Below are 144,179 nucleotides of genomic sequence, written 5' to 3' on the forward strand. Positions count from 1 at the left end.
GCCCAGGAGAACCTCCAGGAACCCAAGCCTCGAGGATCCCAAGGCAAGCTCCAGGAACCCAAGCCTCGAGGATCCCAAGCTAAGCTTCAGGAACCCAAGCCTCCAGACCAAGACCCCAGCCTGCAGCCAAGCTCAAGAGCAAAGACCCCAGCCTGCCTCCAAGTGCAGGCCTCTAGACCGCAACCACATCCTGTCCTGAAGCCATGTCATTTCCCTGTCTGGCTCTGGGGTCCGAGCCCGAGGCAAGACCCAGGTTCTGGGTCCTTGTCCAGTCTCGGACTCGCAGTCGAAACCTTGTCACCTAGTCCATGGTTTCTAGTCCTGGTCCCGCTTTCCCTAGCCCAAGTCTGGCCATCGCTCTGTATCGTAGTCCTGTCCCTAGTACTTCTGTGTCTTGACTTGGGTCCGTTCCCAGCCACCTCCTTATGACACCAGGTTGAGTCGGTATTGAAGAAGGCGAATGCAATGTTAGCATTTATTTCGAGAGGAATAGAGTATAGGAGCAGGGATGTGATGTTGTGGCTCTATAAGGCGCTGGTGAGCCTCATTCGGAGTACTGTGGGCAGTTTTGGTCTCCTTATTTAAGAAAGGATGTGCTGACATTGGAGACGGTACAGAAAAGATTCACTAGAATGATTCTGGGAATGAGAGGGTTAACATATGAGGAACGTTTGTCTGCTCTTGGACTGTATTCCTTGGAGTTTAGAAGAATGAAGGGAGACCTCAAAGAAACATTTCGAATGTTGAAAGGCATGGACAGAGTGGATGTGGCAAAGTTGTTTCCCATGATGGGGCGAGTCTAGTACGAGAGGGCATGACTTGAGGATTGAAGGGCGCCCATTCAGAACAGAAATGTGAAGAATTTTTTTTAGTCAGAGGGTGGTGAATCTATGGAATTTGTTGCCACGGGCAGCAGTGGAGGCCAAGTCATTGGGTGTATTTAAGGCAGAGATTGATGGGTATCTGAGTAGCCAGGGCATCAAAGGTTATGGTGAGAAGGTGGGGGAGTGGGACTAAATGGGTGAATATATCAGCTCATGATAAAATGGCGGAGCAGACTCGACGGGCCGAATGGCCGACTTCTGCTCCTTTGTTTTATGGTCTTTTGGACCTCAGGGGACTCCTGTACTACCTGCCTACTGCTAGGCTGTCTAGTGGCCACCCATTCCCTTTCTGCCTGTGTAGCCTTTATCTGCGGTGTGGCCAACTCACTGAACGTGCTATTCACGACTTTCTCAGCATCGCGGATGCTCCAGTATGAATTCAATCGCAGCTCCAGCCGCTCAATGCGGTCTGCCAGAAGCTGCAGCTGGACATATTTCCTGCACACATCGTCGTCAGGGACACTGGAAGTATCCCTGATTTCCCACATGCTGCAGGAGGAAGAAACCACGGGGCCTATCTCAGTTGTCATGACCTAGCCAATACGCTATAGCCTCGCCGCCTTCCTTGCTTCAAATAAAATACCGATGCAGACCGTTCTCCTTTTGAAGGAACTTACCCGGCCTTACCTCACTCGGAGTGAAGCTCGTCCTCAGCCTCTGCTCGCTGAAGACTCTCGAGCCAAAGCCTTCCTACTCTGTGTCCCTCTACTCCTTCGCCCGCTCCGTCAAACTGCTCTCTTTTAAATACTCCCGCTGCCTCATTGACCGACTTACACGCGCTTGCGCAGTCCTGCCCCGATCAACCGCCGAGAAAAAAAAAGTAACGTATATAATGTAGATAATGTTCATCAATCTCCGAATATTGGATAAGGAGTAACGGCCTTTAATAAAGCCGGTTTGATCCATAGCGATGATTTTAGTTAAAATATTTTCCAAACGGTTAACCATCATCTTAGAAAGATTTTTTGCATCCATATTTAATAGCGAAATAGTCCTATATGATAAACATTCAGTAGAATCTTTATCTTTCTTAAGGATTAAGGAAACAGAAGCTTCATAAAAAGGAGGTAAATTACCCTGCTCAAAAGATTCGTGAAATATTTCTAAAAGATATGGAGATAGTAATTTTTCAATTTTTTGTAAAATCCTACCGAATAACCATCAAGTCCAGGAGCTTTACCTGATTGCATTGATAACACAGCTTTCTGAATTTCATGCTCAACAACTGGAGCATCAAGGATCCGTTGATTTTCAACAGAAATTTGAGGAAATTTAATCTTATGTAAAAAAGCACTCATTTTGGAGGAGTCTGCAGGAAATTGAGATTTATAAAGATCAGAATACAAATCCTGAAAAAAAATTATTAATGTCTTCATGATTACTTACTGTATCTCCATTGTCTTTATGAATCTTTAAAATTTGTCTTTTAGCTCTCGCGGCCCTCAGTTGTGAAGCTGAGAGCCTATTATTTGATCCCAAAAAAATATAAAACTGACTTTTCAATGTAAGCAAATATCCTTCAATAGGATAAGTTAATAATAAATTATATTGTGATTGTAATTCCACTCTTTTAAACAAATCAACATTTGGAGAGATTGCATCGATGTTATCTAAACCTTTAAATTGTTTAGACATTTTATCTAATTCCGTTCTTGTCTGTTTCTCTAGCTTAGCTAAATACGAAATAATCTGACCACGTAAATAAGCTTTTAATGTATCCCAAATTACTAACTTTGAGACGTTTCCTGTATTATTAAAGAGAAAAAACTCTTATCTGAGTTTCAATAAACTCAACAAAATCTGAACTTTGTAACAAATGTTCTGGAAAACGCCAAGGTGGTCTTGTAGAAACAACGTCTTTCAAATCAAATATTAGGTTTAAGGGAGAGTGATCAGAAATAACAATTGCATCATATTCACATTTCTGAACATTAAATAGAAGTCGAGGGTCGACTATAAAATAATCGATTTTCGAATATTTATTATGAACATGTGAGAAAAATGAATATCACTGGGATGCATATCTCTCCAAATTTCATTTAAGCCATAATCAATTAAAAAGGAATTAATAAGTGATGCAGAGCGATTAGGAAATTGATGTTTGGATGATGAATTATCTATTAAAGGATTTAAACAAGTATTAAAATCACCACCCATTAATAACATATATACATTTAGATCAGGTAAAAGAGCAAAAACATCTTTAAAGAATGAGGGATCATCAGCAGTTGCTCCATATATATTAACCAAAACCATTTTGCTGTTGTAAATAGTTCCTATAACAATCAAAAATCTATCATTGATATCAGATATAATATCCTCCTGATTGAAAAGAATATTGGATCAATTAAAATGGAAACACCTCTAATTTTACTTTGAGAATTTGTATGAAACGGAGGATCCTTCCAAAATTAAAAAAAAAATCGATTTTTATCACATAACCTGATATGCGTCTCTTGTACAAAAATTATATCAGGTTGGCATCGGTTAATAGTTTTAAATGTTTTCTTATGCTTAATAGGATTATTCCAACCACAGACATTCCAACTTAAAACATTTAATTGTTTAAATATCACCATGAGACTTTAGTTAGATGCATGTCAGGATAAGGTAATCGAGAATGGCGGAGATAAACAACAATAATAATTATTTGCATACACTCCGGAATTCCATAATGGGGTTAGAAAAGAAGAAAAGAGAAAAGGAGAAAATTCACCCAACCTACAAAGCCTGGAAATAAGTCGATATCAATTGACGCAAGCCCCAAAGAATGCATATGAAGCAATTATAAACTCCTCCTGCCTGAATAAAAGATAGAAATTGAAAGAGTGATCTCTGTCTCCCTTTTCCGGATATACAACTCATTACAGTCGACATACAGCTCATTACAATTGTGTTGAAAAGAACAGTTATTAGAAACGACCTTCAGTTTGAAAGTAACCTTCATAATATTAGATAAGGAAGGAAAAAACAACACGTCCAAAAATATCCTTGAAATATTTGCTCAGGAGAAAAGCAATCGCCATCTTTAAATTATTAAATCTATCTTTAAAACATAAAGGAACCCGAATATTTACTTAAAAGTTCTTAGCAAAAGCATACAAAGTGCAAAAGCAATAAGTTCATTTAAATGCTGCAAACAGAAAAAAAGTTCTAGATGGCTCAAAGTTATCTACAGTATTTCGACACTGACTCAATAGACCATCCCACCATGACCTGCTCTTTTTCTGCAGCCGTGACACTTTCCCTAATTAGAAATGCCATGCCCCCACCTCTTTTGTCTGGCACATTCAGTAGCTATTTCTGCTCCTGAGATATCCAGGTTTCTGTGTTGGCCGCACCGTCATAGTTCCACGTATTTCATCCACGCTCTAAGTTCATCCATCTTGTTTATGATATTCTTTGAATTAAAATAGACACATCTCAAATCACCACGCTGAGTGCATCTTTGCTCTGACATTTGCCTATCCTTCCTCACAAACTCCCTAAAAGCTGTCTCTACTTGTTTCAAACCACCCGATCCTTTGCCTCTTCACTGTAGTTCCCACCCCGCTGCAAATCTAGATCATACCCTCTCCAACTGTATCTGAAAACCTCCCCGCCAGGATATTGGTCACTTCGTATTCAAGTGCAATACATTCGTTGTTTATACAGGTCACACATGCCCCAGACGAGGTCCCAATGATTCCAAAATCTGAATCCCTGCCCTCTGCTCCAATCGTTCAGCCACGCATTTATCCTCCACCTATCTGTCGCGTGGCACAGGCAGAAATCCCTATATTACTACCTTTCAGGTCCTGCTTCTCAGCTTCCTTCCTAACTCCCTGTATTCTGCTTTCAGGGCTTCCACCCTTTTTCCTATCTATATCGTTTGTAACAATATGTAGTACGACTTCTGGCGGCTCACCCTCCCACTTCAGGACATTGTGGAAACACTCAGAACCATCACGAACCCTGGCACCTGGAAGGCAAACTACCATCCTTGTTCTTTTTCGTGTTCAGAGATTCTCCAATATCTTCCCAACTATAGAGTCCCCAATTACCGCTGCCATGCTCGTCCACTCCCTACTCCTCTGAGCCACAGGGCCAGACTCGGTGTCAGAGGCACGGCCCCAGGTAGGTTCGAGAACAGTTACTGCCCTCTGAGGACCAGGCTTTCTATTAAAAGGGGACAACTACACTCAAATTTACTTGTCCCATCATTGAAACGTTCCAGCAACCAATCACATTACTTTCAACCACTCTTTATCTCATGGCTTCCTTATTTATTGTTACTTATTCATATTTGTATTTTAATAGCGCATTGTCTTCTGCACTCTGGTTGATCTTTTATTGATCCTATTATAGTTATTATTTTATCGATTTGATGAGTATGGCAACTAGAAAATGAATGTTACATAGAAACATAGAAAATAGGTGCAGGAGTAGGCCATTCAGCCTTTCGAGCCTGCACCGCTATTCAGTATGATCATTGCTGATCATCCAACTCAGAACCCTGTACCAGCCTTCTCTCCATACCCCCTGATCCCTTTAGCCACAAGGGCCATATCTAACTCCCTCTTAAATATAGCCAATGAACTGGCCTCAACTGTTTCCTGTGGCAGAGAATTCCACAGATTCACCACTCCCTGTGTGAAGAACCTTTTCCTAATCATGTTAGGGTTGAATATTGAGATGTTTGTTCTTTGACAATAAATTTACTTTTATCTTTCAAACATCATTGATAGAGCCCTGAAAGTTTTGCACATGCCTCCCATGGGTCCAATCGAACAATTTGGCAGTCCATTGGATTTAACCACTCTAATTCACCTCAAGACAGCAACTAGCTCCTCCTCCCTAATCTGTACAGTGGCCATGACCTTCTACTTTGTCTCACATCTAAAGACTCTTGGTCCATCTCCTGAGAAAATGCAGTTGCAGAATTAGAAAAATAAATAATGATTTCAGATCTCCGTCATCTCTTTTGGCTCCACACATGGACTATCGTTCTGATCTCACAGAGGAGCAATATCATCCTTTTGTAACCCTTTTGCGCAGAGCATACCTGTACGTCCTCTTAGGATTTTCCCTCACCTTGTCTGCCTGGGAAACATTGTGCCTCCCTTTAATCCACCAGAGTTCTTTTTTAATACATGTTCTCTTGCTTGCCTGTACGCATAAGCATTCTCTTATTTCCTACCTGCCTCTAACTGCTTTGAAACTCCTTTTCTTTTTTAACAGGGGCCTCAAATGGAAACCAAGGATCCGTAAACCTGTGCAAGTGAAGGACAGGCAAGTGCTTTGTACTCTCAAAATTAGACTTTTGAAGAATTCCCATTTACAACGTGCAACTTTGCCAGAAGGCAGCGTGCCCCAAATCGACACTTGTCAGATCATTTCTAATACAATCAAAACTGTCCTCTCTCCAATTTACAATTTCAACCTGCGGACAAGACCTATTGTTTTGCACATTCATTTCGAAACTCTGGCTTTGTGATCATGAGATACAAAGTGTTCCCCTACACAAACTTCTGTCATCTGACCTGTCTCATTCCCTAACAGCAGATCATGTATCACACTATCTCCAGCAACAGTTATTTCTATATTCATGACAAAATTGAATCTCACAGGGAGAGCGAAAGGTGAACAACAGGGGAGGATTTAAAGGGACTGTTGTGGAACTGAATCTCTGGCAGGGTCCAGCCGGTCTGAGGTGACTCTCTACTGTACACTAGGTGTGTTATAAATTCATTAAGTACCAGAGACAGAGTTTAAAATAGAACTGATTTCTTTGTCTCAGATCCAGAATATTAAACTCCAGTCCCATTAAAGGTGAATGTGCAGAAGAAACTCCCCCCATGCCCAGTGACCAGGGTGCTGAACAGGGTGTGATGACCAGCAGCAATAATTGCAGAGTTCAGCACCGACAGTCACTCTCAAAATTGCATTCAGCAACGGTGATGGACAAATATCCAGCATGCGGCTTATTGAAACGTTTTCCCCAGTGTGAACACGGTAGTGCGTCACAGGGTTAGATTACTGAGTAAATCCCTTCCCACATTCACACCAGGTGAACAGCCTCTCCCCAGTGTGAACACAATGATGCATATTTGGTGGAGATGGCTCAGAGAATCTCCTCCCAAAGTCTGAGCAGGTGTTCGGCCTCTCCCTAGTGTGAACTCGCTGGAGTTTCAGTAGGTTGGATGATTGAGTGAATCTCTTCCCACATTCTGAACAGGTGAATGGCCTCTCCCCAATGTGAACTGAATGGTGAGCCATTAGGGTGGGTGATCGAGTGAATCCCTTTCCAGAGTCTGAGCAAGTGAATGGCTTCTCTCAAGTGTGAACTCGTTGGTGACTCTGCAGGTCGGATGACTGAGTGAATGTCTTCCCACAATCTGAGCAGGTGAATGGCATCTCCCCAGTGTGAACTGACTGGTGTGCCAGTAGTTTAGATGACTGGGTGAAGCCCTTCCCACAGTCTGGGCAGGTGAACGGCTTCTCCCCACTGTGAACTCGCTGGTGTGCCAGGAGTTCGGATGACTGAGTGAATCCTTTCCCACATTCTGAGCAGGTGAACCGCCACTCCCCAGTGTGAACTGATTGGTGTGCCAGTAGTGTGGATGACCGAGTGAATCCCTTTCCACATTCTGGGCAGGTGAACGGCTTCTCCCCAGTGTGAAATCGCCGGTGTCTATGAAGGTCAGATGATTGAGTGAATCCTTTCCCACAGACTGAGCAGCTGAACGGTCTCTCCCCACTGTGAAATTGCTGGTGTATCTGTAGATGAGATGACCGAGTGAATCCCTTCCCACATTCACAACAGATGAATGGCCTCTCCCCAGTGTGAACTCGCTGGTGTCTCAGTAGATCAGATGACTGAGTGAATCCCTTCCCACAGACTGAGCAGGTGAACGATCTCTCCCCAGTGTGAAATCGCTGGTGTATCTGTAGATGATATGACCGAGCAAATCCTTTCCCACATTCACAGCAGGTGAACGGCCTCTCGCCCGTGTGAACTCGCTGGTGTCTCAGTAGAGCAGATGACCGACTGAATCCCTTCCCACAGTCTAAACAGGTGAATGGCCACTCCCCACTGTGATCTGACTGGTGTGCCAGTAGTTCGGATGACTGAGTGAATCCTTTCCCACATTCTGAGCAGGTGAACCACCACTCCCCAGTGTGAACTGACTGGTGTCTCTGCAGGTGAGATGACTGAATGAATCCTTTCCCACAGTCTGGGCAGGTGAACGGCTTCTCCCCAGTGTGAAATCGCTGGTGTATCTGTAGATGAGGTGACCGAGCGAATCCCTTCCCACATTCACAGCAGGTGAATGGCCTCTTCCCCTTGTGAATTCGCTGGTGTCTCAGTAGATCAGATGACCGAGTGAATCCCTTCCCACAGTCTGAACAGGTGAATGGCCACTCCCCACTGTGATCTGACTGGTGTGCCAGTAGTTCGGATGACTGAGTGAATCCTTTCCCACATTCTGAGCAGGTGAAATGCCACTCCCCAGTGTGAACTGACCGGTGTCTCTGTAGTTGAGATAACTGAATGAATCCTTTCCCACAGTCTGGGCAGGTTAACGTCTTCTCCCCACTGTGAACTCGTTGGTGTGCCAGTAGTTCAGATGACTGAGTGAATCCTTTCCCACATTCTGAGCAGGTGAAACGCCACTCCCCAGTGTGAACTGACTGGTGTGCCAGTAGGGTGGATGACCGAGTGAATCCCTTTCCACAGTCTGAGCAGGTGAACGGCTTCTCTCCAGTGTGAAATCGCTGGTGTCTCTGAAGGTCAGATGATTGAGTGAATCCCTTCCCACAGACTGAGCAGCTGAACGGTCTCTCCCCACTGTGAAATCGCTGGTGTATCTGTAGATGAGATGACCGAACGAATCCCTTCCCACATTCACAGCAGGTGAATGGCCTCTCCCCAGTGTGAATTCGCTGGTGTCTCAGCAGATCAGATGACTGAGTGAATCCCTTCCCACAGACTGAGCAGGTGAATGATCTCTCCCCAGTGTGAAATCGCTGGTGTATCTGTAGATGGAATGACCGAGCGAATCTCTTCCCACATTCACAACAGGTGAATGGCCTCTCCCCAGTGTGAATTCGCTGGTGTCTCAGTAGATCAGATGACCGAGTGAATCCCTTCCCACAGTCTGAGCAGGTGAACGGCCACTCCCCAGTGTGAACTGATTGGTGTGCCAGTAGATCGGATGACTGAGTGAATCCTTTCCCACATTCTGAGCAGGTGAAGAGCCGCTCCATGGTATTAACTCGATGGTGAGCCATCAGGTCAGATGACCGAGTGAATCCTTCCCCACAAATTCAGCAGATGACCAGCCTCTGCCCAGTGTGAACTGACTGGTGTGTCCACAGGTGGGAAGACCGATTGATTCCCTTCTCACCCATAGAACAGGTGAATGGCCTCGCCCCAGTGTGAACTTGCTGAAGTACCTTCAGCTGAAATGACAGATGAATCCATTCCCACTGTCTGAGCAGGAAGGATGATTGAGTGAAGCCTTTGCTCCAATTCTAAATATCTGGACAGAGACAGCAAAACTGGCGTGTTGTGTTCAAAATTCCCGTAGACAAATTCCGTGTTATTTTTAACCTGTAAAAAGATTACAAAAGTCATCAATGTGTGGACAACATTTCAAATGAGATCACTTCAGTCGTCAAGGTGTGATCTGACATCACACTGTTACCGTGAGGTTCAACGCAAGTTGGAGAGAGAAATCATCTTCTAACTGGTCACAGTGCTGGTATCTGGAATGACCATCAAATTCCCTGATGCTCTTCCTGTCTCTATTAGAATCAGGGATTTCTACCATCTCCAATCTGTGACCTGGCTCAGTTTGACTCTCTTCATTGGTATTATTCCCTGTTCCCACTGAGCTGCATGGGTACCTGGCCCCACAGTAACTGAAACACTCTCACGCAAATAGCCTTTGTTGATGTGCAGCTGAGATTTTCACTTATGTACTGTTAATTTAAAGTGCCACAGTTTTAATGCCATGTAAATATCTCCTACTCAAATGTATGGTTGGTCTGCACAGCTGTTAAAAGGAACTAGAGTGAATATTAGTATTACTTAAGAGTCATAGAAAAGTACGACACAGAAACAGACCCTTTGGCCCATCTAGTTTGTGCCGAGCTATTTAAACTTTCTACTCCCATACCCCTACCATCCAGGTACCTATACGAATCTCTTAAATGTTACATTTGAGCTCGCATGCATCACTTGTGCTGGCTGCTCAATCCACACCTGGATGACCGTCTGTGTGAAGAAGTTTCCCCTCATGTTCCCCTTAATGTTTCACCTTTCACCCTTAACCCATGGCCTCTGGTTGTAGTCCCACCCCATCTCAGTGGAAAAAGCCATCTTGCATTTACCCAATCTATACCCCTCATAATTTTGGTACACCTCCAACAAATCTCCCCTCAGTCTTCTACATTGCAAGGAATAAAGCCCAGACCTGTTCAATCTTTCCTTATAGTCCAAGTCCTCCAGACCTGGCAACATCCTTGTGAACTTTCTCTGAACTCTTTCAGCCTCTTTTATATCTTCCCTGTAGGTAGGTGACAAAACTGCACACAACACTCCAAATTTACTATCAATTTGTACTCCAGAGAGCGTGAAGCGCAGAATCAAATATCACTGTGATGATTGTACATTCTAGTACCAATTGTTTGGCGACAATAAAGTATAAAGTATAATTAGGCCTCACCAATGTCTTCTACAACACCAACATAACATCCATCTCCTGTACTCAATACTTTGGTTTATGAAGGCCAATGGGCCAAAATCTTTCTTTCTGTCCCTATCTAACTGTTACACCACTTTCAGTGAATTACAGACCTGTATTCCCAGATCCCTTCCTTCTACAGCACCCCTCAGTCCCTGACCAGTCACTGTGTAAGACCTTGGTCCTACCAAAGTGCAACACCTCACAGTTGTCTGCATTAAATTCCATTTTCCATTTCTCAAACCATTTTTCCAGCTGGTCCAGATTGTACTGCAAGCCATGATAGTCTTCCTCGCTGTTCACTACACCACCAATCTTGGTGTCATCCACAAATTTGCTGATCCAGCTAACCATGTTAGCATCCAGATAACTGATATAGATGACAAACAACAACAAATCCGGCACTGATCCCTGTGGCACACCACTAGTCACCGGCCTGCAGTCAGAGAGGCAACCATCTGCTACCACAGCCTGGCTTCTCCCAAAGCCAGTGTCTCATCCAATTTACTATCGCACCTTGAATACTGAATGACTGAACCTTCTTGACCAACCTCCCAGATGAGACTTTGTCAAGTGCTTTGCTGAAGTCCACGTAGACAAAATCCACTGTCTTGCTTTCATCCACTTTCCTGGTAACTTCCTCAAGAAACTCTGTAAGATTGGTTGGACATGACCTACCATGCACAAAGCCATGCTGCCTATCCTTAATCAGTTCACATCTATCCAAATACATATATATCCGGTTCCTGCACACATGTTCCAATAACTTTCCCCCTACTGATGTCAAGCTCACCAATGTGCAATTTCTTAGTTTATTGTCAGAGCCTTTCTTAAACAGCAGAACAACATTGGCTGCCCTCCAATCCTCCAGTACCTCACCAGTCACTGAGGATGATTTAAGTATCTGTGCTTGGGCCCTGACAATTTCTGCACTTGTCTTCTGCACGGTCCTAGGAAACAACTTGTCAGGCCCTGGGGATTTATCCATGGTAATTTGCCTTAAGACAGCAACACCTCCACCTCTGTAATCTGTACAGGGTCAACGAAGTTGATGCTGCTTTTCCTCACTTCAATCGACTGTGTGTCCATCTCCTGAGTAAATACAGAAGCAAAAAAAAATCTCCCCCATCTATTTTGTCTCCTCATATGGATTACCATTCTGATCTTCCAGAGGATTCATTTTGGTCTTTTTGCTCTTAACATATCTGCAGATTTCCTGAGGATTCTCCTTCACCTTGTCTGCTGAGGCAACCTCATGTCTTCTTTTATTTCTTTCATAAGTGTCCGCTTCAATTTCCTGTAATTCATTGGTACCCCAGTTGTTCCTATCTGCCTGTACCTGGTATGCACCTCCTTGCTTTTTGATCTGCAAGAGGAAAGCCAAAGGGATGACAGAGGATTCATGAGTTCGGGGAACAGAACAAGAATGTGTCTGATAGCCCAGTGGTAAGTCTTGCTAGTGCTGCACGGTGGGTGGAGTCTGTGAAACAAAAGTTGCAGGGGGAATGGGAGCAGAAATGACAGAACAGATAGTGGAGGGGTTGTGGAGACATGTTGTTCAGTCCTCAGGCAAAGTTAGGAATGAAAAACATGAGCATGGTGCAGTGAATATGCTGAGCCCGGTATATTTCAATACAAGGAGCAGAGTAGGAAGGGTGGATGTGTTCAGGGCATGGATCAACACCTGGAATTATGACACTAGGATCTGGCAACTGTGGATTGGGACAGGCTCTCTATGCCAAAGGTGTGCTTGGTACATGGGCGGCCTTCAAAGCAAAATTTTGAAAGTACAAAGCGGGTGTGTGCTTGTCAGAATAAAAGGTAAAGATAGAAACTGTAGGGAACCTTGGTTTTCAAGAGATATTGAGACCCTGGTGAAACACAAAATGGAGTTGCATAACAGAGATAGGCAGGCAGGTTCTTATGGAGTATAAGAAATGCAAGAGAATGCATAAGAAATAAATCAGGATAGCTAAAGGAAGGCATGAGGTTGCCCTCACAGAAAAGATGAAGTATAAACCAAAGGGATTCTAGAGATAGATTAAGAGCAAAAGTATTGCAAGGGTCAAAGTTGGTCCTCTAGAAGACCAGAATGGTAATCCATGTTTGGACCCAAAGCAGACAGGGAATATCATCTCTATTTACTCAGGAGATGGACACAGAGTCTATAGAAGTGTGGGAAACAGCATTAACATCGTGGACCCTGTACAGATTAAAGAAGAGGAGGTGTTTGCTATCCTGAGGCAGATGAGGGTGGATAAATCTCCAGGGCATGACAAAGTGCTTTCTCGGACCCTAAGGGAGGCGAGTGCAGAAATTGTCGGGGCCCTAGCAGAGATAATTAAATCATCCTTGGTGACGGGGAAGGTAACAGAGGATTGGAAAACAGCCAATGATGTTTCGCTGTTTAACATAGAACATAGAAATCTACGACACATTACAGGCCCTTCAGGCCACAAAGTTGTGCTGACCATGTAACCTACTCTAGAAACGGCCCAGAATTTCCCAAACGCATAGCCCTCTATTTTTCTAAGCTCCATGTACCTATCTAAGAGGTTGTTAAAAGACCCCATTGTATCCGCCTCTACCACTGCCGCTGGCAGTACATTCCATGCATCTGATGAAGTTTAAGGATGTTGGGGAAGTAAGACATGATTCTTGGACTCTTGTAACTAGTGGGTTAAAAAACTTAAGTGCCACCCTATGTGTGTTAGTGAACAAGTTCTGTTGCTTTCGCTGAAGAATATGCCCGCAGTTTATTTAGATTAATAGCTTGTTTGATTAATAGTCTGTCGCGGCCTTTTCAAGGTGACATGAGGGCTGGAATTACTCAGAGATCACATCGGTCATGCCTTATTGTGTTTTCCACTGACTTAAGTCCTTTCTTTGGAGAGGCTCAATGATAAAGCCATCTGTCTGTAATTAAGTCAGGGGCCTAGCAATAGGACTGACTGATACGGGTGGACAATATATCTATTTGTAATTGAACTCTGATTTAGTGGACTCTCTTATCAAAGTAATTGGGTTTCACTCTTACTGACTTGGCATACCATTATAATTGAGTGTTCTTTGTCTGCTCATTCTGTAAATTGTAGCATTTCTGTTTTTTAAATCAGAAGCTCGTTGAGTCGCCAGAGGGCCAGAGAGATAAACTCTGTCTCTTTGATGTCCGGCTTTGAGTTTTCTCGCCGGCTGAGCACGAACAATAAACTAGTGAAGAGGTTAAAGTTAATAACTGTGTGGTGTGATTATTGGTCCAGCAACCTTTTTAGGTTAACATTTGGTGCCGTGACTCAGATCCCAACATAGGGAAAGTCCCTATGGGCTGAATAAGTGACGGGGGATTCTGGGTGAGTGTAAACGGGCGGTAGGGTGCCCCGAGGTGTTTTACCTCTGACCGTCCCTTCCACTCATTTGAAAAACTCCTGCCACTCGCCCGAGGAACCTGTACTTTGACGAGATCCAGTGAACCACCCGGACCAGGAGAATAAGGCAAGCAGTTGTTTTGTAAGCATTAAAGTCTGCGGGTGCTGAAGGATTGGGCAACAGGTCTTTGGCCTGGTCGATTAAGCTGTATAATTGAGTCGACTTAACTAATTGGGCAACGGGCAAGGAACGGGCCCGGTCTATTTGTATAATTGGGCAACAGGTCTTTGGCCTGGTCAATTGAGTCAACTTAACTAATTGGGCAATGGGCAAGGAACGGGCCCGGTCTATTTGTATAATTGGGCAACAGTAATTGGGCAACAGGCCTTTGGCCCGGTCGATTAAGCTGTATAAGCGAATAACCAGCACAGGTGACAGACGCCTCTGGAGGTTAAGCGCAGCGCTGAAAAAAAACTGGGAAATGGTGTGTGGCCACCAGAGAAGCTTGTGAACCAGCAGTAAATTTAATGTGGAAAAAGAATTGCAGTAAAAAGTGGAAATTATTGATTAAAGAATGGAAAGATAGAGCTGATATCAAATGGAATAGTACTTTACTGGCCAGTTGGAGGAACAATGCATGTGATAAAGGGGTGTAGCGGTATGTACAGGTGATGGCACTCCCAAGAGTTGGGAGACACTGAAAGCACTGTAAACAGGGAAAGGCAGTTTTAAAATCGGCAGTGCCGCGTGCAAGATCTATGGCTAATACGGGATCCCGAACCCATGTCTGGCATACCGACCCTATTTGAGGACAGTGACCGCGATGAGGATTGGGCACTCACCGTCCCCCACCTTACCAGGGGCCAAGTGCACCCAGTGTTCCCAAACTCCAATCCTCCCAGTACTCAAATACGGGGGCCGCTCGGGTAAAACAGCGGCAGCAGGGAAGGGGAGGCTGTCTATACCCTGAGATCCAGGAAGGGAATACTGAGGTTTATTCCGAGACAGGGAGGGAAGAATCCAATAAAACCCCAGAGTTAATGGCTCCACAAAGACAATTGCCCACCTGAATGCTGCCCAGTCCACGAGTAGCCAAGGAGCGACAGCCCTCAGTAATTCCTGTGTATGCATCCTGGAAGCCTCAAGAACTGATATTGATCATAAATCAGGCCCCAGACAGAAAAGAACAATCAGCACAGTTTGCTCAATATGTCCGCAGTACTCTACAAGTGTATATTGTGACCCTGCAAGATTTTTTCGGTCTCTGCAGCATGATTCTCTCAGCTGATGAGGGGTGGAAATGGAAGGCAGAATTGAGAAACCAAACCCATCAGGAGTTACAGGCGGGAAACCATAATGAGAATGAACAGACAGACCAGATTATTCAAGCCTTGGAAAGGGCTCTCCAGCAACCTGTAAACATCACTAAGGTATTTGAATGCAAACCTAAGCCTGAGAAATCCGGAGCAATTTGTGACCTGCTACGGCACTTTTGCAGGAGACCAAGGGTAGTTAAGAAAGCTAATGGGGTGTTAGCTTTCATAAGTCGAGGGATAGAGTTTAAGAGTCGCGATGTAATGATGCAGCTCTATAAAACTCTAGTTGGGCCACACTTGGAGTACTGTGTCCAGATCTGGTTGCCTCACTATAGGAAGAATGTGGAAGCATTGGAAAGGGTACAGAGGAGATTTACCAGGATGCTGCCTGGTTTAGAGAGTATGCATTATGATCAGAGATTAAGGGCCCTAGGGCTTTACTCTTTGGAGAGAAGGAGGATGAGAGGAGACATGATAGAGGTGTACAAGATAATAAGAGGAATAGATAAGAGTGAACAGAAAGCGCCTCTTCCCCAGGGCACCACTGCTCAATACAAGGGGACATGGCTTTAAGGTAAGGGGTGGGAAGTTCAAGGGGGATATTAGACGAAGGTTTTTTACTCAGAGAGTAGTTGGTGCGTGGAATGCACTGCCTGAGTCAGTGGTGGAGGCAGATACACTAGTGAAGTTTAAGAGACCACTAGACAGGTATATGGAGGAATTTAAGGTGGGGGCTTATATGCGAGGCAGGGTTTGAGGGTCAGCACAACTTTGTGGGCCGAAGGGCCTGCAATAAGACCATAAGACAAAGGAGCAGAAGTCGGCCATTTGGCCCATCGAGTCTGCTCCGCCATTTTATCATGAGCTGATCCATTCTCCCATTGAGTCCCACTCCCCCACCTTCTCACCATAACCTTTGATGCCCTGGCTACTCAGATACCTATCAATTTCTGCCTTAAATACATCCAATGACTTGGCCTCCACTGCTGCCCGTGACAACAAATTCCATAGATTCACCACCCTCTGACTAAAAAAATTTCTTTGCATTTCTGTTCTGAATGGGCGCCCTTCAATCCTTAAGGCATGCCCTCTCGCACTAGACTCCCCCATCCTGGGAAACAACTTTGCCACATCCACTCCGTCCATGCCTTTCAACATTCGAAATGTTTCCATGAGGTCTCCCCTAATTCTTCTAAACTCCAAGGAATACAGTCCAAGAACGGACAAACGTTCCTCATATGTTAACCCTCTCATTCCCAGAATCATTCTAGTGAATCTTCTCTGTACCCTCTCCAACATCAGCACATCCTTTCTTAAATAAGGAGACCAAAACTGCCAACAGTACTCCAAGTGAGGTCTCACCAGCGCCTTATAGAGCCTCAACATCACATCCCTGCTCCTATACTCTATTCCTCTAGAAATGAATGCCAACATTGCATTCACCTCCTTCACTACTGACTCAACCTGGAGGTTAACTTTAAGGGTATCCTGTACGAGGACTCCCAAGTCCCATTGCATCTCAGAACTTTGTATTCTTTCCCTATTTAAATAATAGTCTGCCCGTTTATTTTTTTCTGCCAAAGTGCATAACCATACACTTTCCAACATTGTACTTCATTTGCTACTTCTCTGCTCATTCTTCCAATCTATCCAAGTCCCTCTGCAGACTCTCCATTTCCTCAGCACTACCAGCCCCTCCACCTATCTTCGTATCGTCAGCAAACTTAGCCTCAAAGCCATCTATTCCATAATCCAAATCGTTGATGTACAATGTAAAAAAAAGCGGCCCAAACACGGACCCCTGTGGAACACCACTGGTAACCGGCAGCCAACCAGAATAGGATCCCTTTATTCCCACTTTCTGTTTCCTGACAATCAGCCAACGCTCTATCCACGCATGTAACTTTCCCGTAATTCCATGGGCTCTTATCTTGTTAAGTAGCCTCATGTGTGGCACCTTGTCAAAGGCCTTCTGAAAATCCAAATATACAACATCCACTGCATCTCTCTTGTCTAGCCTACTGGTAGTTTCCTCAAAAAACTGTAATAGGTTTGTCAAGCAGGATTTTCCTTTAAGGAATCCATGCTGAGTTCTGCCTATCTTGCCATATGCCTCCAGGTACTCTGTAACCTCATCCTTGACAATCGACTCCAACAACTTCCCAACCACTGATATCAAGCTAACAGGTCTATAATTTCCTTTTTGCTTCCTTGCCCCCTTCTTGTAGCGGAGTGACATTTGCAATCTTCCAGTCCTCCGGAACCATGCCAGAATCTCTCGACTTTTGAAAGATCATCGCTAATGCCTCCGCAATCTCCACAGCTACTTCCTTCAGAACACGCGGGTGCATTCCATCTGGTCCAGATTTATCTACCTTTAGCCTATTCAGCTTCCTGAGTACTTTCTCTGTCGTAATTGTGACTGCGCACACTTCTCTTCCCTGCCACCCTTGAGTGTCCGGTATACTGCTGATGTCTTCCTCAGTGAAGACTGATGCAAAATATTCGTTCAGTTCCTCTGCCATCTCCTTATCTCCCATTACAATTTCTCCAGCATCATTTTCTATTGGTCCTATATCTACTCTCACCTGTCTTTTAATCTTTATATACTTGAAAAAGCTTTTAGTATCCTCTTTGATATTATTTGCTAGCTTCCTTTCATAGTTAATCTTTTCCCTCTTAATGACCTTCTTGGTTTCCTTTTGTAAGGTTTTAAAAACTTCCCAATCCTCTGTCTTCCCACTAATTTTTGCTTCCTTGTATGCCCTCTCCTTTGCTTTAACTTTGGCTTTGACTTCTCTTCTCAACCACGGTTGCATCCTTTTTCCACTCGAAAATTTCTTCTTTTTTGGAATATACCTGTCTTGCACCTTCCTCACTTCTCGCATAAACTCCAGCCACTGCTGCTCTGCCGTCTTTCCCGCCAGTGTCCCTTTCCAGTCAACTTTGGCCAGTTCCTCTCTCACGCCACTGTAATTTCCTTTACTCCACTGAAATACCGACACATCAGATTTCGGCTTCTCTTTTTCAAATTTCACAGTGAACTCAATCATTATGATCACTGACTCCTAAGGGTTCCTTCACCTCAATCTCTCTAATCACCTCCGGTTCATTACACAATACCCAATCCAGTACAGCCGATCCCCTAGTGGGCTCAACAACAAGCTGTTCTAAAAAGCCATCTCGCAGACATTCTACAAATTCTCTCTCGAGATCCAGTGCCGACCTGATTTTCCCAATCCACTCACACGTTAAAAACCCCCAGAATTATCATAACACTGCCCTTCTGACAAGCATTTTCTATTTCCTGTTGTAATTTGTATTCCACATCCCTGCAGCTGTTTGGAGGCCTATAAATAACTGCCATCAGGGTCCTTTTACCCCTGCTATTTCTTAGCTCAACCCATAAAGATTCTGCACCTTCCGATCCTATATCACCTCTTTCTAATGATTTAATATCATTTCTTACCAATAAAGCTATGCCTCCCCCTCTGCCTACCTTCCTATCCTTCCGATACACCGTGTATCCTTGGACGTTCAGCTCCCAGAGGCATGCACCCTTTAGCCACGTCTCAGTGATGGCCACAATATCATACCTGCCAATCTGTAGCTGTATGACAAGATCATCCACCTTATTCCTTATGCTGCGTGCATTTAAGTATAACACCTTAACATCAGTATTTCATACTTTTCGCTTTGATTTCACTGCAACTCATCCCAATGGCTACAAATTTGCCCATCACCTGCCTGTCTTTCCTGACATCTTTACTGCTCACTACCTTAGATTTATTTCTGTTTTCCCCTTCCTCCGCTCTGTCATTCCGTTTCCCATCCCCCCTGCCAAATTAGTTTAAACCCTCCCTAACAGTTCTATTAAACTTTCCCGCCAGGATATTGGTCCCCTTCGGGTTCAGGTGTAATCTGTCTTTTTTGAACAGGTCATACTTCCCCCAGAGGGATCTCAATTATCCAAGAACCTGAAGCCCTGCCCCCTGCACCAGTCTCTCAGCCACGCATTCATCTGCCTGATCCGACTATTCTTGCTCTCGCTAGCCCGTGGCACAGGTAGCAATCCCGAGATTACTACCCTGGAGGTCCTGCTTCTCAACTCCTGGAAATCTCTCTTCCTTCCTAACTTCTGGAAATCTCTCTTCAGGACCTCCTCCTTTGTCCTATCTATATCATTGGTACCAACATATACCAAGACAACTGGCTGCTCACCCTCCCCCTTTAGAATATTCAGAACCCGATCCGAGACATCCCATACCCTGGCACCTGGGAGGCAACACACCATGCAGGTATCTCTATCAGGCTCGCAGAATCTCCTGTCCATTCCCCTGACTATGGAATCTCCTATGACTACTTCATTCATCTTCTCCCTCCTTCCCTCCTGCACAACAGCACCAGGCTCAAACCAGAGACCCGGTCACCATGGGCGTCCCCTGTCAGGTCATCCCCCTCAACAGCATCCAGAACAAGATATTTGTTGCTGAGGGGGACAGCCACAGGGGTGCTCTCCACTATCCGGGCATTTCCCTTCCCTCTCTTGACAGTGACCCAGTGCTCTGACTCCTGTAGCCTCGGGATGACTACCTCCCTGTAGCTCCTGTCTATCACCTCTTTGCTTTCCCTATTAAGCAGTAGGTCATCAAGCTGCAGCTCCAGATCCCTAACACGGTCTCTGAGGAGCTGCATCTCGGAGCACCTGGCGCAGATGTGGCCATCAGGGAGACTGGAGGTCTCCCAGGATTCCCACATCCGACACCCTGAACAAAGCACTAACCCTGCAGGCATGCTATCTAATTCTACAGGAATGAAACAAGAAAAATAAGTCTACTCACCCACTTACCTCGCCAAACAGACAAACTTTTTAAAACGTTAGCTCGTACCGTTAGCTGTGAGAGCCCTGCTGTTCCTGTCTGTCCAGGCCGATTTGCGAAATGTGCTATACTATTCTATAAACATTTGTATGTTCTCTGTTTAAATAATGGGACTCCGTCCCCACAGTTTAATGCCTCACTGCTTACTAATTAAGTTAGCCAACATGATTAAAACTAATACTACGGATTGGCCTGGCAATGACCGAAATTGAATGTGACGAGCTTTGACATAATACTGGGACCTGGCTTTCCAATCCCAATCAACCCAGAAGGGAACTAATATTAAAGGTGCATATGTTCAGCGGGAAGAAGGATGCGAGCGGGCTATATCTGGGGATCAGAAATGGGAACCGAAACACAGAACGCACATGGAATTCCAGGGGGACCCAGTGTGAGGCTTCATTTACAGCCACCACCAGTATGGGGTGTAATCTAGCAGAGTGAGATTTGCTCTGTCTGTTGGAAGTCGAGATTCTAAGCACAGACAAGGGTATCACCCTGGGACTAGTGAACAACCAACAGCTTCACCAGTTACCCGAACCCCCAGTTGCGGGCACTTAATCTGGGCTCCTTTTTGTTTGAGCTCCCATAGCCAGCAGTTGGCCCCCATGTGACCCTGTGCTATGACCCTACAGGGTGCGCCACTGAGGAAAGCCAATATTATGCGCCCCTCGAGGGACAGATGTTCCCAGTCGCGGTGTTTGGAGAGGTTAAAGGAAAAGAGGGCAGTGCATTACTGGCCGAAGTTCCGGATTCCCTTTGGCAACAGACAGGACTGGTGGTTTCCCATACCACCATTAGGTTTCACCCTGGGTTCAAGCCAAAGAGCCTAGGGTTCCTTGCCTGCACCCTGACGAAACAAGCCTCCAACACCGAGAGAGACTGGCAAGACTTGGCCACGGGCCAACTCCGATACTGGAAGGAGTCAAAGGTGAAGACGAGACATCTGGTAAGACACTCTTTTAACATTGACCGAACCCAAGAGCTTGTACCCCATCTCTGGGCAATTTCAGGCCATGAAGTCAGCCGCACCAACTCCACCCACCCCCCCCACCCCACTCCCGTCCGGATCACCATGAAAGAAGAACAGACTCTCCCATCCCTTCTGCAATACTCCCTCAAGCCCGAGGCAACATTTTATGAGGATGGAAGCTCTTTTGTGGATCCAGCAGGTAAACAATGTTCTGGCTATGCAATAAGTGACGACAGTGAAGAAATTGAGCAAGTATCCTTTAGAGCAGCTGTCTCCGCCCAGAAAGCTGAGCTATTTGCCCTGACGCATGCCTGTATCCTAGCAACAGACTACTCAGTTCTGATTTTGAAGAATCCACCACAGAACCAATTCTTTGTGGAAGACCTGAAAAAAAAACGCAAAGTCATAAATGAAGATGACTTTGAAGAGGCAGTCCACAACTATCTGGAACGAAATAAAAAGGGCCTGAATAAGGGCTTCAGTGGAGGAGCCAAAAATACAAGCCTAAGCTGGAATCTTCTTTCATTAATTTTCAAATTTTAAAATGAAAAAGCCTGTGGAAAAGAAATATCAAACAGATTAAAGTGTGGACTTTTACATTATGCCCGTTATGACCTGACTATGGAACTTCGGGGATTCCTGACTTCCTCTGCACCTCCCCCCATTAGTAATGCTACCTTTGTAAACAACTTACTCACCGCTCTACAGCTACCTCGAGTTTTTGCTATTGTTAGATGTGCAGCCCATACTGGGGAATCTGATGAGATACTTAAGGGTAATGCTCGGCTGGAGCAGCAGCAAAACAGACAGCCTTGGACCCCACAATTTTAGTCCCCTCGGGAACCTAGTAAGCTCCTATTACACAAAATCTAAGGACAGGTATGCCAGATATGGGGGAAATACATACGTTCACAGGGGGACGCCGCTGAAGGACAGCGCAAACTATGGTCCCAAATGGGTTGCCACCCTGAACCTCAGACCAATTTATGGGTGACCCCTGCGGGACAGGTCTGTGTTACCTTGCGTTTTTACTTATTTTGATAGATTATGTAAATAATTGTACACACTTGGGAAAGGAGGGAATGGTTAATACATTATCACAATCTTGGTGACACCCTGATTTCCAGAAAGCAAGCCACAGCATGTTTAATTTGTTAAAAAAACGAATGCTGGAAAAGGGATGCCTTGTGTTTCTGGAACTACCCCCTTGACTGGTGGACCTTTCTCTTGTTTACAACTTGATTTTATAGAATTACCTAGAGTACATTGTTATAAGTATTGCTTAGTGATAGTAGATGTATTTAGCAGATGGATTGAAGCTGTTCCTACAACTAATAATACCGCTGTGACTGTTGTGAAAATATTGCTAAAAGAAATAATTCCTCGCTATGGATTTCCAGAAATGATAAGCTCGGATAATAGACCGCATCTTGTTGCCAAAATAAATGAGAAAATTTGCAAGGAGTTGGCTATAAAACAACAGATCCACTGCACCCATCATCCGAAAGCATCTGGCATAGTGGAGCGAGTCAATGGTACTTTGAAAGAAAAGTTGACCAAACTTACACAAGAAACTGGATTGACCTGGTTGAAGGTTTTACTCTTAGCCCTATTCCATATGAAAATCATGCTATCAAGTAAGACGGGGTTCTCACCTGCAGAAATTATCTACGGGAAGCCTTTGACAACCCCATGGGACCCCGACCTTGTTTGCTGCTCCTCCCTGAGAGCTTACCTGCAACATTGGATATGCATACCTTGGGGGAGAAGATGGGAAAATATTTATGTAAGTTAACTAAAACGTGCTAAAGCTTGCATTTACAGGTACGACAGGCCTACCGGGAAGACAAAACCCAGCCTAGAGGTGACTACCCCACAAGTGAGCCTGGAGATTTTGTCCTGATCAAGAATTGGGATCCAGGGAAATTCAGGCCTCGGTGGAGAGGACCACACTCACCATGACTGATTCTGAATATTTCACAACAACCAAGAAAGGAGAAATCTTTGAACTCAAAGCAGAACTCAACAGTGACAAGCAGGAGAAAAAGAAAGAAGCAGTGAAGAAAGTGATTACATCAATTACCGGTGGCAAAAATGTCAGTGCCCTCTTTCCTGATGTCGTAAACTCTATGCAGACAAGACAATTTGGAGTTGAAGAAGCTGGTGTACCTCTGTCTAATGAACTATGCAAACAGCCAACCAGATATGGCAATTATGGCTGTCAACACTTTTGTTAAGGACTGTGAAGATCCTAATCCATTTATCAGAGTGCTAGCCGTGAGAACAACAGGCTGCATCCGTGTGCATAAAATTACTGAGTATTTGTGTGAGCCCCTGCGGAAAATGTCTAAAGGATGAAGACCCTTATGTACGAAAAACTGCTGCTGTCTGTGAAGCCACGCTACATGACATCAATGCACAGCTGGTAGAAGATCAGGGATTTCTGGACACTCTAAAGGATCTGATATCTGACTCTGATCCAATGGTCGTTGCAAATGCTGTGGCTGCTCTGTTGGAGATCGCAGAACCTCATCCAAACAGTAACTTGTTAAATCTCAATTTTCAGACAATCAACAAGCTTTTAACAGGCTTAAATGAATGTACTGAATGGGGCCAGATATTTATCCTTGATTGTTTGGCCAATTGTAGCCCAAAGGATGACCGAGAAACTCAAGGCATCTGTGAGCCTGTGACGCCACGTTTATCTCACGCCAACTCAGCTGTTGGCCTGTTGGCTGTAAAGGTTCTGATGAAACTCATGGAAATGCTTTCAAAGAACTTGGATTACTATGAGACTTTGTTGAAGAAACTGGCTCCCCCACTGGTAACACTGTTGTCTGCAGAACCAGAACTCCAATACGTTGCCCTCCGGAACATCAACCTCATTGTACAGAAAAGTTCTGAGATTCTTAAGCACAAAATGAAGGTTTTCTTTGCAAAGATACATGTGAAACTGGAAAAACTGGGTATTGTGATTCGACTGGCTTCTCAAGCCAACATTGCGCAGGTTTTGGCAGAACTGAAGGAGTATGCCACTGAAGCAGATGTTGACTTTGTGTGAAAAGCTGTGCGTGCAATTGGATGATGTGCAATCAAAGTTGAGCAATCAGCAGAATGCTGCATGAGTACGCTACTTGACCTCATTCAGACAAAACTACGTCGTTCAAGAAGCTATTGTAGTAATAAAGGACATTTTCTGTAAATACCCAAACAAGTATGAAAGTGTTATTGCAACACTTTGTGAAAATCTGGACTCATTGGATGAACCAGAAGCAAGAGCAGCGATGATACGGATAGTTGGAGAGTATGCTGAAAGAACTGACAATGCTGATGAGCTATTAGAGAGCTTCCTGGAAGAATTCCATGAAGAGAGCACACGGGTTCAACTACAACTTTTGACTGCTATTGTGAAACTATTTTTTTAAAAAAATGACTGAGACACAAGAGCTGGTGCAGCAAGTTCTAAGCTTGGCGACACAGGATTCTGACAACCTTGACTTGAAAGACTGTGGCTATATATACTGGCGTCTACGTTCTAGAGATCCAGTGGCAGCAAAAGAAGTTATATTGGCAGATAAACCTCTAATTGCAGAAGAAACTGATCTTATTGAGCCAATGCTCCCTGAAGAATTAATCTGCCATATTGGAACACTGGCCCCTGTGTACCATAAGCCACCCAGTGCATTTGTGGAGGAGCACTCTTGGAGGATACATCGAACAGACTGCAAAAGTGTTACTGAAGGAACTGAGCAGAAGGGCTCTCTTGGATTAAAGGAAAATTTGTTGATTGATAGTGGTGTTTATGCATGTCAGAAGTCTGATTGTATTAACTTTGATTATTATCTGTACCCTACAGTGCTTGTGGCCATGTATTGTATCATGTTGTAGAAGCGACAATCTGTTCTGAAAGTTATAATGTGATGATAAAAAGTAGGGAATGATAAAGTTCAAGGATGTTGGGGAAATAAGACATGATTCTTGGACTCTTTTAAATAATGGGTTAAAAACTTAAGTGTCACCCTATGTGTGTTAGTGAACAAATTCTGTTGCTTTTGTTGAAGAATATGCCCGCAGTTTGTTTAGATTAATAGCTTGCTTGATTAATAGCCTGTCGCGGCCTTTTCAAGGTGACATGAGGGCTGGAATTACTCAGAGCTCACATCGGTCATGCCTTATTGTTTTGCTTCACTGACTTAAATCTTTTCTTTGGAGAGACTCAATGATAAAGCCATCTGTCTGTAATTAAGTCAGGGGCCTAGCAACAGGAATGACTGATACGGGTGGACAATATATCTATTTGTAATTGAACTCTGATTTAGTGGATTCTCTTATCAAAGTAATTGGGTTTCGCTCTAACTGACTTGGCATACCATTGTAACTGAGCGTTCTTTGTCTGCTCATTCTATAAATTGTAGCATTTCTGTTATTTAAATCAGAAGCTCGTTGAGCCGCCAGAGGGACAGAGAAATAAACTCTGTCTCTTTGATGTCTGGCTTTGAGTTTTCTCGCCGGCTGAGCTCAAACAGTAAACTGGTGAAGAGGTTAAAGTTAATAACTGTGTGGTGTGATTATTGGTCCAGCATCCTTTTTAAGTTAACACATCCACCACTGAGTGAAAAATTTACCCCTGATATCCCCTTGGAACATATTTTCAGGCACCTTAAAACTGTGCCCCCTCGTGTTAGCCATTTCAGCCCCAGGAAAAATACTCTGACTATCCACATGATCAATGCCCCTCATCATCTTACACACCTAAAAAAGGCTCTAAACATAAACAAGAAAATTATACATTGCTTTGAGGATCTGTTGGAAGTATACACAATTATGAGGGTGTCAATAGGGTAAATGCAAGCGGCTTTTTCCACTGAGGTTGGGTGGGTCGACAACCAGAGGTCATGGGTAAGTTGGAAAGGTGAAAATCAAGGGGAACATGTGGAAAAACTCTTCACTGAAATGGTCATGAGAGTGTGGAATGAGATGCCAGCACAAGTGGTCCATGCCAGCTCAGTTTCACTATTTAAGAGAAGTTTGGATAGGTACCTGGATGGTAGGGGTATGGAGAGCTGCGGTCCCAGTGCAGGACGTTGCATTAGAGAGTTTAAATATTCTCGGTATTGTCTAGATGGGCCAAGTGGACTGTTTCACAGAACTTCTCCATGTCCCTATGACAGAGGAGCTGGCCACACTTGATTGGAGGGAGAGGCTGATAGGAATAACGATGGAGCAGCAATGGCTGGAGATTCTGGGAGCAATTTGGGAGGTGAGTGATAGATACATCCCAAAGAAGTGGAAGCATTAGAAATGCAGGAGGATACAATCATGGCTGAAATGAGAAGCCAAAGCCAACATAAAAGGCAAAGAGATGGCAAATAATAGAACACAAACTATTCGAAAGTTTTTAAAACCAACAGAAGACAACTTAAAAAAAAAATCAGATGAGCTCAGGGCATTGAATTATGATTTGTAGTCATTAATGAATCTTGGTAGCACCCAACAGTCTGAGGCATTTAGAGGAACAAAATATCCGGGGCCTCAATATCTCTTGAAAACTAAGGTTCCCCGCACCAGTTACTTTTCAACTTTTAATTTGGCAGGCTCATACAAACACTACGCATTCAAAATTCCACTTCTGAAGGACGCCCATTTATCAATTACTCTATTGACAGAAAACAGCCTGTCCCAAACCACACCTGTCAGATCCTTTCTGATATCATCAAAATTGACCTTTCTCCAATTTAGCATCTCAACCCGTGGTCCAGACCTCTCTTTTTCTATATTTACTTTGAAACTCATGGCATTATGATCACTAACTTCTGTCACCAGCCCTGGATCATTTCCTAACAGCTATTGCACACTTTTACGTCAGGGGTTCTACGTACTGATTAAGGGCACATTTGACAAACATCCAGTCCTTTTACAGTCATGGGAGTCCCAGTCAATATATGGAAAGTTATAACCACTTACTGAATCAACGTTTGTTTCTTGGCATGGTCTGCCATCTCTCTACAAATTTGTTCCTCTAAATCCCTCAGACTGTTGAGTGCAACCAAGTCCCAATAATGACTACAATATCATGATCCCATGCCCTCAGCTCATCTGGCTTTCCTAAAATGCTTCCTGCAGTGTGATATACACAGCTCAGCCTCAACCTTCTGATTGCTGACTTTGTCTGAACAACATCTGTCTGGGTGTCAAGAATGCAATCGCTCCCTCAATGTTACAGAAACAAGGGAACTGGTTGTGTACCACAGAAGGAATGGAGACAGGCCAACCCCTATTGACATCAATGGATCTGGGGTTGAGAGAATGAACAGATTTAAGTTTCTCGGCATAAACATCACCGAGGATCTCATGTGGTCTGTACATACTGTCTGTGTGGTATAAGGCTGTGTGCCTCTTTCACCTCAGATGCTTGAAGAAGTTTGGTATGACTCCCAAATCCTAAGAACTTTCTACAGGGGCACAACTGAGAGCATCCTTACTGGCTGCATCACTGCCATGTATGGGAACTGTACCTCCCTCAATCAGAGGACTCTGCAGAGAATGGTGCGGACAGCCCAGCGCATCTGTAGATGTGAACTTCCCACTATTCAGGACATTTCCAAAGACAGGTGCATAAAAAGGCCCGAAGTATCTTTGGGTACCCGAGTCACCACAACCACAAACTGTTCTAGCTGCTGCCATCCGGGAAAGAGTACCACAGCATAAAAGCCAGGACGAACAGGCTCCTGGACAGCTCCTTCCAACAGGCCATCAGACTGATTAATTCATGCTGATACAATTGTATTTCTATGTTATAATGACTGTCCTATGTACTAACTGTAAGGGTTTCTTCTTTCATGTTACATGCTAAGGCTAATAAAATAGCTTCTCTGTAGTGCTACAATAAAATGGCTTCTCTGTAATATTAACTGATGAGGTAATGTTCTCTGTAGCAGCATGTTTGGGTTATAATTAGTGATAACGGGACTTGTATTCATTTGCTAACCAGTTAGGATAGATGTTATTCTTTCTGTTTGTGTGAAAGCTGTTAGTTTGTGTGGGCTTAGGGGGGGAAGACGTGAGGAGGATGAAGAGAGAAGAGTGCAGCAGGCCAGGCAGCATCTCTAGGAAGAGGTACAGTCGACGTTTCGGGCCGAGACCCTTCGTCAGGACTAACTGAAGGAAGTGCTAGTAAGAGATTTGAAAGTGAAAGGGGGAGGGGGAGATCCAAAATGATAGGAGAAGACAGGAGGGGGAGGGATGGAGCCAAGAGCTGGACAGTTGATTGGCAAAAGGGATATGAGAGGATCATGGGACAGGGGGCCCAGGGAGAAGGAAAAGGGGGAGGGGGGAAGCCCAGAGGATGGGCAAGGGGTATAGTCAGAGGGACAGAGGGAGCAAAAGAGAGAGAGAAAGAATGTGTGTATATAAATAAATAACGGATGGGGTACGAGGGGGAGGTGGGGCATTAGCGGAAGTTAGATAAGTCAATATTCATGCCATCAGGTTAGAGGCTACCCAGACGGAATATAAGGTGTTGCTCCTCCAACCTGAGTCTGGCTTCATCTTTACAGTAGAGGAGGCCGTGGATAGACATGTCAGAATGGGAATGGGATGTGGAATTAAACTGTGTGGCCACTGGGAGATCCTGCTTTCTCTGGCGGACAGAGAGTAGGTGTTCAGCAAAATGATCTCCCAGTCTGCGTCGGGTCTCGCCAATATATAGAAGGCCACATCGGAAGCACCGGACGCAGTATATCACCCCAGCGGACTCACAGGTGAAGTGTCGCCTCACCTGGAAGGACTGTCTGGGGCCCTGAATGGTGGTAAGGGAGGAAGTGTAAGGGCATGTGTAGCACTTGTTCTGCTTACAAGGATAAGTGCCAGGAGGGAGATTAGTGGGGAGGGATGGGGGGAACGAATGGACAAGGGAGTCGCGTAGGGAGCGATCCCTGCGGAAAGCAGACAGAGGTGGGGAGGGAAAGATGTGCTTAGTGGTGGGATCCCGTTGGAATTGGCGGAAGTTACGGAGAATAATATGTTGGACCTGGAGGCTGGAGGGGTGGTAGGTGAGGACCAGGGGAACCCTATTCCTAGTGGGGTGGCGGGAGGATGGAGTGAGAGCAGATGTGCGTGAAATGGGGGAGATGCGTTTGAGAGCAGAGTTGACAGTGGAGGAAGGGAAGCCCCTTTCTTTAAAAAAGGAGGACATCTCCCTCGCCCTGGAACGAAGAGCCTCATCCTGACAGCAGATGCGGCGGAGACGGAGGAATTGCAAGAAGAGGATGGCATTTTTGCAAGAGACAGGGTGAGAAGAGGAATAGTCCAGATCACTGTGAGAGTCAGTAGGCTTATAGTAGACATCAGTAGATAAGCTGTCTCCAGTAATAGAGACAGAAAGATCTAGAAAGGGGAGGGAGGTGTCAGAAATGGACCAGGTAAACTTGAGGGCAGGGTGAAAGTTGGAGGCAAAGTTAATGAAGTCAACGAGCTCAGCATGCGTGCAGGAAGCAGCGCCAATGCAGTCGTCGATGTAGCGAAGGAAAAGTGGGGGACAGATACCAGAATACGTTTGGAACATAGATTGTTCCACAAAGCCAACAAAAAGACAGGCATAGCTAGGACCCATACGGGTGCCCATAGCTACACCTTTATTTTGGAGGAAGTGGGAGGAGCCAAAGGAGAAATTATTGAGAGTAAGGACTAATTCCGCTAGACGGAGCAGAGTGGTGGTAGAGGGGAACTGATTAGGTCTGGAATCCAAAAAGAAGCGGAGAGCTTTGAGACCTTCCTGATGGGGGATGGAAGTATATAGGGACTGGACATCAATGATGAAAATAAAGCGGTGGGGGCCAGGGAACTTAAAATCATCGAAAAGTTTAAGAGCGTGAGAAGTGTCATGAACATAGGTGGGAAGGAATTGAACAAGGGGGGATAAAACCGTGGTGAGGTATGCAGAAGTGAGTTTGGTGGGGCAGGAGCAAGCTGAGACAATATGTCTGCCAGGACAGGCAGGTTTGTGGATCTTGGGTTGGAGGTAGAAACGGGAAGTGCGGGGTGTGGGAACTATGAGGTTGGTAGCAGTGGAAGGGAGATCCCCTGAGCGGATAAAGTCGCTGATGGTGTGGGAGACAATGGCCTGGTGCTCCTTAGTGGGGTCACGATCGAGGGGTAAATAAGAGGAGGTATCCGCGAGTTGCCGCTGTGCCTCGGCAAGTTAGAGGTCAGTACGCCAGACTACAACAGCACCCCCCTTATCGGTGGGTTTAATAGTAAGGTTAGGATTAGTGCGGAGGGAGTGGAGAGCAGAGCGTTCGGAAGGAGTAAGGTTGGAATGGGAACAAGGTGCGGTGAAGTCGAGATGGTTGATGTCCCATCGGCAGTTAGCAATAAAGAGATCCAGAGCAGGCAGAAGACCAGAGCGGGGTGTCCATGAAGAGGAGGAGGGTTGAAGATGGGAGAAGGGGTCATCGGTGGGGGTGGAAGAGTCCTTGCCGAAGAAGTAGGCTCGGAGACGGAGATGGCGGAAGAAAAGTTCCGCATCACGGCGAACGCGGAACTCACTGAGGTGTGGGCGAAGGGGGACAAAGGTGAACTTTGATGTGTGCTGCTTGAATTTCCAGCATCTGCAGAATTCCTCGTGAAGAGAGAAGACGTGGCTTGAGGAGACAGTTGCCGGAGCCGCTGGGCCTGGGCTCAGGGTGAGAGCCCAGGGGCCGGCTGGCAAAGGAGGATCAGTGAAAGGGAATCCGTCAGCTCCAACTCACCTCTCTTCATGTCATATCCATCACCCACTTCTACTCCCAGATGATCTGGAATTCATCCATCTCCAGCTCCAACTCTGTAACGTGCAGGTGGATGCATATCTTGTAGGTGAGGGCGTCAAGGACACTGGAAGTCTCCCCACCTGCCCACCAATGTCCCCTCTAATTTGTAATGAGCGGTGTGCTGAAAAATCTTGTGCTGTGCAATTTTTACCCAGTGACAACAAAATGTGCACACTGAATTTTAAATAGAAAGGTATTTATTTTAACAGCTAGCAAATTACTGTCAATAAGAACTTTGATATCCTCTGGGTTTGATCGATTTCATCTGCACTCTCACACAACCTATGTAGCAGGCCCGAAGACGGTTATGAAAGATTTTCTCACTCCACCTTTTGCACACTGTCCACATGTGATTTGCTTGCTAAATGACGTTTTAAAAAGTCAGATTTCCGAATATCACTCCACATCCTCCCACTTGCAAATTCTCCAGCAACTTTTGCATCACCACAATACACAAAGGTAACACCAGTTTCTGTATTGGACATAAATATTCCCCTGAACCCTGCCCCAGGTGACTGACGGTGGTGAACTCAGTGATGGCAATGCCAATGATCATGAAGGGAAGGGTAGTAGTCTGTCTCATAGGAGTCCGGCACATTTGTGATGTGAAAGTCGGACCGTGAGGCAGCAGGAGTGTTTAAAAGCGAGAAGCTTTACGGAGCCGGTGACGTTGTAGAGGGCGACAGAGTAGGAAGGCTTTGGCTCCGAGGTTTCGGCGAGCAGAGGCTGAGGACGAGCTTCACTCCCAGTGAGGTAAGGCTGGGTAAGTTCCTTTAATAAATCTAATTACCTTAAGGGTAGGTAATGGAGGCAGCAGTTAGAGCAATTGAGTGCTCTGTTTGCAGTATGTGGGAAGTCAGGTCGAGCACAATCGTCCCTGATAACTACACCTGTAAAAGGTGCATCCAGCTGCAGCTCCTGACAAACAGAGTTAGGGAACTGGAGCTGGAGCTGGATGAACTTCCGATCATTTGGGAGGCAGAGGAAGAAATAAACAAGAGTTACAGGGAGATAGTCACCCCTAAGAGTCAGGAAACAGGTAGCTGGGTGACTGTCAGGAGAGGGAAGGGGAATAGACAGAATGAGCAGAGCACCCCATGGCCGTTCCCACCAATAATACGTATATCATTTTCGATACTGTTGATGGGGCAACCTACCAGGGACAAGTTGCAGTGGTAGCGCCTCTGGCACCGAGACGGGACCCTCAGCTCAGAAGGGAAGGAGGGAAAACAGGGGAGCATTAGTGATAGGGGATTCGATAATCAGGGGGACAAGTAAGAGATTCTGTAGAAGAGATCGAGAATCCCGGATGGTCTGTTGCCTCCCTGTTGCCAAGGTCCGCGATATCTCAGATTGAGTTCTCGGTATTCTCAAGAGGAAGGGTGAGCAGCCAGATGTCGTGGTCCATGTAGGGACCAATGATGTGGGTAGGAAGAGTGAGGAGGTCCTGAAAGGTAAGTTTAGGGAGTTAGGCACCAAGATAAAGGACAGGACCTCCAGGATAGCAATCTCAGGATTGCTACCAGTGCCACGTGCAGGCGGGTTTAGAAATAGTAAAATAACGCAGATCAACACGTGGCTGAAGACATGGTGCGGGAGGGAGGGCTTCAGATTTACAGATAATTGGGCAGTTTTCCAGGGAAGGTGAAACCTGTTCCGGCGGGACGGTTTACATCTGAACTGGAGGGGGACAAATATTCTTGCAGATAGGTTTTCTAGAGAGGCTGTGGTGGATTTAAACTAGATACAAGGGGGGAGGGGAACCAGAGTGTAGGAACAGATGCAGGGAAGAAGGAAGAAAAAGAAAATAGTAAAGTTGTTTGCACGGTTAGTGATAAACAGAGAGTAAGAGGTGAAAAATTTCTTAAATGCATTTATTTTAATACTAGCAGCATTATAAGAAAGGTGGATAAGCTTAAAGCATGGATTAATACCTGGAAGTATGATATGGTAGCTATTAGTGAAACATGGTAACAGGATGGGTGTGCTTGGCAACTAAATATTCCCGGCTTTCCTTCCTTTAGGTGTGATAGAATCAGAGGGACAAGAGGGGGAGGTGTTGCATTGCTTGTCAGAGGAAATATTACAGCGGTGTTCTGGCAGGATAGAGTAGGGGGCTCATCTAGGGAGGGTATTTGGGAGGAATTGAGGAATGGGAAAGGTATAGTAAGACTTATGGGGGCGTATTATAGACCACCAAATGGGGAGCGAGAATTGGAGGAGAAAATTTGTAAGGAGATAGCAGATATTTGTAGTAAGCACAAGGTTGTGATTGTGGGAGATTTTAATTTTCCACACATAGACTGGGAAGCCCATACTGTAAAAGGGCTGGATGGTTTGGAGTTTGTATAATGTGTGCAAGATAGTTTTTTGCAGCAATACATAGAGGTACCAACGAGAGAAGGGGCAGTGTTGGATCTCCTGTTAGGGAATGAGATAGGTCAGGTGATGGAGGTTTGTGTTGAGGAGCACTTCGGGTCCAGTGATCTCAATACCATTAGTTTCAATATAATTATGGAGAAGGATAGGTCTGGACCCAGTGCTGAGATTTTTGATTGGAGAAAGGCTAACTTTAAGGAGATGCGAAAGGATTTAGAAGGAGTGGATTGAGACAAATTGTTTTATGGGAAGGATGTAATAGAGAAATGGAGGTCATTTAAAGATGAAGTTTTGAGGGTACAGAATCTTTATGTTCCTATTAGGTTGAAAGGAAAGGTTAAAAGTTCGAGAGAGCCATGGTTTTCAAGAGATATTGGAGACTTGGTTCGGAAAAAGAGAGAGATCTACAATAAATATAGGGAGCATGGAGTAAATGAGGTGCTCGAGGAATATAAAGATGTAAAAAGAATCTTAAGAAAGAAATTAGAAAAGCTAAACGAAGATATGAGGTTGCTTTGGCAAGCAAGGTGAAAATAAATCCGAAGGGTTTCTACAGTTATATTAATAGCAAAAGGATAGTGAGGGATAAAATTGGTCCCTCAGAGAATCAGAGTGGACTGCTATGTGTGGAGCCAAAAGAGATGGGGGAAGATTCTGAACAATTTCTTTTCTTCAATATTCACTAAGGAGAAGGATATTGAATTGTGTAAGGTAAGGGAAACAGATAGGGAAGTTATGGAAACAATGGTGATTACAGAAGAGGAAGTACTGGTGCTTTTAGGGAATATAAAAGTGGACAAGTCTCCGGGTCCTGACAGGATATTCCCTAGGACCTTGAGGGAAGTTAGTGTGGAAATAGCAGGGGCTAAGGCAGAAATATTTCAAATGTCATTAGAAACGGGGATGGTGCCGAGGATTGTCGTATTGCTCATGTTGTTCCATTGTTTAAAAGGGGTTCTAAGAGAAAACCTAGCAATTATCGGTCTGTGAGTTTGACGTCAGTGGTGGGTAAATTGATGGAAAGTATTCTTAGAAATGGTATATATAGTTATCTGGATAGACAGGATCTGATTAGGAGCAGTCAACATGGATTTGTGCGTGGAAGGTCATGTTTGACTAATCTTATTGAATTTTTTTGAAGAGGTTACTAGGAAAGTTGATGAGGGTAAAGCGGTGGATGCTGTCTATATGGACTTCAGTAAGGCCTTTGACAAGGTTCCACACGAAAGGTTAGTTAGGAAGGTTCAATCGTTAGGTATTAATATTGAAGTAGTAAAATGGATTCAGCAGTGGCTGGATGGGAGATGCCAGAGAATGGTGGTGGATAACTGTTCGTCAGATTGGAGGCCGGTGACTAGTAGTGTGCCTCAGGGATCTGCACTGGGTCCAATGTTGATTGTCATATACATTAATGATCTGGATAATGGGGTGGTAAATTGGATTAGTAAGTATGCAGATGATACTAAGATAGGTGGCGTTGTGGATAATGAAGTAGGTTTTCAATGCTTGCAGACAGACTTAGGCCAGTAAGAAGAGTGGGCTGAAAGATGGCAGATGGAGTTTAATGCTGATAAATGTGAGGTGCTACATTTTGGTAGAACTGATCAAAATAGGACATACTTGGTAAATGGTAGGGCATTACAGAATGCAGTAGAACAGAGGGATCTAGGAATAATGGTGCATAGTTCCCTGAAGGTGGAATCTCATGTGGATAGGGTGGTGAAGAAAGCTTTTGCTATGCTGGCCTTTATAAATCAGAGCATTGAGTATAGGAGTTGGGATGTAATGTTGAAATTGTACAAGGCATTGGTAAGGCCAAATTTGGAGTATTGTGTACAGTTCTGGTCACCGAATTATAGGAAAGATGTCAACAAAATAGAGAGAGTACAGAGAAGATTTACTGGAATGTTACCTGGGTTTCATAACCTAAGTTACAGAGAAAGGTTGAACAAGTTGGGTCTTTATTCTTTGGAGTGTAGAAGGTTGAGGGGAGGACTAAATAGAGGTATTTAAAATTATTAGGGAGATAGAGTTGACGTGGATAGGCTTTTTCCGTCGAGAGTAGGGGAGATTCAAACAAGAGGACATGAGTTCAGAGTTTAAGGGCAAAAGTTTAGGGGTAACATGAGGGGGAACTTATTTACTCAGAGAGTGGTAGCTGTGTGGAACGAGCTTCCAGCAGAAGTGGTTGAGGCAGGTTTGATGTTGTCATTTAAAGTTAAATTGGATAGATATATAGACAGGAAAGGACTGGAGGGTTATGGGCTGAGTGCAGGTCGGTGGAACTAGGTGAGAGTAAGCGTTCGGCATGGACTAGAAGGGCCGAGATGGCCTGTTTCCGTGCTGTAATTGTTATATGGTTATATGGAAAGCTACTTGTTGCCCAGGACAAAGGTGTTTGATATCATTATGTACCCAGAGAGAATGGGTCAAAACATGTTCTCACGGGTAGAAAGGTCCAGAACAAGAGGAGGGAGAACAAGCAACACACACAAAGTGCTGGAGGAACTCAGCAGGCCAGGCAGCATCTATGAAAAAGAGTACTAATGCTGAGTTCCTCCGGCATTTTGTGTGCGTTGCTTAGATTTCCAGCATCTGCAGATTTTCTCTTGTTTGTGACTGGAGGTGAAATAAAGGTGATTTTCTCAACAGCTGATGTAAAAGATTTTGTTCCCTTTCTCCGAGTTCCCAATCCTTGCATTTAGACAGCTGGAGCTCAGCTCTGTCTGAGAGATCCATCGCTTCCCATTCCCTCATCAGCCGGAAGCTCTCTGGGGCCCGTGTACGGATCGTGGGGCTGAGAGAGAGGGACGAGAGCAGGGCTGTCCCGGGATTGCGAAACCAAAGGCACAGCAATTGTCCCGAAGTCTGTGTTGAAAACCCCGCCCGCAAATCATCTCTTACCTGGTGGCGACTTTCTGAGGCCCACTAAGTACTGCGCGCAAGCGCAATATTTCGAGAACATTCGCAGCCCTGACGTCTGCGCATTTTGATCGTTGCCTCGGCGACGGCGTCAATTGTTGCGCATAGCTTTCTGGGTAATCATGGTGCCATTAAATGTTCCTGCAGGCTCCGGTTCTATTGACGTACCTCAGTTTTTTTGTGTGTAGAAAACTCAGCAGCTGTTTTAACGCAGAAACCAGCTACCGTAAAAAATTTGCTTAATATTAACAGGTATTCCGCGTAACTAATGCCGAAGTACAACCCTCTTACAAATACAGATGTGAAACACAAGAGGTTTTGCAGTTGCTGGAAATACAGAGACGCACACACACACACAATCCTGGAGCAACTCTGCACTTCAGGCAGCAACTAAGCAGTGGAGTACACTGTCCATGCTGAAGGGGCTCTGCCTAAACTTTGTCTATTTATTCCTCTCCACATTTGCTGCCAGATCTGTTGATTTCCACCAGTAATTTGCAGAAATTAACCACCATTTTTTCATTCAACTAGTTTCCAAATGTTTCTGATCTTTCATTGGTAGCCATATCCTGCTGGTCTGATTTCTCCTCCTCCTCATAAACTCTAGACCCCATCTTTCTCTGGAGCCCCAAAGCCCTGACTCAGGCTGGCAACTTTTTGGTTTCTGACTACGCTCCATCGAAAATTCATTCGCTAGTCTGCCGTCAGACTTTACAGGCGCATTGCAACAACCCAGCTGTCTGAGGCACAGTCCTTTGAAATTATTGCAAATGACCCAAAACGTAGGAAAGAGCGGAGAAGGAGTTTAAACACCTTCGTCCGGAGCCCTGGGGAACGTCAAAATCACAGTGAGCTCATCGTCTTTTTCAGCCTGGAGAAAACCATGCAGGAAATCCATGCAAGTGTGTAAGATGATGAAAGCCATCGGTTGTGTGGATAGCCAGAGGCTTCTTCCCAGGGCTGAAACAGCTAACACGAAGGGGCAGAGGTTTAAACTGCTTGGAAGTAGGTACAAAGGAGGTGTCAGAGCTAAGTTTTTTAAACAAAGAGTGGTGTGTCTGTGGAATGCACTGCCAGCAATGGTGGTAGAGGCGGATATAATTGCAAGGGGGTTTCGACTTTTATGTTACTGCGGATGCCAATTAAAATGGCGTCTTTGTTATGTTAATCTGGGGAATGCGGCTTTGTTGTGTTAAACGCTGAGAAAGTTTGCGCTAACAGTTTGTTTTGGTTTAGAGTATGATAAGAAATGTATCTTTACCCAATTGGGATAGTTGTTACGTTTTTGATTTATTTGAAGATACTGTATGCGCGGGGTTTTGGGGCGAAGGCGGGAGAGCGAGACAGAGGATGGACGAGATGCTGTGATGTCCGCTAACGGGGTCGGACCCCGAGGAGGGCGTTCGGCGAGGAGGCGGAGACGGACTAGGGTGGAGCGTCTGGTCGACCACCGTTGTTGGTCCCAGGCGGCCGGTCGAGGTGGTCCGAGGGGAGTCGGAGGAGAGACGAGGAGGACGGTGGACGTGCTGAAAGGCTCCGGTCGATCACTTCGGGTGGTAGCGAGCCGTGAGTCGACAGGATCCGGGTGGTCGTCAGGAATCGATTGAGCTCCAAACGCAACGCGCGAAGAACTTGGACTTTGATAAGTCCTGGCGCCTTTTTTTTTCATTACTTCCCTTTCTGTATCGAATTTATATTAATGTCATAGAATTAGTAATATCTATAAAGTGTACTTGTTAAAATTTACTGGGTGTGCTGGCTGATGATTGATGTTTGGGCTTGATTCGGGCGGCAACCGACCCTGTGAGGAGTGTTGAGGCAGGTGCTGGGTGGGATTTCTCCTAGACATATTCGAGCCAATATAACTGAACGTTACACAATCGTTTACTTTTTAAGAAACTCTTAGATAGGTACATGGAGTTTAGAAAAATAGAAGGCTATATGGTAGGGTAATTCTAGGCGTTTTCTAGAGTAGGTTATATGGTCGGCACAACATTGTGGGCCAAAGGGTCTGTAATGTTCTATGGATTTCTATGATTCTATGAAAGTCAAGGGAAGTCTCTTCTCCCACGGAGTGGTGACTAGTTGCAACAGGGAAGTGAGAGGTGAACAGTCGGGATAGATTTGAAAATACTGATATGGAACAGAAACATAGCCAGGGACCAGATGGGCCGAGTGGCCTCTCCAGTGCACATTGTGAGTGTGATAGAGGCAGTAAGTACCTGAGACACGGGATTTGTACAGAACTGACTTATCTTTCACAGATTCAAAATATTAAACACCAGTGTAGTTTTAGGCTAACATCAGCAGAACAGACTCCTCCAACGCTCAGTGACCATTTCAGTCCTGGGTGTGATGAGCAGCCACAAGAACTGCAGATTCTGTCAGTAATAGTCCCTCATGAACCTGCAGCTGCCTCCACTCACCATGATGGTTAAACATTTAACTCAGAGCTGATTTGAACTTCCTCCCTGATGTGAAGTTGCTGGTGTTGCCGCAGCAGGGATGATTAAGTAAAACTCTTTGCTCACTCCGAACAGAAATGTGGTCTCTATTTATTGTGAGCTCATTGGAGCATCGGGTTAACTGAATGAGCCTCTTTGCACACGGAGCAGGTGAACGGCTGCTTCCCAGTGCGAAGCTATTGGTGTATCTGCGATGGCCGACTGAATCCCTTCCAAAATGAGAGCCAGTGAATGACATCTCACTGCTATCATGCGTAAATTTGGCCACAGGGCCATCAACACTCATCGATGCACTGACATAGAACGTAAACAGAAATGTTGCCAACACAGACCCCTGTAGACCTCTGGGGTAGTAATCTCAGGATTGCTGCCTGCGCCACGTGCTAGCGATGAAGGAATAGCATGATTAGCCGTATTAATGTGTGGCCGAGAGACTTGTGTAGGGGGCAGGGCTTCAGATTCCTGGATCACTGGGGCCTCTTCCGGGGGAGGTATGACCGGTACCAAAAGGACAGGTTACTCCTGAACACAAAGGGGTCCAATATCATAGCAGGAACATTTAATAAAGCTGTTAGTGAACGTTTAAACTAATATGGCAGGGAGATGGGAACCAGAGTGATTGGGCTGAGGAAGGAGAAAACAGAAATAAATCAAAGATAGTCATAGTCATAGTCATACTTTATTGATCCCAGGGGGAAATTGGTTTTCATTACAGTTGCACCATAAATAATAAATAGTAATAGAACCATAAATAGTCAAATAGTATATATGTAAAATTCTGTCAGTAAATTATGAAATAAGTCCAGGACCAGCCTATCGGCACAGGGTTTCTGACCCTCCAAGGAGGAGTTGTAAAGTTTGATGGCCACAGGCAGGAATGACTTCTTATGATGCTCTGTGCTGCATCTTGGAGGAATGAGTCTCTGGCTGAATGTACTCCTGTGCCCACCCAATACATTATTTAGTGGATGGGAGACATTGACCAAGATGGCATGCAACTTAGACAGCATCCTCTTTTCAAACACCACCGTGAGAGAGTTCAGTTCCATCCCCACAACATCACTGGCCTTACGAATACGTTTATTGATTCTGTTGGTGTCTGCCACCCTCAGCCTGCTGCCCCAGCACACAACAGCAAACATGATAGCACTGGCCACCACAGACTCGCAGAACATCCTCAGCATTGTCCGGCAGATGTTAAAGGACCTCAGTCTCTTCAGGAAATAGACACGGCTCTGACCCTTCTTCTAGACAGCCTCAGTGTTCTTTGGCCAGTCCAGTTTATTGTCAATTCGTATCCCCAGGTATTTGTAATCCTCCACCATGTCCACACTGACCCCCTGGATGGAAACGGGGTCACCGGTACCTTAGCTCTCCTCAGATCTACCACCAGTTCCTTAGTCTTTTTCATATTAAGCTGCAGATAATTCTGCTCACACCATGTGACAAAGTTTCCTACAGTAGCCCTGTACTCAGCCTCTTCTCCCTTGCTGATGCATCCAACTATGGCAGAGTCATCAGAAAACTTCTGAAGATGACAAGACTCTGTGCAGTAGTTGAAGTCCGAGGTGTAAATGGTGAAGAGAAAGGGAGACAAGGCAGTCCCCTGTGGAACCCCAGTGCTGCTGATCACTCTGTCGGACACACAGTGTTGCAAGCACACGTACTGTGGTCTGCCAGTCAGGTAATCAAGAATCCATGACACCAGGGGAGCATCCACCTGCATCGCTGTCAGCTTTTCCCCCAGCAGAGCAGGGCGGATGTTGTTGAACGCACTGGAGAAGTCAAAAAACATGACCCTCACAGTGCTCGCTGGCTTCTCCAGGTGGGTACAGACACGGTTCAGCAGGTAGACAATGGCATCCTCAACTCCTAGTCGGGGCTGGTAGGCGAACTGGAGGGGATCTAAGTGTGGCCTGACCATAGGCCGGAGCAGCTCCAGAACAAGTCTATCCAGGGTCTTCATGATGTGGGAGGTCAATGCCACCGGTCTGTAGTCATTGAGGCCGCTGGGGCGCGGCGTCTTCGGCACAGGGACGAGGCAGGACATCTTCCACAGTACAGGAACCCTCCAGAGCCTCAGGCTCAGGTTGAATACATGGTGAAGTACTCCACATAGCTGAGGGGCACAGGCTTTGAACACCCTGGTACTGACACCATCCGGTCCTGCAGCCTTGCTTGGGTTGAGATAGCATGCAGCAGAGATTATAGAAAGAACAAGCAGGAGATAAAGCTTAATCAAAGCTAGTGGCATGAGTTACAGGGCAATAGAGTCGTGATGCCATTAAAACATAAAGCAACAAATACTGGACTGAGAGTGTTGTATTTGAATGCACGCAGCATAAGGAATAAAACAGACGATCTTGAAATTCAGCTACAGATTGGCAAATATGACCTTGTGGCCATTTGTGAAACTTGGCTGAAGAACGGCTGCCATTGGGAGCTGAACATCCAATGATACAAGGTGCATCAGAAAGATAAGTTAGTCGGCAAATGAAATGGAGTGGCCCTGTGTACAAGAAATAATATTAAATCATTGGAAAGAGATGACATAGGATTGGAAGGAGTCGAGTCTCTATAGGTTGAATTAAGAAATGGCAAGTGTAAAAGGACCCGAATGTCAGTTGTATGCAGGCCTACAAACAGCAGCCGGGATGTGGATTGCAAATTTAACAAGAAATAGAAAAGGCGTGTCAGAAAGGCAATGTCATGATAATCGTGGATTTTAACAAGAAAGTGGATTTGGTCAGTACTGGACCTCAAGAGAGAGAATTTTTTGAATGTCTAGAGGATAGCTTTTTAGAATAGCCTGTTGCTGAGTCTACTAGGAGATCAGCTGTGTTGGATTCAGTGTTGAGCAATGATCCAGAGGTGATAAGAGAGCTTAAGGTTAAGGAACCCCTAGGGAACACTGATCACAATATGATCGAGTTCACACTGAAATCTGAAAGAGAAAAAGAAAATCCAATGTGTCGGTATTTCAGTGGAATAAAGGAAATTACAATGGTATGAGAGGAGAACTGGCCGAAGATGACTGGAAAGGGACTTTTGCATGAAGGACAGCAGAGCAGCAATGACTGGAGTTTCTGCAAAAAATGAGGAAAGTGCAGGACAGATTATTTTTTTCCAAATGAGAAGAAATTTTCAAAGGGAAGAAGGACACTACGGTGGCTGACAAGTGAAGTCAGAGCCAAAGTAAAAGCAAAAGAGAGGGCATACAAGGAAGCCACAGCTAGATAGAGGATTGGGGAGCTTTTAAAAACTTGCAGAAGAAATCCAGGAAGGTCCTTTGGAAGGAAAAGATGAATTATGAGAGGAAATAGGTGACTAATATCAAAGAAGATACTGAAAGCTTTCTTAAGTATATAAAGGGTAAAAGAGATTCAAAGGTAGAAGTAGAACCAATACAAAATGACTTTGGAGATATTGTAATGATAGATGCAGAGATGGCAGTGGAACTGAATGAGTATTTTGCATCAGTCTTCACAGTTGAAGATGTCTGCAGTATATCAGACAATCAAGAGTGTCAGGGAAGTGAAGTTTGTGCAGTGAAAATTACAACTAAGAATGTGCTCAGGAAGCTTAATGGTCTGAGTGTGGATAAATCTCCAGGACCTGATAAAATGCACCCATTGGGTTCTGAAGGAAGTAGCTGGAGTTATTACAGAGGCATTAACGATGATCTTTCAAGAATTGATAAATTCTGGGATTGCACCAGATGACTGGAAAATTGGAAATGTTACCCCGCTGTTTCAGAAGGGTCGGCGGCAGCAGAAAGGAAACTGTAGACCTGTTAGCTTGTCAGCAGTGGTTGGGAAGTTGTTGGAATTGATTGTTGAGGATGAGATTATGTAATACTGGGAGGCACATGACAAGATAGGCTAAAGCCAGCATGGTTTCCTGAAAGGAAAATCCTGCCTGACAAACCAACTGCAATTCTTTGAGAAAATGACAAGCAGGGTACACGAAGGAGATGCAGTAAATGTGGTGTACTTGGTTTTTCAGAAGGCCTTTGACAAGGTGCCACACATGACACTGCTTAGCAAGATAAGAGCCCATGGAATTATAGGGAAGTTACTCGCGTGGTGGAGCATTGGCTGGTTGGTAGAAAACAGAGAGTGGAAATAAGGGGATCCTATTCTGGCTGGCTGCCGGTTACCAGTGGAGTTCCACAGGGATCAGTGTTAGGACCATTACTTTTTACGATGTATGTCTATGATTTGCACGGTATTAAACGATTTGTGGCTAAATTTGCCGATGATACAAAGATAGGTGGAGGAGCGGGTAGTGTTGAGCAAAAAGTGAGCCTGCAGAGAGACTTAGATAGTTTAGGGAAATGGGCAAAGAAGTGGCCAATGAAATGCAAAGTTGGAAAGTGTATGGACATGCACTTTGGTGGAAAAACAAACGGCCAGACTATTATTTAAATGGGGAGAGTATTCAAAATGCAGAGATGCAAATGGACTTGTGCAGGATAAGGATAAGGAGTCCTTGTGCAGGATTCGGAGAAGGAAGTCTGAGAATCGGAGCGGGAGCCTGGAGGAAGCCATTTTTGAATTTTTCGGGTTTTTTCCCATCGGCATTCAGAGAGGTGGAACTGCGCAGGCGCGTGACGACGGGCAGTGAAGCGTGGAAGATTTAAAAGGAACACAGCCTTATACAACGGGCAACGTAGTTTGTGAGCGGTGGAGTGAGCCGGGAGCAGAGTGAAGGTTTAAGGGCTTCGGCTCAATGGGCTTAAGTGGAAACGGGTGAGGCGAGGAAGGTTTGGTATTCATTTTTTGTTGTTATTTGAGGAGAGGGGGAAGTATGAGTGTGAGGGCAGTTTGTTGTTCTCAGTGCCGGATGTGGGAGGTCCTGGAGTCTCCCAGCCTCCCAGACGTCCACATCTGTGGCAGGTGCGCCGAGATGCAGCTCCTAAGAGACCATGTTAGGGAACTGGAGCTGCAGCTCGATGACCTTCGTCTGGTCAGGGAGAGTGAGGAGTTGATAGAGAGGAGTTACAGGCAGGTGGTCACACCAGGGCCACAGGAGGCACACAAGTGGGACACGGTTAGGAGGGGGAAGGGGAAGTGTCAGGTAATAGAGAGTACCCCGGTGGCTGTGCCCCTTGACAATAGGCACTCCTGTTTGAGTATTGTTGAGGGGGGGGGACAGTTTACCTGGGGGAAGCCACAGTGGCCGTGCCTCCGGCACAGAGTCCGGCCCTGTAGCTCAGAAGGGTAGGGAAAGGAAGAGGAGGGCAGTAGTAATAGGGGACTCGATAGCAAGGGGGTCAGATAGACGATTCTCTGGACACAGTCCAGAGACCCGGATGGTAGCTTGTCTCCCTGGTGCCAGGGTCCGGGATATTTCTGATCGTGTCCAAGATATCCTGAAGTGGGAGGGTGAGGAGCCAGAGTTCGTGGTACATATAGTTGCCAATGACATAGGTAGGAAAAGGAAAGAGGTCCTGACAGGAGAATATAGGGAGTTAGGAAGGGAGTTGAGAAAAAGGACTGCAAAGGTAATAATCTCGGGATTACTGCCTGTGCTACGCAACAGTGAGAGTAGGAATGCAATGAGGTGGAGGATAAATGCGTGGCTGAGGGATTGGAGCAGGGGGCAGGGATTCAAGTTTTTGGATCATTGGGACCTCTTTTGGCGCAGGTGTGACTTGTACAAAAAGGATGGGTTACACTTGAATCCTAGGGGGACCAATATCCTGGCAGGGAGATTTGCGAGGGCTACGGAGGTGACTTTAAACTAGAATGGTTGAGAGGTGGGAATCAAATTAAAGAGACTAGGAGAGAGGAGGTTAGTTCACAACAGGGGGATGGGAAGAAGTGCAGAGAGACAGGGGTGTAAAATGAGGGTAGAAGCAAAGAGCAGTAAGGTGAAAAGTAAAAGTGGCAGGCCAGCAAATCCAGGGCAAGCATCAAAAAGGGCCACGTTTCAACATAATTGTATAAGGGCTAAGAGTGTTGTAAAAGCGAGCCTGAAGGCTTTGTGTGTCGATGCAAGGAGCATTCGTAACAAGGTGGATGAATTAAAAGTGCAATTTGTTATTAATGAATATGATAGAGTTGGGATCACAGAGACATGGCTCCAGGGTGACCAAGGATGCAAGCTCAACATTCAGGGATATTCAATATTCAGGAGGGATAGACATGAAAGAAAAGGAGGTGGGGTAGCATTGCTGGTGAGAGAGGAGATTAATGCAATAGAAAGGAAGGACATCAGCCGGGAGGATGTGGAATCGATATGGGTAGAGCTGCATAACACTAAGGGGCAGGAAACGCTGGTGGGAGTTGTGTACAGGCCACCTAACAGTAGTAGTGAGGTTGAGAATGGTATTAAACAGGAGATTCGAAATGCGTGCAATAAAGGAACAGCAGTTATAATGGGTGACTTCAATCTACATGTAGACTGGGTGAACCAAGTTGGTAAGGGTGCTGAGGAAGAGGATTTCTTGGAATGTATGCGGGATGGTTTTTTGAACCAACATGTCGAGGAACCAACTAGAGAGCAGGCTATTCTAGACTGGGTATTGAGCAATGAGGAAGGGTTAATTAGCAATCTTGTCGTGAGAGGCCCCTAGGGTAAAAGTGACCATAATATGGTGGAATTCTTCATTAAGATGGAGAGTGACATAGTTAATTCAGAAACAAAGGTTCTGAACTTAAAGAAGGGTAACTTTGAAGGTATGAGACGTGAATTAGCTAAGATAGACTGGCAAATGACACTGAAAGGGTTCATGGTGGATATGCAATAGCAAGCATTTAAAGATCGCATGGATGAATTACAACAATTGTTCATCCCAGTGTGGCAAAAGAATAAATCACAGAAGGTAGTGCACCCATGGCTGACAAGGGAAATTAGGGATAGTATCAATTCCAAAGAAGAAGCATACAAATTAGCCAGAAAAAGTGGCTCACCTGAGGACTGGGAGAAATTCAGAGTCCAGCAGAGGAAGACAAAGGGCTTAATTAGGAAAGGGAAAAAAGATTATGAGAGAAAACTGGCAGGGAACATAAAAACTGACTGTAAAAGCTTTTATAGATATGTGAAAAAAAAAGATTGGTTAAGACAAATGTAGGTCCTCTGCAGACAGAGACAGGTGAATTGATTATGAGGAGCAAGGACATGGCAGACCAATTGAATAACTACTTTGGTTCTGTCTTCACTAAGGAGGACATAAATAATCTTCCAGAAATAGTAGGGGACAGAGGGTCCAGTGAGATGGAGGAACTCAGGGAAATACACGTTAGTAGGGAAGTGGTGTTAGGTAAATTGAAGGGATTAAAGGCAGATAAATCTCCAGGGCCAGATGGTCTGCATCCCAGAGTGCTTAAGGAAGTAGCCCAAGAAATAGTGGATGCATTAGTGATAATTCTTCAAAACTCTTTAGATTCTGGACTAGTTCATGTGGATTGGAGGGTGACTAATATAACCCCACTTTTTAAAAAAGGGGTGAGAGAGAAACTGGGGAATTATAGACCGGTTAGCCTAACATCAGTGGTGGGGAAAATGCGAGAGTCAGTTATCAAAGATGTGATAACAGCATATTTGGAAAGCGGTGAGATCATCGGACAAAGTCAGCATGGATGTGCGAAAGGAAAATCATGTCTGACGAATCTCATAGAATTTTTTGAGGATGTAACTAGTAGAGTGGATAGGGGAGAACCAATGGATGTGGTATATTTGGATTTTCAAAAGGCTTTTGACAAGGTCCCACACAGGAGATTAGTGTGCAAACTTAAAGCACACAGTATTGGGGGTAAGGTATTGATGTGGATGGAGAATTGGTTGGCAGACAGGAAGCAAAGAGTGGGAATAAACGGGACCTTTTCAGAATGGCAGGCAGTGACTTGTGGGGTATCACAAGGCTCAGTGCTGGGACCCCAGTTGTTTACAATATGTAATAATGACTTAGATGAGGGAATTAAATGCAGCATCTCCAAGTTTGCGGAATACATGAAGCTGGGTGGCAATGTTAACTGTGAGGAGGATGCTAAGAGGATGCAGGGTGACTTGGATAGGTTAGGTGAGTGGGCAAATTCATGGCAGGTGCAATTTAATGTGGATAAAAGTGAGGTTATCCACTTTGGTGGCAAAAACAGGAAAACAGATTATTATTTGAATGGTGGCCAATTAGGAAAAGGGGAGATGCAACGAAACCTGGGTGTCATTATACACCAGTCATTGAAAGTGGGCATGCAGGTACAGCAGGCGGTGAAAAAGGCGAATGGTATGCTAGCATTTATAGCAAGAGGATTCGAGTACAGGAGCAGGGAGGTACTACTGCAGTTGTACAAGGCATTGGTGAGACCACACCTGGAGTATTGTGTGCAGTTTTGGTCCCCTAATCTGAGGAAAGACATCCTTGCCATAGAGAGAGTACAAAGAAGGTTCACCAGATTGATTCCTGGGAAGGCAGGACTTTCATATGATGAAAGACTGGATCGACTAGGCTTATACTCGCTGGAATTTAGAAGATTGAGGGGAGATCTTATTGAAAGGTATAAAATTCTAAAGGAATTGGACAGGCTAGATGCAGGAAGATTGCTCCCGATGTTGGGGAAGTCCAGAACGAGGGGTCACAGTTTGAGGATAAAGGGGAAGCCTTTTAGTACCGAGATTAGGAAAAACTTCTTCACACAGGGAGTGGTGAATCTGTGGAATTCTCTGCCACAGGAAACAGTTGAGGCTAGTTCGTTGGCTCTATTTAAGAGGGAGTTAGATATGGCCCTTGTGGCTAAAGGGATCAGGGAGTATGGAGGGAAGGCTGGTACAGGGTTCTGAGTTGGATGATCAGCCATGATTATACTGAATGGTGGTGCAGGCTCGAAGGGCGAATGGCCTACTCCTGCACCTATTTTCTATGTTTCTATATTTCTATGATACGCTAAAGGTTAATCTCCAGGTTGAGTCAGTGGTGAAGAAGTCAAATGCATTGTTGGCATTCATTTCTAGAGGTATAGAATATAAGAGCAGGGATGCAATGGGGATTGTCCGTGAGACACCCATGACATTACACAGACGAATGTGTGTAGTTTTGGGATCATTATTTTAGAAATGATATACTAACATTGGATGGGTTCAGAGAAGATTCACAAGAATGATTCCAGGAATGAAAGGGTTACCGTATGAGGAATGTCTGGCAGCTCTTGGGCTGTATTTCCTGGAGTTCAGGAGAATGAGGGCGACCTCATGAAAACATTCCAAAATTTAAAATGCCTGAACAGATTAGATATGGCAAAGTTATTTCCCATGGTAGCGGACTCAAGGACAAGAGGGCATGACTTCAGAATTGAAGGACGTCCATTTAGAACAGAGAGGCGGAGAAATTACTTCAGTCAGTAGGTGGTAAATCTGTGGAATTTGTTGCCATCAGCAGCTGTGGAGGCCAAGTCATTGGATGTATTTAAGGCACAGATTGATAGGTTGTTGATTAGCCAGCGCATAAAAGGGTATGGGGTGAAGGCAGGGGAGTGGGGGTGACTGGAAGAATTGGATCAGCCCATGTTTGAATGGCGGAGCATATTCGATGGGCCGAATGGCCTACTTCTGCTCCAATATGTTATGGCTCTTATGGTCTATTCCACTTTTTTCACATGCCAAAGTGCAGCCAATATTTCTGGGTATATGATCCATTCGTATGAAAATTTAGCATTTTCTATTTTTCTGAGCTTCTCATAACTGTGTTCAATTGAGTTAACCTTTGGACCAGAATTTCCACACAATTAAAAGAGTTTATTACATATTTTATTTTTATTTTTGCACTACTATGTAATTAACTATTTAATATGCATATTATTGTAATTCATAGCTGTTAAAATCTATTGTTATGAATTAGGTTCTACTGCTGCAGAGACAACGGATTTCATGACATATGCCGGTGCTATTAAACCTGATTCTGATAATTGGTATGGGAGACCCACCACGGGTCACCTGATCCTGGTTACTGCAGGTCGTAATGCGAGATTGAAGCCTTTTCCATTTATTTGCATTCCTCAGAAATGACAACAGTTCAGTTAAGTTTCCTTCTGAGGATCCAAAGCAGCTCAGTCTGTCTAATATTTCCACACAATTAAAATGGGGAATTTCTTTATTCTTATCACGTACTGAGCTACAGTGAAAATCTTGCCTGACGTACCACCCACATAGATTAATACATTACGACAGTACATTGAGCTGATATATGACAAAACAATAACTGTAACAAAGCATTATGGCTGCAGAGAAAGTGCAGTGCAGATAGACATGTGGTGCAGGGTTTCGTCAAGTTACATTGTGAGGTCGAGTCCATTTTATCGTACTGGAGACCATTCATTTGGCTTATAACCGCAGACAGGAAGCCGTCCTTGAGCCTGGTGGTACCCACTTTAAGGCTTCCCCAATGGGGGAGCGGTTTGCAGTGAGAATGTCCAGGTTGTGAGGATCTTTGAGTACATGGTTTTTGAGTAAATGCTTTTCCGAGGCAGGGGAAGTGTAGGAAGAGTCCATGGTGGTGAGGCTTGTTTCTCTGATGTTCTCTGTTCTCCAAAGTTCTCTGCAGTTCCTTGCAGCCACAGGCAGAGCAGTAGCCCTACGAAGGCATGAAGTATCGACAAGAAGCTCAGACACCTTGGCCTGTCTTGCATTGCTGGATTCTAGACTGCCTGCGAGATCGCCGGCAGGTCGTAAGAGTGGGCTCCCTCACCTCTGTCTCTCTGACCCTCAGCACACATACCCCACAGGGTTGTCTCCTTGCCCCCCCCCTTTTTTACTCTCTGTATTCCCACGACTGTGTCGCCATCCACAGCTCCGATCTGCTAATTAAATTTGCTGATGACACTACATTGATTGGCAAAAACTCAAATAATAACGAGGGAACCTACAGAGAAGAATCCATCACCCCGACACAGTGGTGTCAGGAAAACAACCTCTCCCTCATTGTGACCAAAACAAAGGAGCTGGTTGTGGATTACAGGAGGAATGGAGACAGGGACCAAATTCGACATTTCCAAGTCTGTTATTGACACAAAATGCACATTTTAATACTAATCATGATACAATGTATTTTATACATTGTTACTGACAAAAACATATCTATAGATTGTTACTGACAGAGAATCGTATAATTTATGTTCCGTGTGTTATCTGAATGTACTTGCCTGTGATACTGCTACAAGTCAAACAACAGAAATTCTGCAGATGCTGAAAATTCAAGCAACACACATAAAAGTTGCTGGTGAACGCAGCAGGCCAGGCAGCATCTCTAGAACACATAAAAGTTGCTGGTGAACGCAGCAGGCCAGGCAGCATCTCTAGTATGCTACAAGTCAGTGTTTCTCACCCTGTACTTGTGCAGTTGGTAGTAAATTCAACAGGACCTGAGAAAACTCAAGTGAGATTTGAGCAGTGATGATAATCTTGACAGCTCGGTAGGTCGAATGTATGAGAGAGTAAACTTTTAAATGCAAAACCCTGAACAGTGTTGATGATCAGAGGGATCTTAGAGTCGAAGTTCATCGTTCCCTGAAAGAGACTGCACCAATTGATCGGGTGGTTCAGAAGGCAAATGGTATGGTTGTCATTATCAGTTGAAGCACTGAGTTCAAAAGTCGGGAAGTTGTGTTGCAGCTTTATAAAATGAGTTAGACCACATCTGGAGTGTTTCATACAGTTCTGGTCACCCCATTCTCGGAAGGATATCGGGGCTTTGACGAGGGTGCAGAAAAGGTTTATCAGGATATTGTCTGGATTAGAGGGCATGAGCTGTATTGCGAGGTTGCACAAACTTGCTCTGCCTGCGGTGCGGTCACGTGATCCCGTTCGCCCCGCCCATTTAACCGCAGATGGGCAGCATCAGCGTGTCTGTATACGAAGCCACGCCCTCCGGAGACGCAATGTTCACTTCGCGCATGCTCACTCTCTCCGGGTGTGCGGTGTTTTCCTTTCCGATCAGTGCCGAAGCTGCTTGTCTGCAGGATTGGGAAAGGATCCTCGCCTCTTGGGTGGGGTGCCGGGGGTCGGGATCACTGTCTGCGGGCCGAAGGTATAACTTTCCCATCGGTGAGTATTGAGACCAATCCCAAGCGGGGAGATCTGATGTTGGCCGGGAGCCTCGAACTGAAGGCTAATTACTCATTTATTTTCCAGTTATCTGAGCTCGTCACCAATGTGCAGACTTTATTTATTCTGCATTGAACGATCCAAACCAGAACCCCAGGCTGTCCATTTCTGCAGAATTGAAATGGAAGTCCCGCCAACAGGTCACCTGAGGCTGTGTGCCGGGGATCTGCCCTGCCCTCCACTCTGTGACGCAAGATCACGTGGTCTCCATACAGTCCCCGGAAGGGTGGTGATGCTTCCTCCATGGTGTGTTGGGGAAATCTGATGTTGGCCACTGAGTCCCGTTAACTTCCCCCAACTCGCCTCGCTTCCTGAGCCTCCTCACATTTGTCCTTGAGCTTTATGGCTGTTGTGTCTTCTCCCGGATTGGGGTGGGTGAGAAAGGAGAATATCCCAGGTTGTGGGGATCATTGATTTCAGTGCTTGCTTTACCGAGGAACTGGGAAGCCTGGGGGGGCGAATGGTTTCAGTGATGTGCTGATCTGTATCCAAAGGTCTCTGCAGTTTCTCGCAGTCACGGGCAGAGCAGTTACCATAAAAAAGCGTGAAGTAACCAGATGGGAAACTTTCTATGGTATGTTGATAGGGTCCTCAGCACCTTAGTCGTAATTGGGTGAGGATCAAAGTATACAGCAAAGTTCTTGTTGTTTGTTATAATTTTGTCATTTTAGAATATTTTATACAGTAGTGTGTACGATTAATTCAGTATCTGTGTATTTCTGGAGGACCATCAGTGATTGTCCTCAATCCCATCTCCCACCTGGTTCCATCTGCTTATCCCTGCAAATCTGGTTCAACCTCTGTCCAGACTCCTAACCCCAACTTCCCACCCCCCCCCCCCACCGCTTCAGTGATATACATCAACCATCTGGGTCAACCTCGGTCCACCCTTTATCCCACCACCTCAATGTTAAAGATCAGCAATCTTTCTTCTAACCCTTGTCTTCATTGTGAACTATTCTTTTACACGTATGGCCTTGCTGAGTAGTTAACAGAATCGTTTTTTGTTAGCTGGAATGCCAGAGGATCATCAGGTACCAGTTCTGTTGTGCATTGGTCTGGAGGTGCTAGTTTTTGAACTGTGACTGGCTGACACACTACAGCATTTTACGGCAGCAAAGAGTACTGGGAGAGTTGGTGCTTGGGCTATAATCCTGTGATCTATATTCCAGGCATATGGAACTGTCGGTGTTTTGGCTTTGACTTTGGTTAGTGCTTCTACAGATGGGGCTGGATGTTTATCCTTCTGCAATGAAGCAGAAATTTTCAGCAGCTGGACTTTGGTTGTGGGGAAATCCTGGATTGCACTACCCAGTGTGAGATGTGGGGACGATGTGTGAGACTCTCAGGGTTGGTGAGTGGCAGATTCAGTTGTGTGACGCTCTGAGGTTGGATCCTGAGATATCACAGTTTTAGATCAAAGTAAAATGCACTTGGGCATCGAGCTGCCCAGGTTTATGAGGTGTTGAGGGAGTATTTCTGGTCTGGGATCAGATGTTTGTTTCTGGAGTTCTTTTGAAAGTAATGACGGCTAATCTGAGGAGAGAAAGAGTTCTGTATTCCATCCCTCACAAGGAGAGGCTGTGATTAAATGGGCTGTTTTGTGTTTGCACCAGTAGAAATAGACCTGGGGGGTTCAGTGTTTGGAAAATCCTCCTCACTGTCACCTGTCCCACAGGCAGTGGAAATCAAACAGAAGATCAAGTTGCTGGAGATATGCACTAAAAATAGAAAGTTCTGAATCCATTCTGACAAAGGATTGTGAACCTGAATCGTTAAGTTTGTTGTTCTCCCCACAGCAGTTCCTTACCTGTTGAGCAATTCTCGTGATTCCAGTATTTTCATTACATTCACTCTGGAATGGTTTAAATTTCCTGATTGTCTGTTATGCTTGGTGATGTGTTCAGTGCAGTTCTTGCTCACAAGGTTCACATGAATAATCTCAGGAATGATCGGCTTTATGTATGAGGAACATTTGATGGTTATGGGGCTGTCCTCAATACAGTTTAGACTGGGGGGGTGGTGAAAGGGGGTGTGTGGTTAAGTGAACCTACTGAATGCTGAAAAGCCTGGATACAGTGGACATGGGGAGGATGGTTTCATTAGACGGAGAGTCTGTGATCTGACAGCACACTCAGAATAAAGATGCTTCCCTTTCAAACTGAGATGAGAAAAATGTCTTCAGCCAAAAGATGGCTGATCTGTGGAACTTGTTGCCACAGAGGGTGGTTAAGGCTGTCATTTGGGTATATTTAGGGCAGAGATTAATATATTCATGATTGCTCAGTAGCTTCAAGGTTACAGGAGGAAGGCAGGAATACGGTGTTGTAATAAATATCAGCCAAGGTTGAGTGGTGCAGCAGACTCGATGGATCGAGTCACCTAATTCTGTTCCTACATCTTTTTTCTCACCATGACTGAACCATGACTCCTTGCTATCCCAATCAGGTCTTGTGACATGTCAGGGACATTTACAGTTTTGTTCACTGAGATCATTATATTTGTCTTCAATGTTTAGATTTCAGTGAGCAGAAATATTTTGTTCTCCTTTGTATTGTTAACGTGCTTCATTATCTTTCATGTTAAAGTTAGGCCTGTGGTGAGAGATTTACTGGAAGAAGAACCCACCACTGGAAGCAAACCAGAGCTGATGTTGAGGGAACAGCAGCAAGTGAACCAGCCCGAGGACTGAAGAGAACCATTCTGACTCAGGGTTTCCATTGATTCAATCAGGAGAAAGTTCGGTGAGTCTCATTTACTCAAACTCTGGTCCTTTAGACATTACATTTCTGTACAAAGTAAGGTAGGAAATAGTTGTGGTGAGATTGAAAATGCCCAGAAATACCAGTTATGTCTCTGTCAGACCCAGATGCAATCACTCCAGATCTGCTAATGTACTGTCAGTATCCCAGCTCTTTAAACTCACAGATATTCCCTCAGTGTTTGCTCATTTGAAGAACTTGCATCTCCTGAAGTAGCTTTGGTCGGTTCTGAGTGTGGAGAGGGAAAGAGGGGTGTTTATATTACTATCTTCCAAAAAGAAGTAATTGCTTCAAATTGCTTGCTGCAAACTCACTCCCCATACCCTGTACATTCTCGACCAGATAATTGATTTAGATGACAAGTAGCAATGGGCGTAACCCTGGGGAACTCCACGAGGCACTGGGTCCTACCATCCCAGACTCTGGGTTCTGTGACAAACACAATGTTAGCAGCAAGATTAGACGGTGATTAATATAATTGCTTCCTGAAAGCTGTCTGATGCAATGGACCAGATCCTCCCTTGCTTACAACGTAATCTGCCCTAGGACCCATCCTCTCAGGTCACACTGTGTCCGATAACCCACATTCCCAACCTCCCTCCACCCCACCAGTAGCCCCACAATTTCCCACCATTTACACCATACTCATACGTGTAAACAGATCACGTCACCGACATCCACTCTCACAGCTTTCCCACTGCAATCGATCTTCGATTTACACAAACCCGAGATCAGCCCCTTCCTCATCGCCGCCCAACCAGAAGAATCGCCGACAACAGCTGGGGTCGGCACTGTGCTGTGATTTGCAGGAGGTCCCCGTGGTGCCACCAGTGGCCGGAGGCCAGAGGGACAACATAGAGGATTTGGCTGTTCAGTTCTTTCACTGTGACACCCCCAAACTCTGCATAACTGTATCCAGCCAAATCTGGATGAACTTTAACAACCAAAAAATATAACTCCTCTCAACGATCAGCTATCGGAATGATTCACTCACTTTTAGAGGAAGGGGTACCTACACTGTCGGGGTGTTTAGATTACCGGGAGACAGGGACTGCAGGGACGAGAGGTCTTCTGTTAACTGATATGGACCCGTCTTTACCCTGCTGGCAATTCCAGTTTATATTAGTAAAACTGTTGATTCTGAAAATACTAAACAACGAGACACTGCACTGGCTGAACCACCCCAGACCAGATCACCCTGGAAAGTCCTCCTCAGAAACATTGGGGTTTTGTGATCCAACTCGAGACAAGCACCACACCGCCCACTCTACGGACAACATGGCAGAGCAGGGTATCTTGCAGTGGACTTTAAATCACGCAATGTTGGATTCATTGATGAAAACTGTTGTTTCCTTTGTTCACCCCCTGAAATCATTAAAACTGTCCATTAAACAGCTTTTGAATACAAACTCACACCCACATATGATGTCATTCTGGTACCCCACATAAAATCATAAAACATAGGAGCAAAGTTAGGCCATCTGGCCCATCGCACCTGTTCTGCCATTTAATCATTCCTGTTCCAATTTTCCTCAGTCCCGGTCTCCTTCCTTCTCCCCGTAACCCGTCATCAATCAAGAATCTAGCGACCTCTGCCTTTGATACTCATAAATACCTGTCCTTCACAGCTGCCCGTGGCAAAGGATTCCACAGATTGACCACTCTCTGGCTAAAGAAATTCCCCCTCATCTCATTTCTAAAAGAATGCCCCTCTATCCCCTTTAATATGAGGCTTTGTCCTCTGGTACTGGACTTTCCCAATACAGGAAACATCCTCTCCACATCCACTCGATCAAGGCCATTCACCATTCGATAGGATTCAATGCAATCATATGCTCTTCATATGACAGGCCATTCAATTCTGTACTCATTTTCATAAACCTCCTTTGAATGCCCTCCAGTGTCAGCACATCCTTTCTGAGATAAGGGGTGCAAAACTGCTGAGAATAAGCCAAGAGCTTTATAAAGTCTCAACGTTACATTAACACAAGGTGGTTAATAAAAGGAAAAAAAAATCGAAAATACATGAAATACAAACAGACAAGGCAGCAATTGCAGAAAATGCCAAGAGAAACCAGAAACAATCCAACACATTCCAGGATCCTGCAGCAGTTTAACTCAATCTGATTACTTACAAAGGTACAATCAGGTGTAAATATCATTCACCAAAATCTTGCTTTAAGATACAAACTCATGAATGCCCTTCATCACTTCATAAAGCCACCATAAATTCAAGCCTGATCCAGTTTTAGAGTCAAAATCTTACTAATTATATGATAATTAATACAATATTTCATATAAGACAATCCATAATAATCATCCAGATATAATATTACAGGATAAACAAGCAGGAACAACTCCCTCAGTAGATAAAACCATTCCCAACACACACATGTTCCTCGACCAGTGGAGCACCTCACCAGGGGTACTGTTTGTGTCATCAGTCAGACAACCGAATTATTTCCTCTGTCAATCAGCTTCCAAATGTTGCTACTCTGTCATTCATTGCCACTCCCCACTGCTGATTCCCTTCTCCTCATCATACGTTCTTACCCCGACCATTGTCCAGAGCCAAAACTCTGCCCTGTGCAGAACCGCCTCTGGTTTCTGACCCTCCTTCACTGAACATCGAACAGATGGTTTCTCATTCTGCTTTCAGTCTTTAGAGGACAGTGGTGTTTTATAACAACCCTTTGGAAGCAGTGAAAATGACCCATAATGTGGAAATAAGCCGTGAATAAGGAGGTTAACTACCAATGTGATTCTTCCTCAGCCAAGAGATTTGAGGGGCGAAGAACATGTCAGCCAAAAGTGCAGTCAGCTCGACTTCTTCACTCTGCAAGAAATTCAAGGGAAACACCTTCATCCACAGAGTGGTGACTGTTTGGCACCCATCACCACAGGGAGAGGGAGAGGGAAACAACAGGGGAGGATTTAAAAGGACTGCCGTGGACTTCTGGTTGGCGGTGGATGGAATAGCGGCATTTTACAGCCGTTACCAGTTTACTTTACTTTTCCTACTTTCCAACCTGATCTGACACAATGACTACGAGAACTGCTAAAGGTAAAAAAGAAGATTCTTCTACATCTTTGGATTATATTAATGATTTGATGCAAAAGCACAGAAAGGAAGCGTCCAAGGAATTGCAGCGATTCAGAAAGGAATCCTCCGAAGAGTTTCAACAACTTGGCTCTGAAATTAAACAATTAAGCACAAAACTGGATTCAATTCAAGAAACACCAAATGAGCACAGTAAACGAATAAAAGAGAATGAAGAAACCTTGTCGATTCTGGGTGAGAAAATGGACGACCTGCAAAAGCGTTATGAGAATCAATCCAAGGTTAACGATGAACTAAAGCAGAAGTAGAAGGAATAACGTACGAATTCTTGGTCTTGAAGAGTTAACTGAAGGCGATCATCCAATGGAATTTTTTGCAAACTTTCTGGTTCAGTTATTTCCTGATATTTTAAAATGAGCACCAATGATCGACCGAGCGCACAGGATACCTGGGAACAGAATGCTTACAAGCAAACCTCGCTCAGTGTTAATCACTTTTCATGAGTTTCAAAGGACCGTGTAATTTGTGATTCTCATCGGAAAGGTATGATTGATTTTAATGAAAAAATGATTAGAGTCGTTGAAGAATTCTCAGCAGAGATTATGAGGGAATGTGCTAAATTCAAAAGTGTCATGTCAGAGCTCTACAAAAAAGATTTTAAACCTTCCTTACGGTACCCAGCAAAGCTCAGAATTACACTGCAGGATGGATCACAAAAATGGTTCCGTTCCGAGTTTCCAGGCTCAGGAATATTTAGAGTCTGTAAAGTGACTGCTTATTATTTGTTACATGAATAACTTTTTATTTTACGTTTGCTAAACTTTGTACTTAACCCTTTCTTTTTGAACTTTCTAAGGATTTATTTTGAGAATAAGACTTCGTTAAGTTGAAAAGTGTCATGTTGGAGATGTTTAACAAATACTCACATGAATAATTGTGTATTTTGCCTCTGGTGAATCTTGTAGTCAATTTTCTTTCAGAACCTCTTAAGGTTTTACTTTGAGATTAAGATTTTAATGAGCAAATATTCTGTGTGTTCGTATTATTTTATAACATACTTACTTTTCGAGAGTTTTTTTCTGATACCAGAATTAACCGTCTCTTCATTACCTGTTGTTTTGACTAGGTTGGAATATTCTAACCTTGTAATTTATTTGGAGCTAAGTCAGCAGGGGGGATGTCGTCATTAGTTGTAGGCGTCGACTTTCTTTGGTCGACTTTCTCTCTTGGGGGGGAGGTGTTTGGGTTTTTTTTTCTTGGAAGCTGTTTGGGATTTTGAGTCAAACCTGTTGTTTGGTTTTCTTATCTCATATGTCATTGTTTAGTTTTATTAATCTTTTTAAGGATTATCCTTTTAAATTCTTTTTAAAATAATAATAAAATGGATTATAATATAAATTACTTAGTCTTAACATGAAATGATTAAATCATCCTTTGAAACAAAATAAAATTTTTGCCTATATTAAAAAAAATAAGGTCCCAATTATTTTTTTTACAAGAAACACACGTACGTAATTCTGATAACTCACGCCTTTTTAGCCGATAGTGTCACAATGGGGGCGTTGGGAACAGACCCAAATGCAAGACACAGACACTGAAGTACAAGGAACAGGACTTGACTAGAGTAGGGACGTGACAGGATACAGACAAGGAGCAGGGACAAGACCGGAGACTTGGGCTTGGACTCCGAGCCAGAGACTGGACGAGAACCCAGAACCTGGGTCTTGCTTCGGGCTCGGGCCCCAGAACCAAGCGAGGACATGACAGGACTGCAAGACTGGAGGCTGGGGTCTAGAGGCTTGAGGGTTGGAGACAGGCTTGGGGTCTTGAGGCTTGAGGCTTGGAGTCAGGCTTGGGGTCTTGAGGCTTGGAGACAGGTTTGAAGTCTTGAGGCTTGAGGCTTGGATACAGGCTTGGGGTCATGAGCCTTGAAGCTTGGAGACAGGCTTGGTGTCTTGAGCCTTGAGCTTGGAGACAGGCTTAGGGTCTTGGGTCTCGGGTACTTCGAGGCTTGCATATGGACTCCGAGCCAGAGACTGGGCAAGGACCCAGAACCTGGAACTTGACTCTGCCTCAGACTCCAGAACTAGGCGAGGACAAGACGAGGCTACAGGACTGGACATGGCTTGCGTGAAGAACTCCTGGGTAGGGTGAGACACAAGGACAGGTAAAGGCACATAGACAGGACTCGGATAGGACTGGACTAGGCACGGACTGGACGAGGGCCTACAGGAGCATGGAGCCTTGGACTAGAAGAGGTGGGAGCACGGGACACAGAGCCGGGACCCCTCCTTGGGAACAGGACGTAGGGCCGGGACTCATTCATATAACACAGAGCCGGGACCCCTCCTTGGGAACAGGATGTAGGGCCGGGACTCATACACAGAACACTGAACATGAAGAGACGGATCCCAACACAAGGTGGCAGCAAACGCCGGAGCCACCTAGCGAAGGCGTGGACACAGAGAGACAATTTCAGACAACGAAAAACAGTTCCTGATCTTGAACTGACAAGGTTCCAGTCTTGCTCTGGTGACAAAACTTCAGCATACAGGCAGGATATACAGGTGGAGTATCCAGGCTAGGTGAGCAGGCAGAGAGTCAGGTGAGGTATCCAAGCAGAGAGTCAGGCAAGGTATCCAGGCAGAGAGTCAGGCGAGGTGAGCAGGCAGAGAGTCAAGTGAGGGGGGAAAGGACAGGGAGGGGAACAGGACAGTCCAGCACGGAATCCCTGATTTGCAGAGGTATTTATGTCTCAGCCCCAAAACGAGAATCATGTGCCTACAACAAAAACTGGGGAAAACCAGAAACCCTGAAATAAGGAACTATGGACCGGACAGTGAACCGGAATACGGACCGGACCGTGACAGATGGAGAGGATTGCACTTTCATTCAAGCTTTCAGGCCAAAGCAAGAGGTGTTTAGATTTTTATAGAAAATACAGTTCCTTTTGTTCAACACAGGGTTGTTTCTGATACTAATTGACTATTTGTTATAGTATCAGGGAAGTTAGAGAATAAATTATTGGTATTTGCCAATGTTTATGCCCCAAATATAGATGATCCAGGACTCTTTGAGCGATTTTTTTTTTGTTTTTGCATGATCTGAGTGTGTATTCATTAGTGATGGCAGGTAATTGCTGGTTAGACCTAGTTTTAGATCAGTCCTCTTCTAAACCAGTGACACTTAATAAATCAGCTTTGTTTATCCATTCATTTTTAACGAAATGTGGAATTGTTGATATATGGAGTTTCTTACATCCAAAAGAGGGAGGATACTCGTTTTTCCCTCATGTTCATCATACGTATTCCGGAATTGACTATTTTTTATTGATAACCAAATGATTCCATTAGTTCGATCTTGTGAATATAAAGATACTGCTATCTCTGACCATGCTCCTGTGCTTTTATGCATAAATCTTCCTGGTTTTCCTCAGACAAACAGATTCTTGCATTTTAATTTAACTCTGTTATCTGATAAGGATTTCTTAAAGTTCCTGGAGATAAGAGAATATGGTGGAGGAGGCTTCTTGCCTTGTCATATGGGATGTCTTTAAAGCATATATTAGAGGACAAATCATTTCTTATACTGCAAGTGTTAAGGAAAAAGCTAATAAAGAGAGAATTAATTTAGCCAATCAGCTGAAATAATTAGATGAAGAATATGCTTTGACTTCAAATCCTGTTGTATATAAAAGATGGGTTGAAATTAAAGCTAAATATGATTTTTATTAACATCTCCTATTGAAACTCAACTCCTAAAGGATAAAATTCAATTTTATATTCATGGAGATAAAACAGGTAAATTATTGGCTAACCAAATTGAAACTTATATTGCTAAACGACAGATTAAATAAATTTATAAAGCTATTTATTCTCCTTCTACGGAGACATCGGAGTGTGTGATATCCTTAGACACTGAGAAGGCTTTTGATCGGGTTGAGTGGCATTACTTATTTAAAATCTTATAAAAATTTAATTTTGGGTCCAACTTTATTCAATGGATTAAATTACTGTATTTATCCCCTTTTGCTCGGGTTCTTACTAATTCTCAGAATTCTAAACCATTTAAACTTCAACGTGGAACCAGACAGGGTTGCCCTTTGAGTCCTTTGCTTTTTGACCTAGCTTTAGAACCTTTGGCTATTGCTTTTCGAGAATCTAACGATATCACTGGTATTTTACGGAAGGGTACTATCCACAAAGTTTCACTTTATGCGGATGATGTATTGCTTTACATTTGTAATGTCGAAACTTCATTACCTTCTGTGCTTTACTATCTTGTTTTAGTCAGTTTTCTGGATATAAACGGAACCTACACAAGAGTGAACTTTTTCCTTTGAATATTTTGCCATTAACTGATATTAACCATCCTTTTAAAATTGTAAGAAACCAGTTCACTTACTTGGGTGTAACAATTACTAAGAATTATAAATACTTATTTAAAGAAAATTTTCTTACTTTATTAAATTATATAAAATGAACATAATCAAAATGGTTGCCCCTTTCATTATCATTGATTGGCTGAATTCATTCTAATTAAATGAATGTTTTACCTAAATTTATATATTTCTTTCAGGCGTTACCCATTTTTATTCCTAAATCCTTTTTTGACTCTCTGGACTCTGTTTTATCCTCCTACATATGGAAAAATAAACGTCGTCGACTGAATAAACTCCATCTCCAGAAAGTTAAAAAGAATGGAGGTTTAGCCTTACCAAATTTTAGGTTTTATTACTGGGCAGCTAATACAGTATACGGAATCTCACGTTTTGGTTATACTATATTAATCACGAGGACTGTCCCAGGTGGGTTTCTTTAGAAGCTAAGTCGGTTAATAAATTTTCTCTTACCTCCCTATTGGGATCTTCACTTCCTTTATCCTTAAGTGAGATAACTGAGAATGTGGTAGTCAAGCACACTTTGAGGATTTGGATACAATTTAGAAAACACTTTGGTTTATTGAGATTCTCCCTTTCTAGTCCCATTTATTAAAATTATTTTTTAAGCCTTCTATGACTGATGTAGTCTTTAAACAATGGGAAAGATTGGGCATTACATGCTTCCGGGATCTGTTTGTGGGAGGAAGTCTTTCTTCATTTGAAAAATTGTCAACTAAATAAAGTTTACTAAAACCCCACTTTTTTCGGTACTTACAAATTAGAGATTTTCTGTAATTTCAATTATATACATTTCCTAATAGACCTGATAAGAACATATTAGATGAAAATCTTAATATGTTACTATTCTATAATGGTTCAATATCCAATATTTATGATATGTTGCTGGGAATGAGAAATGATTCTTTATACAAGTGTCACGTGACCAGCAACAATGAATATAGAATTGAATTGAGTCAGGATTTATAAAAACAATCGAACATTTATTAAACTCTACTCAATATTAAAAAAAAATCTTAACCGGAAGTAAACTGCTATGTGGCCATTTAACAAACCGCCACTCAGTACTAGTTCTTAAAGAGATAAATGCGAAAACAGTTCTTAAAGTGGTAAATTCGAACAGTTTGTAGAATGGTAAGTTTGAAAGTCCAAGAGATTTATACAGTCAATTAGGAGAGACTTTCCTGAAGTAAAGAATTCCTCAAAGACACGACGTCACTGCCGCTCCCAGCCAGATCCTGCCATATCCGTAGGATTCACGACGACGGAAATAAAACAGTTTGAAGGCACTGACATTTCCTCTGGATAACAGATTCTGCATAGCCTTTTCTGCCACTTTTAGCAGAGGCTATCTCATGCAGATCACTCTTTCTTGAACAAATTCAATAATGGTCGATCCTTTCAACTGTCGAACGACTCCTTCAGGGTCCTGTTTTCACTCTCCAATATTACTGAAAAGATACATCAACAAACCTGGCAGAAAGTGGTCAAACTGCCAGTCCAGCACTTTTGTACCTTACAATAGAACGTAAAACTCAATTTTAAATTGAAACTGTGTCATAAGGCAAATATGCAATGGAGTGGAGCCTCTAGCTAACGTTCTAACTGGAAAACCCAGGGGTCTCCTTTTATACCCATGGTGAACATGTCATCACGTGACCTCACGTCGGCAGGAAAATTATATCAGGTGATCTCCAAAAGACCATTACATCATCCTCATAAGACAGTCACAAGATATCCATGAGGTATGTAACACAAGATTAAAAATCTTTGGGAACAAGATTTACAGATCTCAATTTCTGAAGAAATTTGGAATAGAAACATAGATACATAGAAAATAGGTGCAGGAGTAGGCCATTCGGCCCTTCGAGCCTGCACCGCCATTCAGTATGATCATGGCTGTATCTCTTCCTAGAGATGCTGCCTGGCCTGCTGCATTCACCAGCAACTTTGATGTGTGTTGCTTGAATTTCCAGCATCTGCAGAATTCTTCGTGTTTACAATGTATAGTGTTATCAATTAACGAGGGTACAATGTATAATGTTATCAGCTCGCAGTGTCTCTCTCTGCAAGTCGCAGAGAAGTGGTAATGAGCCTGTGTTAGCTAACCGCTGAAGACAGAAGAGTTTACTTCAGTTCAAAAATTCCGATTCAGTCCCAATTATTCTTTCAGCCAGAGGTTACATAGGTTCGAAATGATTTGTTTATGTATCCTCAATTCCTCTGGAGGGTCCAGGGGAAATATTTATGTAAACGATACAGAAACTGGTGTTACCTGTGCGTATTGTGGCGGCGCAAAAGTTGCTGGAGAATTTACAAGTGGGAAAAAGTGGACTGATATTTGGAAAACTGACTTTTTAAAGCAAAATTTAGGAAGCAAACCAGATATGGACAATGTGCAAAAGCTCTGGTGAGAAAATCCTTCATTACCCGTTACAGGCCTGCTACATAGGTTGTGTGAGAGTGCAGATGAACTCGATCGAACCTAGAGGAGATCGAAGTTCCTATCGACAGTGATTTGCTAGCTGGTAAAATGAATACCTCTATATTTAAAATTCACTGTGCACATGTTGCCACTGGGTAAAAAATGCACAGTACAACATTGATGTGCACACTGGACATTACAAATTAGAGGGGACATTGGTGGGAAGGTAGGGAGACCTCCACTGTCCCTGATCCCCTCACCTACAAGATGTGCATTCTGCCGCAGCTTTTAACCCTGCACTTTAAGGAGTTGGAGCTGGAAATCGATAGATTCCAGATCATCCAGGAGGTGGAGGGGGTGATAGATATGACATAAAGAGAGGTGAGTTACACCCAAGATGCGGGGCACAGGTGTTACGATATAGATTTCGACTTCGACACTGACCAGCAGCAATAGATGTGAATTTGAGTTGGGTTGTTATGAATAAACAACGTTATTTATTAACCTCAACTCAAAACAAACAAAAGTAAACATGGAAACATAGAAAATAGGTGCAGGAGTAGGCCATTCAGCCCTTCGAGCCTGCACTGCCATTTATTATGATCATGGCTGATCATCCAACTCAGAACCCTGCACCAGCCTTCCCTCCATACCCCCGATCCCTTTAGCCACAAGGGCCATATCTAACTCCCTCTTAAATATAGCCAATGAACTGGCCTCAACTTTTTCCTGTGGCAGAGAATTCCACAGATTCACCACTCTCTGTGTGAAGAAGTTTTTCCTAATCTTGGTCCTAAAAGGCTTCCCCTTTATCCTCAAACTGTGACCCCTCGTTCTGGACTTCCCCAACATCGGGAACAATCTTCCTGCATCTAGCCTGTCCAATCCCTTTAGGATTTTATACGTTTCAACCAGATCCCCCCTCAATCTTCTAAATTCCAACGAATACAAGCCTAGTTCATCCAGTCTTTCTTCATATGAAAGTCCTGCCATCCCAGGAATCAATCTGGTGAACCTTCTTTGTACTCCCTCTATGGCAAGGATGTGTTTCCTCAGATTAGGGGACCAAAACTGCACACAATACTCCAGGTGCGGTCTCACCAAGGCCTTGTACAACTGCAGTAGTACCTCCCTGCTCCTGTACTCGAATCCTCTTGCTATAAATGAGATTTTTAAATTGTTTAATACTTCATCGCTATGTGCTCATCATTCCCTCCTACAATTCAAAGTGGTTCATAGGGCTTATATGACCAAGGATAAGTTATCTCGTTTTTATATGGATATATCTTCCTACTGTGATAGGTGTAACAATGGAGAAGCCTCACTTGTTCATATGTTTTGGACATGCCCAAGTCTTGGAAAATATTGGAAGGAAGCATTCCAAACTTTTACTGTACTCCTTAAAGTAAAATTTAAGCCTAATCCTTTGACTGCCCTATTTGGTATTGTTGGAAGGAAAGATATCATTTTGAAGACATCTGATCTGCATATTCTGGCTTTTATTTCTCTTATGGCTAGAAGGATGCTTTTGTTGAAATGGAAGGATGCTGTTCCGCGTAATCATGCTCAGTGGTTATGGGATGTTATGGCATGCATAAATTTAGAAAAGATACATTGATCAATTTCTGAATCTAACCAAGATTTTCAAAAATTGTGGGGGCTGTTATTAAATTATTTTCATAATCTTTGACTTCTTGTTAAAATATAGAAGTTGGTTAATAGTATATCTTATTATCTGATAAGTTTTTTTTCTCTTTTTTTTCCCAAACAGCTTCAACTTTGGTAGTGAGTCTAGAACCTTTTTTTTTTGAATAAATTCTTTATATTCTAATATACAACTTAACCTAATCCATATGAATATAGAGTAAGGAGTTTGTTAATGTGATTCAATATACTGTATCTGGTATTATTATATTTTTTGTTTTGTTTTATAATATGTATTCTCTTGAACTCCGTATTCTTCTATATAGAAATCAATAAAAAATATTGGAAAAGAAAAGAACTGTCGAGGAACAGAATCACTGGCAGGGTCCAGCCGGCCTGAGTTGACTCTCTACTGTACACTAGATGCGTTATAAATTCACTAAGTACTGAAGACAGATTTTAAAATAGAACTGACTTATTTCTCTCAGATCCAGAACATTAAGCTCCAGTCCCATTAAAGGTGGATGTGCAGAAGAAACTCCTCCCATGCCTACTGACGAGGGTGCAGAACTGCGTGTGGTGAGCAGCAGCAATAATTGCAGAGTTCAGCATCGACAGTCACTCTCAAAATTGCATTCAGCAACAGGGATGGACAAATATACAGCATGCAGCTTATTGAAACTTTCTCCCCAGTGTGAACCAGGTCATGTGTTACAAGGTTAGATGACTGAGTGAATCCCTTGCCACATTCACAGTAGGTAACAGCCAGTGTGAACTCAATGATGCACATTTGGTTGATCTGGCTGAGAGAATCTCTTTCCAATGTCTGGGCAGGTGAATGTCTGGCAGGTCTACGCAGTGTGAACTCGCTGGTGTCTCTGTAGGTGAGATGACTGAGTGAATCCCTTTCCACATTCACAGCAGGTGAACGGCCTCTCCCCAGTGTGACCTGACTGGTGTGCCAGTAGTTGGGATGACCGAGTGAATCCCTTCCCACATTCTGAGCAGGTGAACGGCCTCTCTCCAGTGTGAACTGACTGGTGTGCCAGTAGTTCGGATGACCGAGTGAATCCCTTCCCACATTCTGAGCAGATGTATGGCTTTTCCCCAGTGTGAACTCGTTGGTGTCTCTGTAGGTTGGATGACTGAGTGAATGTCTTCTCACAGACTGAGCAGGTGAACGGTCTCTCCCCCGTGTGTACTAACCGGTGTGTCAGTAGGTGAGATGACGAAGTGAATCCCATCCCACAGTCTGAGCATTTAAACGGCCTCTCCCCAGTGTGAACTCGCTGGTGTATCTGTAGGGTGGATGATCGAGTGAATCCCTTCCCACATTCTGAGCAGGTGAAATCCCTCTCTGCAGTGTGAACTGACTGGTGTCTCAGTAGGGTGGATGACCGAGTGAATCCCTTCCCACAGACTGAGCAGCTGAACGGCCTTTCCCCAGTGTGAACTGACTGGTGTTCCTTCAGTCGAGATGAATGAGTGAATCCCTTCCCGCAGTCTAAGCAGGTAAACGGCCTCTCCCCAGTGTGAACTGTCTTATGTGCTTGTAGGTTAGGTAACTGAGTGAATCCCTTCCCACACAACGAACAGATGAACGGCCTCTCCCCAGTGTGAAGTCTCTGATGTGCCTTTAGCTGAAACGACCAAGTGAATCCTTTCCCACAGTCTGAGCAGGTGAACGGTCTCTCTCCATTGTGAACTCGTTGATGTTCCTTCAGTCGAGATGAATGAGTGAATCCCTTCCCACAGTCTGAGCAGCAAAAATCCCTCTCCGCAGTGTGAACTGACTGGTGTCTCAGTAGCTGAGATGATTTAATGAATCCCTTCCCACAGTCTGAGCAGGTGAACGGCCTCTCTCCAGTGTGAATTCTCTGATGTACCTTCAGTTTAGATGAGCAAGTGAATCCCTTCCCGCAGTCCGAGCAGGTGAACGGCCGCTCCCCGGTGTGAACTCGCTGGTGAGTCATTAGGTCAGATGACCAAGTGAGTCCTTCCCCACAAATTCAGCAGTTGACCAGCATCCGCCCAGTGTGAACTGACTAGTGTGTCTACAGGTGGGAAGACTGACTGAATCCCTTCTCACACACAGAACAGGTGAATGGCCCTGTCCAGTGTGAACTTGCTGATGTACCTTCAGTTCAGATGACCAAGTGAATGCATTCCCACTGTCTGAGCAGGTGAACAACACTGTGTAAAATGACGGGCGTGCCAGTCAGTCAGATGATCAGGAAAGATGATTGAGTGAATCCCTTGCTCAACTTCTTAAATATCCAGACAGAGGCATCAAAACTGGCGTGTTGTATTTAGATTCCCGTAGACAAATTTCTTGTCATTTTTAACCTGTAAAAAGATTTACAAGATCCATCAATGAGTGGACAACATTTCAGATTGAGTTGTCAAGGTGTGATCTGACATCACACTGTTACAGTGAGAGAGAAATCATCTTGTAACTGGGCACAGTTCTGGTATCTGGAATGATCTCTCTGATGCTCTTCCTGTCTCTATAAGAATGGGGCATTTCTGCCATCTCCAATCTGTGACCTGACTCAGTTTGACTCTCTCCATTGGTATTATTCCCTGTTCCTGCTGAGCTGCACGGGTTCCTGGCCCCACAGTAACTGAAACACTCTCACACAAATAGCCGGCAGTGCATTCCACTCACCCACCACTCTCTGTGTAAAAACCTTACCCCTGACATCCCCTCGGTATCTATCTCCAAGCACCTTAAAACTATGCCTCCTCATGTTAGCCATCTCAGCCCTGGGAATAAAACTCTGGCTATCCACACGATCAATGCATCTCATCATCTTATACACCTAAAAAAGGCTCTAAAAATAAACAAGGAAATTATACATTGCTTTGAGGATTTGTTAGAAGTATACAAAATTATGAGGGTATAGATAGGGTAAATGCAAGCAGCTTTTTCCACTGAGGTCGGGTGGGACAACACCAGAGGTCACCGGTAAGTGGGGAAGGTGAAAATTCAACCAGAACATTTGGAAAAGCTCTTAACTGAAATGGTCGTGAGAGTGTGAAATGAGATGCCAGCACAAGTGGTGAATATGAGCTCGGTTTCACCATTTAAAAGAAGTTTGGCTGGGAGCCTGGATGGTAGGGGTATGAGGGCGATGGTTCTGATGCAGGTCGTTGCATTAGACAGCTTAAATGTTTTTTCACCAGTGACTAGATGGGCCAAAATAGCCTGTTTCTGTACTGAACTTCTCCATGTTTCTATGACAGAGAAGCTGGCCAAACTTGCTTGGAACAGAAAACTGGTAGGAGTGACGACGGAGCAGCAATGGCTGGAGTTTCTGGGAGCAATTCGGGAGCTGACTGATAGATACATCCCAAAGAAGTGGAAGCATTTGAAAGGCAGGAGGACACAACGGTGGCTGAAATAAGAAACCAAAGCCAACATAAAAGCCAAAGAGAGAGCAAACAAAAGAGCAAAAACTACTGGGAAGCTTTTAGAAACCAACCTGAGCTCATCTGACCAACTAAAAAGTCAGATGAGCTCAGGGCGTGGAATGATGGCGTTGTTATCATTAATGAGTCTTGGTAGCACCCAACAGTCTGAGGCACTTAGAGGAACAAAATATCCGGGGCCTCAATATCTCTTGAAAACCAAGGTTCCCTGCACCAGTTACCTTTCAACCTTTATTTTGACAGGCTTGTACAAACTCTACACCCTCAAAACTTCACTTCCGAAGGCCCCTCACTTTCCAAGTACTCCTTTGCCAGAAAACAGCCTGTTCTAAACCACACTCGTCAGATCCTTTCTGATACCATCAAAATTGACCTTTCTCCAACTTAGAATCTCAACCCATGATCCAGACCTCTTTTTTTCCATATTTACTTTGAATCTCATGGCATTATGATCACTAGGTACAAAGTGTTCCCATACACTAGTTTCTGTCACCAGCCCTGGATCATTTCCTAACAGCTTACTGCACACTTCTACATCAGGAATTCTACGTACTGATTAAGGGCACATTTGACAAACTCTACCCCATCGAGTCCTTTTACAGTATGGGAGTCCCAGTCAATATATGGAAACTTAAAATCACTTACTACATCAACCTTTGTTTCTTGGCGTAGTCTGCGATCTCTCTACAAATTTGTTCTGCTCAATCCCTCAGATTGTTGGGTGCAACAAAGTCCCAGTAATGGCTACAATATCATAATTCCCTGTCCCGAGCTTATCTGGGTTTCCTACAATGCTTCTTGCATTATGATATACAGAGCTCAGGACAGTCGTCACACCATGCTCAACATTTTGATTGCGGACTTTGTCTGAGGTCTGAATAACATCTGTCCGGTGTCAAAACAACCTCTGTGGGACAGCTTCTTCCACCAGTACATCAGACTGATTAATTCAATGCTGAGAGAACTGTATTTCAAAGTTATATTGACTGTCCTGTTGTACATACAATTTATTGTAAATGACTATAAATTGCACATTGCACATTTAGATGGAGATGTAACAAAGATTTCTACACCTCATGTATATGCAGGATATAAGTAATAAAGCCAATGCAATTCAATTCAATTCACCCTCTCCACTATCTGTTCTGACATTCTGGCTCCCATCCACCTGTAACTTTAGTTTAACCTCCTCCCTCCCCCCACTAGCACCAGCAAGCCTTACCCCTAGGATATTAGTCCCCTTCTAGTTCTGTTCCCCTAACAAACAAATCCTGTATCACCCCTTTCACATTCCACTGCCAGTTAATTTCCTCCAACACTTTTTAAAGTGGTTCACTTGTTGTTCTGTGAGGGCATCAGGGACACTGGAGGTCTCCCCACCTTCCCACAAATGTCCTCCCTAATTTGTAATATAACCATATAAAAATTACAGCACGGAAACAGGCCATCTCAGCCCTTCTAGTCCGTGCTGAACTCTTACTCTCACCTAGTCCCACCGACCTGCACTCAGCCCATAATCCTCCATTCCTTTCCTGTCCATATATCTATCCAATTTAACTTTGAATGACAACATTGAACTTGCCTCAACCACTTCTGCTGGAAGCTCGTTCCACACAGCCACCACTCTCTGAGTAAAGAAGTTCCCCCTCGTGTTACCCCTAAACTTTTGCCATTTAATTCTCGTCTCATGTCCTCTTGTTTGAATCTCCCCTACTCTCAATGGTGAAAGCCTATCCACGTCAATTCTATCTATCCCCCTCATAATTTCAAATACCTCTATCAAATCCCACCTCAACCTTCTACGCTCCAAAGAATAAAGACCTAACTTGTTCAACCTTTCGCTGTAACTTAGGAGATGAAACCGGGTAACATTCTGGTAAATTTTCTCTGTACTCTCTCTATTTTGTTGACATCTTTCCTATAATTCGGTGACCAGAACTGTGCACAATACTCCAAATTTGTCCTTACCAATGCCTTGTACAATTTCAACATTACATCCCAACTCCTATACTCAATGCTCTGATTTATAAGGGCCAGCATACCAAAAGCTTTCTTCACCACCCTATCCAAAATGAGATTCCACCTTCAGGGAACTATGCACCATTATTCCTAGATCCCTCTGTTCTACAACATTCTTCAATGCCCTACCATGTACCATGTATGTCCTATTTTGATTAATCCTACCAAAATGTAGCACCTTACATTTATCAGCATTAAACTCCATCTGCCATCTTTCAGCCCACTCTTCTAATTGGCCTAAATCTCTCTGCAAGCTTTGAAAACCTACTTCATTATCCACAACTCCACCTATCTTAGTATCACCTGCATACTTACGAATCCAATTTACCACCCCATCACCCAGATCATTAATGTATATGACAAACAACATTGGACCCAGTACAGATCCCTGAGGCACACCGCTAGACACCGTCCTCCAATCTGACACACAGTTATCCACCACTACTCTCTGGTGTCGCCCATCCAGTTACTGCTGAATCCATTTTACTACTTCAATATTAATGCCTAATGATTGAACCTTCCTAACTAACTTTCCGTGTGGAACCTTGTCAAAGGCCTTACTGAAGTCCATATAGACAACATCCACCGCTTTAGCCTCGTCAACTTTCCTGGTAACCTCATGAAAAAATTCAATAAGGTTTGTCAAACATGACCTTCCACGCACAAATCCATGTTGCCTGTTCCTAATCAGACCCTGTCTATCCAGATAATTATATATACCATCTCTAAGAATACTTTCCATTAATTTACCCACCACTGACGTCAAACTCACAGGCCGATAATTGCTAGGTTTACTCTTTACTCCATATGCTACCGATGAAGAGCTGATGCAATTGGAAGAGGAAAGGATAACAATCAAAACCGAACGCAGTAGCAAACGGACCAAAAGTGAAGTCATCCAGGAACTGAATGTGAAGCAACTGCATGAGATGATAGAAAAATGCGCGAGGCTAAGCAGTCAAGCATACTGTTGTTTTTCAAGCCTTCCACATCAGCTACAGCAGACGACCAACCTCGAACTTTGACATCGAGGCAGGCAGACATAGAAGAAGATGACCTGCCTGTCCTGATGGAAACAGACGACAATGAGATGACACCCCAGTGTCCCACCTCCCCAACCCCCGGGCCGCAGACCGATACATTGCTGTGGAGAATGCAGCGGTAGCCAGGACGCACCCAACACATCTTTAAGACAAAGCCAAAATAAACAAGCTAATTAATTAGGTGCCACCCAGCACATAATTAATTAGCTTGTTTATTTTGGCTTTTTTCTTAAAGATATGCTGGGTGCATCCCAGCCACCACTGCACCACTGTATGCTTCGCAGATCGGTATCAGTTCCCTGCCCAGAGGGTGGGTGCCACTGCACCACCACAACATCCAACGACTCAGCCTAACACAGCATCATCAGTGTGCTCGGCACTGTCTTCCCGATTCCCGTAAGTGATACTACACTGTAGATATGTTATTTCTACTTCATATAGGCTGTGTATTTTTATGTGTTATTTGGTATGATTTGGCAGCTTCATAGCTTATAGGTTACTGGAGAGAGTGTTTCTGCCGAGAGCGCTTGCGTGAGATTTTCGCTACGGAGAACAGTGCGGCAATGATTGTAGAAAAGTATTTCTACTTTATATAGGCTGTGTATTTATCATATCATTCCTGCTTTTACTATATGTTACTGTTATTTTAGGTTTATGTGTTATTTGGTATGATTTGGTAGGTTAGATTTTGGGTCTGCGAACGCTCAAAATTTTTCCCATATAAATAATGGTAATTGCATCTTCAGTTTACAACATTCTGGCTTACAAACCGTTTCATAGGAACGCTCTACCTTCGGATGGCAGGGGAAACCTGTATCCCTTGAAAACCATGGCTCTCTCAAACATTTAACCTTTCCTTTCAACCTAACAGGAACATAAAGATTCTGTACTCTCAAAACTTCACCTTTAAATGACCTCCATTTCTCTATTACATCCTTCCCATAAAACAAATTGTCCCAATCCACTCCTTCTAAATCCTTTCACATCTCCTCAAAGTTAGCCTCAAAAATCTCAACCCAGGGTCCAGTCCTATCCTTCTCCATAATTATATTGAAACTAATGGTATTGTGATCACTGGACCAGAAGTGCCCCTCAACACATACCTGACCTATCTCATTCCCTCACAGGAGATCCAACACTGCCCCTTCTCTAGTTGGTACCTCTATGTATTGCTTCAAAAAACCATCTTGCATACATTTTACAAACTCCAAACGATCCAGTCCTTTTACAGAATGGGTTTCAAAGTCAATGTGTGGAAAATCAAAATCTCCCACACTCACAACCTTGTGCTTACTACAAATATCTGCTATTTCCTTACAAATTTGCTCCTCCAATTCTTGCTCCCCATTAGGTGTTCTATAATACACCGCTATAAGCGTTACGACACCTTTCCCATTCCTCAATTCCAGCCAAATAGCCTCCCTAGACGAGTCCTCTAATCTATCCTGCCAAAGCACCACTGTTATATTTTCTCTGACAAGCAATGCAACACCTCCCCCTCTTGCCCCTCCTATTCTATCACACCTGAAGCAACGAAATCCTGGAATATTTAGCTGCCAATCACACCCCTCCTGCAACCACGTTTCACTAACATCATATTTCCATGTATCAATCCATGCTCTAAGCTCATCCACCTTTCTTACAATGCTCCTAGCATTAAAATAGATGCATTTAAGAAACTGTCCACCCCTTACTCTCCGTTTATCCCTAATGGAGCAAACAACTTTGTTATCTTTTTCTTCCTTCTCCCCTACATCATCAGTCTGAGTGCTCCCCTTCTCTGTCACCTGCCTATCCTCCCTCACACACTGTCTACTAGCTTTCTCTATTTGTGAAATAACCTCCTGTCTCCTAGTCTCATCAATTTGATTCCCACCCCACAACCATTCTAGTTTAAAGTCTCCCCTGTAGCCCTCGCAAATCTCCCTGCCAGGATATTGATCCCCCTAGGATTCAAGTGCAACCCGTCCTTTTTGTACAGGTCACACCTGTGCCAAAAGAGGTCCCAATGATCCAAAAACTTGAATCCCTGTCCCATGCTCCAATCCCTCAGCCACGCATTTATCGTCCACCTCATTCCATTCCTACTCTCACTGTCATGTGGCACAGGCAGTAATCCCGAGATTACTACCTTTGCGGTCCTTTTTCTCAACTCCCTTCCTAGCTCCCTACATTCTCCATTCAGGACCAGTGTGCCCATAAATCTTGCGTTGTGCATTTCTCTTTGCATGGTGACAACTACATGTGCACGCTGAATTTTATATATAGTGGTATTCATAGTAATAGTCATGGTCATAGTCATACTTTATTGATCCTGGGGGAAATTGGTTTTCGTTACAGTTGCACCATAAATAATTAAATAGTAATAAAACCATAAATAATTAAATAGTAATATGTAAATTATGCCAGGAAATAAGTCCAGGACCAGCCTATTGGCTCAGGGCGTCTGACCCTCCAAGGGAGGAGTTGTAAAGTTTGATGGCCACAGGCAGGAATGACTTCCTATGACGCTCTGTGTTGCATCTCGGTGGAATGAGTCTCTGCCTGAATGTACTACTGTGCCCAACCAGTACAATATGTAGTGGATGGGAGGCATTGTCCAAGATATCAACAGCTGGCAAATCACTGTCAATAAGAACTCCTCTGGGTTTGATCGAGCTCATCTGCACTCTCACACTCTCACGCAGGCCTGTAACGGGTTATGAAGGATTTTCTCGCCAGAGCTTTTGCACATTGTCCATAGGTGACTTGCTTGCTAAATGATGCTTTAAAAAGTCAGGTTTCCAACTATCACTCCACTTCTTCCCACTTGCAAATTCTCCAGCAACTTTTGCGTCGCTATAATACACACAGGTGACACCAGTTTCTGTATTGTACACAAATATTTCCCCTAAACCCTCCCCCGGGTGACTGACGGTGGTGAACTCAGTGATGGCAATGCCAATGAATATGAAGGGCAGTAGTCTGTCTCATTGGAGTCTGGCACATTTGTGATGTGAAAGCTATTTGTTGCCCAGGGCAAAGGTGTTTGATATCATTACGTACCCAGAGAGAATGGGTTCTCACTGGTAGAAAGGTCCAGAACAAGAGGAGGTAGAACAAGCAACACACACACACTGCTGAACCTCACATCACAGCGCTAAGTAGTATTGCATTCATATTGTACTGTCTCAGTACTTTTATATTTGTGTGCTGTGGCACTTACTTTTCATTCGCAGCTATTTTGTAAATAACATTATTCTTTGTATTTTTGGTCAGATGCTAACTGCATTTCATTGGCTTTGTATCTGTACTTGGCACAATGACAATAAAGTTGAATCTCATCTAATCTAAATCTAAAATGCTGGAGGAACTCAGCAGGCCAGGCAGCATCTATGCAAAGGGTACTAATGCTGAGTTCCTCCAGCATTTTGTGTGCGTTGCTTAGATTTCCAGCATCTGCAGATTTTCTCTTGTTTGTGACTGGAGGTGGAACAAAGGTGATTTTCTCAACAGCTGATGTTAAAGATTTTGTTCCCTTTCTCCGAGTTCCCAATCCTTGCATTTAGACAGCTGGAGCTCAGCTCTGTCTGAGAGATCCATCAGTTCCCATTCCCTCATCAGCCGGAAGCTTCCCGGGGCCCGTGTACGGATCGTGGAGCTGAGAGAGAGGGAAGAGAGCAGGACTGTCCCGCGATTGCGGGCCACGGTGTCCGGAGCTCACAGCAATTGTCCCGAAGTCGGTGTTAAAAACCCTCTGAAATCGGTTCTTACCTGCAGTTGGTATCGGCAGGCCTCCTGTCTATTTTGCGCATGCGTGATATCCGTGACGTCAGCAAACCTGACGCCTGCGCATTTGATCGGTGATTCGGCGACGACGAAATTTTTGAACGCAGCACTTTATGGGTAATCAAGATGTCATTAGAGGTTCCAGTTCTATGTCCATACTTCTGCTCCAATATTTTATGATCTTATGGTCTATTCCACTGTTCAACCTGCCAAAGTGCAACCCATATTTCTGGGTATGTGACCCACTCAAATGAGAATTTAGCCTTTTCTATTTTTCTGAGCTTCTCATAAATGTGTACAGTTTAGTTAGAAATTAGTTTAGCTCCAGAATTTCCACACAATTATGAGTTTATTACACTTTTTATTTTTGCACTACTTATATAATTTAATTACTTAATATGTATATTATTGCAATTCATAGTTGTTAAAATCTATTGTTATGAATTAGGTTCGACTGCTGCTGCAGAGACAATGACTGTCATGACATGTGCTGGTGCTATTAAACCTGATTCTGATATTGGTATGGGAGACCCACCACCGGTCACCTGATCCCAGTTACCGCAGGTCGTAATGCGAGATTGAAGCCTTTTCCATTTATTTGCATTCCTTGGAAATAACAACAGTTAAGTTTCCTTCCGAGCAGCTCAGTCTGTCTAATATTTCCACACAATTAAAATGGGGAATTTGTTTACTCTTATCACGTACTGAGCTACAGTGAAAATCTTGCCTGACGTACCATCCACACAGATCAATATATTACTACAGTACATTGAGCTAATATATGACAAAACAATAACTGTAACAAAGCATTATGGCTGCAGAGAAAGTGCAGTGCAGATAGACATGTGGTGCAGGGTCACGTTGATTTACATTCTGAGGTCGAGTCCATTTTATCGTACTGGAGACCATTCAAGTGGCTTGGAACCATAGACAGGAAGTTGTCCTCGAGCCTGGTGGTACGCGCATTCAGGCTTTTGTCTCTCTTCCCCGTTGGGGGAGCGGGTTTGCAGTGAGAATGTCCAGGTTGTGAAGATCTTTGAGTACATGGCCTGCTTTTCCGACGCAGGGGAAGTGTAGGAAGAGTCCATAGACGGGAGGCTTGTTTCTCTGATGTTCTCTGTTCCCCAAAGTTCTCTGCAGTTCCTTGCAGCCATGGGCAGAGCAGTAGCCCTACGAAGGCGTGAAGTATCGACAAGAAGCTGAGATCTCGGCCCTCACCTTGCCTTGTGTAGCTGGATGCTGGACTTCCTGCGAGATCGCCGGCAGGTCGTAAGAGTGGGCTCCCTCACCTCTGTCTCTCTGACCCTCAGCACACGTACCCCACTGGGTGGTCTCCCTGGCCCCCTTCTTTACTCTCTGTATTCCCATGACTGTGTCGCCACCCACAGCTCCAATCTGCCTATTAACTTCGTTGACGACACTACATTGATTGGTCTAAACTCAAATAATAATGAGGCAGCCTACAGAGAAGAAATCATCACCCCAACACAGTGGTGTCAAGAAAGCAACCTCTCCCTCATTGTGACAAAAACAAAGGAGCTGGTTGTAGACTACAGGAGGAATGGAGACAGGGACCAAATTTAACATTTCCAAGTCTGTTATTGACACAAAATGCACATTTTAATGTTGATCATGACACAATGTATTTTATACAATGTTAATGACAGAAAAACATATTTATAGATTGTTACTGTCAGAGAATCGTATAATTTATGTTCCGTGTCTTATCTGAATGTACGTGCCTATGATGCTGCTACAAGTCAATGTTTCTCTGTACCTGTACCTTCCTGTACTTGTACACTTGGGAATAAATTCAACAGGACCTGAGAGAATTCAGTGAGATTTGATTCGTGATGATCATCTTGGCAACTCGGTACTTCGAATGTTAAGATTGGCAAAGGGGATATGAGAGGATCATGGTGATTGGCAAAGGGGATATGAGAGGATCATGGGACAGGGGATCCTCTCGTATCCCTTTTGCCTATCACCTGTCCAGCTCTTGGCTCCATCCCTCCCCCTCCTGTCTTCTCCTATCATTTTGGATCTCCCCCTCCCCCTCCAACTTTCAAATCCCTTACTCATTCTTCCTTCAGTTAGTCCTGACGAAGGGTCTCGGCCTGAAACGTCGACTACACCTCTTCCTAGAGATGCTGCCTGGCCTGCTGCGTTCACCAGCAACTTTTATGTGTGTTGCTTGAATTTCCAGCATCTGCAGAATTCCTGTTGTTTGTGAGAGAAAGAATGTGTGTATAAAAATAAATAAAGGGGCTTCCCTTCCTCCACTATCAACTCTGCTCTCTCCCATTTCACGTACATCTGCTCCCACTCCATCCTCCCGCCACCCGACTAGGAATAGGGTTCCCCTGGTCCTCACCTACCACCCCACCAGCCTCCGGGTCCAACATATTATTCTCCGTAACTTCTGCCACCTCCAATGGGATCCCACCACTAAGCACATCTTTCCCTCCCCATCTCTCTCTGCTTTCCGCAGGGATCGCTCCCTACGCGACTCCCTTGTCCATTCGTCTCCCCCCTCCCTCCCCACTGATCTCCCTCCTGGCACTTATCCTTGTAAGCGGAACAAGTGTTACACATGCCCTTACACTTCCTCCCTTACCACCATTCAGGGCCCCAGACAGTCCTTCCAGGTGAGGCGACACTTCACCTGTGAGTGGGCTGGGGTGATATACTGCGTCCGGTGCTCCCGATGTGGCCTTCTATAGATTGGCGAGACCCGACGCAGACTGGGAGACCACTTTGCTGAACACCTACGCTCTGTCTGCCAGAGAAAGCAGGATCTCCCAGAGGCCACACATTTCAATTCCACATCCCATTCCCATTCTGACATGTGTATCCATGGCCTCCTCTACTGTAAAGATGAAGCCACACTCAGGTTGGAGGAACAACACCTTATATTCCGTCTGGGTAGCCTCCAACCTGATGACATGAACATCAACTTCTCTAACTTCCGCTAATGCCCCACCTCCCCCTCGTACCCCATCCGTTATTTATTTTTATACACATTCTTTCTCTCACTCTCCTTTTTCTCCCTCTGTCCCTCTGACTATACCTCTTGCCCATCCTCTGGGTTTCCCCCTCGCTTGTCTTTCTCCCCGGACCTCCTGTCCCATGATCCTCTCATATCCCTTTTGCCTATCACCTGTCCAGCTCTTGGATTCATCCCTCCCCCTCCTGTCTTCTCCTATCATTTTGGATCTCCCTCTCCCCCTCCAACTTTCAAATCTCTTACTCACTCTTCCTTCAGTTAGTCCTGATGAAGGGTCTCGGCCTGAAACGTCGACTGCACCTCTTCCTAGAGATGCTGCCTGGCCTGCTGCGATCACCAGCAACTTTGATGTGTGTTGCTTGAATTTCCAGCATCTGCAGAATTCCTGTTGGTTACAAACTTGCTCTGCCTGCCTTGTGGTCACGTGATCACGTTTGCCCCCCCCTCCCATTTAACCGCGCGGGCCTCATCAGCGCGTCTGTTTCCGAGGCCCCGCCCTCCGGATGACGCAACATTCACTTCGCGCATGCTCACCCCCTCTCCGGGTGCGGGCTGTTTTCCTTTCCGCTCAGTGCGGAAGCCAATTGTCTGCAGGATCGGGAATGGACCCTCGCCTGTTGGGTGGGTTGCCGGGGGTCGGGATCACTGTCTGCAGGCCGAAGATATGAATTTCCCAACGGTGAGAATTGAGACCGATCCCGAGCGGGGAGATCCGATGTTAGCCGTGAGCCCCGAACTGACAGCCAATTACTCATTTATTTTTCAGTTATCTGGGTTGGTCAAAAATGTGTAGACTTCACTTATTCTGCATTGAATGATCCAAACCAGGAGCCCAGGCTGTCTATTTCTGCAGAATTGAAATGGACGTCCCGCCAACAGGTCACGTGAGGCTGTGTGCCACAGATCCGACCCGTCCTCCGCTCTGTGTCGCAAGATCACGTGGTCTGAAAGAATCCCCGGATGGGTGGTGATGCTTTCTCCATGTTGTGTTGGGAAAATCTGATGCTGGCCACTGAGTCCCGTTAACTTCCCCTAACTCACCTCGCTTTCTGAAGCTCCTGACATTCGTCTTTGAGCTTTATGGCTGTTCTGTCTTCTCCCCCGATTGAAGTGAGTGAGAAAGGAGAACCTCCCAGATTGTGGATATCGTTGATTTCACTGCCTGCTTTACCCTCCAAAGATCTCTGCAGTTCCTTGCAGTCACAGGCCGAGTAGATACCATGCAAAGTATGAAGTATCCGGATGGGAAACTTTCTGTGGTGTGTTGATAAAAATTGGGTGAGGGTCAAAGTATATATGGCAAATTTCTTCTTGTTTGTGCTTTGTCATTTCAGAACTTTTATACAGTAGTATGTACTATTAATTCAGTATCTGTGTATTACTGGAGGACAATCAGTGATTGTCCTTGATCCCTTCTCCCACCTGGTTCCATCTGCTTATCCCTGCCCATCTTGTTCAACCTCTGTCCAGACTCCTAACCCCAACTTTCCACCCCCCCACCACCACTTCAGTGATATGCATCCACCATCTGGGTCAACCTTGGTGCATACTGTATCCCACCACCTCAATGTTATATGTCAGCAATCTTTCTTCGAAACCTTTGTCTTCATCGTGAAGTGTTCTTTTACACCTTTGGCCTCGCTGAGTTATTTCCAGAATCATTTTTTGTTAGCTGGAATGCCAGAGGATCATCAGGTACCAGTTCTGTTGTGCATTGGTCTGGGACTGCTAGTTTTTGAACTGTGACTGGCTGACACACTACAGCACTTTACTGGCAGCAAAGAGTACTGGGAGAGTTGGTGCTTGGGCTATAATCCTGTGATCTACACTCCAGGCATATGCAACTGTCAGTGTTTTGGCTTTGACTTTGGTTAGTGCTTCTACACGATGCAGCTGGATGGTTGTCCTTCTGAAATGAAGCAGAAATTTCGAGCAGCTGGACACTGGTTGTGGGGAAATCCCGGATTAATCGGCTTTATGTATGAGGAACATTTGATGGTTATGGGGCTGTGCTCAATGGAGGTCAGATGGGGGGGGGCAGTGAAAGTGGGTGTGTGGTTATGTAAACCTACTGAATGCTGAAAAGCCTGGATACAGTGGACATGGCGAGGATGCTTCCATTAGACAGAGAGTCAGTGATCTGACAGCACAGTCTCAGAATAAAGACACTTCCCTTTAAAACTGAGATGAGAAAAATGTCTTCAGCCAACAGATGGCTGATCTGTGGAATTTGTTGCCACAGAGGGTGGTTGAGGCTGTAATTTGGGTATATTTTTGACAGAGATTAATATATGCTGGGTGGCAGTGTTAGCTGTGAGGAGATGCATCTGGGTGGCAGATGCAATTTAATGTGGATAAATGTGAAGTTATCCACTTTGGTGGCAAAAATAGGAAAACAGATTATTATCTGAATGGTGGCCGATTAGGAAAAGGGGAGGTGCAACGAGACCTGGGTGTCATTATACACCAGTCATTGAAAGTGGGCATGCAGGTACAGCAGGCGGTGAAAAAGGCGAATGGTATGCTGGCATTTATAGCAAGAGGATTCGAGTACAGGAGCAGGGAGGTACTACTGCAGTTGTACAAGGCCTTGGTGAGACCACACCTGGAGTATTGTGTGCAGTTTTGGTCCCCTAATCTGAGGAAAGACATCCTTGCCATAGAGGGAGTACAAAGAAGGTTCACCAGATTGATTCCTGGGATGGCAGGACTTTCATATGAAGAAAGACTGGATGAACTGGGCTTGTACTCGTTGGAATTTAGAAGATTAAGGGGGGAACTGATTGAAACGTATAAAATCCTAAAGGGATTGGACAGGCTAGATGCAGGAAGATTGTTCCCGATGTTGGGGAAGTCCAGAACGAGGGGTCACAGTTTGAGGATAAAGGGGAAGCCTTTTAGGACCAAGATTAGGAAAAACTTCTTCACACAGAGAGTGGTGAATCTGTGGAATTCTCTGCCACAGGAAACAGTTGAGGCCAGTTCATTGGCTATATTTAAGAGGGAGTTAGATATGGCCCTTGTGGCTACGGGGATCAGGGGGTATGGAGGGAAGGCTGGTGCAGGGTTTTGAGTTGGATGATCAGCCATGATCATAATAAATGGCGGTGCAGGCTCGAAGAGCCGAATGGCCTACTCCTGCACCTATTTTCTATGTTTCTATGTTTCTATTCATGATTGCTCAGTAGCTTCAGGGTTACAGGAGGAAGGCAGGAATATGGTGTTGTAATAAATCTCAGCCAAGGTTGAGTGGTGGAGCAGACTCGATGGATCGAGTCACCTAATTCTGTTCCTACAGCTTATATGTTACCATGACCGAAGGTTGTAGGTTGTTATCAGCCAAAATTGGCTGTATAAGGATGGGAAGTATCCCCTCCTCAATGTTTTTCCATTGAACGTCATATGATGAGTTGCACCAACATATCAGCTGTCAACTGTACTGCAAAATAATAACTCTAAGAGAAGGTAAGCCCCATCCTTGGCGAATTGAATATTTTGAGATGAACTCTAGGCCTTTTACCTTGTCATATATATCTTCATAACATTTTGTTCCATTTTTGGTTAATTTTGGTTAATCTCTATTGGTAGGGTCTGAAAGAGAGATAATAGTGTGGGCAGTATATTCATTTTAATAGATTCAATCCTTGAACTGAGACCAAGAAAAGGAATTAGGTTCCATCTTGTTATCTCTTCCTTAATTTTTTTAAATCTAGGCTGATAATTGCATTCTGATAGTTTTGCCAAATCTTTCGGCATAATAATGCCCAAGTATTTGAAAGACTCTGTTTGCCATGCCCAGAGATATTTACTTTCAATTTCTCTTGGTGGGCTATGGTTATATGAAAGTAATTGTGTTTTATCTATGTTGATCTTGTATCCTCATAATTGACCATATTGTTCAAAGGATTGCATGAATTTAAGTAAAGAGTATGTTGGTTGCCCCAGATAGATCAAAATGTCATCTGTGTAACAAACCAATTTATGCTCTGTCCCTTTAATAGTAATTCCCCTGATATCTTCATTTTGTCTGATGTATTGAGCTAATTGTTTCAGATATAATGCGAAGAGTAGCGGTGACCATGCACAACCCTGTCTCGTGCCCCTTTCTAGGGTAAAACTATTAAATAATTATCCATTGATTTTAATCCTAGTAGTAGGATTGTCACATAGTGCCTGTATAGTGTTAGTAATTGCGTCATGGAAACCAAATCTATGTAAAACTCTGTAAAGAAAATTCCAATTAACCAAATCAAATGCCTTTTCAGCGTCCACGCTCATCACTATTGCTTCAATTTTATTTTTTTGTATATAATCCATAATGTGAAGTGTCCTTCGTATATGGTCTTTTGTTTGGCGTTGTTGTATAAAACCTGTCTGATCATTATGTATCAGTATTGGTAGAAACTCTTCTAATCATTTGGCCATGATTGAGGTAAATAATCGATAATCTACATTAAGAACAGATATTGGTCTAAAAGACCCACATTCCATGTTATCCTTGCCTTCATTCGGTATACCTGAGATCATCACTTCCTTCCAGCTGGGTGGCATTTGCGCCTTTGTTAGAGCCCAGTTCAGTGTAGGGAGTAAGACAGGAATGAACTCATTTTTAAATTCTTTGTACTACTCTGCCATATACCCATCCAATCCTGGTGACTTGCTTAATTTAAGCCTACTAACTGCAGTTTTTAGTTCAGCTTCAGTTATGTCAGAAGTCATCATTCTATTTTGTTCTTCCTTTAAAGTGGGTAACTCTAGAGAATTCAGGAAGGTGTCAATTTGGGTTATGCTTCCCCCCTGGAACTTTGGAATATAGAGTTTTGTAAAATATTTCAAAAGCTTCTTGAATTTCACTTAGCTTATTTTTTTAATCACGTTTGTTCTTGGATACCTTATTCTATGAATTGTATTTTCTGCTATCTTTCTTTTTCAATTTCCACGCCAGCATTTTCATCAACTTAGATCCACTTTCATAATGTCCCTGTTTCAGAAACATTAAATTTTTCCTGATTTCTTGCATATCCAAACAATTAATTTCAATCCTAATTTTTAAAATTTCCTCTTTGTGTTTTTTCTAGTTCCTTCAGTTTATTTTGTAATTCCTCCAATGTTTTATTCCTTATTTTTTTCTTATATGATGATATCGCTATAAATTTCCCTCTGAAGACAGCCTTCAGAGTATCCCATAGAATGGGAGGTGAAACCTCCCCATTATCATTGAATTCGAAGTAAAGACCAATTTCTTTTTTAATTTGTTCCTTAAAATAGGGATTATTGACTAGACTTGAATTCAGTTTCCAAATAGTTTTCTTTGGTTGTAGGTCCAAATCAACAGATGAATATATAGGTGTGTGGTCACTTACATATATTTTCCCAATTCCACAGGTATTTATTTTGTCTTTGTCTTTTCCAAATGTTATGAAATAGTCATTCTTGTATATACAGAATGGGGGGGGGGGGGGAGCAGAATAATGAGTGTAATCCCTTCTGTCGGGGAAAAGGTCCCTCCATATATCAATTAGAGCAACATCCTCAAAAAGTGTATTGACTTTGTTTTGTAAGGATCTTGTTTCATACGTTCTTCTATTGGAAGAGTCTAACTTTGGTTGTAATTGTAAATTTAAGTCTCCCCCACATATCAGGAGACCTTCTGTTTCCATTACCATAATATTAGTAATTTTCTGAAAGAAACCAATATCACTTTCTGGGGGTGCCTATATTTTCAATATATATTATATATATAGGAGGGTCAGACACCCTGAGCCAATAGGCTGATCCTGGACTTATTTCCTGGCATAATTTACATATTACTATTTAATTATTTATGGTTTTATTACTATTTAATTACTTATGGTGCAACTGTAACGAAAACCAATTTCCCACGGGATCAATAAAGTATGACTATGATTATGTCTATGACTATGAATAGAGTAACTGAATTTCCATCTATATTTCCCCTTACCAGAATATATCTACCCTCCATATCTCCCATTTCGAATATTTTTTCAAAATTTAGTTTGCTTGAGATGAGAATAGCAACTCCTCTCCTATGTACTGATTTATATGAGGAGAAAAACAAATTAGTGAAGCCCATTCTCTTTAGTTTTCTACGCTCGTTGTCGCTTAAATGAGTTTCATGTAAATATACTACATGGGCTTGTTCTTTTTTTCATTTTGTATAGAATTTTACTGCGTTTGATGGATTTCACAGCCCATTGACATTAAAAGAAATGAATTTTACTTTGCTCTTAGCCATGTGTATTTATGTCAGTATATCACTGAAATTAGCAGAATAAAACTTAATCAATCTCCTCCTTGAACAAACAAGAACCAAGAAACGCGAATAATAAACAAAAAGGCAACAAAGGCATGATGTGAAGGCTGAGGTGTCTAGCAGATGACCCTGGGTTGAGCTAGAGGAAACGTCTAGCCATGGGGGATAGCCCCTCCTACCTGTGAGTTGAGGGCCCCCATTGCAGTACCTATAAAAGTAAGTGAAAAAATCTATGTGCATTACACAGAAAAGATTTCCCCGTGTATTCCTCCCATGTATTTATTCTCATTTAAGAGGGAAGAAGGAGTGAATGTACAAATAAAAACTAAAATAATTGAGTAATATAAAATTCACACTGTAGTAAGTATTTCTTGAGATAAGTATAGCACAATCTATTTTTGCTTCTGCTTATTTTATCGCCGTCATCATCGTGGTTATCCCTCGAGGTCGAGGATGATGGTCTTCATTCTGTTGATCTACTTATGGGCTCTCAAGTGGCTTATGAGTCCAATCTTGGCTTTGAAGGTTCTTCCACATTTAGGACAGGTAGTTCCAGATGGCAGATCGGGCTTTGGTTGTTGCTGCCTCCCCTCCCATTTTCTTCTCTTTTCTTCTAATTCTGCACATCTGTTGGCTTCAAAAGTTGCTGATCCTTCTCGGATGATGGCTTGCCAGAGTTTCCTGTCCTTGGCATTGGTTTCCCAATTGTTGATGTCGACATTACATTTCTTCATGTTGGCTTTTAAGATGTCTTTGAATCTCTTCTGTTGTCTGCCTCTTTTACGTTTGCCTTCTTTAAGCTGGGAGTAGAAGATTTGTTTCGGCAGACGTTCATCTTTCATTCGGACAACATGACCGCTCCATCTTAGTTGGTTCTTGATAATGTAGGCTTCAATGTTTGTTGTTTTTGCTTCATTCAGCACGCTGACATTGGTTCTTCTATCTTCCCAGCTGATATTTAAGGTGTTTCGAAGACAGCGTTGATGGAACTTTTCAAGTGCCTTCAGATGTCGTCGGTGTGCTGTCCAGGCTTCTAATGCATACAGGAGCGTTGGGATTACCTCTGCTTTGTACACTAACATTTTGGTGTCTGTTCGGATGTCACAATCATGAAAGACTCTTGTTCGGAGACATCCAAAAGCTGTTCCAGTGCATTTAAAACGATGTTGGATCTCTTCGTTAAGGTTGACATTGGACGAGAGGTGACTTGAGTTGAGAACTTGAGTCCGAAGTAACTTTGTCCGCCTGTTCCACCATTGAGGTCTTGGTTGGATTGTTCTTTGTTAGGGACCTCACCCTCTACCTTACCCCCATGGGTGATCCAAACAGGAGCATAGCTCCAGACGGCATCGCTCTCAAGATCTCAGGACCACACAAGCCTCTCCACCGCGACAAGGTGACAATCCACGGAGAAGTTACCTTATCAACACTTTTGAAAGTACCCAGACCTTATGAATCTTCTGGAGGGGGTGGGGGCTGTCTTTGGAAAACTCACAGTCTCTTCCTGATATATTTCTCTCATCCTCCTCCCATTCCTTGCTTCCTCGATTCTCTATTGCCCAGGCAGATCAGAATAACTATTCAGCTAGGCTTTCCCTTGGTTTGACCACTCTGACGGGCAACTCTCTGTTTTTCATGTCTGTAGTCGCCTCTTGCACTGCCTGATACAGTTGCGTTCCGTTGTTGTAAAATACTCGCAGTTTAGCGGGGTTCGGGGTTTGGAATTTAATCTTTTCTTGCCTTAATGTTTGTTTCACCTCTGAGTATTCCTTCTGTTTCTGCAGAACCGCTGGGGGGTAATCTTGGTCGAAATATATTAATTTCCCGTCCAAAAAGCGCCCTCTTCTTTCCCCAGGCCCAGAATCTCTGCCTTGGTATTATATCGAAGGAATCAAATTACTACTGAGCGTGCTTTATCCTTTCTGTCTCCAGAAGGCCTCGGGACGATCCGCAATGCGCTCCCTCAATTTCAAGCTCCATAGTCGGAGGAATCTCAAGCGTGTCCCGCAGCAACTTTTCTACAAAATCCATCATAGACAACCCCTCCGCTCCTTCAGGAACATTGTATATTCTGATATGTTTCCGTCGTGATCGATGATGTAATTGTCTTGTGATGGGGGGGGGTGAGGTCACATGATGATCGATTTCAATCGTTATAAAAGAGGAAGGCGGGAAACTATTGCGCAGTTTGTTTAAGGAGTTAGGTGGAAGAACAGACCGGTGGTGTTTTCGCTAACCATCGTGGTTAAGTTTACTGGGAAGAATAAGAAAGAGAGTGAGAGTGAAGAAATACCCAGCTTTAATCGAGACCCAGAAGTGCAGGAAAGTCTGTGACTGGCATTTGATTCCGTGCCATGCAATTTCGGCTGAGTCCGACATAGTTGGATATTGTTGTGTGGTAACCACATTTGGGAAAAGCTAGTCAATGTGAGAAATTATTACATTCGGCGGAAGTGCTCTTTGGGGACAAGGTATTTCTCGGCGGAAATCTGCATCGGCTGATTCGTCTTTCTGGTAATCGCTGGTATTTGGAAAGTCTGTCCTCTCGTCAACTTCATAAATCATGGACTGCTTGAACTAACATTATAAGACTGTGTTTGAGTAAGATCTGCTAAGAATTTGCTAAGTTTCGATGTTGAACTGTTGATCGCTATAGACGCTTAGCACTGTTAACTACCGTTTTAGTTAGTTGTTAGTCTTCACTAAGGAGGACATAAATAATCTTCCAGAAATAGTAGGAGACAGAGGGTCCAATGAGATGGAGGGACTGAGCGAAATACATACTAGTAGGGAAGTGGTGTTAGGTAAATTGAAGGGATTAAAGGCAGATAAATCCCCAGGGCCAGATGGTCTGCATCCCAGAGTGCTTAAGGAAGTAGCCCAAGAAATAGTGGATGCATTAGTGATAATTTTTCAAAACTCGTTAGACTCTGGACTAGTTCCTGAGGATTGGAGGGTGGCTAATGTAACCCCACTTTTTAAAAAAGGAGGGAGAGAGAAGCCGGGAAATTATAGACCAGTTAGCCTAACGTCGGTGGTGGGGAAACTGCTGGAGTCAGTTATCAAAGATGTGATAACAGCACATTTGGAAAGCTGTGAAATCATCGGACAAAGTCAGCATGGATTTGTGAAAGGAAAATCATGTCTGACGAATCTCATAGAATTTTTTGAGGATGTAACTAGTAGAGTGGATAGGGGAGAACCAGTGGATGTGGTATATTTGGATTTTCAAAAGGCTTTTGACAAAGTCCCACACAGGAGATTAGTGTGCAAACTTAAAGCACACGGTATTGGGGGTAAGGTATTGATGTGGATAGAGAATTGGTTAGCAGACAGGAAGCAAAGAGTGGGAATAAACGGGTCTTTTCAGAATGGCAGGCAGAGACTAGTGGGGTACTGCAAGGCTCAGTGCTGGGACCCCAGTTGTTTACAATATATATTAATGACTTGGATGAGGGAATTAAATGCAGCATCTCCAAGTTTGCGGATGACACGAAGCTGGGCGGCAGTGTTAGCTGTGAGGAGGATGCTAAGAGGATGCAGGGTGACTTGGATCGGTTGGGTGAGTGGGCAAATTCATGGCAGATGCAATTTAATGTGGATAAATGTGAAGTTATCCACTTTGGTGGCAAAAATAGGAAAACAGATTATTATCTGAATGGTGGCCGATTAGGAAAAGGGGAGGTGCAACGAGACCTGGGTGTCATTATACACCAGTCATTGAAAGTGGGCATGCAGGTACAGCAGGCAGTGAAAAAGGCGAATGGTATGCTGGCATTTATAGCGAGAGGATTCGAGTACAGGAGCAGGGAGGTACTACTGCAGTTGTACAAGGCCTTGTTGAGACCACACCTGGAGTATTGTGTGCAGTTTTGGTCCCCTAATCTGAGGAAAGACATCCTTGCCATAGAGGGAGTACAAAGAAGGTTCACCAGATTGATTCCTGGGATGGCAGGACTTTCATATGAAGAAAGACTGGATGAACTAGGCTTGTATTCGTTGGAATTTAGAAGATTGAGGGGTGATCTGATTGAAACGTATAAAATCCTAAAGGGATTGGACAGGCTAGATGCAGGAAGATTGTTCCCGATGTTGGGGAAGTCCAGAACGAGGGGTCACAGTTTGAGGATAAAGGGGAAGCCTTTTAGGACCAAGATTAGGAAAAACTTCTTCACACAGAGAGTGGTGAATCTGTGGAATTCTCTGCCACAGGAAAAAGTTGAGGCCAGTTCATTGGCTATATTTAAGAGGGAGTTAGATATGGCCCTTGTGGCTAAAGGGATCGGGGGTATGGAGGGAAGGCTGGTGCAGGGTTCTGAGTTGGATGATCAGCCATGATCATAATAAATGGCAGTGCAGGCTCGAAGGGCCGAATGGCCTACTCCTGCACCTATTTTCTATGTTTCCATGTTTACTTTTGTTTGTTTTGAGTTGAGATTAATAAATAACATTGTTTATTCATAACAACCCGACTCAAATTCACATCTATTGCTGCTGGTCAGTTTCGAAGTCGAAGTCGAAATCTATATCGTAACACCTGTGCCCCGCATCTTGGGTGTAACTCACCTCTCTTCATGTCATATCTATCACCCCCTCCACCTCCCGAATGATCTGGAATCTATCGATTTCCAGCTCCAACTCCTTAAAGTGCAGGGTTAAAAGCTGCGGCAGAATGCACATCTTGTAGGTGAGGGGATCAGGGACAGTGGAGGTCTCCCTACCTTCCCACCAATGTCCCCTCTAATTTGTAATGTCCAGTGTGCACATCAATGTTGTACTGTGCATTTTTTACCCAGTGGCAACATGTGCACAGTGAATTTTAAATATAGAGGTATTCATTTTACCAGCTAGCAAATCACTGTCGATAGGAACTTCGGTCTCCTCTAGGTTCGATCGAGTTCATCTGCACTCTCACACAACCTATGTAGCAGGCCTGTAACGGGTAATGAAGGATTTTCTCACCAGAGCTTTTGCACATTGTCCATATCTGGTTTGCTTCCTAAATTTTGCTTTAAAAAGTCAGTTTTCCAAATATCAGTCCACTTTTTCCCACTTGTAAATTCTCCAGCAACTTTTGCGCCGCCACAATACGCACAGGTAACACCAGTTTCTGTATCGGACATAAATATTTCCCCTGGACCCTCCAGAGGAGTTGAGGATACATAAACAAATCATTTCGAACCTATGTATCCTCTGGCTGAAAGAATAATTGGGACTGAATCGGAATTTTTGAACTGAAGTAAACTCTGCCTTCAGCGGTTAGCTAACACAGGCTCATTACCACTTCTCTGCGACTTGCAGAGAGAGACACTACGAGCTGATAACATTATACATTGTACCCTCGTTAATTGATAACACTATACATTGTAAACACGAGGAATTCTGCAGATGCTGGAAATTCAAGCAACACACATCAAAGTTGCTGGTGAACGCAGCAGGCCAGGCAGCATCTCTAGGAAGAGATACAGTCGACGTTTCAAGCCGGGACCCTTCGTCAGGACTAACTGGAGGAAGAGCTAGTAAGAGATTTGAAAGTGGGAGGGGGAGGGGCAGATCCAAAATGATAGGAGAAGACAGGAGGGGGAGGGATGGAGCCAAGAGCTGGACAGGTGATTGGCAAAAGGGATATGAGAGGATCATGGGACAGGAGGCCCAGGGAGAAAGACAAGGCGGGGAGGGAACCCAGAGGATGGGCAAGGGGTATAGTCAGAGGGACAGAGGAAGAAAAAGGAGAGAGAGAAAAAGAATGTGTGTATATAAATAACGGATGGGGTACGAGGGGGAGGTGGGGCATTAGCGGAAGTTAGAGAAGTCAATGTTCATGCCATCAGGTTGGAGGCTACCCAGACAGAATATAAGGTGTTGTTCCTCCAACCTGAGTGTGGCTTCATCTTTACAGTAGAGGAGGCCGTGGATAGACATGTCAGAATGGGAATGGGATGTGGAATTAAAATGTGTGGCCACTGGGAGATCCTGCTTTCTCTAGCGGACAAAGCATAGGTGTTCAGCAAAACAATCTCCCAGTATGCGTCAGGTCTCGCCAATCTATAGAAGGCCACATCAGGAGCACCGGATGCAGTATATCACCCCAGCTGACTCACAGCTGAAGTGTTACCTCACCTGGAAGGATTATACATTGTAAACTCGTTTGAGTAAAGGGAGGAGGGCTCGCCGAAAAGGACAGGAATGAACTTCTGTCTGTAATTAAGTCAGGGTCCTGCAAAGGGAATAACTGATGGGGACTCGACAGTACATCCATCTGTAATTAAAAACTTGATTTAGTGAACTCTCTTATCTACGTAATTAAGTTTTGCACCAACAGACTTGGTGGGCATACCAGTTCAAATAACATCCTGCAATCGTAATGTATGTATCGTACTATGTATAAATATACGACAGTAACCTGACTAATTCAGTCCACTTATAAGATGGTAGCAGTGCTTACGTGCATTCGCTTTGGCAACTGGGTCTCTAACTCCTGCAGGAGAATGCGCAATGAACTGTGGTGACGATAAGAAGCTCCTCTCCCGAGTTTTATTCAGATTCAACTTTAACATCCGGCGTCACGAACAGGATCCCGATATAGGGAGTACCAAGCAGGCCCCCTGGTAGCAGCAGAGATACAGAGGAGCAGATTGGGAGGCAGATTTTGGAAAGGTGCAAAAATAACAGGGTTGTTATCATAGGTGACTTTTACTTCCCTAATATTGATTGGCACCTGATTAGTTCAAAGGGTTTAGATGGGGCAGAGTTTGTTAAGTGTGTACAAGATGGTATCCTGTTACCGTATGTGGACAGGCCGACTGGGGGGAAAGCCATACTAGATCTAGTACTAGGTAGTAATGACCGGGTCAGGTCTCAGATCTCTCAGTGGGTGAGCATCTGGGGGACAGTGATCACCGCTCCCTGGCCTTTAGCATTATCATGGAAAAGGATACAATCAGAGAGGACAGGAAAATTTTTAATTGGGGAAGGGCAGATGATGAGGCTATATGGCTAGAACTTGCGGGTGTGAATTGGGATGATGGTTTTGCAGGGAAATGTACTATGGACATGTGGTCGATGTTTAGAGATCTCTTGCAGGATGTTAGGGATAAATTTGTCCCGGTGAGGAAGATAAAGAATGATTGGGTGAAGGAACCATGGATTACAAGTGAGGTGGAAAATCTAGTCAGGTGGAAGAAGGCAGCGTACATGAGGTTTAGGAAGCAAGGATCAGATGGGTCTATTGAGGGATATAGGGAAGCAAGAAAGGAGATTAAGAAGGGGCTGAGAAGAGCAAGAAGGGGGCATGAGAAGGCCTTGGCGAGCAGGGTAAAGGAAAACCCCAAGGCATTCTTCAATTATGTGAAGAAAAAAAGGATGACAGGAGTGAAGGTAGGACCGATTAGAGATAAAGGTGGGAAGATGTGCCTGGAGGCTGTGGAAGTGAGCAACATCCTCAATGAACACATCTCTTCGGTACTCACCAATGAGAGGGAACTTGATGATGGTGAGGACAATATGAGTGAGGTTGATGTTCTGGAGCATGTTGATATTAAGGGAGAGGAGGTGTTGGAGTTGTTAAAATACATTAGGACGAGTAAGTCCCCGGGGCCTGATGGAATATTCCCCAGGCTGCTCCACAAGGTGAGGGAAGAGATTGCTGAGCCTCTGGCGAGGATCTTTATGTCCTCGTTGTCCACAGGAATGGTACCGGAGGACTGGAGGGAGGCGAATATTATCCCCATGTTCAAAAAAGGTAGTAGGGATAGTCCCGGTAATTATAGACCAGTGAGCCTTACATCTGTGGTAGGAAAGCTGTTGGAAAAGATTCTTAGAGATAGGATCTCTGGGCACTTAGAGAATCATGGTCTGATCAGGGACAGTCAGCATGGCTTTGTGAAGGGCAGATCGTGTCTAACAAGCCTGATAGTGTTCTTTGAGGAGGTGACCAGGCATATAGATGAGGGTGGTGCAGTGGATGTGAACTATGTGGATGTTAGCAAGGCACTTGACAAGGTTCCACTCGGTAGGCTTATTCAGAAAGTCAGAAGGCATGGCATCCAGGGAAGATTGGCCAGGTGGATTCAGAATTGGCTTGCCTGCAGAAGGCAGAGGTTCAGGGTGGAGGGAGTACATTCAGATTGGAGGATTGTGACTAGTGATGTCCCACAAGGATCTGTTCTGGGACCTCTACTTTTCGTGATTTATATTAACGATCTGGTTGTTGGGGTAGAAGGATGGGTTGGCAAGTTTTCAGACGACAGAAAGGTTGGTGGAGTTGTAGATAGTGTAGAGAATTGTCAAAGATTGCAGAGAGACATTGATAGGATGCAGAAGTGGGCTACGAAGTGACAGATGGATTTCAACCCAGAGAAGTGTGAGGTGGTACACTTTGGAAGGACAAACTCCAAGGCAGAGTACAAAGTAAGTGGCAGTATACTTGGTAGTGTGGAAGAGCAGAGGGTTCTGGGGGTACATGTCCATTGATCCCTGAAAGTTGCCTCAAAGGTGGATAGTGTAGTTAAGAAAGCTTATGGGGTGTTGGCTTTCATAAGTCGAGGGACAGAGTTTAAGAGTCGCGATGTAATGATGCAGCTCTATAAAACTCTGGTTAGGCCACACTTGGAGTACTGTGTCCAGTTCTGGTTTCATCACTATAGGAAGGATGTGGAAGCATTGGAAAGGGTACAGAGGAGATTTACCAGGATGCTGCCTGGTTTAGAGAGTGTGGATTATGATCAGCATTAAGGGAGCTAGGGCTTTACTCTTTGGAGAGAAGGAAGATGAGAGGAGACATGATAGAGGTGTACAAGATAATAAGAGGAATAGATAAGAGTGGATAGCCAGCGCCTCTTTCCCAGGGCACCACTGCTCAATACAAGAGGACATGGCTTTAAGGTAAGGGGTGGGGAGTTCAAGGGGGATATTAGAGGAAGGTTTTTTACTCAGAGATTGGTTGGTACGTGGAATGCACTGCCTGAGTCAGTGGTGGAGGCAGATACACTAGTGAAGTGTAAGAGATTACTAGACAGGTATATGGAGGATTTTAAGGTGGGGGGTTATATGGGAGGCAGGGTTTGACGGTCGACACAACATCGTGGGCCGAAGGGCCTGTACTGTGATGTACTATTCTATGTTCTATGTTCAGACGGACTTAGTAAGCGGCTGGACCACTCTGGGGACTGTGGAGACCGTCCAGGCGCCTAATAGGTATTTTACCTTTTGATGTTGTCCGTTAGTTGCTTTGGAGGTACGGTCCCTCGCCCAAGGCTGATCACATACCTTGAAGGAATCAGAAAAGAATCTGTCAGGAGACTCGTATCAGATAGGCAGAATTTTACGAAGTGGGCACTAGGCAGTACCGGGTAAATTTTACTAAGTGGGCAGGAGGAAGACGTGCCGTGCAAATTTATCAATTGAGCAGGAGGTGCCAGCCAGGTAAATTTATCTGATTGTTAATTGAGCAGGAGGCTTTGTGCCGGGTAAATTACTGAGATAACATGGGTCAATTGCAGTCGATTGATACGAGTCGGCTAGAAGCAGTCCTGCACAATATGTGTGAGAGTTTTCCAGACAAGGAAAGATTTGCGAACGTTGAGTGCAGCGCTGAATAAGAAATTGGGGAACAAAATGTGTCCACTGGGGATGGAATGTGGGATGTTACCTCATGACAACAAGCAGCAAATTTGATATGGAAAAAGAACTGTGGAAAGAAGTGGAAATTGTTGAAAAGGGAATGGAAGGAAAAGCCAGATGTAAAGTGGAACAGTATATTATTAGCAAGTTGGAGGAATTATGCATGTGACAAAGGGATAGAGGTATGTACTGCAGGTCTCTGCTGCATGATTCTCTCAGCTGATGAGGGAATGGAAAGCTGAATTGAGATACCATACCTATCAGGAGTTACAGGCGGGAAACCATGATGAGAATGACCAGATTATTCAAGCCTTGGAAAGGGCTCTCCAGCAACCTGCAAACGTCACTAAAGTACTTGAATGCAAACCTAAGCCTGGGGAATCGAGACCAGACTATTGGGAGCGATTTGTGGCCTGCTATGGCACTTTCGCAGAAGACTAAGACTTTAATGATGGGAATCCGTCCCTGCAGTTTAATGTCTTGCTGCTCCAATGCTTACCAGCAAAGTTAGTCAACATGATTAAAGCAAATAATATGGATTGGCCTGACAATGACCGAAATCGAATGCTTTGACATATTATCGGGACTCGGCTTTCGAATCCTGATGAACCTCGAAGGGAACTAATATTAAAGGTGAATATGTTCAGCGGGAAGAAGGATGTGAGCCGGCTGGATCTGGGGATCAGAAATGGGAACAAAAACCTACCAAGGTACAAGTGGGGACAACAACCCATTTAGAAATTGACAAGCAAGGAAACTTCCCACCGTAAGTACCACTCCTCAGGAAAGGCCCAATGTAATATTGCAAGTTGCTGGAATTCTGATTCTATTTATGATATGGGGGCAACCACAACCACTCTCTTTCTTTCTTTTGCAATCTTTTTATTGGTTTCATAATAATAAACATAACATAGTATTGATACAAAGTTATTGGGATTACATTGTTGTAATTAACAAATTTAAATATAAACCCAGTTGACACATGGGTATTAAACTTCCTAATCATACAGGATACAAATATAATATACAAAAAAATTTAAAAATATATAACATGAAAAAGGAAAAAAATATATATACCCCAAAAGAAAAACTAACCTAAAGAATGTTAACTAACTAAACTAAGGGGAAAAAAAGACAAGGGCTGTTATGTAATATCAAAACAAAAAAAGAACCATTAGTGTCGTCGACTCCGCTCCTCTTAATATATAAAGAAGAAATAGAATAGGTTTGGATAAGGTCAAATTACATCACATGGAAGTGCTGAATAAATGGCCTCCAAGTCTTTTTGAATTTAATAGAGGGATTATAAATAACAATTCTAATATTTTCTAAGTTTAAACACAACATAGTCTGAGAGAACCAATGAAATGTGGTGGGAGGATTAATCTCTTTCCTATTCAGCAAAATGGATCTTCTAGCTATTAATGTAAGAAATGCAGCCATCCGACGAGCTGAAGAGGTTAAATGACTTGATTCTATCATTGGTAACCCAAAAATTGCAGTAATAGGGTGAGGTTGTAAATCAATATTCAGAACAGTTGAAATAATATCAAAAATATCTTTCCAATATTTTTTCAAAACAGGACATGACCAAAACATATGAGTTAAAGAAGCTATCTCGGAGTGAGATCTAACACATACAGGATTTATATGAGAGTAATAACAAGCTAATTTATCCTTAGACATATGAGCCCTTTGCACTACTTTACACTGTATCAACGCATGTTTAGCACATATAGAGGATCAGTTAACAAATTGAAGAATTTTTTCAAATTTTTCAATCGGTAAAGTAATCTTAAACACGAGGAATTCTGCAGATGCTGGAAATTCAAGCAACACACATCAAAGTTGCTGGTGAATGCAGCAGGCCAGGCAGCATCTCTAGGAAGAGGTACAGACGACGTTTCAGGCCGAGACTCTTCGTCCTGACAAAGGATCTCGGCCTGAAACGTCAACTGTACCTCTTCCAAGTAATCTTAAGTTCCCTTTCCCAAGCAGTCTGAACTTTATTAGATACGTCTGGATGTATTTTCATAATTATATTATAAATAGTTGCTATTACACCTTTCCGAAAAGGACTTAAATCTAAAATATTTTCCAAAATATCTGTTGAATATAAATTCGGGAAGGTAGGAAAAACAGTATTTACAAAGTTTCTAATCTGTAAACATCTAAAAAAATGTGATGTAGGCAAGTTATATTTTTCTTAAATAATTGTTCAAAGGACATGAAACAATGATCCAAAAATAGATCACAAAATCGTACTATACTTTTAGTTTTCCAAGCCAAATATGATACAGGGTTGAAAGAAGAAATTAGATATAATAGGACTTGCTAGAAAAAATTGATTCAACCCAAAGAAAAATTCAAAATTGAAACCATATTCATAAAGTATATTTCACTATTGGGTTATCCATTTGTTTATACAATTTAGAAAGACTAAAGGGAAACAAAGTCCCTAAAATAGAACTCAATGAAAGCCCTTGTAAAGAATTACATTCAAGATTTACCCAATGTGGACCTGAAGTTACGTCAGAGTCCCATCATCAAAATTTTAAATATGGAATATTAATTGCCCAATCGTAAAATCTAAAATTCGGCAATGCCAAATGCCCCTCCTTTTCAGATTTCTGTAAATATTTTTTACCTAACCTAGGATTTTTGTTCTGCCATATATATGAGGAAATTTTGGAATCAACATTATCAAAAAAGGCGTTTGGAATAAAAATTGGCACTGCTTGAAATAAATACAAAAAATCTTGACAGCATTGATCCCACCGATCAATGAGAGAGACTTTGGTGACCATTTAGTAAACAGAAGTTTAATCTGATCAATTAATAGTTAAAAAAAAAAGCCTTAAATAAATCCTTATTTTTTTTTGTAATTTTAACCCCTAAATAAGTGAAAAAGTCGGTACCAATTTAAATGGTAAACAACCATAAATTGGAACCTGCACATTTAGGGGAAATCATTCACTCTTATTAAGGTTCAATTTATAACCAGAAAAATTACTAAACTGAACAAACAAGGATAAAATAGCGGGAATGGATTTCTCAGGATTAGAAATGTATAATAACGAACCATCTGAATTTAATGATAACTTATGTATTTCTTTCCCACGGGTAATACCAAAAATGTTAGGTGAGTCTTGGATAGCAATTGCTAAAGGGCAATATCAAATAATAATGGACTAAGAGGACATCCCTGCCTAGAACTCAAGCTAAGTGAAAAAAGGAAGATCTTTGATTGTTAGTACAAACCGAAGCTACAGGGGTATGATATATCAATTTAATCCAAGATATAAATATCGGATTAAAATTAAATTTCTCAAGCACACTAAATAGATATGGCCATTCAACTCTGTCAAAAGGTTTTTCAGTATCTAATGACATAACACATTCTGGAGTACTAAGTGAAGGAGTATAAACAATATTCATTTACCTCCTAATATTAAAAGATGAATAACGATTTTTAATAAATCCAGTTTGGTCCACAGAGATAATTTGAGGTAATACTTTCTCTAACCTAGTTACTAATACTTTAGAAAAAAAATAGAATCTACATTCAGGAGAAGTATCGGTCTGTATGATGCACAACCAGTAGGATCTTCATTCTTTTTAAGAATTAAAAAAATAGAAGCTCCATAAAATGATTGTGGTAATTTACCTAATCTGATAGCTTCTTCAAAAACTTTAGACAACCAAGGAGAAAGGATAGAAGAAAAAAAACTTTTAAAATTCCCCTGTAAAACCATCTGGACCCGGTGCTTTGCAAGAATTCATTGAGGAAATAACAGCTGTATAGTTATGGAGAAGAAAAGGTCTGGACCCAGGGTTGAGATTTTTGATTGGAGAAAGGCTAACTTTGAGGAGATGCGAAAGGATTTAGAAGGAGTGGATTAGGACAATTTGTTTTATGGGAAGAATGTAATAGAGAAATGGAGATCATTTAAAGGTGAAATTTTGAGAGTGCAGAATCTTTATGTTCCCGTTAGGTTGAAAGTTTGAGAGACCCATGGTTTTCAAGGGATATTGGAAATTTGGTTCCGAAAAAGAGAGAGATCTACAATAAATATAGGCAGCATGGAGTAAATGAGGCGCTCGAGGAATATAAAGAATATAAAAAGAATCTTAAGAAAGAAATCAGAAAAGCTAAAAGAAGATACGAGGTTGCTTTGGCAAGTAAAGTGAAAATAAATCCCAAGGGTTTCTACCATTATATCAACAACAAAAGGATAGTGAGGCATAAAATTGGTCCCTTAGAGAATCAGAGTGGACAGCTACATGTGGAGCCAAAAGAGATGGGGAGATTCTAAACAATTTATTTTCTTCGGTATTGACTAAGGAGAAGGATATTGCATTGTATAAGACAAGGGAAACAGGTAGGGAAGTTATGGAAACCATGATAATTAAAGAAGAGGAAGTACTAGAGCTTTTAAGGAATATAAAAGTGGATAAGTCTCCGGGTCCTGACAAGATATTCCCTAGGACCATGAGGGAAGTTAGTGTGGAAATAGCAAGGGCTCTGACAGAAATATTTCAAATGTCATTAGAGACGGGGATGGTGCCGGAGGATTGGCGTATTGCTCATGTTGTTCCTTTGTTTAAAAAGGGTTCTAAGAGTAAACCAAGCAATTATTGGCCTGTGAGTTTGACGTCAGTGGTGGGTAAATTGATAGAAAGTATTCTTACAGATGGTATATATAATTATCTGGATAGACAGGGTCTGATTAGGAACAGTCAACATGGATTTGTACGGGGAAGGTCATGGTTGACAAATCTTACTGATTTTTTTTGAACAGGTTAGTGGGAATGTTGACGAGGGCAAAAGCATTGGATGTTGCATGTATGGACTTCAGAAAGGCCTTTGACAAAGTCCCACACGGAAGGTTAGTTAGGAAGGTTCAATCGTTAGGTATTACTATTGAAGTAGTAAAATTGATTCAGCAGTGGCTGAATGGGCGACACCAGAGAGTAGTGGTGAATAACTGTAAGTCAGATTGGAGGCCGGTGACTCGTGCTGTGCCTCAGGGATCTGTACTGGGTCCGGTGTTATTTGTCATATACATTAATGATCTGGATGATGGGGTGGTAAATTGGATGAGTAAGTATGCAGATGATACTAAGATAGGTGGAGTTGTGGATAATGAAGTAGGTTCTCAAAGCTTGCAGAGAGAATTAGGCCAGTTAGAAGAGCGGACTGAAAGATGGCAGATGGAGGTTAATGCTGATAAATGTGAGGTGCTACATTTTGGTAGGACTAATCAAAATAGGACATACATGGTAAATGGTAGGGCATTGAAGAATGCAGTGGAATAGAGGGATCTAGGAATAATGGTGCACAGTTCCCTGAAGGTGGAATCTCATGTGGAGAGGTTGATGAAGAAAGCTTTTGGTATGCTGGCCTTTATAAATCAGAGCATTGCATATAGGAGTTGGGATGTAATGTTGAAATTGTACAAGGCATTGGTGAGGTCAAATTTGGAGTATTGTGTACAGTTTTGGTCACCAAATTATAGGAAAGATGTCAACAAAATAGAGAGAGTACAGAGAAGATTTACTAGAATGTTACCTGGGTTTCATCACCTAAGTTACAGAGATGGGTAGAACAAGTTGGGTCTTTATTCTTTGGAACGTAGAAGGTTGAGGAGGAACTTGATAGAGGTACTTAAAATTATGAGGGGGATAGATAGAGTTGACGTGGATAGGCTCTTTCCATTGAGAGTGGGGGAGATTCAAACAAGAGGACATGAGTTGAGAGTTAAAGGGCAAAAGTTCAGGGGAACTTGGGGGGGGGAACTTCTTTACTCAGAGAGTGGTAGCTGTGTGGAACGAGCTTCCAGCAGAAGTTGTTGAGGCAGGTTCGATGTTGTCGTTTAAAGTTAAATTGGACAGCTATATGGACAGGAAAGGAATGGAGGGTTATGGGCTGAGTGCAGGTTGGTGGGACGAGGTGGGAGTAAGAGTTCGGCATGGACTAGAAGGGCCGAGATGGCCTGTTTCTGAGCTGTAAATGTTATATAGTTATATGGTTATTTCTTCATCCGTAATAGGAGTTTCTAATGTTAAACATTCTTCGGGTGATAATTTCGGAAAATTCAATTACCTTAAAAAGTCATGCATGGTGTTGGGATCCTGAGGAAATTCAGAATGGTATAATGAGGTATAAAATTCTTGAAAAGATTTGTTTACGTCACCATGATTAACTGTCAAGGTATCATCATGTTTGCGAATCTTAATAATTTGATGTTTAACTGAAGCAGTTTTCAATTGGTTAGCTGATAATTTACCCAATTTGTCACTATGTATATAAAACTCAATTCTAGTTTTCATTAATTGATTTTCAATTGAGGATGTTAATAATAAGTTGTGTTCCATTTGAAGCTAGACTCTCTGTTTATAAAGCTCCTTACTAGGCGCAATAGAATATTTCTTATCAATTTCTTTAATTTTATCAACCAACAAAAGTGTTTCATTCTTAATACGTTTTTTCAAACCAACAGAATAAGAAATAATCTGTCCATGGATATATGCGTTAAAAGTGTCCCATACTGTCCCGTTGGAGATTTCTTCCGTAATATTAGTTGAAAAGAAGAGATCAAACTGTTCCTTCATAAACTTAACAAAATCCGGGACTTGGAGCAAATCAGCATTAAATCACCATTGTCTAATACTCAGAGAAGTATCCATTAACTTGATAGAAAGTTTCATTGGAACATGATCAGAAATGGCGATAATGTTATAATTATTGTCAATTACAGATGGAATTAAACGAGAGTCAATAAAAAAGTAGTCAATTTGAGAATAAGAATGATAAACATGTGAGATGAAAACTCTTTATCCTTACGATATAAAAATCTCCAAATTTCTGGAAGTCCAGAAACAATCATAAAAGATTTGATAAGAGTAGCTGACTTATTCGGTAAAGCCTGACTAGATATGGATCTATCCATCAGGGGATTTAAACAGGAATTAAAATCTCCACCCATTATCAACATATTCTTTTTTTAAATTACGAAAAGAAGTAAATAAATGCTTAAAAAATTCGGGGAAATCCATGTTTGGAACATAAACATTGACCATAGCAACTTTTTTTATTAAAAAGTAACCCAGTAATTAACAAAAAGCTACCACTTGGATATGAAATGATGTCATGATGAACAAATGTAATTGAGGAATCTATAAAAATTGAGACTGGAAGAGGAGAAGATGACAGCGTGTCACAGCGCGCAGCGGTCACTCCACTGAATGATATCTGTAATCTGTCAAGTAGGGTGCCGTGCACAATCCTGATTTGATGGAGACAGACGTGAGAGAACAGAGGAACTTCTGAAATGCCTGTTTCGCTGCTGCTGCGACTGTGTGATCCAGAGTCTCCAGAGAAGGCTCCTAGTCCTTGGCTTTGCTTGTTGCTGAGCGGCTGGAGCAGGGTGGAGGCGCTCGGCAGAGATGGTGCTCGGTACTTGGTGTTGGAGGCTCGAAGTTTTCGGACGGACTCAGTCGGCTGTGGTCGGATGTTTCCAGGGTGCTGCATCAGCAGTTGTTGGTTTCTGGAGGTTTATGGCAGGGAGAGTTTCTCCCTTTTACCGCCTGCTATCGGGGACTATCGGGAGTCAATCGGAACTTTGAGACCTTTTTTAAAACTGTGCCTATGGTCTACTCTTTATCAAATTATGGTATTGCTTTGCACTGCAGTAACTATATGTTATAATTATATGGTCTTGTCAGTGTTAGTCTTTGGTTTGTCCCTTTTTTTGTGATATCTTTCTGGAGGAACATTGTATTATTTCTTAATGCATGCATTTCTAAATGACAATAAACGAGGACTGAGTGTCCTCATAATCTAATCTAACCTAAACTATTCCAATGGCTTTGGCCTGAGAGTTTGAGTGATACTTTTATTCCTTCCAAAACCTAAAGAAACATTGATTATCCTCTTTCTTCACATGAGTTTCTTGTGCAAAAATAATATGAGCATTCAGTCTGTGGAATACTTGAAAAATCTTTTTCCATTTTATTGGATGGTTTCAGCCATTTGTATTCCAAGAGACAAAATTAATAATCTGAGCCATAGTTTAAAGACAACCCTTTGGTATATAAAAAGTTAAGCTTAAGGTAAACACGTGAAATCGGAAGAGGAATAAATATTCAGAGCAGAACCGGAAGTCACGACACTGCAGACATCTTTGTAGTTCTGAATCAGCCCAATAGAAAAGTCTAATAACAAAAGTAAAGTACTCCCTACCTTCTACCCATAAAGTCCCGAACCTATGCCAGAAAGGGCTAGAAAAAGAACTAAGAACTAATACTAAATCTACCCCCATTTCTCCAGAAGGCAACTCCAAAGATATATGTTAAAAAGAACCACACCCCCCGAAATCCAAAATAATTAAACATTGTACTATAATAATCTTCAAATTGTGATTTCTAAAATGAACGAAAAAAATGTAAGCGCCGACGCATATTTTTAATCAATTACAAATATAAATAATTGAAAATGGCACTTCAGAAAAGAAAGGAATTATGGGGAGAAGGAACATGAAAAGATGGCATAGTAAAAAGACAAAAGGTATTCTGAAAGAAGGGAGACAGACCGCCATCTTAATCATACAAAGCCAAAAAAATAAACAAGATATTCCTCCATACAATAGAAATTCACCATCAAATCATTAGTGATAATATCAGAAATCAAATAATTAGTAACTAACAAAGTTAAAAAAAATGAATTCATTAACAAGAAAAAAAAACTTTAATTGAAATGTGAAAAATGTCTATGAACCAGAAACGAAAAGCTTGAACTTATAAAAGTCCATCTTAATACGATGATTATAGGCTTTAAAGAAAAAGCACGTAAAAACAGAGCCAATGCTGCGAGAGCCATACATTAATTAGAGCAAAGTATCCGTAGCAGTTGAATAGTGCTCATCCAAAAAACTTCGAACCGCACTTGTGGAATAGAAGACACGGCGTGGTCGCTCTGAAGGAGAAATTCTTAAACAGGCAGGATACAATAAGGCTCGTCTGAGACCTTTTTGGTAGCATTCTGACATCAGAGGTTTGAAAGCCAGCTGCTCCTTCATCACTTCTGGACTGTAGTCCTCCACTAAACGGAACTGATAATGTTGAAATTTAATCATACCTTACCGACAGGCAATTCAGATGAGATGCTCCTTAACATGAACATAATGGAAATGGAGGATCACTGGCCTCGGTTTAAACTCAGAGGTCAGTTTGGGACGCAATGTACAGTGAACACGGTCAAGCAATGGAGGATCATCTGGGAATACAGAGCTAACTGCATCCTTTAAAAGTTGAGAGAAGAATTTTAAAGGGCCCCCTTCCTCGACATCCTCGGGGAGACCAATTATACGTAAGTTCTGTCTTCTAGATCGGTTTTCAAGATCAATAATCTTGGATTTAAAACGCTCTAGCTATTTAGTTGTATAAGACAATTTCTATTCCAAACTCTCAATTTTCAAATCTTCCAAGCTTTGTTGTCCAATTCAGTAATTTTACTTTGTTTCTGTTTAACTTCACAATCAAGCGATTCCAAAGAATCCTTAATTGACTTTAAATCTTCTTTAAAACTTTGACGTTGTTGTTCAAATTTTTCATTTAAAAGATTCAGCAGAATATCATAAGATAGTTCAGATTGCTTGTATTCACCTATTTCTCTCCTGTTCCCATCGGAATCTTTCCCATTTTTAGGATCTCGCACTTTGGATCTTGTACTTATTTCCTTGCTCATTTCTTCAAATTTCACAGTTACAGTTCAAGGATAAATCAATAGTGCAGAATATATCTTCTAGATTAGGTAAAATAAATTAAATAAGGGTGATCATAGGTTAAGAAAAAAGTAACGATAATGGAGCAAAGCCAAAAACAACCTCACTCCATGAGCGCCTCCTGGAGAATCCACAGAAAATGGGACATGTGGTAAGACACTCTTTTAATCTTGACTGAATCCAAGATGTTGTCCCGCATCTCTGGGCAATTTCCGGCCATGAATTGGGTGAGCATCTGGGGGACAGTGACCACTGCGCCCTGGCCTTTAGCATTATCATGGAAAAGGATAGAATCAGAGAGGACAGGAAAATTTTTAATTGGGGAAAGGCAAATTATGAGGCTATAAGGCTAGAACTTGCGGGTGTGAATTGGGATGATGTTTTTGCAGGGAAATGTACTATGGACGTGTGGTTGATGTTTAGAAATCTCTTGCGGGATGTAAGGGATAAATTTGTCCCGGTGAGGAAGATAAAGAATGGTAGGATGAAGGAACCATGGGTGACAAGTGAGGCGGAAAATCTAGTCAGGTGGAAGAAGGCAGCGTACATGAGGTTTAGGAAGCAAGGATCAGATGGGTCTATTGAGGAATATAGGGAAGCAACAAAGGAGCTTAAGGGTCTGAGAAGAGCAAGAAGGGGGCATGAGAAGGCCTTGGTGAGTAAGGTAAAGGAAAACCCCAAGGCATTCTTCAATTATGTGAAGAAAAAAAGGATGACAGGAGTGAAGGGAGGACCGATTAGAGATAAAGGTGGGAAGATGTGCCTGGAGGCTGTGGAAGTGAGCGAGGTTCTCAATGAATACTTCTCTTTGGTACTCACCAATGAGAGGGAACTTGATGATGGTGAGGACAATATGAGTGAGGTTGATGTTCTGGAGCATGTTGATATTAAGGGAGAGGAGGTGTTGGAGTTGTTAAAATACATTAAGACAGATAAGTCCCCGGGACCTGACGGAATATTCCCCAGGCTGCTCCACGAGGTGAGAGAAGAGATTACTGAGCCTCTGGCTAGGATCTTTATGTCCTCTTTGTCCACGGCAATGGTACTGGAGGACTGGAGGGAGGCAAATGTTGTCCCCTTGTTTAAAAAAGCTAGTAGGGATAGTCCGGGTAATTATAGACCAGTGAGCCTTACATCTGTGGTGGGAAAGCTGTTGGAAAACATTCTTAGAGATTGGATCTATAGACATTTAGAGAATCAGTCAGCATGGCTTTGTGAAGGGCAGATCGTGTCTAACAAGCCTGATAAGAGTTCTTTGAGGAGGTGACCAGGCATATAGATGAGGGTAGTGCAGTGGATGTGATCTATATGTATTTTAGTAAGGCATCTGACAAGGTTCCACAAGGTAGGCTTATTCAGAAAGTCAGAAGGCATGGGATCCAGGGAAGTTTGGCCAGGTGGATTCAGAATTGGCTTGCCTGCCGAAGGCAGAGGGTGGTGGTGGAGGGAGTACATTCAGATTGGAGGATTGTGACTAGTGGTGTGCCACAAGGATCTGTTCTAGAACCTCTACTTTTCGTAAATTTTATTAACAACCTGGATGTGGGGGTAGAAGGGTGGGTTGGCAAGTTTGCAGACGACACAAAGGTTGGTGGTGTTGTAGATAGTGTAGAGGATTGTCAAAGGTTGCAGAGAGACATTGATAGGATGCAGAAGTGGGCTGAGAAGTGGCAGATGGAGTTCAACCTGGAGAAGTGTGAGGTGGTACATTTTGGAAGGACAAACTCCAAGGCAGAGTACAAAGTAAATGGCAGGATACATGGTAGTGTGGAGGAGCAGAGGGATTTCGGGGTACGTGTCCACAGATCCCTGAAAGTTGCCTCACAGGTGGATAGGGTAGTTAAGAAAGCTTATGGGGTGTTAGCTTTCATAAGTCGAGGGATAGAGTTTAAGAGTCGCGATGTAATGATGCAGCTCTATAAAACTCTGGTTAGGCCACACTTGGAGTACTGTGTCCAGTTCTGGTCACCTCACTATAGGAAGGATGTGGAAGCATTGGAAAGGGTACAGAGGAGATTTACCAGGATGCTGCCTCGTTTAGAAAGTATGCATTATGATCAGAGCTTAAGGGAGCTAGGGCTTTACTCTTTGGAAAGAAGGAGGATGAGAGGAGACATGATAGAGGTGTACAAGATAATAAGAGGAATAGATAAGAGTGTATAGCCAGCGCCTCTTCCCCAGGGCACCACTGCTCAATACAAGAGGACATGGCTTTAAGGTAAGGGGTGGGAAGCTCAAGGGGGATATTAGAGGAAGGTTTTTTACTCAGAGAGTGGTTGGTGCGTGGAATGCACTGCCTGAGTCAGTGGTGGAGGCAGATACACTTGTGAAGTTTAAGAGACTACTAGACAGGTATATGGAGGATTTTAAGGTGGGGGCTTATATGGGAGGCAGGGTTTGAGGGTCGGTACAACATTGTGGACTGAAGGTCCTGTACTGTTCTGTACTATTCTATGTAATTCAGCCGCACTAACTGCTCCCCTGTCCAGATCACTGTGGAAGAAGGACAGACTCTCCGATCCATTGCGCAATACCCGAGGCAACGTTTTATGAGGATGGAAGCTCTTTTGTGGATCCAGTAGGAAAACGATATTCTGGCTATGTGATAGTGATGGACAGTGAATAGTTGAGCAGGCCTCTTTTGAAGCAGCAGTCTCTGCCCAGAAGGCTGAGCTGTTTGCCCTGACTCATCCCTGTATCCTAGCAACAGACAAAAGTGAAAACATTTACACAGACTCCCGTTATGCATTTGAAGTTGTACATGACTATGGGGCTCTCTGGGAACATGGGGATTCCTGACTTCCTCTGGCCACCCCATTAGTAATGCCATCTTTGTAAACAACTTCCTCACCGCTCTACAGCTACCTCGAGTTTTGGCTATTATTAAATGTGCGGCCCACACCCGCATGTCCGACCGGGTCACTAAAGGCAATGCTTTAGCGGATTAGACAGCGAAAAGTACAACACAATCCTCAGTAGTTGTAGTCCCCTCGGGTTCCCATCAAGCAACCCTCCGTGACTCAAGCAGAACGGGTTTGCCAGACTTGCGAGAGGTATGTACTTTTCAGGGGGACGCCTCTGAGGAGCAGCACAAACTGTGGTCCCAGATGGAGTGCCAGAAAGACACTGACCTAGGCTTTTGGGTCACCTCAGTGGGACAGGTTTGTGTTCCTACACAGCTTTTATAAATATTGGTTGATTATATACATAATTCTACACACCTGGAAAAGGAGGGAATGGTTGGTAACCTGTACCGCGAACACCGGGTACGACTCCCTTGCCAGGTGGACCTTTTTCATGTCTACAAGTTGATCTTATTGTATTGTCTAGAGTACTTTGCTATAGATACTGCTTAGTTGTTATAGATGTGTTTAGTAGATGGATTGAAGCTATTCCAACTACCAATAATACTGCTATGACTGTTGCGAAGTTATTATTATGGGAAATAATTCCCAGGTACGGCCTGCCAGAGATGCTGAGCTCTGACAATGGCCCACAATTTGTGGTGAAAGTAAACGAAGAGGTATGTAACGAACTAGCTACCAAGCAACAATTCCACTGTGTACACCACCCACGGGCCGCTGGCATTGTGGAGAGAGCTAACCGCACTCTGAAGAGCAAATTGGCCAAACTAACAGTGGAGACTGGACTCACTTGGTTGAAGGTCCGACCTATTCCACATGTTGTTTCCCCCACAGGGGAAAACAGAGTTGTCACCAGCTAAAATAATTTATGGACGGCCCATGAGGACACCCTGGGGACCATGACCTTGTGTACCATTGCTCCCAGAAAGTCTACCAGAAAAATTGGATATGCATACCCTAGGGGAAGAGACGGGGAAATATATATGCCAACTAACCAAAATTTTCCAAGCATTACATTCACAGGTACAACAGGCTTACAAGGAAGGGAACTACTCCACAGACAGGAGTGACTATCCCACCATAGAACCTGGGAATTTTGTCCTGGTCAAGAAATGGGATTGAGGGAAACTCGGACCTCGGTGGAGAGGAACATATCAGGTGTTACTGACCACTCCCACGGCTGTGAAACTGAAGGGGCAATCTCGGTGGATACATCGAACAGACAACAAACGTGTTACTGAAGGAACTGAGTAGAAGGAGTCTGTCGGACTAAAGGAAAATGAATTGGTTGATAGTGGTGTTTGTGTCTTTGAGAGGGCTCACCCCAGCATCCGGGGGCCCCCATGTTAACACCTTTCTGTCTCTCTGTCACACCTATGCCAAACAGGTAGAACTAGGGGCCTGCTGGGTTTGTGTCGAATTCCCGCAGCATGGTAAAACTATGATTCCAATGTCAGTAATCCCGCTCAACCAGAGTGAGGAATTCTCAGCCTGAGTTTTCTGAAATAACACCCAGGGAAGTGAGGCGAGGAACTGTGGTCCAGTCAGAGATGACTGTGGCTGTCAGTGTTTTGGGGGATGGTATCCCAGGCTCCACCAAGCAGAACTTCCTACTGGGAAACATGCATCCTGACCATACTTGCAGGTGCCCAGCAGCAGAGATGAATAACTGAAACTGAGCGATTTTGGCTGATCACTTTTCTCTCCTATGGAGTAGCCAGGAATTTGCGAGAGATAATCAATTTGGCTACAGCACTTGAGGAGCTGGCCACAATACTGCAGGGGCCCTGACAGAAACACAGGCCCAAATAACAGAAATATCCACTGAAAGGATTGCAATCTGGCAAACAGTCCTACAGAATCGTATGGGTTTAGATTTTATCCTAGCTGAGAAAGGGGGAACCTGTGCTATTATTGAGACAGAATGTTGCCCCTATATCCCTGATCAGTCTAACATTACATCCCTCTCTGAGCACACGGCCAAGGAGATTGACAGCATCAAGAAAGTAGGGCAGGATTTACACGGCTTCACCGAAGGGTCAAAATAGTGGTCTTCGAAGGCCTGTTGGGGAATATGTGGGGCATGATATTTCATTATGGTCTAATATTTGTACATATTATTGTTATAATTTCTGTTGTATGCTGTTTTTACCCACTGATAAGTCAATCTTGTACTCAGTTGCTTTTTCTGTAAAAAATTACTGCTTTGTTGATCATGTAATGATAAAGTATGTAAAAGGGTTAACACTTCATTAATCAATAGCAGCTTGTTTTTCTGAAAGAAACTGCTGATGATCAACAGATGTGCTAAGCCATATTTCTTCTTGAGGGTAGCTAGCTAGGGTTTCAGGGTGCTTATCTCCTTGTGCACTCATGTGTAGAGATAGGACAGCTTCATTCTGTTCTGTGTGTGTAAGCCATTATGACTATTTTGTAATTTGACTTTAGGGGCTGTCATGTAGTAAATAACTCTGGCTCCAGCCTGTCTACTTGCGACGGGGGGGGGGGGGGGGGGGGGGGGGGGGGGGGGGGGGCGCAGTATCTGGATGGGTATACCTGTGGTGTAAGGGGAATTGTTAGTCACTTAGTGGATTGGACAGGACAAGTCACAGACTGTTCCCGTTTGAGCGACTAACTGAGTAAGCCCAGGATGTTTGGAATAAAGTGTTTGTACTTATACGGTCTCTGAGTGACTTTATCCAGATTTGAGTTCCACTGAATGGGACTAGTTTTAAAAGGCTGGGCTGCTGGAACCAAATTATCAGACCTGGAATGATTGCAACTAGGTCTGATAGAGGCATAACTTCTGGGCACATTCAGTCTCACCCCAACTATTTCCTACCTTCCTTTGTACAGGTATGTAATGTCGAAAGGACCAGTGTTTGAGTAAATGAGACTCACCAAACTTTCTCCTGACTGAGTCACTGGAATTTCAGAGTCAGATGGGTCCTCTCCAGTTGATGCTCTCAATCCTTGGGCTGGTTCACTTGTTGCTGTTCCCTCGTCTTCAGAAGTGGTTTGCTTCCAGTTGGGGCTTTTCTTCCAATAAATCTCTCACTGCAGATCTAACTTTGATGAAGCACATTAACAGTAAAAAGGAGAACCAAACATTTCTGCTTCCTGTTTCTAAGAACAAAACTCACTGAAATTTAATGACTGAAAGTAAAGTATAATGATCTTAGTGAGCAATCTTTTATTGTCCCTGACACGTCACAAAACGATATGGGATAAGAAGGAGCCATCATTCAGTCATGGTAAGACATAAGACACAGGAACAGAACTAGGTGATTCGATCTATCTGGTCTGCCCCACCACTCAACCATGGCTGAGTTTTATTCCAACACCATATTCCTGCCTTCCTCCTGTAACCCTGAAGCTACTTAGCAATCATGAATATATTAATCTGTCATAAATATACCAAAAATGGCAGCATCAACGAACTCTGCGGCAACAAATTCCACAGATCCACTACATTTTGGCCAAAAAAATTTTCTCATCTCAGTTTTAAAGGGAAGCATCTTTATTCTGAGACTGTGCTGTCAGATCACAGACTCTCTGTCTAATGGAAACATCCTCTCCATGTCCACTGTATCCAGGCTTTTCAGCATTCGGTAGGTTTACTTAACCATACATCCCTCCACCACCCCCGCCGTCCCTCTGAACTCCATTGAGCACAGGTCCAGAACCATCAAATGCTCCTTGTACATAACACCGATCATTTCTGAGATTATTCTTGTAAACATCATTAGTAAGAACTGTACTGAACACATTTCCAGGAATAACAGACTAATTGGTACCAGGATAATTTACAGGGAAAATTTGTTGTTTCTTTAATGTTCTACTATCACAGAACGAGCCATTTCCATTCCCAGGTTAAAACAGGTCCATTTCAGGAAATATAAACTATTCCAGGGTGAATGTAATAAAAAGAAACTGGAATTACCAGAAACACTCAGTGTATAAGGAACAGCTGTGGGGAGAGAAACAAACTTAACAATTCAGGTTAATAATGTTTTGTCAGAGTGACTTCAAACACTTTCAGTTTTTAGTACAGATTTCCAGCAACTTAAGATTCTGCCTGATTTCCACCGAGTCACAGACAGGTGACACTGAAGGGGAGATTTCCAAACACAGTTTGAACACCAAACTCAGGGGTCTATTTCTATTGTTGCAAACACAGAACAGCCCATTTACTCAAAGCTTCTCCCTGTTGGAATGGGAACTCATCTTCTCCTCAGATTAGCAGTCATTTCTTCCAAAAGAACTCCACAAACAAGCATCTGATCCCAGACCAGAAATTCTTGCTCAACACCTTATAAGCCCAAGCAGCTCGATCCCTGGGTCCATTTTACCTGGATCAAAAACTGTGATATCCAAGGACCCAACCTCACAGAGTCACACAGCTGAATCTGCCACTCACTGACCCTGAGAGTCTCACACATCGTCCCCGCATCTCACACTGAGTAGTGAAATCCGGGATTTCCCCACAACCAATGTCCAGCTGCTCGAAATTTCTGCTTCATTGCAGAAGGACGACCATCCAGCCCCATCTGTATAAGCACTAACCAAAGTCAAAGCCAAAACACCGACAGTTCCATATGCCTGGAATGTAGATCACAGGATTATAGCCCAAGCACCAACTCTCCCAGTAGCTTTGTTGCCAGTAAAATGCTGTACTGTGTCAGCCAGTCACTGTTAAAAATCTAGCACCTCCACACAAATGCAAACAGAACTGATACCTGATGACCTTCTGGCATTCCAACTAACAAAAAACTATTCTGGAAATAACTGAGCAAGGCCAAAGGTGCAAAAGAACACTTCACAATGAAGAGAAAGGTTAGAAGAAAGATAGCTGATATATAACATTGAGCTGGTGGGATACAGGGTGGACTGAGGTTGACCCCGATGGTTGATGCACAGCACTGAAGGGGGGGGGGTTTGGGGTGAGGAGACTGGACAGAGGTTAAACAAGATGGACAGGGGTGAGCAGATGGAACCAGGTGGGAGAAGGGATCACGGACAATCACTGACTATCCTCCAGCAATACACAGGTACAGAATGAATAGTACATATTACTGCATAAAAGATTCTAAAATCTTTGCCATATATACTTTGACCCTCACCAAATTGTTATCAACACACCATAGAAAGTTTCCCATCCGGACACTTCACGCCTTTTGCATGGTAACTACTCTGCCCGTGACTGCGAGGAGCTGCAGAAATGTTTGGATACAGATCAACACATCAGACCTCCTTCACCCCAAACCCCCTCCCAGCTTGGGAACCACAACTAAGAAATACCACGGCCCACCTCGGGCGCAAAGCTAAAACAAGGCCTGCGGGACCGGAGAGCCCGGAGCCTTCGACCGTCCAGCAGAGCCCCGTCCCGGCCATTTCCCAGTGCAGCCAGCCCCCGATTCACACCACTGTGGGATCTCATCCTTCCGCACCGCCGCCGACAGCTGTGGTCGGCACCGTGCCTGCGTTTAGCAGGAGGTTCTCCGCAGCATCACCCGCGGCCAGAGGTCCATGCGACGCCGCCGGTAGCCGGAGGCGGGAGGGACAGCGGAGAGGTAAATCACTAACATGAGAAAGTCAGCAGATACGAGGAAATCTGCAGATGCTGGAATTTCAAGCAACACACATAAAAATTGCTGGTGAACGCAGCAGGCAAGGCAGCATCTCTAGGAAGAGGTACAGTCGACGTTTGGGTCTGACACCCTTCAGGACCTGACGAAGGGTCTCGGCCTGAAACGTCGACTGTGCCTCTTCCTAGAGATGCTGCCTGGCCTGCTGCGTTCACCAGCAACTTTGATGTAAAGTCAGCAGATGCTGGAATTCCAAACCAGCACAAACAAAATGCTGGCGGAACTCAGCAGGCCGGGCAACATCTATGGAAAAGAGTCAACTGTCGACGTTTCCAGTCGAATCCTCCTTCAGGACCGAGAAGGAAGGGAGGACATATCTGAATAAAAATGGGGTGGGTGAGGAAGGGGTTCATATGGACCACACTGTCACGTGTTGAGTTTACCAGGAGACAAAGACTGCGGGGACGAGGGGTTTTCTGTTGACTAATACACTGTGCGTGGACCCCGCTGGCAATTCTGGTGTTGTGACCCAAGTCGAGACAAACACCACGCTGCCCACTCCACCAGCAACATGGCACAGCTGGACACATAACAGGGGACTTTACATGTTACAGCACTGGATTCTGTGATGAAACCCGTGATTCATGTTGTTGTCCCACTGAAATCAGAAAAAACCTCCATTAAGGGGCTTTTAAATACAAGCGCTCACCCACAGGTGATGTCACACAGTCGCCCCACACGCCTGACGTCACACATGGGTTCCCCACACCGGGATCTGCCCTCACGTGCGCGGAGTCTTATGTCACCCACGCGCTGCTGAGCTCGAGCTTTATCGGTTTAAATACTGGGCTACTAATCACATGACAAACCCTCCCCTCCCCCCGCTGACAACAGAGGATTCAGCAGCTGCGCTATTCCCAATGGTGCGCAGCGATGTCAATCACTAGTTACAACCAGTCGCGGAGGCGAACCAGCTGAGAGGGCGTTACCCCCGCTGTTCCCGTCTCCGCTCTGGAGCCGAGATGTCCCCGGGACCTGACGGAAATATTCCCCAGGCTGCTTCACGAGGCCTCTGGCCGGGATCTTTATGTCCTCGTTGTCTACGGGAATGGTACCAGAGGATTGGAGGGAGGCGAATGTTGTCCCCTTGTTCAAAAAAGGTAGTAGGGATAGTCCGGGTAATTGTAGACCAGTGAGCCTTACGTCTGTGGTGGGAAAGCTGTTGGAAAAGATTCTTAGAGATAGGATCTATGGGCATTTAGAGAATCATGGTCTGATCAGGGACAGTCAGCATGGCTTTGTGAAGGGCAGATCGTGTCTAACAAGCCTGATAGTGTTCTTTGAGGAGGTGACCAGGCATATAGATGAGGGTAGTGCAGTGGATGTGATCTATATGGTTTTTAGTAAGGCATTTGACAAGGTTCCACACGGTAGGCTTATTCAGAAAGTCAGAAGGCATAGGATCCAGGGAAATTTGGCCAAGTAGATTCAGAATTGGCTTGCCTGCAGAAGGCAGAGGGTCGTGGTGGAGGTAATACATTCGCAGGGTTGTGACTAGTGGTATCCCAGAAATATTGGTTCTGGGACCTCTACTTTTCATGATTTTTATTAACGACCTGGATGTGCAGGTAGAAGGGTGGGTTGGCAAGTTTGCAGACGACACAAAGGTTGGTGCTGTTGTAGATAGTGTGGAGGATTGTCAAGGATTGGAGAGAGACATTGGTAGGATGCAGAAGTGGGCTGAGAAGTGGCAGATGGAGTTCAACCTGGAGAAGTGTGAAGTGGTACACTTTGGAAGGACAAACTCCAAGGCAGAGTGCGAAGTAAATGGCAGGATACTTGGTAGTGTGGAGGAGCAGAGGGATCTGGGGGTACATGTCCACAGATCCCTGAAAGTTGCCTCACAGGTGGATAGGGTAGTTAAGAAAGCTTATGGGGTGTTAGCTTTCATAAGTCAAGTGATAGAGTTTAAGAGTCGCAATGTAATGTGCAGTTCTATAAAACTCTGGTTAGGCCACACTTGGAGTACTGTGTCCAGTTCTGGTCACCTCACGATAGGGAGGATGTGGAAGCATTGGAAAGGGTACAGAGGAGATTTACCAGGATGCTACCTGGTTTAGAGAGTATGCATTGTGATCAGAGATTAAGGGAGCTAGGGCTTTACTCTTAGAGGTGGACAAGAGAATAAGAGGAATAGATAGAGGAATAGATAGATAGAGGTGGGAACCAGTGCAGAGAGGCAGAGGGGTGTAAAGTGAGGGCAGAAACAAAAAGTACTATGGAGAAAAGTAAAAATGGCAGGCCGACAAATCCAGGGCAAGCATTAAAAAGGGCCACTTTTCAGCATAATTGTATAAGGGCTAAGAGAGTTGTAAAAGAGCGCCTGAAGGCTTTGTGTGTCAATGCAAGGAGCATTCGTAATAAGGTGGATGAATTGAAAGTGCAGATTGTTATTAATGATTATGATATAGTTGGGATCACAGAGACATGGCTCCAGGGTGACCAGGGATGGGAGCTCAACGTTCAGGGATATTCAATATTCAGGAGGGATAGACATGAAGGAAGGGGAGGTGGGGTGGTGTTGCTGGTTAAAGAAGAGATTAACGCAATAGAAAGGAAGAACATAAGCCGGGAAGATGTGGAATCGATATGGGTTGAGCTGCGTAACACTAAGGGGCAGAAGACGCTGGTGGGAGTTGTGTACAGGCCACCTAACAGTAGTAGTGAGGTGGGAGATGGTATTAAACAGGAAATTAGAAATCTGTGCAATAAAGGAACAGCAGTTATAATGGGTGACTTCAATCTACATGTAGATTGGGTGAACCAAATTGGTAAAGGTGCTGAGGAAGAGGATTTCTTGGAATGTATGCGGGATGGTTTTTTGAAACAACATGTCGAGGAACCAACTAGAGAGCAGGCTATTCTGGACTGGGTTTTGAGCAATGAGGAAGGGTTAATTAGCAATCTTGTCGTGAGAGGCCCCTTGGGTAAGATTGACCATAATATGGTGGAATTCTTCATTAAGATGGAGAGTGACATAGTTAATTCAGAAACAAAGGTTCTGAACTTAAAGAGTGGTAACTTTGAAGGTATGAGACGTGAATTAGCTGAGATAGACTGGCAAATGACACTTAAAGGATTGACGGTGGATATGCAATGGCAAGAATTTAAAGGTTGCATGGATGAACTGCAACAAATGTTCATCCCAGTTTGGCAAAAGAATAAATCAAGGAAGGTAGTGCACCCGTGGCTGACAAGAGAAATTAGGGATAGTATCAATTCCAAAGAAGAAGCATACAAATTAGCCAGAGAAAGTGGCTCACCTGAGGACTGGGAGAAATTCAGAGATCAGCAGAGGAGGACAAAGGGCTTAATTAGGAAGGGGAAAAAAGATTATGAGTGAAAACTGGCAGGAAACATAAAAACGGACTGTAAAAGCTTTTATAGATATGTAAAAAGGAAAAGACTGGTAAAGACAAATGTAGGTCCCCTGCAGACAGAAACAGGTGAATTGATTATGGGGAGCAAGGACATGGCAGACCAATTGAATAATTACTTTGGTTCTGTCTTCACTAAGGAGGACATAAATAATCTTCCAGAAATAGTAGGGGACAGAGGGTCCAGTGAGATGGAGGAACTGAGCGAAATACATGTTAGTAGGGAAGTGGTGTTAGGTAAATTGAAGGGATTGAAGGCAGATAAATCCCCAGGGCCAGATGGTCTGCATCCCAGGGTGCTTAAGGAAGTAGCCCAAGAAATAGTGGATGCATTAGTGATAATTTTTCAAAACTCGTTAGATTCTGGACTAGTTCCTGAGGATTGGAGGGTGGCTAATGTAACTCCACTTTTTAAAAAAGGAGGGAGAGAGAAACCGGGGAATTATAGACCGGTTAGCCTAACGTCGGTGGTGGGGAAACTGCTGGAGTCAGTTATCAAGGATGTGATAACAGCACATTTGGAAAGCGGTGAAATGATTGGACAAAGTCAGCATGGATTTGTGAAAGGAAAATCAAGTCTGACGAATCTCATAGAATTTTTTGAGGATGTAACTAGTAGAGTGGATAGGGGAGAACCAGTGGGTGTGGTATATTTGGATTTTCAGAAGGCTTTTGACAAGGTCCCACACAGGAGATTAGTGTGCAAACTTAAAGCACACGGTATTGGGGGTAAGGTATTGGTGTGGGTGGAGAGTTGGTTAGCAGACAGGAAGCAAAGAGTGGGAATAAACGGGACCTTTTCAGAATGGCAGGCAGTGACTAGTGGGGTACCGCAAGGCTCAGTGCTGGGACCCCAGTTGTTTACAATATATATTAATGACTTGGATGAGGGAATTAAATGCAGCATCTCCAAGTTTGCAGATGACACGAAGCTGGGTGGCAGTGTTAGCTGTGAGGAGGATGCTAAGAGGATGCGGGGTGACTTGGATAGGTTGGGTGAGTGGGCAAATTCATGGCAGATGCAATTTAATGTGGATAAATGTGAAGTTATCCACTTTGGTGGCAAAAATAGGAAAACAGATTATTATCTGAATGGTGGCCGATTAGGAAAAGGGGAGGTGCAACGAGACCTGGGTGTCATTATACACCAGTCATTGAAAGTGGGCATGCAGGTACAGCAGTCAGTGAAAAAGGCGAATGGTATGCTGGCATTTATAGCGAGAGGATTCGAGTACAGGAGCAGGGAGGTACTACTGCAGTTGTACAAGGCCTTGGTGAGACCACACCTGGAGTATTGTGTGCAGTTTTGGTCCCCTAATCTGAGGAAAGACATCCTTGCCATAGAGGGAGTACAAAGAAGGTTCACCAGATTGATTCCTGGGATGGCAGGACTTTCATATGAAGAAAGACTGGATGAACTGGGCTTGTACTTGTTGGAATTTAGAAGATTGAGGGGGGATCTGACTGAAACGTATAAGATCCTAAAGGGATTGGACAGGCTAGATGCAGGAAGATTGTTCCCGATGTTGGGGAAGTCCAGAACGAGGGGTCACAGTTTGAGGATAGAGGGGAAGCCTTTTAGGACCGAGATTAGGAAAAACTTCTTCACACAGAGAGTGGTGAATCTGTGGAATTCTCTGCCACAGGAAACAGTTGAGGCCAGTTCATTGGCTATATTTAAGAGGGAGTTAGATATGGCCCTTGTGGCTACGGGGGTCAGGGGGTATGGAGGGAAGGCTGGGGCGGTGTTCTGAGTTGGATGATCAGCCATGATCATAATAAATGGCGGTGCAGGCTCGAAGGGCCGAATGGCCTACTCCTGCACCTATTTTCTATGTTTCTATGTTTACAAGAGAATAAGAGGAATAGATAGAGTGGATAGCCAGTGCCTCTTCCCCAGGGCACTACTGATCAATCCAAGGGGACATGGCTTTAAGATAAGGGGCAGGAAGTTCAAGGGGGATATTAGAGGAAGGTTTTTTACTCAGAGAGTGGTTGGTGCATGGAATGCACTGCCTGAGTCAGTAGTGGAGGCAGATACACTAGCGAAGTTTAAGAGACTACTAGACAGGTATAGAGGAATTTAAGGTGGGGGCTTATATGGGAGGCAGGGTTTGAGGGTCGGCACAACTTTGTGAGCCAAAGGGCCTGTACTGTGCTGTACTATTCTATGTTCCATGTTCAAAGTGGAACAAATATCTAAGTAAATGTCTGGTTTTTGATTTATTTCCATTTCCCTCTAAGGGAAGTTGGGGCATTTGTAATTCCATAGAGGGTTAACAAAGAGGTTAGTGAGTATTTGTTATAGAGAGTGCAATGAAGATTCACTAGACTGATCCCTGGAGTGGTGGGGTCATCATATGAAGAAAGATCAAATGCGATAAACCTTTCATTTAGAGAATCGAGGACTGAAAGGTGAACACATTGAAATGCAGAACATCATTACCAGTTGAACCAGGGATCCCAGTCTCTGAAAAAGGGGGTGGACTGTCCGTGACTGAGATGAGGGGAAATGTCTCCACTCCGAGGGTGGTGCATGTCTGTAAATCCCACCACAGAGGGCTGTGAAGACTCAGTGATTGTCCTCACATAACACCGAGGCCGGCAGATGTGTGCAGACCAAAGGGATCGAGGAAATGAGGATCGGGCAGAAACACGTGGCTGAGTTATGAGAGCAGCTGCCATGTTGTTGATGGTTAGAGGGGCTGAATGGACACAGATACAGAAGAGCAGAGAGATTGAATAGACCTGCGAGATAATCTTAATACACAGAGGTAGTGAGTACCTGGAATGAGCTGTTCAGTGTTTGCTTCATTGGTTATCTACCGCGGGTTCAGTATTCTCACCGTGTTTGGAAATTCCCACTCATTGTTGTCTGTCTGTGAGCAGCTGGAAATTAAAGAAACACAAAAGATACTGGAGACCTGAAATCAGCTCAGAAATTGTTTGAAGCTATTCCAACACAGGCTGTTGGAGCTGAAACATTAACTTTGTTCCTCTGCACAGATTATCTGTTGAATGCTTCTTGTATTTGCAGTTTTTTAGAACATTTCGTTGGAATAGTTTAAGTCTCCTGGGAAATGGTCTTGTGTAGGATGCAGAATGTAATTCATTCTCCTACAGCACAGAAAGAGGACTTTCAGCCCATCCAGTCTGTGCCATTTTCTGCCTGGAACCATCCACGTGCACCCAGACTAGAGATGTCAATACCTCCCTCATCCATGTACCCATAGAAACTTCTCTTCAATGCTGCAATTAAATCCGCATTTATACATAGAACATAGAATAGTACAGCACAGTACAGGCCCTTCGGCCCACAATGTTTTGCCGACTATCAAACGCTGCCTCCCATATAAGGCCCCAACTTAAATTCCTCCATATACCTGTCTAGTAGTCTCTTAAACTTCACTAGTGTATCTGCCTCCACCACTGACTCAGGCAGTGCATTCCACACACCAACCACTCTCTGAGTAAAAAACCTTACTCTAATATCCCCTTTGAAATTCCCACCCCTGACCTTAAAGCCATGTCCTCTTGTATTGAGCAGTGGTGCCCTGAGGAAGAGGCGCTGGCTATCCACTCTATCTATTCCTTTTATTATCTTGTACACCTCTATCATGTCTCCTCTCATCCTCCTTCTCTCCAAAGAGTAAAGCCCTAGCTCCCTTAATACTGATCATAATCCACACTCTCTAAACCAGGCAGCATCCTGGTAAATCTCCTCTGTACCCTTTCCAATGCTTCCACATCCTTCCTATAGTGAGGTGACCAGAACCGGACACAGTACTCCAAGTGTGGCCTAACCAGAGTTTTATAGAGCTGCATCATTACATGGCGACTCTTAAAATCTATTCCTTGACTTACGAAAGCTAACACCCCATAAGCTTTCTTAACTACCCTATCCACCTGTGAGGCAACTTTCAGGGATCTGTGGACATGTACCCCCAGATCCCTCTGCTCCACCACAGTACCATGTATCCTGCCATTTACTTTGAACCAGGCCATTAAACTGAACAACTGTGGTCAGGGACTGATCTCTGGGTTACTCCAAGTGCTACCTCCTTCCAGTCTGAAACGACCCACTCACCCAGCCGCACACTACCGGCAGTTTATTGATCTCCAACGAAAAAGTCGAATAAACTATTCCTGAGGTTCAATACCATTGCTAACTCTGAGTTTACCACCGTCAAATGCCAGGAGGGACATAATAATCAGAAAGTCTCTAGTCGCAGCCGTGTAAATAAAATGTGATCTTAGTGGCTGTGTGGCGCATGCTCAGAATGCGAAGGAGACAGACAAACAAACTGAGCCAAGTCACAGACTGATGAAGGGGAGGAAGGATCCATTTTGATACAGAGAGGGAAGCAGAGAGTTTGATATTGTGCCTGATGCCGGAACTGTAGCCAGTTAGAAGATGAAGTCTTGTTGCCCCAAATTGTTTTGAGCTGTGACAGTGTTTTTATCAGAAGGCACCATGACGACTAAAACTATCTGAGTCGAAATGTTGTCCTTCACTCATTGGCATGCTTTGTAAACTTTTAACAGTGTAGAAAAGTCAAAAGATTTGTGTATGGGGATCTTAAGCACAACAGCACATTAGTTCTGCTGTATCTGTCAATTCACCAGCGCTTGAATGCCGCCGATCCCTGAATGTGGAGGCGGGGATGCTGGAGAAGACAGCGCCCCACTCGCTACAAGGAGAGCCCGAACACGTGTCCATGGCCGTGATCTGATTGGATACATTGCCATGTTGTTGATAGCAGTGAGATGTCTTTCACTGGCTCTCATTTTGGAAGGGATTCAGTCAGCCATCGCAGATACACTAACAGCTTCACACTGGCAATCGAAAGTTCACCTGCTCTGTGTGTGCGAAGAGACTCATTCAATTAACCTACCTTGTGATGCTCCGGTGAGTTCACAATAAATAGAGACTACATTTCTGTTCGGAGTGAGCAAAGAGTTTTACTCAATCATCCCCGCTGCTTCAACACCAGCAACTTCACATCAGGGAGGAAGTTCAAATCAGCTCTGTGTTAAATGTTTAACCATCATGGCGACTGGAGGCAGCTGCAGGTTCACGAGGGAAAGTTACTGTCAGATACTGCAGTTCTTGCGGCTGCTCATCGCACCCAGGACTGAATCCTAGTCTAACTAGACTGGTGTTTAATATTGTAGAGCTTTGAAAGATAGGCTGTATCAAATCCCGTGTCTCAGTTACTTACTATCTCTACCACACTCACAATGTACACTAGAGAGGCCACTCGGCCCATCTGGTCCCTGCCCATGTTTCTGTTCCATATCAGTATATCAAAATCTATCCCAGTCCCGCCCTTCTCACTCCCTGTGATGACAGGTTGCAACTAGTCAGAGAAGAGATCAGACAGCAAATGTCGAGAGGAATAAATAGACAACGTTTAGGCCGAGCCCCTTCAGCATTTCTAGACTGTGTACTTCTCTGCTGAGTTGCTGCCTGAACTGCAGAGTTCCTCCAGCATTTTGTGTGTGTGCGTCTACATTTCCGGCAACAGCAGAATCTCTTGTGTTTTATATATGCATTTGTAAGAAGTTTCTACTTTGGCATTAGACACGCGGGAAGTTTGCTGATATTAAGTGTATTGTTTATGGGAGCTGCTTTCTGCGTTGAAGGAGCTGCTGAGTTTTCTACACAAAAAAAAACTGAGGTATGGACACGGAACCGATTCTTTAATGGGTCTGTGATTACCCAGAAAGCTCTGCAATGCAATTTTCTCTTCGCTAAAGCACTGATCAAATGCGCAGGCGTCAGAGTTGCGGATGTTCCTGAATATCGTGCATGCGCGCAATACACACACGGCCTTAGAGATCGACTGCAGGTAAGAGTAGAGTTTGCTGGTTCCAGACAATTGCTGTGAGCTCCGGACACCGTGGCCCGTAATCCCGGAACAGTCCTGCTCTCGTCCCTCTCGCTCAGCCCCACGATCTGTACACGGGCCCGGGGAGCTTCCGGCTGATGAGGGAATGGGAACCGATGGATCTCTCAGACAGAGCTGAGCTCCAGCTGTCTAAATGCAAGGATTGGGAACTCGGAGAAAGGGAACAAAATCTTTTACATCAGCTGTTGAGAAAATCACCTTTATTTCACCTTCAGTCACAAACAAGAGAAAATCTGCAGATGCTGGAAATCTAAGCAACGCACACAAATTGCGGGAGGAACTCAGCATTAGTACCCTTTGCATAGATGCTGCCTGGCCTGCTGAGTTCCTGCAGAATTGTGCATGTGTGTGTTGCTTGTTCTACCTCTTCTTGTTCTGGAACTTTCTTCCCGTGAGAACATGTTTTGACTCATTCTCTCTGGGAACATAATGATATCAAGCAACTTTGTCCTGGGCGACAAGTAGCATTAACAGCACAAATGTGCCAGACTCCAATGAGACAGACTCCCTTCCCCTCGCAGACTGGGAGATCATTTCGCTGAACACTTATGCTTTGTCTGCCAGAGAAAGTAGGATTTTCCAGTGGCCACACATTTTAATTCCCCGTCCCATTCCCATTCTGATATGTCTATCCACAGCCTCCTCTACTCTAAAGATGAAGCATAGAAACATAGAAAATAGATGCAGGAGTAGGCCATTCGGCCCTTCGAGCCTGCACCGCCATTCAGTATGATCATGGCTGATCATCCAACTCAGAACCCTGTACCAGCCTTCCCTCCATACCCCCTGATCCCTTTAGCCACAAGGGCCATATCTAACTCCCTCTTAAATATAGCCAATGAACTGCCCTCAACTGTTTCCTTTGGCAGAGAATTCCACAGATTCACCACTCTCTGTGTGAAGAAGTTTTTCCTAATCTCGGTCCTAAAAGGCTTCCCTTTTATCCTCAAACTGTGACCCCTCATTCTGGACCCCCCCAACATCGGGAACAATCTTCCTGCATCTAGCCTGTCCAATCCCTTTAGGATTTTATACGTTTCAGTCAGATCCCCCCTCACTCTTCTAAATTCCAACGAGTATAAGCCTAGTTCATCCAGTCTTTCATCATATCCTGCCATCCCAGGAATCAATCTGGTGAACCTTCTTTGTACTCCCTCTATGGCAAGGATGTCTTTCCTCAGATTAGGGGACCAAAACTGCATACAATACTCCAGGTGTGGTCTCACCAAGGCCTTGTACAACTGCAGTAGTACCTCCCTGCTCCTGTACTCGAACCGTCTTGCTATAAATGCCAGCATACCATTCGCCTTTTTCACCGCCTGCTGTACCTGCATGCCCACTTTCAATGACTGGTGTATAATGACACCCAGGTCTCATTGCACCTCCCCTTTTCCTAATCGGCCACCATTCAGATAATAATCTGTTTTCCTGTTTTTGCCACCAAAGTGGATAACCTCACATTTATCCACATTAAATTGCATCTGCCATGAATTTGCCCACTCACCTAACCTATCCAAGTCACCCTGCATCCTCTTAGCATCCTCCTCACAGCTAACACTGCCGCCCAACTTCGTGTCATCTGCAAACTTGGAGATGCTGCATTTAATTCCCTCATCCAAGTCATTAATATATATTGTAAACAACCGGGGTCCCAGCACTGAGCCTTGCAGTACCCCACTAGTCACTGCCTGCCATTCTGAAAAGGTCCCATTTATTCCCACTCTTTGCTTCCTGTCTGCCAACCAATTCTCTATCCACATCAATACCTTACCCCCAATACCATGTGCTTTAAGTTTGCACACTAATCTCCTGTGTGGGACCTTGTCAAAAGCCTTTTGAAAATCCAAATATACCACATCCACTGGTTCTCCCCTATCCACTCTACTAGTTACATTTTCAAAAAATTCTATGAGATTCGTCAGACATGATTTTCCTTTCACACATCCATGCTGACTTTGTCCGATGATTTCACCGCTTTCCAAATGTGCTGTTATCACATCTTTGATAACTGACTCTAGCAGTTTCCCCACCACCGATGTTAGGCTAACCGGTCTATAAATTCCCTGGTTTCTCTCTCCCTCCTTTTTTAAAAAGTGGGGTTACATTAGCCACCCTCCAATCCTCAGGAACTAGTCCAGAATCTAAAGAGTTTTGAAAAATTATCGCTAATGCATCCACTATTTCTTGGGCTACTTCCTTAAGCACTCTGGGATGCAGACCATCTGGCCCTGGGGATTTATCTGCCTTTAATCCCTTCAATTTACCTAACACCACTTCCCCACTAACATGTATTTCCCTCAGTTCCTCCATCTCACTGGACCTTCTGTCCCCTACTATTTCCAGAAGATTATTTATGTCCTCCTTAGTGAAGACAGAACCAAAGTAATTATTCAACTGGTCTGCCATGTCCTTGCTCCCCATAATCAAGCCACACTCAGGATGGAGGAACAACACCTTATATTCCGTCTGGGTTGCCTCCAATCTGATGGCATGAACATTGACTTCTCAAACTTCTGCTAATGCCCCACCTCCCCCTCGTATCCCATCCATTCATTATTTGTATACACACATTCTTTTTCTCTTTCTCCTTTTTCTCCCTCTGTGCCTGTCACTATACCCCTTGCCCATACTCTGGGCTTTCCCCCTCTCCCCTTTTCTTTCTCCCTTGGCCTCCTGTCCCATGTTCCTCTCATATCCCTTTTGCCAATCACCTGTCCAGCTCTTGGCTCCATCCCTCCCCCTCCTGTCTTCTGTCATTTTGGATCTCCCCCTTCCCCCTCCCCCTCCCCCTCCCCCTCCCACTTTCAAATCTCTTACTAGCTCTTCTTTCAGTTAGTCCTGACGAAGGGTGTCGGCCCGAAACGTCGATTGTACCTCTTCCTAGAGATGCTGCCTGGCCTGCTGCATTCACCAGCAATTTTTATGTGTGTTACCTTCACCTCATATTTATTGGCATTGCCATCAATGAGTTCACCACTGTCAGTCACCTGGGGGAGGGTTCAGGGGAAATATTTAGTTACAATACAGAAACTGGTGTTACCTGTGTGTATTGTGGCAATGCAAAAGTTGCTGGAGAATTTGCAAGTGGGAAGAAATAGAGTGATATTTGGAAATCTGACTTTTTAAAGCATCATTTAAAAAAAAAATCACATATAGCTCTGGTGAGAAAGTCCTTCTTTACCCGCTACAGGTCTGCTACATAGTTTGTGTGAGACTGCAGATGAACTCGATCGAACTCAGAGGTGATCAAAGTTCTTATTGACAGTGATTTGCTAGCTGTTAAAATGAATATCTCTCTCTATAAGTTCACTGTGCACATGTTGTCACTAGATAAAAAAAATGCACAGTACAAGATTTTTGCGCACATTGGTCATTACAAATTAGAGAGGACATTGGTGGGAAGATGTGGAGACCACACATGCAAGATGTATTTTCAGCTTTAAGGAGTTGGAGCTGGAAGTGGATGAATTCTGGATCATCCAGGAGTTGGAGCGGATGATACATATGACATGAAGAGAAGTGAGTTACACCCAAGGTGGAAGATTCAGGAAACTGCGTGAGAGGTCAGGAAGGGGAATAAGCTTGAATACCCATTGCAGAGTTCTCTTGTGGCCATCCCCCACAACAGGTGGACCACTTTAGAAACTGTTGGGAGGGATTACCTGGCAGTGTAAAGTCAAAGGGGTGATAGGGGATTCGTTAGTTAGGGGGTCAGAACAGGAAGGGGACTAATATCCTAGTGGTAAGGCTTCCTGGAACTAGTGTGTGTGTGGGGTGGGGTGGGGTGATGTGGTTAAAATAAGTTGCAGGGGAAATGGGAACCAGAATGACAGAAAGATAGTGGAGAGGGTGAATTGAATTGAATTGACTTTATTACATACATCCCTCATAGACATGAGGAGTAGAAATCTTTATGTTAAGTTTCTGTCTAAATGTGCAATGTGTAATTTATAGTAATTTATAATAAATAGTTTGTACATAGGAAGTCAATATAATATAGAAATCAGTTAATTAGTCTGATGGCCTGGTAGAAGATGATGTCCCAGTGCCTGTTGGTATTTTGCCGTGGTACCGTTTCCTGGATGGTAGTAGCAGGAACTGTTTCTGGTTGTAGTGAATTGGGTCCCCAATATCCTTTGGGCCCTTTTTACACACCTGTCTCTGTAACTGTCCTGAATAGTGGAAAGTTCACATCTACAGATGCGCTGGGCTGTCCGCACCACTCTCTGCAGAGTCTTTTAATTGAGGGAAGTACAGTTCCCAGACCAGGCAGTGATGCAGCCAGTCAGGATGCTCTCAATTGTGTCTCTGTAGAAAGTTCTTAGGATTTGGGGCCTCATCCCAAACTTCTTCAACCATCTGAGCTGAAAGAGGTGCTCTGTGCTCTTTTCACAACACAGCTGGCATGTACAGACCATGTGAGATCCTTGGTGATGTTTATGCCGAGGAACATAAAGCTGTTCACCCTCTTAACCCCATATCCATTGTATCAATAGGGTTTAGCCTGTCTCCATTCCTCCTGTAATCCACAATCAGCTCCTTTGTCTTTGTGACAATGAGGGAGAGTTTGTTTTCTTGTCAGGTGTTGTTCAGACCTCAGATAGAGTCAGCAATCAAATGTTTGAGCATGGTGAGATGAATGTGCTGAGCTCTGTAAATCACAATGCAAGAAGCATCGTAGGAAAGCCACATGACATCAGGACAGGGAATGATGATATTGTAGCCATTATTGGGACTTGGTTGCACCCAACAGTCTGAGGGATTTAGAGGAACAAATTTGTAGAGAGATCGCAGACCATGCCAAGAAACAAAGGTTGATTCAGTAAGTGATTTTAACTTTCCGTATATTGACTGGGACTCCCATACTGTAAAAGGACTAGAGGGGTAGAGTTTGTCAAATGTGCCGTTAATCAGTACGTAGAATTCCTGACGTAGAAGTGTGCAGTAAGCTGTTAGGAAATGATCCAGGGCTGAAGTGACAGAAATTAGTTATCATAATGCCATGAAATTCAAAGTAAACATGGAAAAAGAGATGTCTGGACCACGGGTTGAGATTCTAAATTGGAGAAAGGTCAATTTTGATGGTATGAGAAAGGATCCGACAAGTGTGGCTTGGGACAGGCTGTTTTCTGGCAAAGCAGTACTTGGTAAGTGGGAGGACTTCAGAAGTGAAGTTTTGAGGGTGTAGAGTTTATACGAGCCTGTCACAATAAAGGTTGAAAGGTAACTGGTGCAGGGAACCTTGGTTTTCTGGAGATATTGAGATCCCGGATATTTTGTTCCTCTAAATGCCTCAGACTGTTGGGTGCTGCCAAGACTCATTAATGACTGCAGTATCATAATTTCACACCCTGAGCTCATCGGACTTTTTTTTCTGTTGATTTCTAAAGGCTTCCCAATACTTTTTGCTCATTTGTTTGTCCTCTCTTTGGCTTTTATGTTGGCTTTGGCTTCTCATTTCAGCCCCATTTGTGTCCTCCTGCCTTTCGAATGCTTCTACTTCTTTAGGATGTATCTATCACTCAGCTTCTGAATTGCTCCCAGAAACTCCATCCATTTTCACTCCTACCAGTTTTCCCTTCCAAACAAGTTTGGCCAGCTTCTCTGTCATAGAAACATGGAGAAGTTCAGTACAGAAACAGGCTATTTGGCCCATCTAGTCAATGGTGAAAAAACATTTAAGCTGTCTAATGCAACTACCTGCACCGGGACCATCGCCCTCATACCCCTACCATCCAGGCTCCCATCCAAACTTTTAAATAGTGAAACCCAGCTCATATTCAACACTTTTGCTGGCATCTCATTCCACCTTTCAGAACAATTTCAGTAAAGAGCTTTTCCAAATGTTCCCGCTAAATTTTCACCTTCCCCACTTAGCCATGACCTCTGGTTGTCATCCCACCCGACCTCAGTGGAAAAAGCTGCTTGCATTTACCCTATCTATACCCTCATAATTTTGGTAACTTCTAACAAATCCTCAAAGCAATGTATAATTTCCTTGTTTGTGTTTAGAGCCTTTTTTAGATGTATAAGATGATGAGGGCATTGATCACGTAGAAAGCCAGAGGTTTCTTCCCAGGACTGAAATGGCTAACACGAGGGAGCATAGTTTTAAGGTGCTTGGAGATAGATACCGAGGGGATGTCAAGAGTAAGTTTTTTACACAGAGAGTGGTGGGTGAGTGGAATACACTGCCGGCTATTTGTGTGAGAGTGTTTCAGTTACTGTGGGGCCAGAAACCCATGCAGCTCATTGGGAACAGGGAATAATACCAGTGGAGAGAGTCAAACTGAGCCAGGTCACAGATTGGAGATGGCAGAAATGCCCCGTTCTTATAGAGACAGGAAGAGCATCAGAGAATTTGATGGTCATTCCAGGTACCAGCACTTTGTCCAGTTAGAAGATGATTTCTCTCTGCAACTTGGATTGAACTTTACTGTAACAGTGTGATGCCAGATCACACCTTAACAACTCAAGTGATCTCATCTGAAATGTTGTCCTACACCCATTGATAGATTTTGTAAATCTTTTTACAGGTTAAAAATGACAAAGAATTTGTCTACGAGAATCTCGAACACAACACGCCAGTTTTACTGTCTCTGTCCAGATAATTAAGAAGTGGAGCAAGCGAATCACTCGATCATCCTTCCTGCTCAGACTGTGGGGAAGGATTCACTCGATCATCTGACCGACTGGTACACCCGTCATTTTACACAGGGGGGAACCCAATCATCTGCTCAGACTGTGGGAATGGATTCATCTATCATCTCAGCTGAAGGTATGTCAGCAAGTTCACACTGGGACAAGGCCATTCATCTGTTCTATGGGTGAGAAGGGAATCAGTCGGTCTTCCCACCTGTGGACTCACCAGTCAGTTCATACTGGGAAGAGGTTGGTCATCTGCTGAATTTGTGGGGAAGGATTCACTCGGTCATCTCACCAAATGGCTCACCAGCGAGTTCACACCGGGGAGCGGCCGTTCACCTGCTCGGACTGTGGGAAGGCATTCACTAAATCATCTCACCTACTGAGACACCAGTCAGTTCACACTGGGGAGAGGCCATTCACCTGCTCAGACTGTGGGAAGGGATTCACTTGCTCATCTGAACTGAAGGTACATCAGCGAGTTCACACTGGAGAGAGGCCATTCACCTGCTCAGACTGTGGGAAGGGTTTCACTCAGTCATGTCAACTGAAGGTACATCAAAGAGTTCACACTGGGGAGAGGCCATTCACCTGCTCAGACTGTGGGAGGGAATTCACTATGTTATTTCACCTACAGAGACACCGGTTAGTTCACACTGGAGAGAGGCCATTCACCTGCTCAGACTGTGGGAAAGGATTCACTCGGTCATCCACCCTAATGGCTCACCAGCGAGTTCACACCAGGGAGCGTCTGTTCACCTGCTCGGACTGTGGGAAGGTATTCACTTGCTCATCTAAACTGAAGCTACATCAACGAGTTCACAATGGAGAGAGGCCATTCACCTGCTCAGACTGTGGGAAGGGATTCACTCGGTCATCTAAACTGAAGGTACATCAGAGAGTTCACACTGGTGAGTGGCCATTAACCTGCTCGGACTGTGGGAAGGGATTCACATGCTCATCTGAACTGAAGGTGCATCAGCGAGTTCACACTGGGGAGAGGCCATTCACCTGCTCGGTCTGTGGGAAGGGATTCACTTTGTCATCTCAGCTACTGAGACACCAGTCAGTTCACACCAGGCAGTGGCCATTCACCTGCTCAGACTGTGGGAAGGGATTCACTTGCTCATCCCAAATGAAGGTACACCAGCGAGCTCACACTGGGGAGAGGCCGTTCACCTGCTCAGACTGTGGGAAGGGATTCATTTGCTTATCCCAACTGAAGGTTCATCAGCGAGTTCACACCGGGGAGAGGCCATTCACCTGCTCAGACTGTGGGAAGGGATTCACTTTGTCATCTCAACTAAATGTACATCAGCGAGTTCACACTGGGGAGAGGCCGTTCACCTGCTCAGAGTGTGGGAAAGGATTCAGTCAGTCATCCCACCTACAAGCACACTGGTCTGCTCACACGGGGGAGCGGCCGTTCTCCTGCTCAGACTGTGAAAAGGGATTCTCTTCGTCATCTCAACTTAAGGTACATCAGCGTGTTCACACTGGGGAGAAGCCATTCCCCTGCTCAGTGTGTGGGAAGGGATTCACTCGGTCATCACATCTACTGAGACACCAGCGAGTTCACACTGGGTAGAGGCTGATCACCTGCTCAGACTTAGGGAAGAGATTCTCTCAGCCAAATCAACCAAATGTGCATCATTGAGTTCACACTGGGGAGAGGCTGTTCACCTGCTGTGAATGAGGGAAGCGATTCACTCAGTCATCTAACCTTGTGTAACTCTCGCAGCTTAATATAGTGGGTGATAGCCCCCAGCCCGGCCGAACTTAAGAAATCTCATTTGGGTGGATGCTGCATGATGTGTGCCCTGTTACAAATCAGTACCCCAAAATAACAAACAGTACACAATATGGGATTAAACGATTGAGCTTTATCATTCTTACTTTGACTGTAGGGTTAGTGAAGTAAACAAAAAAAAAAGGGCCCACTCTCTCCATTCACGTCTTCTCATCTCTCCCCAGCAAAAGACCACGAAAATCTGTCTTCCAGACTGACAAGAAAGAACATTTCTGTCAGTGGATAGCCCCGCACTCCAAAACTCTGTTATCTCTAGCCGTAATCTAAACATTGCTGCTACAGGGAAACCATTACCTCAGCAGTGAAACATTACAGAGAGCCATTATATGAGCAGTGAAACCTTATAGCATGTTACACTTACGACACACTACCCGTTTCACACTGGGGAGAAACTTGCAATAAGCTGCATGTTGGATATTTATCCATCACCATGCTGAATGCAATTTTGAGAGTGACTGTCGGTGCTGAACTCTGCTATTATTGCTGCTGCTCACCACACCCAGTTCTGCACCCTGGTCACTGGGCATAGGAGGAGATTCTTCTGCTGCACATTCATCTTTAATGTGACTGGAGCTTAATGTTCCAGATCTGAGACAAAATAAATCGGTTCAAATTTAAACTATGTCTTTGGTACTTAGTGAATTTATAACACAGCTAGTGTACTCAGGCCTGCTGGAACCGGCCAGTGACTCAGTTCCACGACAGTCCTTTTAAATCCTCCCCTGTTGTTCATCTCTCGCTATCTGTGTGGTGATGGGTTGCAGTCACCACTCTGTGGGTGAAGCGGTTTCCCTTGAATTTTCTGCAGACTGAAGAAGTCGAGCTGACTGCAGTTCTGTCTGAGAAGTTCTTCGCCCCTCTAATCTCTGGGTTGAGGAAGAACAACATTGGTAGTTAACCTCCTTAATCATGACTCATTTCCACATTATGGGTCATTTTCCCTACTTCTAAAGGGTTGTTGAAAACACCACTGTCCTCTAAAGGCTGAAAGCAGAATGGGAAAGCATCAGTTGAATGTTCACCGAAGCAAGGTCAGAAACCAGAGGCGGTTCTGTACAGGCCAGAGATTGGGGCTCTAGACGATGGTCGGAGTAGGAACGTGTGATGAGGAGAAGGGAATCAGCAGCAGGGCGTGGCAGTGAATGACAGAGTAGTAACATTTGGAAGCTGATCTGACAGAAAATAATTCAGTTGTCTGACTGATGACACAAACAATGTATGTGGTGAGGTGCTCCACTGGTCAAGGAACATGTGTGTGTTGAGAATGGTTATATCTATTGAGGGAGTTGTTCCTGCTTGTTTATCCTGTAATATTATATGTGGATGGTTGTTTTAGATTATCCCATCTGTAATAATGTATTGATTACCAGATAAATTGTGAAATTCTGTCCCTAACTAGATCAGGCCTGAATTTATGGTGCCTTAATGAAGTTATGGTGGTAATTTGAGAGTTTGTATTTTAAAGCTATATTTTGGTGAATGATATTTGCCACTTAATTGTACCTGCATAAGTAATCAGATTGAGTTAAACTGCTGCAGGATCCTGGAATGTGTTGGATTGTGTCTGGTTTCTCCTGGCATTTACTGCCTTGTTTGTTTGTAGTGTGTGTATTTTTGATTTTTTTTTTTCTTTTTATTAACCACCTTGTCCTGTGTTTCTGCAAGGAATCCCTCTGTTTTTGGGAAGAGGTCTCCAACTCTCAGTCAAGTGCTCGATGCTTCCTTGTCACCATCTCAGCTGCTCAGATCATTGGGGTGTCTCCCGTAGAGGGTCATACTCATTCCACTGGTTAATGTTTTCTTCCATAGTGATGATTCATTTTTCTCTGAGTTAGCTTCTCATTTAAGTTTTCTGGTCTGTATTTCTTATCACAATTGCATATACACACACACACACACAGAGAGCATTAAATCATGTTCATTTTTGATGAAAATATATACTTAGAATTCCATTTTGTCTGACTGTTGTGTGATTTTTGTTCATGTGTGTTATTCCTCTTCCTCCATCTGTCCAAGGTAGTGTAAACCTAAGTGGGTTGGAGTGTAAATAGTCTTCTCTAAAGTTGTCATTGCAGTTGTTATTTTTCTTTGTAGATTTTACTAATTGAAATAGGACCAAGATATTTTCATTAAAAAAAGTCAATGTCAGTATTGATGAAAGTGTTTATTGCCTTTGTTGTGTTTGTTAACTATTTAGCTCTGTTTGGCAGTTTTTTTTTTAAAGCCTTGACTAAATTTTATCAAAGGTTTTCTGTATTTCACACTACTTTTTATTTTCTTTGTTTATTGATATTCCAAATACGTGGGTATCAAGAGTCCTGAAAAAGGATCTTGGCCCAAAATGTTGATTCCCATCTATAGATGCTGCCTGACTTGCTGAGCTCCTCCAGCACTTTGTGTGTATTTCTGTAGATTTCTTGCATCTGCAGGTCCTCTTGTTTTCCAGATACTTATGTTTCTTGAAATAACAAGCCAGTAGTAGGGTAGTGTGGCTCTGTTGGTAAAATATTGAATAAAATCATTAGAACCAGGGGGCATAGCATTGGAAGGTGTAGAATCTGTGGGTAGAATTAAGGAACAGCAAATGTTTAAAAAAAAAATCCTGATGTGAATTGTATAGAGACCTCCAAACAGTGTAATTTGTGGACCACATACTTACTAATGGGAGGTAGAAAATGTGCCAAAAGGGCAATGTTACAATAGTCATGGGAGGATTGTCATGCAGGTGATTAGGAAAATTAGGATGGTGTTGGTCTCAAGAAGATGAATTCCCAGAGTGCCTGCAAGATGCTTTTTTAGAGCAGCTTATGGTTGAGCCCAGTTGGGGATCAGCTATTCTGGATTGGGTGTTGTAATGAACCGGAATTAATTTGGTCACTTAAGTTCAACGAACCCTTAGGGGCAAGTGATCTTAATATTAAGAAAGTCACCTTGACATTAGAGAAGCTAAAGTCAAATGTGGAATAAAGAGAATTTTAGAGCACGAGAGAAGAATTGGTCAAAAATGATTTGAACATGGGCAGGGATGAAAACAGCAGCGATGGCTGGAATTTCTGGAAGCAATCACACACACACACGAATTAGTATTCTAAAGGTAAGGTGACAAAACTGTGGCTGATAAGAGAATCCAAAGACAACATAAAAACCCAAAGAGAGGGCATAGAGCAAAAATTACTTGGAAGTTAGAGGATTGGGAAGGTTTTAAAAACCAACAGAATACAACTAAAATAATTAAGGAAAAGATGGAGTACATAGGTGAGCTAGGCAGTAATATAGAAGAGAATACTAAATTTTTCTTCGGGTACATATACAGTAAAAGTGGAAGTGGATATCGGACCATGATGCTGGAGAGGTAGTAATAGGGTGGGGGTGCAAGGTGATGGCAGATGAACTGATTAAGCATTGTACATTACTCTTATCTGTCAAAGACACTGGCAGGTATATTGAAGTCCCAGATGTCAGTGGCCAAAACATGTAAAGTTACATTACTTGGGAGAAGGTAAGGTTCTTGGGAAACAAGGATCTGAAGGTAAATAGGTCACCTGGACCAGATGGTATACACCCCAGAGATCTGAAAGAGTTGGCTGAGGAGATGTGGAGGCATTAGCAATGATCTTTCGAGAATCGTGAAGGAAATTATATCCTAAGAAGTTTTCCTTCACAACTCCCCCTCTCCCAGTTTCACCTATCACCTACCACTTCCTCCACCCCTTTCACCTCCACACTTCTTCCTCTGCCATCTCATCTCCCTCCCCCCCCCCCCCCCCAACCCCCAGTCCTGATTAAGGGTCTTGGCCGGAAATGGCCACTGTTTACTGTTTCCCATATATGCTGCCTGGCCTCCTAGGTTCCTCCAGCATTTTGTGTATGCGTTGCTTGGATTTCCAGCATCCGTGGATTTTCTCCTGTTTTTGATTAAAGCAAAAGCAGGGTCATGTAATATAGCAAGAAAATTGGGGGAGTTAGAGGATTGGAAAGCTTTCACATAACCAACAGGAGACAATTTAAATAAAACACACAGGATAGACAAGATGAAAAATTAATGTAAGTGAGCCAATAATATCAAGTATCAATTTTTTTTCCAGATATATAAAGAGTAAAAGAGGCAAGACTTGATATTGTACCACTGAAAGATGATGCTGGCGAGTTAGTAATAGAGCAAAGAAATAGTGGCCGAATATAACAAGTATTTTGTGTCAATCTTCACTGTGTAAGACACTAGCAGCATAAAGACCATAAGGCATAGGAGCAGAATGAGGCTATTCAGCCCCATCAAGTCTGCACCGCCATTCTATCATGTCTGATCCCAGTTCTCACTCAACCCCATGCACCTGCATCCTCAGCATATCCTGTAATGCCCTGACAAATCAGCAAGCTATTAGCTTATGCCTGAAATATACCCACAGACGTTGCCTCCACTGCTGTCTGTTATAGAATTCCACAGATTCACTGCTGTCTGACTAAATAAAATCCTCTAACTATTCTAAAAGGTTGCTCCTCAATTTTGAGGCTATGCCCTCTGTTATGGCTACCCCACCATAGGAAAAGTCCTCACCTCATCCACTCTCTAGACCTTTCCACATTCGGTGAGTTTCAGTGAGATTTACCCCCCTCCACCCACATTTATTAAACATAGGTCAGTGCAGGAGTACAGGCCCAAGGCTGGCAAACACACCTCATATCTTAACCCCTTCATTCCTGGAATCATCTTGAACATCCTCTGGACTCTCTCCAATGTCAACATACCCTTTGAGATATGGGTCCCAAATTCTCTAAGTACAGCCTACGTCTTATAAAGAGCCAGCATTATCTCCTTGCTTATATATTCTACTTCACTTTAAATAAATGCCAGCATTGCATTTGCCTTCACCACATGCTCAGCCTGTAAATTAACCTAATGGGAGTCTTGATGGAGAACTCATATTTCCTTCTGTACTTCTGTTTGAACCTTCTCCCTAATCTTGCCAACATTCATTGTCGTACATTTCTCAATATTGTATTCCATCTGCCACATTTTTGCCCATTCTTCAAATTTGTCTGTGTCCTGCTGCAATCACATTGGTTCCTCAGCACTACCAACACCTCCAGCTATCTTTGTATCATCCGCAAATCTTGCCACAAAGCCATCAATTCCATTATCCAAATCATTGACAAACAATGTGAAAAGTAGCAGACCAAATACTGACCCCTGAAGACAATAGATGCAGGAGTAGGCCATTTGGTCTTTCAAGCCAGCACCGTCATTCACCATGATCATGGCTGATCATCCACAATCAGTACACTGCTAGAGCCTTCTCCCCATATCCCTTGACTCCGCTATCATTAAGAACTATCTAACTCTTTATTGAAAGAGTCCAGAGAATTGGCCTCCACTGCCTTCTGAGGCAGAGCATTCCACAGATCCACAACCCTCTGTGTGAAAAAGTTTTTCCCCCAACTCCATTCTAAATGGCCTACTCCTTATTCTTAAACTGTGGCCTCTGGTTCTGGACTCCCCCAACATTGGAAACCTGTTTCCTGCCTCCAGCATGTCCAATCCCTTAATAATCTTATGTTTCAATCAGATCCCCTCTCATCCTTCTAAATTCCAGTGTATACAAGCCCAGTTGCTCCAATCTTTCAACATATGACATTCCCGCCATCCCTGGAATTAACTCAGTGAACCTACGCTGCACTCCCTCCATAGCAAGAATGTCCTTCCTCAAATTAGGAGACCAAAACTGCACACAATACTCCAGGTGTGGTCTCACCAGGGCCCTGTACAACTGCAGAAGGACCTCTTTGCTCCTACACTCAACTCCACTTGTTATGAAGGCCAGCATGCCATTCGCTGTCTTCACTGCCTGCTGTACTTGCATGCTTGCTTTCAGCGTCTGATGGACAAGGACACCTAGATCTCATTGTACTTCCCCTTTCCCCAACTTGACACCATTCAAATAGTAATCTGCCTTCCTATTCTTACCAAAGTGGATAACCTCACATTTATCCATATTAAACTGCACCTGCCCACTCAACCTGTCAGTCATCCTGTATTCTCCTAACATCCTCCTCACATTTCGCACTGTCACCCAGCTTTGTCTCATCTGCAAATTTGCTAATGTTACTTTTAATCCCTTCATCCATATCAATGTATATTGTAAATACCTGCTGTCCCAGCACCGAGCCTCGCCATACCACATTAGTCACCGCCTGCCATTCTGAAAAGGACCCGTTAATCTCTTTCCTGTCTGCCAATCAATTTTCCATCCATGTCGGTACCCTACCCCCAATACCATGCACTCTAATTTTGCCCACTAACCTCCTGTGTGGGACCTTTACAAAAGCTTTCTGAAAGTCCAGGTACACCATATCTACTGGCTTTCCCATGTCCATTTTCATAGTTACATCCTCAAAAAATCCCAGAAGATTAGTCAAGCATGATTTCCCCTTTGTAAATCCATGCCAACTCGGACCTATCCTGCTACTGCTATCCAAATATGCCGCTATTTCATCTTTTATAATTGATTCAGCATCTTCTCCAACACTGATGTCAGACTAATGGAACGTGGAACAGTACAGCACATTACAGGCCCTTCAGCCCACAGTGTTGTGCCGACCCTCAAACACTGCCTCCCATATAACCCCCCACCTTAGATTCCTCCATATACCTGACTAGTAGTTTCTCAAACTTCATGAGTATCTGCCTCCACCACTGACACAGGCAGTGCATTCCACACACCAACCACTCTGAGTAAAAAACCTTCCTCTAATATCCCCCTTGAACTTCCCATCCCTTACCTTACAGCCATGTCCTCTTGTATTGAGCAGTGGTGCCCTGGAAGAGGCGCTGGGTATCCACTCTATCTATTCCTCTTATTATCTTGTACACCTCTATCATGTCTCCTCTTATCCTCCTTCTCTCCAAAGAGTAAAGCCCTAGCTCCCTAAATCTCTGATCATAATGCATACTTTCTAAACCAGGCAGCATCCTGGTAAATCTCCTCTGTACCCTTTCCAATGCTTCCACATCCTTCCTATAGTGAGGCGACCAGAACTGGACACAGTACTCCAAGTGTGACCTAACCAGAGTTTTATAGAACTGAATCATTACATTGCGACTCTTAAACTCTGTCCCCCGGCGTATGAAAGCTAACACCCTATAAGCTTTCTTAACTGCCCTATACCTGTGAGGCAACTTTCGGGGATCTGGGGACATGTACCCCCAGATCCCTCTGCTCCTCCACACTACCAAGTATCCTGCCATTTACTTTGTACCCTGCCTTGGAGTTTGTCCTTCCAAAGTGTACCACCTCGCACTTCTCCGGGTTGAACTCCATCTGCCACTTCTCAGCCCACTTCTGCATGCTATCAATGTCTCTCTGCAATCATCGACAATCCTCCACACTATTGCAACACCGCCAACCTTTGTGTCATCTGCAAACTTGCCAACCCGCCCTTCTACCCCCCACATCCAGGTTATTAATTTTAAAAAAATCACTAAATGTAGAGTTCCCAGAACAGATCCTAGTGGGACACCACTAGTCATAATCCTCCAATCTGAATGTACCAATGAGAGGGTATTTGCTGATGGTGAGGACAATATGAGTGAGGTTGATGTTTTGGAGCATGTTGATATTAAGGGAGAGGAGGTGTTGGGAGTTGTTAAAATACATCAAGACAGATAAGTCCCTGGGACCTGACGGAATATTCCCCAGGCTGCTCCACGAGGCGAGAGAAGAGATTGCTGAGCCTCTGGCTAGGATCTTTATGTCCTCGTTGTCCACGAGAATGGTACCGGAGGACTGGAGGGAGGCGAATGTTGTCCCTTTATTCAAAAAAGGTAGTAGGGATAGTCCAGGTAATTATAGACCAGTGAGCCTTACGTCTGTGGTGGGAAAAGCTGTTAGAAAAGATTCTTAGAGATAGGATCTATAGACATTTAGAGAATCATGGTCTGATCAGGGACAGTCAGCATAGCTTTGTGAAGGGTAGATCGTGTCTAACAAGCCTGATAGAGTTCTTTGAGATGGTGACCAGGCATATAGATGAGGGTAGTGCAGTGGATGTGATCTATATGGATTTTAGTAAGCCATTTGACAAGGTTCCACACGGTAGGCTTACTCAGAAAGTTAGAAGGCATGGGATCCAGGGAAGTTTGGCCAAGTGGATTCAGAATTGGCTTGCCTGCAGAAGGCAGAGGGTGGTGGTGGAGGGAGTACATTCAGATTGGAGGATTGTGACTAGTGGTGTCCCACAAGGATCTGTTCTGGGACCTCTACTTTCAGTGATTTTTATTAACGACCTGGATGTGGGGGTAGAAGGGTAAATTGGCAAGTTTGCAGACGGCACAAACGTTGGTGGTGTTGTAGATAGTGCAGAGGATTGTCAAAGATTGCAGAGAGACATTGATGGGATGCAGAAGTGGGCTGAGAAGTGGCAGATGGAGTTCAACCCAGAGAAGTGTGAGGTGGTACACTCTGGAAGGACAAACTCCAAGGCAGAGTACAAAGTAAATGGCATTATACTTGGTAGTGTGGAGGAGCAGAGGGATCTCGGGGTACATGTCCACAGATCCCTGAACGTTGCCTCACAGGTGGATAGGCTAGTTAGGAAAGCTTGTGGGGTGTTAGTTTTCATAAGTGGAGGGATAGAGTTTAAGAGTCTCGATGTAATGATGCAACTGTATAAAACTCTGGTTAGGCCACACTTGGAGTACTGTGTCCAGTTCTGGTCACCTCACTATAGGAAGGATGTGGAAGCATTGGAAAGGGTACAGAGGAGATTTACCAGGATGCTGCCTGGTTTAGAGAGTATGCATTATGATCAGAAATTAAGGGAGCTAGGGCTTTACTCTTTGGAGAGGAGGATGAGAGGAGACATGATAGAGGTGTACAAGATAATAAGAAAAATAGATAGTGGATAGCCAGCACCTCTTCCCCAGGGCACCACTGCTCAATACAAGAGGACATGCCTTTAAGGTAAGGGTGGGAAGTTCAAGGGGGATATTAGAGGAAGGTTTTTTACTCAGAGAGTGGTTGGTGCGTGGAATGCACTGCCTGAGTCAGTGGTGGAGGCAGATACACTAGTGAAGTTTAAGAGACTACTAGACAGGTATATGGAGGAATTTAATGTGGGGTCTTATATGGGAGGCAGGGTTTGAGGGTCGGCACAACATTGTGGGCCCAAGGGCCTGTACTGTGCTGTACTATTCTATGTACTATGTACTCCCTCCACCACTACCTTCTGCAGGCAAGTCAATTCTGAATCCACTTGGCCAAACTTCCCTGGATCCCATGCCTTCTGACTTTCTAAATAAACCTACTATGCGGAATCTTGTCAAATGCCTTACTAAAATCCATATAGATCACATCCACTGCACTACCCTCATCTATATGCCTGGTCACCTCCTCAAAGAAGTCTATCAGGCTTGTTAGACACGATCTGCCCTTCACAAAGCTATGCTGACTGTCCCTGATCAGACCATGATTCTCTAAATATCTATAGATCCTATCTAAGAATCTTTTCCAACAGCTTTCCCACCACAGACGTAATGCTCACTGGTCTATAATTACCCGGACTATCGCTACTACGTTTTTTTTTGAACAAGCGAGATTATTCGCCTACCTCCAGTCCTCCGGCACCATTCCCGCGGACAACGAGGGCATAAAGATCCTAGCCAGAGGCTCTGCAATCTCCTCCCTCTCTTCGTGAAGCAGCCTGGGGAATATTCCATCTCACCTGCCCGCTCTCAATGATATAACCCAGGAAGCTGACCGAAGGAATGTGGAACCCCCATTACAACCATTTCTCCCATTTCTAAACAGTTACTGTTTAGGCCTCTAATCAATACAAAGACGAAGCCACCCGTCCTTCTTTTCTACCAGGGAGGAAAAAGGTCTGATAATTCCCGCCGCGATGGACTCGCTATGTACTTCTCCATGGCCTCTCTCTCCGCTCCGGATAGGTTAAAATGGCGACTGGTGGGTAGCGAGGCCCCGGAGAGAAGGTCGATGGCACAATCATATGGGGGGGTGCGGAGGTAAGGAAAGGGTCCGTTGTTTACTGAATACCTGTGCCAGGTCATGGTATTCTGTGGGGACTCGGGACAAATCGAGGGGTCTGGGACAGGCGGGGTTGCGATAGCTTCCCTGGGAGATGGGGCTGATCGCAGACAGTTGGCGTGGCAAGACTGGCTGCATTCGGCTATCCTCCCGGTAGACCAGTCGATGTGGGGATTGTGTTGGGTCAGCCATGGATACCCGAGAACTACCGGGACTTGAGATGAATGAATGAGACTGAATCGTACCTCCTCCCGATAGTTGCCGGATAGGATCAAGGCTAGGGGCGGCGTAGTGGGTCACCCGAGCCAGCAGTTTTCCGTCCAGGGCCCGGACCTCCAGAGGGTTGGTTAGCGGCTCGCGAGGTATTCCAGCCTGGGAGGCTATGTCTTCGTCCAGCAGATTGCCCTCAGCACCAAAGCGGATATGGACAGGGACTGTCGTTGGTAATTCACGATAGCCGGGATCTGCATCCGAGTCTGGGGGGCTGAAGGGAGTATCTTCCGGCTCACCGGGACCCCCTTTTCACTGGTGAGCCTTCCCTTTTGGCCGCTGAGGGCAGGTATCCCGGAAATGTCCTGGCTGGCCGCAATAGGAGCAATCCCCAGCTCTCCACCTCCGAATTCGTTCGGCCGGGGAGAGACGATTCCATCCCAGCTACATCGGTTCCTCCCCCAGGGTGGTGGGGACGGTCGGAACAGGAGCTACACTTGGAGTGGCTGGGGAAGGGAGGCTGGCTGAGACTGGTAAGGTGGACCGTGGGCTTCCCAGAGGAACGAGGGTGAATGGTTCTTTCTCAGCCGCTCTTGAAGTCGACTATCTAATCTAGTGGTTAGCGAGATTAGAGAGTCTGGACAGACCGGGATGTCCCTCGCTGCCAGTTCATCCTTTATCTTGTCCGGGAGACTCTGTCGATACATCTCCCGTGGGGCATCGTCATTCCACCCTGATTTGCGGCTAAGGTCCGGAACTCGATGGAATACCTTGCTATGCTTCGCGAACCCTGACAAAGAGTCAGCAAGCGTTTAGCGGTGTCCTTACCTTGAATGGGTTGTTCAAAGACGTTCCTCATCTCAGCAACAAAGGAGGGAAAGGAGGAACAAACCCCTGGTTGCTTATCCTATATCGCGTTTGCCCAAGCCACCGTAACCGCCCCCATGATGTACGCAATCTTGGATTTATCTGAAGTGGAGGTACGTGGCTCTAGCTCAAAGACCAGAGAGCATTGTAACAGGAAGGCCCGGCACCTCCCTAGGTCCCCAGCGTAGGGTTCGGGCGCGTATGGTTCTCAAGGGGACTGTGTTGCTGATCCCAGGGGCGACGCCATCCCGAGCTATGCGGTTTGGGTAGCCGGGGTTCTTGGAGAGGATGGAGAAAGGGAAGCGGAAACTCGGTCCACCTGCTCACTGACCTTCCGTACATTCCTAGACAGCATCCGAAGGTTTTCCATGATCTCCCTAAGTAGTTGGTCGTGGGCGCCCAGTAGTTAGCCCTGGCTGCCGAGAGTCTGTTGTACGGGATTCGTGTCCGCTGGGTTCATTATGGCCAGTTCGTTCTGTTACACGGGTGTGGCCGTGGCCGAACTCAGGTACAGAACACGGGCGCGGAGGCAGAGTCGGGAGGCGTTCTTGCCGTAGCGAGCGTGGAATCGGTTTCCAGGAGAGTCTTTACCCGAAGTCTTCGGTTTGGAGAGAATCCAGGAGCAATGCTAAACTTAGAACTGACAGCGCTAAGAACCATGAGACGCGGTTACTCGCACCGGAGTCGACCAATGAACTGGCAATTCCTTGTTGTGATCACAGGGTCTTTATCCTGCATTTTCTGATGGAAAGCAGGTGTGTGTAGTTAGTGGAACCTGGGAATGATTGGAAATTAAACGAAGGGTTGAATAGTAAGGAGGGGGATTGCCAGAAGGTACCATGACAACATGAGGCCTAGAATACCAGCAGACTAAGACCTAGGCATACAAATTTAGAAGGATGGGTTGTTATCAGGAGAAACAGGTTCAGAGGGGAAAAGACGCTCTTCTTCCTTCCCCCAGGAGTGTTTAATAATCTGTAATTTGTTTCCCGATCAATTGGCGAATACAGACAGTTCCACTGAATTTCGGAACTGTCAACATGAGTACTTGGAAAGGGAAGACGCATAGGGCTCCTGACCGAATGAAATATTTGTGAATACTTTAGTTTGACACAGTATCATGAATTTGTGATATCCAAGCAAAGGGTCCGGGCTCACACTGCTCTGAGGAAAATGCCTGGTGGAATGCTTCCCCGCCCCGTAGCGGTCAGGATGTTTCATGTTTGCTCCGTGATACCCCGCGGGCGGTTTGGAATTGGATTTGTTTTACTGTTGTCCGTAAAGCAGTGAAGTGGATGTTTATTGAAGAGATTGTTATGCATACTATTCATGCAGACAAATTATTATATAGTGCATTGAAGTAAAACAACGGCGACACAGAATAAGGTGTAAAAACTACAGGTGAACAGTAAAGCACAATACTACAACAAGATTTATTGTGAGGTCGTTTCGGTCGTATCCGCTCTACTCTCGCCGCAACAAGAGAGAGAACCGTAAAAGGGGTCAACTCGCTGTAAGCACCTACAGGGAGAGTGAAGGGAAGGAAGAGAAGGTGGAAAGTGAATTCTAGTGGAGTGGAGTGGGAAAGCGGGTTATTGGGACTGCGGGATGAAAGAGAATCATAAATGAAGCCGGGAGCCGATAGCTGGAAGACGTGCAGATGAGGAAGCGGAATCTGGAAGGACAGATATCCATGGAATCAAATAAAGAGTTTTGATGCTGGTCGGCAAGTCATGAGGGCGTGGGTGGCGAGAAAGCGCGAGAAGCTCACCTGACTGAGAGGAAAGAGAAAGGAGAGCTTTGAGAAAATCGACGAGATTGTTTACCGGTGGTAAGAGAAAGGGATGTGCTGTAGACAACAAAAGTCACTGTGGGCCGGCTGTTGTAGGCCGAATCCTGTCAAAATGTAAAGTTTCAACTTCTCAGTAACAGGCTGCTGTGTGCAACGACTGTATTTAAGTTTACTCATCAGAAATTTGACCTTTGCATCTGGAGCATTAAACTTTATTAAAAATAAAAGTTTACTTACAACACGCGGACACAAGACAATCAATATTTGCAAGACAGTAACTACGCCCAAAATTACTGTATGATTGCTGCCGTCTATAAAACAGTCAATCCGGCGTCGTGACCACCGCTCACGGAAATCCCTCAATGTGCCCGCAACGAATAATAATATATTAATGATTTAGATGAGGGAATTAAAAGTAACATTAGCGAATTTGCCGATGACACAAAGCTGGGTGGCAGTGTGAAATGTGATGTTATGAGAATGCAGGGTGACTTGGACAGGCTGGGTGAGTGGGCAGATGCATGGCAGATGCAGTTTAATGTGGACAAATGTGAGGTTATCCACTTCGGTGGTAAGAACAGGAAGGCAGATTATTATCTAAATGGAGTCAGGTTAGGAAAAGGGGAAGTACAACGAGATTTAGGTGTTCTTGTACATCAGTCACTGAAAGCAAGCACGCAAGTACAACAGGCAGTAAAGAAAGTTAATAGCATGCTGGCCTTCATAACAAGGGGAATTGAGTATAAGAGCAAGGAGGTCCTTCTGCAGTTGTACAGAGGCCCTGGTGAGACCACACCTGGTGTACTGTGTGCAGTTTTGGTCTCCAAATTTGAGGAAGGACATTCTTGCTATTGAGGGAGTGCAGCGTAGGTTCACAAGGTTAATTCCCGGGATGGCGGGACTGTCATATGTTGAAAGATTGGAGCGACTTGGCTTGTATGCTCTGGAAT

At 44.0% G+C, this 144,179-nt stretch overlaps 2 protein-coding genes and 1 long non-coding RNA gene across 4 annotated transcripts; 1 reads left to right on the forward strand and 2 right to left on the reverse strand.

Moving 5' to 3' along the window:
* Positions 1-2,970: 2,970 nt before the first annotated feature.
* Positions 2,971-75,416, reverse strand: LOC140197113 (uncharacterized). The gene is given in 4 exon segments (XM_072257028.1): positions 2,971-9,401; positions 54,238-54,382; positions 65,971-67,461; positions 75,363-75,416. Coding segments are annotated over 3 exon segments (3,765 nt in total). The 5' UTR covers positions 67,089-67,461; positions 75,363-75,416; the 3' UTR covers positions 2,971-6,899.
* Positions 75,417-91,110: 15,694 nt separating this feature from the next.
* Positions 91,111-113,338, reverse strand: LOC140196938 (uncharacterized). 2 transcript variants are annotated; one of them, XR_011885837.1, is made up of 4 exons: positions 113,226-113,338; positions 109,830-109,993; positions 93,863-93,925; positions 91,111-91,263 (listed from the first exon to the last, which is right to left on the reverse strand). It is a non-coding gene; the product is annotated as an uncharacterized lncRNA (long non-coding RNA). The 2 variants fall into 2 exon arrangements; XR_011885838.1 differs by having other exon boundaries at positions 109,830-109,997.
* An 8,409-nt stretch (positions 113,339-121,747) lies between these two features.
* On the forward strand, positions 121,748-132,430 carry LOC140196927 (uncharacterized). Its single transcript, XM_072256870.1, has 2 exons — positions 121,748-121,805; positions 128,402-132,430. Exon 2 carries the CDS (start codon positions 128,809-128,811, stop codon positions 130,096-130,098), a length of 1,290 nt encoding a protein of 429 aa, XP_072112971.1. The 5' UTR covers positions 121,748-121,805; positions 128,402-128,808; the 3' UTR covers positions 130,099-132,430.
* Positions 132,431-144,179: the final 11,749 nt, after the last annotated feature.

The sequence above is a fragment of the Mobula birostris genome, chromosome 4, assembly GCF_030028105.1.
Source record: "Mobula birostris isolate sMobBir1 chromosome 4, sMobBir1.hap1, whole genome shotgun sequence".
NCBI lineage: Eukaryota > Metazoa > Chordata > Chondrichthyes > Myliobatiformes > Myliobatidae > Mobula > Mobula birostris.

Excerpts from the sequence above, each read along its gene's own strand:
- LOC140196927 (XM_072256870.1), top strand. The coding sequence starts at position 128,809 with ATGGCTCACCAGCGAGTTCACACCGGGGAGCGGCCGTTCACCTGCTCG.